The sequence below is a fragment of the Fistularia commersonii genome, chromosome 34 (assembly GCF_037954325.1).
Source record: "Fistularia commersonii isolate RoL2024-O1a breed Wild chromosome 34, RoL_Fcom_v1.0, whole genome shotgun sequence".
NCBI classification, from domain to species: domain Eukaryota; kingdom Metazoa; phylum Chordata; class Actinopteri; order Syngnathiformes; family Fistulariidae; genus Fistularia; species Fistularia commersonii.
Genome location: NC_141317.1, coordinates 7,156,400 through 7,297,039, shown reverse-complemented (window position 1 = coordinate 7,297,039; position 140,640 = coordinate 7,156,400). Strand labels below are relative to the sequence as shown.

Sequence of the window (140,640 nt, the reverse complement as noted above, 5' to 3'; positions counted from 1 at the left end):
CAAAGATGTGTGTTTGATGTGCTAATGGAGATTTTCAACAGGCATTGTGTTGACTTCCAAACTCCAAATGAGTTCATCAGGACAGACGTGCCGGTTTGTGAATGGGAACCCGGTGCCGTGCTAACGGGTGTGTCGGGTCGGGAATGGTTTGTGTGATGTTGAGTGATAAGGGGAGCACCTGTGCACACCTGCCAGCCTGTCAGCATGAACGCATAGAGGCACACATGTACATCACATGCTAAGCGGAGTGTGTGTGTGTGTGTGTGTGTGTGTGTGTGTGTGGGTGCAGGTGGGCGAGCTAGAAAACGGGCATGAGGGAAGAAATCCAACAATGCCTCCTGTGACCGGGTCTGCAGAACTAAGTTAGCGTGGGATACCTATTGATCCACTTCCTGCTTTATGAGTAATAACAGACGGAAACAGGAAATTTTAGGCTCAAAACCAACGACAAAAAAAAAAAACAGCACCCTAGAGAGCCAGCTCTAGAAAAAATGCCATGCTTGACACACATCCACTCAGACATCTGCTTTTACCTTGTAGGAACTTTGGGAGGAAGTCAGTGTAGGAACCCAGTCCTGGCTGAACTTACACATATGGCAGCAATGTGTCTGCAATCCCTGCTGCCCTCCTGACCCACAACCACTGACGCCAGCATGTCTTAGTGAGGTAACGTGTTTCCTCCAATAGGTTGGTGTTGAGAGGTGGATGCACGTGTGTGTGTGTGTGTGTGAGTGTGTGTGTGTGTGCGTGAGGGGGGTTTGAGGAGAAAAGCTCAGGATCAGATTGCATGACTTGGCTTGCCCAGTATAAACAGCACCCGAAAGACTTCACACACACATGCATGCACGCTCGCAGTGACACACACACACACACACATGGACACACATATTTATATACTGAATAAAAAGCTTTGATCAAGGGGTATTTTTCATTTGAATGGCGGCCTGCAGTGGAGCGACAGGTCAGTCATGTCACGGTTGCACACCTACGCAGGTAGTCAGGCAGAGAGACGAGCCGCAGTGAACCGAAAGCAACTTCAACACATTTGATGGCTGCAGAAAAGAGACGACAGGTGGATGAGATAAAACCCATCGAAGCCGCAGACTGATTCTGTAGGATCTCCTGTGATGAACAGAATTTCCACTGAGTGAAAGACGAACTTGCCGCTAAGCAGACATTTATATTTCAGCTGTTTTGAAATTTAACTCTGACATCTCGATTTGAGGGGTATTTTTCAGTGCGTAGGTGGCAGTCCATCTTTTTTTTTTTTTTTTTTTTCGCTTTGAGGCAATGAGATCACCAGACCTGTCACCTTTCCTTTTTGAGCGCGCACAAGACTGTAATATCATATCATTGTGTTTTAGCGTTCGCAGCGTCACGCATGCAGCCCCTGACTAATGTGACATTCCTGAGCCATTAGTGACAGACATACAATACTGCCATCTAACAGAAACAGAGAGAGACAGGACAGCTCTGTCTGCCGTCCCTGCAGTCTGCACTTGAGTCAAAGTATTAATTTGATTTTCCTGTAACAGGAAATCACGTTACGCTGACCTAATTATGAGGAAAAGGGGATTGCCATTCATTTTTATTCTTTGCGTGTGTTATTTCCATGGACAGAATGTCAGAACATTATTTCCACGCTCTAATAAATTACAACAGTAAAACAAGAAATTGCTGTTTTCTTGCAGCCTGGACTTAATAACGAAAATATCCCCTTCGGTTTCGGGTTTACAGAAAGCTGATGTTTGATCGCTCGCGACTGGATTTATTTTTATACTTTGTGGTCCTTGTGTATCACGGAAATAGAAAATACAGACGTCTCCAAGAGAGGATTTGCTGCTCCATAGCCAAACACCCTCTACTCTCTTGCTAGGAATGATGGGACGCGGCGCTGTTTGTCTTTGAAACAAACATTTTGATCAACATATCTGGCTTTTTTGAGTCACGATTCCTCTCACAGTCTATGAATGTATTTGTTAGTCCCACTGAAGTGTCTTTTTTTATTTGACGCCACTGGTTCAGAACGGCTGATACGTCTATCGACTGTAACTAGCGGTCGGAGTGAGTCTGCGCTGGCAGAGTGGCGAGGCAGATTCACTCGAGGATCAGATTCAAGCCATGAGGGTTAAGTCAGCGGGTTAAAGTTTCAGTCCTACTTGCAAAGTCACGACCCACAGAACATCACTGCCCGAAGCTTTGGTGCCAACTTCTCGCGCTGGAGCCAACTCTCCCGCCAACCACAAGGAACTCTCTCCCCTTTGCATTTTTGGACATCACATGCACGCCGCCCTGGCTGTGGGGAAAAAAGAGCCATGTCGAAAGCTTGTCGTCGAACTCGGCAAAGATGGTTAAAATCGAAATTACAATATAACAACAACTGAGGGCAAAGATGAGTCAATATAACTGGGGTGGAGATGAGTAAAAGAAAGGGCATTTTTTGGTGTGGAGTAGAATTTGCAGAGGAATGCCGCATGTTGCAAAAAGTTTTGTGCAATATTCGATGGTTTTCAGGACTTCGGGGGTTCCTCGCATCGACGCTGAAGCGCATACAACGTAGCGGAGGAGAATACATTGTGCACACAAAGAGCACAGGCCTCCGGACAAATAAACCAGTTTAACTGAAGGACAGGATATGGCCTAGAGGAGGGGGTACACGCCATTTCCTCCCCGACTCTGCACTCCTGCTGTCCCCTTCAATAGTGCATGTGTTTGTCAGTGTCTGTGTCATGTGGGAGGTGCTGAGTTTCCTTCAAAATACAAACCTTTTCTGTCCCACGGGGTCAGAGGGTAGAGGATGAGCCATAAAAGAGCATGATGGTAAACAGATGAGACGCTTGTATCAAAACTCCTCAACTCCGTTCCACCTTTGATAAAGACATTCAGCTCCATCACAAGGAACAAGTGGAGTCAAAATATGCTGTTCTGTTCACTTTGTCCAAAGACTTGGCGCAAAAGAAAGAAAAAAAAGATCACTTTTTAGGAAAATAAAAAGAATCGGATATATTTGTGAATCCAAAAGCTGGAAAAGTCATATCAGCAGAAATCTAATCCTCCGATAAAGTGAGCTTCCAGATGGAGGATATATGATCTAGATAAACGTCCCTGTAGGACGGCCACAAAAACAGGTTAGCTTTATTCCAGTGAACGTGCAATGACAAAAAGCCTGCAACAATAATACCATATTTTCCAATTATATCAACCTCCAAAAAACTGACGTTAAACTGCGGTAAACATATTATTCGGTTACTTTGAGTGTAAGGTAACATATCATTTAATCTATCCTTCTACTCCACAACATTTTCTCCCCTTTTCAAAGATTTTGACGTTACTGACATAAAATCTAAACACCGGAAAAAATCATCAGGAGCAAAATATTTATCCCACAATTCACTTGGGCTGACAAGGACGTTTTCAGGGATGGGACACATTTCACATGAAGTAACCAGTGTTTGAAGACAAGAATTTTAAAAGGAAACTATTATTATTATTATCATTCAATATTCAGACATACATTAATCTATGTGTACACTACATCTAAGTTTCTGATATCCTTGTGATGTCATGGTAAGGTATGACTATTCGCAGGTACTTTTTCGTCACATTGCCTTTAACTTTAGCAGCACCAGCTCTGTTTAATGTGAGGCTGTACCTGTTTCGTTTTTTAAAATGTTTTTCAACGGTTGCTGGCTCCAGGAGCATGACCTCACAGCCTCACTATGCCTGCGTTTGTTGCACGGAACAAAGTGATTGCGGTTGCATCAGTGGTAATGTGACCGTGGCTTAGCACACTTCATTTCACTGATTAGCACAACTTCACCCAGAAGGCGATGTGTGTGTGTGTGTGTGTGTGTGTGTGTGTGTGTTTGTACGTGGGGGCGAGCAGTGAATTACATGGGCCGTTTGAAAAGAATCCCCTGCATGTCTACGGGTTTTCATTTACTGAAAATGTCCCAGGGGGAGCAGAAACATCTCATCTATTCTCAGCTGCGAAAACGAAAATGTTAGCGATGTCTACCGAGATGCTTTGCAAGCGTGAGCCGAAAAAAAAAAAAGCCTCGCATTTGATGCGAGAAAAGGAGCGTCTGAGGTAAACACCGCATAAAACCAAATACGGCGGGAACAAGTTTTGACAAGACAGAGCACAAACTGTGTGTGTGTGTGTGTGTGTGTGTGTGTGTGTGTGGGCAGTTAAGAAAACAGGTGTCAGACTAAATGTAAGAATAATAAGAGGAGGGGAGAGGGAATCAGAATAGACCGCTGTTGTGTTTTGCTTGGACCCTTGGATGAATCAGTGTTAGTTTTGGCACCTGAGAAGAGAAAGGCTCCCGTGCAGAATCTTCCTCTCCTGCTCTCTCGCCGTCTCTATCTTGCGTTGTGTCATCCTGTCATTCCTTCTCCCCCCCTCTTATTTACCACAGGTATTCAGTTATTTGCCCCCGGGCTGCTGCTGCCGGTGGTTCTGAGAGGTGCAAGGTGCACTTTTGTCCTCCTGTCAGGACCTGTGTGGGCCCAGGGGGGTGCCAGCTGAAGGACCGGGACAGATCTATTGTCCTGAAACATTCCAATCAGTGAAGAATATGCTAGGGAGCATGGGGTGGGCAGTGGGTGTGGGTGTGGGTGGGGGTAAGATGGGTGGAGATCAGTCTTAAAATTAAGGCATTGGGGAAGTTGAGCGCGGAGGGAAACCGCTTGGCCTCCCGTCTTGTCCTCGCTCCTCGTTCCATCCCGGCCTGTCCCTTGAGGAGCTGCAGGGGAGGCGAGTGCACCTGCTTGAAATCCACACCCCAGGGCCAGACGCCCGTCTCCCCCCCCCAACATCCCCAGGTTCAACACAGAAGGAGCATGTGTCGCACACGCTGGTGTCCATTTACACTTTAAAAAAAGGACGCGAGGTCGAAAATCCCCTTTATCGTGGCGGTTAATCGCTCAGAAATCTGTATTTTTCAGTGACTCCTTTGTGGCTTTTATACAATTCAGAGTAATAATTAGATTAGACGAACACCATCTTGTGCTGGCTTTCATTTCCCCTGCGCGGTCCGTTTCTTCACAGCGAAACGCTGTAAATTTGCGAGGGAAGTCCAGAAAATAACTGACTTTCTGTGGAGCCGTGAAAAAAACTTTCTAACAGAATTACAAGCTGCGTGGAGACAGATAAGCCACCGTGCACGAAGAAGAGATGCTTTCTTTTCAGTGCCCCTTTTCTCACAGTAACTTTTTCCCCCTCGTGGAACCTCATACTTATATACACACTTGTATGTTATCTGCTCCATCATGTGCTGCATGGCGATCACGCCGAAAAAGATGTGAGTCAGAATTTGTCAGACAGACAGATGTGCATGCAAGGATATGTGTGTGTGTGTGTGTGTGTAATAAGACACTCTTTTGCAAGTTGGGACAGGTGTGCCACCACCTGACTGCACCTCCTGTCCCTAACACCTGTCCCCCTCGTCTCTGCAAAGACCTATACACCACCCTTCTATCCTGTCTCCCCATCTCTCACTTAAACACACACACACACACACACACACGCACACACACACACACACACACACCAGTCTAGCAGGAGGGCAGGTTGCTGGGCTGTGACAAAGTGAGGGTGGGGGTCTGCTGGCCAGTTTGCCCTCAGTATCCACACAGCTGTTTCCTCTGAAAATAAAACTCCACGCTGAAGCACTGGAGCTCAAACTGCCCTGTCTTCCTCCACATTGCGGTGTCATCTCTACCCACACGGTGACATCGCCGCAAGCTGTCGCAGAGATGTTTTGAGACCACGGCGCCCCAGTGGAAACAGATGGGGAAGTATCAAGAAACATATCACGGCGGTTTCTTGTTTTCCAGGTTCGGATCGGAATTCCTACGTCGCCGTTGACGGAGGGTTTTCGTAATCAGTGACACGACACAACTGCTTCGATTTCATACATCGTCTCATTGATTATGAGAAATATACTGACGTCAAGGAGAGGATTTGTGGCGAGGAAGACGATGAGACGCACCAAGAATCACACCGCGGGGACGTCCGGAGGGCCGCTCGTGAACTGAACGGATCGTTGACGGCACATCACCTCCCTGTCGGCCTGGTCTCACTCCAATAGCGTCTCTAAAAAGTCACTTTACGACCCTGGTTTTTAATTTTTCCAATTTATTTGCCAGAAGAATGGAATATTATATTTACTGTTTCTGAAATGTTTCAAACTTGTGTGATCACGAACGATGCCGGAGTCCCTTTTTTTTTGTGTTAGCCGTGTTAATTAGCCGAGTGATATCACAATGCGATCAGAGGGGCGACCGCAATGATCAGATAGGATTCAGGTTATGAGAGATGAGTGAAAGAAAGAGAGAGAGAGAGACAGACAGAGTGAGCGAGAGAGAGGTCAAAGCAGCCTGAAGGCCATTGTAAATTCCTCGCTGGCTCAACCAAAGACATTCTTCGCTGCTGTTTTTCTTTCTAATCTCAATGCTCAGATTACCAGCTAGAGGGCCTAACCAGATGAGAAAAGAGCAGAGTGGCATGCACGCACGTATATGTGCCCAAACACGCACAAACACACGCATACACAACCGGGTTTGTGGAAATGCACCAGCTTTTAGAGATGCGGCTGTGAAAGCATCGGCGAGAACCTCCACACATGAAGCAAAGGAAGCTTCGCCGGTTGACAAAATAAATAAAAACACACAAACACGCTGAAGTCATTACCTGAAAGCTTTTTTGGAAGCCCAGGGAAAACAACCCCCTACGGTGAATGCTGAGAGGATTCCCACATGACAGCAGCCCCCATGCAGTGCCACCCAAACACTCTCACGCACAGCATTAGAAAGCGGGAGCATCTAATAAAGCCTTTCCAGATGTGCCCGCGTCAGTTTCATTTTCACGAGGTTATTTAATTGCCGTTAGATGTGATCATCTGGAATCCGAGGAATTCCGTACCTGGTTATCAAAGTGTTAAAACACGAATATCTGCAAATTAGGAAAGCGCGAGGGTTGGAATTGTCTTTTTGAGATCCGGTTGCTCCAAAATCAAGGCTGGCTGACAGGTATAAGTTACGCTGACAAAGCTCAAATTCATTCTCTTTATCTTGGTCAGAAGCGTTTTCCATCTCAAGCGCTTCCGAATGAGTCGACCACGAGGGTTCATATCTCCCCGGTTTTCCATTCTTGTCGTTTTAAAATTATTTCCCCGCATCACCAGCCATAAATAGACCCACTCGTAACTTTTATTTGGGAGTGCGTTGCAGGCCCAACAGGTGGCGCCGGCTTCAGCTGCAAGTAGAATCGAGATGATAAGAACTATGTTTTGAGGCGTTTGCTTTTCAGTCAAATGGAAAATCGATACCTATACAACTGGGAAGGAGATGGGATTCAAGCCTGTTGGAAAATCAATATAAAAGCTTCATCAAACTTCTGCCTAATACATGAATTGCATCAGGATGAGGCCTCATCTGTTTCCTCTAAAATGTCTGTTTTTCAGGCACTTTGCACAGTTGGTGTTTAAAGATCCAAAGCAAGAAAGAAGAATAGCGTAATAAAATAAATGTAAAAAAAACAAAACAAAACAAACAATCAGCAGGAAACATGTTAATTTCCCTATTCTTGCTTGCTGTAAATCAAGCGACAGTTCCTGTGCCCATGCTGGTAGGAAAAACATTTCAAATGAGGGTGCTAAAAAAAGGGCCTATCTCTAACCACTAATGCACGCACCCACGGATCCCTAACAGCTGGGTAATCCCGGAAGGGTCGATCTCTGCCCGGGTGGTGGCGGTTGGGGGCTTGAGGCCCAGTAAGGTGCTCCGCCAGTGGACGGGGACCACCTGTCAACCCCGGATCCACGAGATGAAAATCAAATCGCCGTTGTCTCGCCTTCTACTTTTGGCATCTGAGCGCTTTTGCTCGTCTTTTGAGGGAAACAGGCGCCGCTGTTGAAGAGGACGTACAGACGCGCTGACTTGAGGTGACAAGTAAAGCGGGGAGTGATCGAAGGCGGGGCATTAAAGCAAATAAGGCGAAAAGTTTTTTTTACGTAATTAAGGGTGTAAGCAAAAGCAAGAGGGAAAGAGGGCAAATGAGGAAAAAGAAAGGAAAAGAGGAGAGCCGAAGCACCTGTTTTGGGCCGCCATGCCCTTTCCCTTGCGGGCCGAGGCTTGCACTGCCTCGCCTAAAACGACGCATTCAAACCTCCCACTGCCGGCTCAGCTATGTGAGAAAGAGTAAGGGTCAAGTTTCAGGTTTTAGAGATAAAGACATTAAAAACGCAGCCGAGAAAACACAGTGATTGCAAAAGGCAGAGACGAGTAATATACATTTTAGCGATATCTATGTATAAATGCATGTGAGGCCTCAACACTGCAGCAGCGCTTGACGGATTTCAAATAGAATAGAGTAACATGTGCCTTTATTCGTCACACAGTGGGGAAATTTCAACGAAATAGATAAATCAACAGAAATAGTGTTATTCACAAGCTAATGTGACTTACATGTGGGTGCCCCATCTTTTCCACCAAATCTTTATTGTCAACTACATCACGGATATGATCTATGGAAAACACAGGGGACATTTTGGCTGAAATGCTTAAGTTTTGATTAAATTGTGCATGTTAAAAGCTGAAATTGACAAAGCAGAAAAAAGCACATAGCAGGTGGCGGGTTCACAGAGCGACTCCAACATTACTTCCACACACCCAAACATACACAGGCCAGTCATCTGATCTGGTCCTTCCACCACAAGGGACCATCGCAGGCATTTCAGAGGCCTGGAAGTTCTTTGCACCTCTTCTTAATGCTCCCCACCTCAACTCTAACACACACACATACACACACACAATACAGAAGAGCTAGCTACAGAGCTCATTAACCTCCTGATGGAGGGAATGGGGGTCAGGGGCATCAAAGTGGCAGGATCACTGCAGACTCACCATGCAAACCCCTACCATGGGGGTCTGGAGCCGCAACGTCTCACCCCCTAATGAGAGGCCATGACATGCACACATCCACACACAGTTTAACCCCTCAGGACCAGCTGGAAAAGAGAGTCTGACATGCCTGTCCTAACACTCCTCCTCCCCCACAGCCTCCCCTATCACTCCTCCAAACTCAACAAATTCCTACGGCGGGGAAATCTTGAAAAATGATTAGAGGTTGATTTACTGTCTGTGAACTGAGCATTGAGTTGATTTCCATTTTATTCAATTGATCAAAATCTTATTGTTGGAATTTGACGGATCAGATCGATATCGGACAGTAACCATGTGCCTCGGACAAGTCTAAGTAAAACATTTCTAAATTGCATTGTTTTACCAGTTTTGTGGAAAAAAAAAAAAAAAAAACAAGAATCCTAAACAGTTGAACGTCAACTTTTTGCCGATCTTTCTTCTTCAATGTAACTTTAGAAAGGAAAGGCGAAAGAGAGACTGTAAAACGAAACAAAACAAAAACACACCTATCTGTCAATCAGCACGACCGATTGGAAGTGGCAAACAAAATCCGAGGCATGTGGGAGGGGGTGGTGTGTGTGTGTGTGTGTGTGTGTGTGTGTGGGGGGGGGTTGGCTGGCAGACAGAGAGGAAAAGGGAGGGGAATTTGGAAGAGTATTCTGCCAGAAAGGCAAGTGCAGCAGCGGCGGCAGGGTGAATGGGGGGGTCGAGGGAAGAGGCACCTTGCAACAGCTGGTCTCAATTATCCATGGAGGGGCTGCCGAGTGTACAGGAGTGTGTGTGTGTGTGTGTGTAAGGTTGAGGCATTGCAGAGGGAGGACTGAGAACACTGGCGCCAGGAGGGGAGCAACAGGTCAAAGAGGATGAAGATTATAAAAATACTAGCAGGCTGTTGGGTTTGGTCTGCCAATTCATAGTGTGTGTGTGTGTGTGTGTGTGTGTGTGTGTGTGTGTGTGTGTGTGTGTGTGTGTGTGTGTGTGCTGGATGCTTGCTGCCCTGCACTGCCACAGGATGTGGAAGGGTGTGTGTCCATGTATCGAGGTGATATGTTATAGCAGTTATTGCATACATCCTGTAAGATAAACTTGCTCATCCATTTGCTCACCACTCCCCCTGTAAAAAAAAATCAATTGACTAAAATGGGTTAGATTCCTGAAATGATAAATACCTATAACTTGTCATTGCTGAGATCTTGACTCTGTGATTAAAAAAAAATCCATATAGAATTATATCTTTGGGCTGTTTGAAAAAAGTTGAATTATTTTACTGGCAAACAAAGCTCACTTTAATCCAGTTCCAATATTATTTTTGGATTAAGTAAAGATATTCAGCACAGACAAATTATGTCCACTGCCTTGAATATGAAGCAACAAAGATGCACTTTGTTTAAAATGATCCATGTTCTTAAAGATAGTTTCAGGTTGGGGTCACAGCCTGAGCTACTTGGGTTTCTGCTGCCCTCAACTGTTCAAGCTAACAAATTACATTCAAGTCTAAGCCAATTTCCATCCGTACAAGTTGTGAACTATTCCAGTTTACATCACTGATTGTGTCCAACTGCGTTTGTAAAGAGAGAAGATGTGGATATTTTCCAGGAGCCGTATGAAAGCATCAAATTGATTCCATGGTGCTGGTATTCACATGGAAGTTCACAGACGTCTCTCCATTAATCTGGGGTTTGCAGAGGACCTGGAGGAAAAGTGAGATTTCCTTGCATTCTTGCGATGGGAGTTCTTTCCACCTCTGAAAATACCTTTCCATGTAAAAGGAAAATACATTTTCCAGTACATTTCATTTTCTAAACCGTTTTTGCATATATCACTTGGACATGGCTGCAAATCGGCAAACCTTTTTATAAGCTTAATTTTCTGTGAATGAAATATATGTTTTCTCCTATGGTAGATTTTTTCGATATACTTTGTGCTGGTAAGTTATGCAACATTGTTTCAGTTTCCTTCTTCTGACTAGGAATGTACTAGAATACACTCATCTGCTTTTTGCTTTCCCTTTTGTATTTTTACAAACAGTGGCAACTTTCATGCAAATACCAGCAAAGTCATTACATGCTCAGCACTGCTGTCACTGTGGAATCATGTGGGTTAACACATTTCTACATGTATTGGATGGTTTTATATGGCTCCTGGAAACCAAAGAAAATATCCACATCTTCTCTCTTCACATAAAACATTTGGACACAACCAGTGATGTCAACTGGAATTGTTCACAACTTGTAAGGAGGATGGAATTTGGCCTACACTTCAATGTAATTCATTGGCTTGAACAGTAAAGGGAAGCATAAAACTGTGGATCTCAGGCTGTGGCTCCGACCTGAAATAGTGTCTTCAAGAAAAGGGATCATTTGAAATTAAGTGTATTTTTGTCGCTTCATATTTAAGACATTAAAACATTTTCCAAGAATGAAAAAGCTGGCTCCATAATTTTCTTTTACAACACCTTTTGGCAACTTTTTAGGTGTGGCAGGTGACAGGTCTCTTAACCAATATTGAAACTGGAATATTTTCCCAATTGGGATGGGTGTGTGTGTGTGTGTGTGTGTTGTGACACCTGTAGTTATTAAATGAGTCCAAGACACTGGAACGCGTTAAAACACAATGTCAAGGTCGGTTATGTGAAAGCATGACTGAGAGAAATAAGGTTTATTTTCAAACTGATCAAGAACGTTTTTTTTCAACCCTCTCTCATTGGTACAACTATTGAAAAGCCCACACAACATTTGCATTTTAAAAAATAAACTACCCCCCCTTAATCAGATCAGCATGCTTTTCAAAATATATGCATTAACAGGATAATGGACCAAGTCAATAAATATGTATAGTGCTTCAATCAGTGTTCCGCTTGCATGGAAGATTAAAAGGAAATAAAAAGTAAAGGTCTCGATTAACAATCACAGAGTGATAAAGGAAGGTAACACTGCAAAGTACTGCAATAAAAAAAACAATAAAAGAATAAATAAAAAAACAACAACAACAAAAAAAAACAGGGACCCCAGATGATAAAAATGGACAATAGTCAGAATAAGATTAACTGTTGAAATAAGTTTGCAAAAACATTTGCCGCTAAAAATAAACAAATATCTGGTTCTGTATACATGTGAGCTAGCGAGGGTTCTTTTTCAGTTTACGTGTTCATACTGTATTAACTTGTATTGAGGTTTACTGATTGTGCAAAAACATAAATGCAGATGACAAAATGAGACCTCAATGAAAACTCCCAGAGGTATTATAGAGGTTTGAGCTTTAAAATTGCATGAATACCCTGAACACGATTTACACAGCTAGAATTGGAGAGTGAAAGAGGTTGCATGATTTACTCTTTACAATAAAATAGTGTATATTGTAGATGGTCATAAAACAATCAAAATTAAAACATTCTGCTCCCTCAAACAAAAAGCATGAGCTAAAGAGTTATACATTCCCTGAGTAACCTGAAAATACAATAATCTGTCTTTTTAGTAAAGACTAACTTGATGGGAATGGAGTGAATTATGATCAGCAATACTCTGCCCCATCAAACACACAGCCTTATATAAGTATAATAATATATCACTAAACACACTTTACAGCGGGGGTTCGCTGTCTTTGGGTTTAAAAAGGTTTCTGACTCCACTTTGTCTGTGCGCGTGCGTGCTGTTTGAACCTCTGCCTCCATCGTCATCATCGTCCACATCTTCCTGGCTGTTTCTGGCCCAGTCGGCTTTTAGAGGCATCAACTCAGGTGCGATTATATCTCCATCCTGTGTGGTTAACAGTATAGATACCCGTCATGACTGAAGAAAGACACAAAGCTCTGCTGACAAACTGTTTTTTCCCCCTGTTATTTTAATTCACATCCTCAAACTATGCGTGTAAATATCACCTGCGGTTTTGAGAAACTGTTGTCAATGCACCACTGCACAAAGTGCTTCTTAGCTGCCTCCAGACTTCTTTCATCGGTCTTCTTGAAATAAACCCTGATTAGCTGCTCTGCAAAGCGCTTTGGAAGAAATTTTGATACCTGAGAGAAAGACAGCAGTTGGGTGCTTAGCTTCACCGGATCTTTAATAACAGGCAAGAGGCCCAATGGACTTGAAGATGAAGGTTTTGGTGATATTTACTGTACTAACCTGGTTCTTCTGGATCTTAATGGGCGTTATAGGGTCATTCTTGCAATAGAACCGCACACTGTCAATGGGGTTCTTCTTTTTCATCCCATAATCCATTGCGATGACCTAAAACGATGGGGGTTTCAGTGACAAGCTCGACTCACCGCCACTCACGCAGACTGTTGAATACAAAAACTCACGTGAACGACAAAATCCTCCGGCTGAAGAGGCTGAACAAGAGTCTCACCAGTCTGAGGGATGGACTGAGATAACTGCTCCTCCAATTCGCGAATTTTATCCTTCGGAAAGACACCGACAAAAATAAACACACTGGATCTTGTATCAAGCAGGATCCGAAAAATAATCAGGAAAATTCGACTGGATCTATTTAAAAGTGGGTGCTGTGTGCATTCAATCCAATACACACTGAAAAACAAAGATCTCATCACAATAAATATTTAAGAATTTAGTTAAAATGATGAAAAACAACATGTAGCAGGGGGCTGTCCGCATTAAATGATAACAACCGTGCCATTTGCATCCCTAAGCGGATGTATTTATTTACATATGTTTTTTTTATAGCAATCAGACTTTAAGGACAACTATTTATTTAAGAGCCTTTTCCAGGCAGTCACTGAGATGTTGCTGAACGATCACCAGAAGAGCAAATACAGCGTGCCTGAAAATCACTGTGGTCCTTTGGATTTAAAATTCATCATGATCATTGTCTGGTTGTCTTCATTCAAAAAAAATAAAACCTAAAGACTGATGAGCACAGTGAATGGTGACATGTAACATTAATGACAGTCTCAGTAAATCCTGTCCATGCTGATTTGGGAACGGTGGATAATTTCCTATATCTTTGCGCTGTTGTAGCACCCCTATGACAGGGTTTGTGTCATTCTTTGAGCTTCATGTACGGCAGGATCCAAAAATGCAACAGAAAATCAGTCCAGTACGCAAGAGCACAATGAGTTCGCGTGTGAACTTTTTACACGGTCAGTCGGCTATGACAAGAACACACCTGGTCGACAGGGACTGGTTTGTCTGGCTGAGTTTGGCCCAAACATTTGTAGAGGCGGCGATGTATAATGTTGCGCAGGATGTTTCTCGCCTCTTGCAGCTCTGGTTTTGAAGAGTTGAGGATTTCTTCAAACACATGATCTGCGGGATAAACAGGCAGGGGGAGACGGCAGGTCCAATTCACCAAACCAAGGTTCCAGGTCATTCATTGATTTCTGTCTTAATGGCGATTATGAAACCAAATGTACAAATGAGGAAGGTGAAATTGTGGTGCTGCATTGTGTGTGAAATCACACAGAACCTTTTGTTCGAATTAAAAAGGCAGCCTCAGAAAGGCACGAGACAGTGTCTGTCTGAGCAGGTCCTCGGCCTGGATGCATGCAGAGGGTTTTGTCAGGAAGGGCATCCGGCATAAAACATTGTGCCAAAGCCAAATATGTGAATCGAACCGAGAAGGTGGTATGAAAGTGTCTAGGAGAGGCAGCAGAGAGTTCCTATTTAGATTATTCGACAAGATCTTAGAGAGTGAGAAGATGCCTGAGGAATGGCGAAGACTGTGTGATTGTGCCCATTTTAAGAATAATCTTGCCCTCGCCCAACCATTGCTTTAAGTTCCGGGGAGACGGTCGCGCATCATACGTAGCCCCTATGATAAACCTAATTCTATTGGCCTCCATGCTCCACAACTCTCTCCACTTCAACGTTCTCCTTTCCACATTCTTCCTATTCATCCACTGTCCTTGCTTTTTTTACGACACTGCTCAAATATGTCTTACTGCCTCCTCTTGGCTATGTATTTCAGCAACTATCAACTTCCTCTTTTCTGCAACCGATGCCTCGCTCCACACCGGCTTTCTTACACCCCGATAGCATCCCTATGACGAGGGGCGGCGTGCGCTTGCTGCACTGCCTCCTTTGGGTTACCACGACGCTCAGGCAGCGTGGGACTCCGAGCAATTTCCGAACAACCGAGTTCAACAACAATTCTATCTTCTCTACCTTTGACAGGGGAACCTCAAACACTGTAGAGGCCAAATCAGTCGAGGCAAGAGGCAAAACTGCAAGCACAACTTCAGCTTCCCTTTGGAGCTCTGACCTATCTATACAAAAATGCTTTGAATCATTTCCTGCCGCAACCACTGAGTTTGTCCTTGAACCGTCTACCCAGACTCTTCACCAGTTTCTGGAAAACGGTAGTCACCACCTCACCATTTATCACAATCGCCTCTGATTAATACTTCATCTATCGTAAATTCCGAACTATAAGCCGCTACTTTTTTCACACGCTTTGAACACTGCGGCTTATACAATGATGCAGCTAATTTAAGTTTGTTTTTTTTTGGGGGGGGGGGGTTACCGAGCTTCATGCCGCCAAAACATTTAGCCTGGTCACATCGGACAAATGAAATTACCGTGAAATTCTGAGGCTGTTCAATTCTGACACAGAGGAAGACGGTTTGAATGGTTTTTGAGCGCAGGAGGAAGACAAAGATAGTGATCGGCTCGCCGGTGCTGCTTATCTTCAGGCTCGCTCAATAGTCCGGATATTATGGTTAGTGTCATACACAGATCTGTATGTAGATAATTGAGATTATATGATGGCACACTGGCCAAGCGAAGTTCCTGTGTGTTGACGACAAAATGTTTGAAGCCAACGACATGACTATGAAGCTAGTGATAACCAGTCACTGACTTCACATTTGGACATCTTATATGATGGACCAACTATTGGTGACCATTTGGGTTTTGCCAATGACCTGTCAGCTTGGTGTAGGCCTCCATGTCATCAATGGCAGAGGACAGTGTGAACATCCTGCCGCCTGAGCCTTCGATCTGGATTTGCTTATCGGCCTTTAAAAAGGCTTCTGTGATCCTGCATGAACACAATGAAAATATTATCATTTGTGAGAACATTTTCTTGAATTCTCTGAGAACAAAAACGCTAAAATACATCAGACCTAGAAGGTACGTACATGAGCTCAATAATGTTACCGACTCTATGCTGATAAGCGGTCCTGTGGAGACAGTTCCTTGTGTGGAACATGTTGTACAGATTGCCCACTTCCTGTTTTAAGATTCACATTACATTCAGTTATGTGTAATCATAGTCATTTCACAAGACAATGAAAAAGTTCATGCTATAACGTCAGCAGTACCTTGTCCCTGGTGCAGATCTGCTTCTCTCCATCAACGTCACACACCCTGACAAACTTTAGGGAGCGGCGATAGTCGTAATTGTTCTGGATTCCCAGATGGTAGCAGTCTCTGCAGACCCAGCATCAAAACATGGTATAAATTAACCAAACAAAAAAAAAAAAAACATAAACCAGAATAATACTTCATGTTTGACAGAAAGTAACAAACCTGGCAAAGTAATCCCACTTGTCTACATCAATTCCATTTCTTTTGTTGGATACAATTTCATAGAGGAAAGACTTGTCCTCTGCTCGGCCTTTATACGGCCACTGTAGAGATAAGAAACATGATATTGGCATCAGGTACTGCTTGTCTATATAAGGTGCTGACAGTTATCTCGTGCTTTCAAGGTGACAGATACCTCCTGATCCTGGCCACCATTAGTCTTCAGAGGTCTAGCAATCTGTTCCCTGATGAAGTCCAGGTCCTCAGGCAGCACCAGACCGCACTCCATCATTACTGACTCCAGTTTATTGACATCAACCAAGTGGTCAAACATTTTGCAAGAGGCATCCTCATGCTGCAATGCATTTTTATTATAGTCATATGATGTGTTCATTTTTAATTTGTAAATGGCATATAATCATTCATCACTCAGATATTACAGGGTTTTTGTGATGAAACATGACAGGACACAGAAGGTGCTCGTCTTATCACTAAGGATCAACAAAGGTCACCAAATCTGTGACCGCAACTTACATAACCAAAGTTGTCTTATAACTAAGCACGCTCTAAGGATTACAAAGCAAGGGATGTTTACACAGTAAACTAAGGCTTTTTTACAAAGCAACTGTAGCGATGGTGTTGTACCAATAAGGAATCTAATGCCAAAAATAGATCTACATAATACAAATATCAAAGATCAAAAACTCATGTACAGTTGGGCATTTACACTATCTGTTTTTTTTTTGTGCTTAGAGGACAAGATGCTGCTTTGTCCTAAATCTGATTTGAACGTTCACATCTCCAGTACTGGAGGTTTTGGTAAAGGGTGAACGGCAGAAATAAGAATTACCTTCCAGTTCATTCCCGGTCGTGCTTTGGGGATAAACAAGCCATCAAACATGTGGGAAAACGGTCCATGTCCTTTAGAGGGGAAAAAAAAAAAATCATCAGGCTTGACATTTGCAGTTTCAGTTGCACTTCCTCACTCTGACAACTGGACTTTTGGTAAACACGTACCAAGATCATGGCAGAGTCCAGCGATCTGCACGCAGAGGACGTCTCTGGGAGTAATCTTGAGTTCTGGCTGCCTGCTTTTCAGTGCTTGAGCAAGTTCTCCTGCCAGGTAACCCACTCTATCAAGAAGATAAGGAGGAATACGTTTTGTTACAGCTCCATGAAACAACAGATAATAAGGTCAAATGGATCTCATTTCCTTTTTCACAGGCAGTCTTGTGATCCTAGAACTGAATGGGTAAAGGATGTCTCTCTCAAAACACCATCTATTTAAGGATCTTGTGACCTGACTGAAATTATGAGGATGAGAATGGCCTTAATGAGCCAAGTATGTTCGCACATACGAAGTATTTGGCTCTGGTTCACAGTTACGCCCGATCGTAACAATTTTATTTCATACACAATAGACTCGTGTACCCAATGCTGTGTTCAAAGCGGTTGTGAGATGCTCCGGGAAAGACGAAGTAGGTGGCTCCCAGCTGCTTGATGTTCCTGAGTCTCTGGAACTGAGGCGTGTCGATGATCTTGATGAGAAGTGGGTGCAGCTCTACATGCCCGTGGATGGGATCGTTCAACACCTGTTGCCAAACAAGACCAAATGACATATTCAAGCATTTAATCATGAGAAATAACAACAACTCTGTCGACGGTTCACATCTATCAAAGAAGTTAAAGGGTACAAACAAACAGCAAATGGTAAAATCAAAGAAGCATCATATCAAACAACCAAGAGAACGGACTTGATCCGCTTGTTCCCTTTCTTTGTTTTAGCTTCCTGTAGCCTCACCGCTCCACCCTGGTTCTTCTCATGCACACACGTACTGTCTTGCAGTGACTAGCCTTCATTTCTCTCCTTTCCAGAGCATACCTCCACCTCTCTCGATTTTCCTCAACCTAGAAGTGTCAGGGGTACTATGCGATAGCCAGAATGAAAGGAAAGGTGTACAAGACAGTGGCGAGACCAACAAAGCTGTATGGCCTAAAACACTTACAATGATGAAAAGACAGGGGCCAGAGCTGGAGGTCAAATGAAAATGCTAAGGTTCTCATGGATGGGATCAGGAACGAGTCCATCAGAGGAACGGCTCATGTTAGATGTTTTGGAGAGAAGGTCAGAGAAGCCAGATTGAGATGGTTGGGTCATGTACAGAGGAGGGATAATGAATATATTGGTAGATGGATGCTGAAATTGGAGCTGCCAGGCAGGAAGTCTAGAGGAAAACCAAAGAGAAGATTTATGGGCGTAGTGAGAGGATATGAAAGTAGTTGGTGTGAGAGAAGAAGATACAGAGGCTAGGATTAGATGGAGAAAGTTGATTTGCTGTGGCCAAAAGGAGAAGTACTACTGCACTGTGGGTCTTTCAACCTTCTGAATGTGCGAAACATATGGCAACATGCGTTGCCTCTCTGATGGACTCATCCTGGATATGACCTTCACAATGAAAATGAAAAATGCAAATGCATACGAAAAAAAAAAAAAAAGTTTGTGGAAGGCCTCAATGCACTCCACTCCTTTAGACTGGGAATGGAGACTGCTGTTGTTACCTTGCTTTCGTGGGCTTCTATCTGCCACAGCTTCTCCAAGCTGTGCAAGATCCGATGGCGGTCTCCCAAACATCTAGATAAACGAAAAAAACGAAAACGAAAACGAAAAAAATACGCAAAGGATGACGTCTAAGAATGTTGGAAAACGTGTCATGAATGCGTGAACAGTTTTGGTGCCTCTCAGTGAGGCTGGTCACACTTACTGCACACCGATCCCCTCCAGGTCTGCACTGCTTAGATATCTCAGCCCGACGCCCGTTATTCTTTGCTCTGGAAACGCAAGTTTTACGGAAACTTAAAGAGTAAAGAGAGAAACCGGTTCCCTGCAGATGTGACACAGGAGAGCAGGCAGGGAGATGAGCATTTCAGCTTTAAATCTACTAAAACCCACCTCTGAACGTCTGCTCCCATTCCCCCAGACCCTCCGTCCGGAGGTACCAACACGTTTCCTCCACTCCCCATCGCCCGAAGTCAGATACCAGCAGCTGGGCGGGGGAAACCCGCTTTTCCGGCGTTTGGGGACCGTGGTCGCGGCTCCCCACTTTCCCTAGCGGCCGTTTTCGACCTGCCATGTTCACTAGCCCGGTGGAGTCAGTGGCAGCGGCCGCCGGGAAAGCGGACGTCCACTATCCTGAGCCGATTTAGCGGCTATAAGGATTGCCAGCCACGCCTGACAGTTTCCAGCGAATCAAGGTTGAAAACCCGCCCAGTTCAACATCGAAAACCCGCCCGATTTGGCAACGCCGGCAACCAGGCGCTTCTTCTTCGAATCGTTATTTTGAAGGCAGGTGGCAGACAACGCGCAGGCGCATTACCGCCACCTACTGCAACTAAACTAAACTAAACTAAACTAAAATAAAATAAAATAAAATAAAATAAAATAAAATAAAATAAAATAAAATAAAATAAAATAAAATAAAACTAAGTAAAAACAAAACAAAACAAAACAAAACAAAACAAAACAAAACAAAACAAAACAAAACAAAACAGAACAGAACAGAACAGAACAAAACAAAACAAAACAAAACAAAACAAAACAAAACAAAACAAAACAAAACAAAAAAAAAACAAACCAAAACAAAAAGAAACAAAACAAAACAAAAAGTAACAAAAAGAAACAAAAAGAAACAAAAAGAAACAAAAAGAAACAAACACAACAAAACAAACCAAAACAAACCAAAACAAACCAAACCAAACCAAACCAAAACAAAACAAAACAAAACAAAACAAAACAAAACAAAACAAAACAAAACAAAACAAAACAAAACAAAACAAAACAAAACAAAACAAACTAGTTAGATAATTCTCTGTTATTGGTGGGATTACGTTGGACTATCTGTAGGGTTAGCCATGCTTAATATGCACAGTAACACAGGAAACAGACCTAACAACACAGTAACAATCATATTACAGAAAATTATGACATTTTATGACAAAAGGGCTTCAACTGTTGTATCATTTTCTGTTCACATTCTATTTTCTGAGATTCCCTGTACTTTCCCACTTCTCTGTCTGAGACATTTTTCCATTTCTGTACTTTGCCATTTCTCTCTCATGAGACACAATCCCACTGATGCTGTCAAAGTCCTGCAATGGCCTTGAAGATAGTTATTACTTCACATGCCATTTCTATCTGTTTCACCACCTGTTTTGTGTCCAACATTACCTTTTCAATGCTTGTATTGTTTACTCCTTTGTGGAATCGCTATCCGGACCCTAGCCTTGGACTGAGAGGACGAGGTGCGCCCGGTGCTATGGTTCCCGGGTGTCGCCACCACGACCTTGCCTCAAAACCGTACTCAACAATTTGGTGTCAGTAATGGAATCATCAACGCTAATATAAGCATTGCGTCTTATTCTATATGGATTGGATCAATGTGTGGCCAGGCTTGGTGATCTCTGCAAAAAATACAGTGAGATACCTCTGAGAGTTGCTTGGAAGATTTTGCCCAATAGAGGCCACGTTTAGTGGAAATTGACACCAAACACTTTTAGGAATCAGTCGGAGTTGCCGTATCTGCTGAGAAGAAGTTACTCCTTAAAGAGTTGCTCCAGGTTATAGATGAGTACCAAGTATCTTGCCTAAATCAATAGACCAACAACCACGGGAAAGGGACAAAGCAAAACCAATAACATAAATAACAAACCGATAATTTATAAAACATCGACTGATATTCGAAATAATGTGGATAAATCAGAGGGAGTCACAATTTCACTCGTGCCTCTTCCCGGTGAAAGTCCGACACAATTAGCAAAAATTTGTGGATCGTATGAAACCGAACCGTTCTGTAAATTGTGCAATCAACAAACTCTGAGAAATGGAGGAGAATGGATCAAACTGTTCCCACTCAAAGGATCATTCACTGACCATCGCATGAATGAGTTGAAAATGATCACAAACAAAAAGGGATGTAAAAAAATGACATGAGGGAATGTGAAAGGATATGGAGGAAATGTGCAAGAGTCTATGAACAAAATAAGGGTTCTATACTAGCTGAGACTGATGAGGAAATATGGCAGCAGGGGGCAGCCGAGGCCAGAGGAACTGCACCCAGATCTCCATGCAGAGGACGAGGTGGATGAGTCACATTGAAATGTCACATTGAAACTTCAGATTTCAATGTAATAATGAACCTGATTTCACAATGTCCTTGATATGATGAGACAACCATCTTAATTTGTCGACTGCATGTAGCATCAAAAAATCAAGATGCTACATGCAGTTGGGAAGACCAGATTTCACAATGATTTTGCCAAAACTACTTCCACACATTTTTGAACCACGATTAATAGTAGAAATTTAAATGCTCGACCCACGTAAATGACACTGCAGCCGCAGATTATGTGTGGAACAGACCACCTGATCTTAAGGGACTCTTTGATAATCTCAAGGACTTTCTCACAAAACCCACCGGATCTTTCTGCGATACACGAATGTACACAGAAACCAGACAGCAGAAGTGTTTGTGCGCAGGTCCAGACAGGTGTGGGAAAATGAGTCGGGTCTGCCGATAGAGTTAAATCAGTTGTTCAGAGCCACATGCATGACAAATATACTGTACTTTTCCACTTCAATCCCACAATCCCAGTGATGCTGTCAAGGTCCAGATGATAGTGACCGTTTCACATTCCATTTCTATCTGTTTCACCATCTGTTTTGTGTGCAACATTACACTTTTCAATGCTTTTATTTTTTACTCCTTTGTGGAATTGCTGTAACAAATAAAGGGGAGTCCTGCTCGAAGAACAACAGACACAGTCTCTGCCCTGTGTCTCTCCGCTCCCTGCAGCTACGAACTAACCTCTGATACAATAGAGCTCATTCACCATCGGCTCTGAGATCCAGACCCTAGCCTTGGACTGAGAGGATAAAATAAAATAAAATAAAATAAAATAAAATAAAATAAAATAAAGCCTATGGATGTTCTGAGTTATTTAGGTCATGGTTAATCCTTATCAAAATCTGTCCATGGCAACAAGACTTGAATTTCTCTCCTTGATGGGAAGAAATTCACCTCTCATCTGAGATGCTTCTTCAGCTGATCTTTTACAAGGATTTTAAATAATTTATTGCTTTAAAATAGATAATAATGTTTTAGTATCTGAGTGATTAATCGTATTTTTTTCAATACAGTTTCAAAATGGACTCATTACAGGATTATTGCAAATTGTTTGACCAAATCAATGGAATAGTGGCGTTGGATTAGTTTTCCAGGTTTGGCCTCTGAAGTTGGTATTTTCTGTCATTACACAATACTTCTATAATCCATAGAATTCAGAGACATAATGACTATCGATGCACTCTAGAGTTTGCCCGGTTGTGTGACGTTGACGGACAGACACAGATCTGCATCCAACCCTCTCCTCTGTATCCTCTCTTCTCAAACCAACTAACTTCAACTAATCTCTTTCTGTCTATCCATAAACCTCTTCTAGGCCTCCTTCCTGAGTGTACATGAATGTACTTTAATCCACATTCATTTGTGCTTTCCTTTGTTGTTTTTTTTTACAGACAGCAGCAAGTCATTAACATTTACGGCAGAAGAAGGATTCTGAGAATTGAAACTGAAACTTAGAGTATTTACTCAAAATAGCCCGAGCCCTCCAGCTCAAATAATTTGAAGCTCCACTCCATCAGAGAGGCTAAACATCCAAGTCAGAGAAACCAGCAACACACCTGATGTCATACAGATGACGTCTGCATCTCACAATCATTTAGGCGAACGATGCGTGTAAGGTTTAAAAGCAATATTGAAGCTGGAATGTTTACCAAAATTGGGATAGGTGTGTCCTTGCATGTGAGCATGTTATGACAGCATTCATGAAGAGTTGGCTGACGACAGTTTTCTTTCCATTGTTGTTACGTCAGACCAAAACACTGGAGTGCATTTAAACTGGGTGTCAGGGTCAATTACATGAAAGTGTGTCTGAGAGAAATTAATCTAAATATTATCTGATAATGATAGTCATTGTTGTTCTGGATGCCCAGATGGTAGCGTTTCCTGATGAGACAGTATCAAAACATGATCTAAATTTACCTTTGCATAAAAACCTAAACATGAGTGATGCATTACTTCAAACTTCAGGATTCAAGCCGGTCTATTCCATTGAAGGTGGCAGTACCAAACATTTTGCAATAGTCACGTAATGTGATCATTTTGAAGTTGTGAATGAAAATATGATTCATCACTCAGACATCAAAAATTGTTTTATTTTATTCAATGTTACATATGTATTTTAATCCTTGTCAAGGACTGAATTGGTTTGACTGAAGAAACCTGCTGGACGAGAAGTGAAACATCTTCAAGGGAAGAAATTCAAGTCCAGTTGCCATGAAAAGATTTGGACAAGGATTGACTGCAACCTGGATGACTTTGAGCCTCCATAGACATTGATTCTTGTTTGGTTTCTTTTATTTTTGTAAACCCCACTTGGGCCCTCACTCCCACATAGTAAGCCCGGTACTACACTTCCGTATTAGATGCCAGCTGCCTTCAAATTAAGAACTCGAGGGTGTGTGTCATGGCTGGTGTTACAAAGTCAAATGTTTTTGCAATACCGGGCGGGTCTCGAGTTGTGAGGGCTGGAAACTGGTAGACGTATCTACCAAACCGAACAGCGGCTATATAGGCAGTGAGGAGCGAACGTCCGAAGTACAAGCAGCTGCTGCTACTGACTTCATTGACCACATCAACATGGCAGATCAAGAACCAGCAGTGGAGGGAGTCGGGAACACCGGCACCGCTGCCGGTGGCCAAGAACAGACCAAAGCCCTTGAATACAAGGTAACAAATATTCAATTATTTAACATTTTGCCATCTCAAGAAATGTGCATCATGGAGAAAAGTGCCAAATAACTCTGGAGGTGGCAGAGATAAAAATGTGGAGGTTCTCTTTGGGAGGGAAGAGGACTGATAGGATCAGGAATGAGTCCATCAGAGAGAGAGCGCACGTGAGATGTTCCGGAGATAGAGTCAGATTGAGATGGTTTGGACATGGACAGAGGAGGGATGGGGAAGATCTGGGTAGAAGGATGCTGCTGTTGGAAGGCCAGTGGATAGAAGTAAACTCTTGACAGAGTTGTTGGTTTTTCTCATAATTACAACAGAACAGTTTTTTTTTCATGACTTCAATGTTAAGTTGTTTTTTAAAAAACAAAAAACTTGTCTGGCAACAGGTGTTTAACGATCCCATCCACGGGCACATGGAGCTGCACCCACTTCTCATCAAGATCATCGACACACCTCAGTTCCAGAGACTCAGAAACATCAAGCAGCTGGGAGCCACCTACTTCGTCTTTCCCGGAGCATCTCACAACCGCTTTGAACACAGCATTGGGTACACGAGACTATTGTGTATAAAATTAGATTTTCCAGCTGTTCTTGTCCTTCGAATTACTATAGGGCAGTGCTTCTCAATGAATTTCTGTTAGCCCCCCCCCCCCCCGATTTTATAGACGGTCAATACAATTGTCTATAAAATTGTTATATATGCACAACTCTGCACAACACTGTATCCTTATTAACGTTAAAGAAAAAAGAAAAGAAAGAAATATCGATCCACTCGCGACAACAAAAAACTATATTAACATTTATGAACATCACAGTGGTCGTTGGTTTACTAAAGTAGCTTTCACAAAGTGCGATAATTGTTTCGGGATAATATTTGGCACGTTTTTGCTGAAAAAACTCAATCGGCTTATTAGCATAATTGGGGTGTAATGTCTCGGCTTCATGCTGTCCGCTGCCGACATTTTTAGACACAGTAAACAGTCTTTCCTCGTCTCCCACCGTAGTCACAGTGAAGCCAAGCGCTACGTACGCGTCGTCATATTTCCTCGTGTTAGCTTCCAGGTGACTTTCGTTTGTCTCATCATCTCCGTCTCTCACCGCCTTTCTTATCATCCCTGTTAAATATTTTTCCATGCCGTCTCTTGAGGGTTTGTTCACTGCACTTCATGTCTCCTGCTCTGTGGTGTGCATGCACAGTGCTCGGTGCAAAAAAAAAACAACAAAGAGTTAACACTACACCCGAAGCATGTTCTTTGGGGTTCTCCCACTATTTGAGAAGCAATGCAATAGGATGTAACTGAACCAGAGCCGAAAACCTCATATGTGCAAACGTACTTGCCCAATGAAGTTGATTCTTATCCTTGTACTGAAATAGATGGTGTTTTGAGAGAGACATCCTTTACCCATTCAGTTCTAGGATCACAACAATGCCTGTGAAAAAGGAAATAAGATGCATTTGACCTTATTATCTGTTGTTTCATGGAGCGGTAACAAAATGTATTCCTCCTTATCTTCTTGATAGAGTGGGTTACCTGGCAGGAGAACTTGCTCAAGCACTGAAAAGCAGGCAGCCAGAGCTCGATATTACTACCAGAGACGTCCTCTGCGTGCAGATCGCTGGACTCTGCCATGATCTTGGTACGTGTTTACCAAAAGTCCAGTTGTCAGAGTGAGGAAGTACAACTGAAACTGCAAATATCAAACCTGGTGATTATTTTTTTTCCCTCTAAAGGACATGGACCGTTTTCCCACCTGTTTGATGGCTCGTTCATCCCCAAAGCACGACAGACAGGGGCCAAGACGGTAATTTTATTTCTGCCGTTCACCCTTTACCAAAACCTCCAGTACTGGAGATGTGAACGTTCAAATCAGATTTAGGACAAAGCAGCATCTTGTCTACAAAGTACAAAAAAAAAAAAAGATAGTGTACATGCATTAGTTTTTGATTGTTGATTTTTATGTGGATCTATTTTTGGATTTAGATCTCTTATACAAGGCCAAAGCTACATTCTCTTTGTAAAACAGTCGGAGTGTATCGTGGGTCCAGTAAACACCCCTTTCTTTGTAGACCTTATATCTTAGTGTTGACGTAGTGAGAGAGGATATGAAGGTAGTTGGTGTGAGAGAGGAGAATACAGAGAATAGGGTTAGATGGAGAAACTTAATTCAGTGTGGCGAAGAAGAAGAAGAAGAAGAACCAGAAGAAGAGCTTAGTGCTGATAAGACAACATTGGTTATGTAAGTTGTGGTCACAGATCTGGTGACCTTTGGTGATCCTTAGTGATAAGAGGAGCACGCGACTGTATCCTGTCCTGTTTCATCACAAAAACCCTGTAATATCTGAGGGATGAATGATTATATGTCATTTACAAATTGAAAATCTATATGACTATAATACAAATGCATTGCAGCATGAGGAGTTATCTTGCGAAATGCTTGACCACTTGGTGGAAGTCAATAACCTGAAGGAGGTAATGGAGGAGTACGGCCTGGTGCTGTCTGAGGACCTGGACTTCATCAAGGAACAGATTACTGGACCTTCAAAGACTGATGATGGCCAGAAGGTATCTTTCTCTAGGAAAATATGGGATAACTGTCAGCCTCTTATTTAGACAAGCAGTACCTGATGCCAATATTGTGTTTCTTATCTTTACAGTGGCCGTATAAAGGCCGAGCAAAGGACAAGTCTTTCCTCTATGAAATTGTGTCCAACAAAAGAAATGGAATTGATGTAGACAAGTGGGATTACTTTGCCAGGTTTGGCCTCCCAAGTTGTTACTTTCTGTCAAACATGGAATATCATTCCGGTTTATGTTTTTATGTCTGATTAATTTACACAATGTTTTGATGCTGTGTCTGCAGAGACTGCCATCATCTGGGCATCAGGAACAGCCATGACTATCCCCGCACCCTGAAGTTTGCCAGGGTGTGTGACAGTAATGGAGAGAAGCAGATCTGCTTTCGGGAAAAGGTACTGTTGACGTGATAACATGAACTTTTCATTGTCTTGTGAAATGACTATAATTACTGATGACTGACTGTAATGTGAATCTTGAAACAGGAAGCAATAAATCTGTACAACTTCTTCAACACGAGGAATTATCTCCACAGGACTGCTTATCAGCATAGAGTGACTAAAGCCATAGAACTCATGTACGTACCTTCTTGGCTTGATGTATCTTATCGTTTTTGTTCTCAGAGAATTTAAGAAAATCTTCTCACAAACGACAACATTTTCATTGTGTTCATGCAGGATCACAGAAGCCTTTTTAAAGGCCGATAAGCAAATCCAGATCGAAGGCTCAGGCGGCAGGATGTTCACACTGTCCTCTGCCATTGATGACATGGAGGCCTACACCAAGCTGACAGGTCATTGGCAAAACCCAAATGGTCACCAATAGTTGGTCCATCATATAAGATGTCCAAATGTGAAGTCAGTGACTGCTTATCACTAGCTTCATAGTCATGTAGTTGGCTTCAAACATTTTGTCGTCAACACACAGGAACTTCGCTTGGCCAGTGTGCCATCATATAATCTCAATTATTTACATACAGATCTGTGTATGACACTAACCATAATATCTGGACTATTGAGCGCACCTGAAGATAAGCAGCACCAGCTAGCCGATCACTATCTTTGTCTTCCTCCTGCGCACAAAAACCATTCAAACCGTCTCCCTTTTGATAAGCAAAGCAAAGGCTGATAAGCAAATCCAGATCGAAGGCTCAGGCGGCAGGATGTTCACACTGTCCTCTGCCATTGATGACATGGAGGCCTACACCAAGCTGACAGGTCATTGGCAAAACCCAAATGGTCACCAATAGTTGGTCCATCATATAAGATGTCCAAATGTGAAGTCAGTGACTGCTTATCACTAGCTTCATAGTCATGTAGTTGGCTTCAAACATTTTGTCGTCAACACACAGGAACTTCGCTTGGCCAGTGTGCCATCATATAATCTCAATTATTTACATACAGATCTGTGTATGACACTAACCATAATATCTGGACTATTGAGCGCACCTGAAGATAAGCAGCACCGGCGAGCCGATCACTATCTTTGTCTTCCTCCTGCGCACAAAAACCATTCAAACCGTCTCCCTTTTGATAAGCAAAGCAAAGGCTGATAAGCAAATCCAGATCGAAGGCTCAGGCGGCAGGATGTTCACACTGTCCTCTGCAATTGATGACATGGAGGCCTACACCAAGCTGACAGGTCATTGGCAAAACCCAAATGGTCACCAATAGTTGGTCCATCATATAAGATGTCCAAACGTGAAGTCAGTGACTGCTTATCACTAGCTTGATGCTCATGTCATTGCTTTAAACATTAAACAAACAAAATGAAACAAAATGTTCAAAGCAACACACATGAATTTGGTTTGGTCATTGTGCAGTCAAGTCCCATGTGTGCCATCATATAATCTAAATAATTTACTGAAGATCTGTGTATGACAGTTAGATGACGTATTAACCATAAGTGATTGTGATAAATGGTGAGGTGGTGCCTTTGGTGTTAGAGAAACTGGCAAAGAGTCTGGGTACATGGTTGTCTGGGCAGATCTATGTATGACAGCTACATACTGCATTTTCAGGCAGAACAAAAGCTCTGGGCAATTTCACACCCCATTAAACACACACACACACAACACACACACACACACACACACACACACACACACACACACACACACACACACACACACACACACACACACACACACACACACAGACAAACACAATACCAATTTTGAATTACCGTATTTTCCGCACTATAAGGCCCATCAGATTATAAGGCGCACCTTCAATAAATGGCCTGTTTTAAAACTGTTTTCATATATAGGACGCACTGCATTATAAGGCGCATAGAATAGAACAACTGTAGTGGCTGGGGTTGCGTTATGCATCCACTAGATGAAGCTGCGCTAAAGGGAATGTCAGATAAGTCAGTCAGTCGAACTCCATCAACAGAATACAAAGCAACGTTCTAACAACTCCGTTCACTCCCAAACCAGGTTAGTGCATTCACAATATGGTACCGTACATACCAGTAGCTCTTACTGGTATGGTACTTTCCCTGATGTGATCTTTCTTCTCCTTTGTATAATTGGTCTGAAAAATCAAATTTTTCACAATCACCTGACAGAAATCAATGAATGACCCGGAATTTTTGTTTTCTGAATTGGACCTGCCGTCTTCCCCTGCCTGTTTATTCTGCAGATAATGTGTTTGAAGAAATCCTCAACTCTTCAAAACCAGAGATGGCTGATGCGAGAGAGATCCTGCGCAACATTTTAAAACGAAGCCTCTACAGGTTTTGTGGCGAGGCTAAAGTGCCTGACGACCGGGTGTGTTTTTGTCATAGCTGATGATGTAACATTTAACAACAGCTTTAAATAGATCCCTAGAATTTTCTTGACTCTTTCTGACTTTCTGACTCTTTCTCTTTTTAAGACTGGTAGTTTGAAGAATCTGTCCATCAGTCAGTGTGATATTGATAGGTTTCTTTCGCAAAAGGACCCTGCCGATCATGTGAGTTTTCTATTCAACAGTTGGAGTGAGTGCTGGTTAGAGTAACTTAACTTAATGTTAAGTTTGCTCTAAAAAACACGCTGAGCACTGAACTCAGTTTAATGCATCCCATTGAAATGTCTTGACTCTTTCTGTATCCTGTCTGATGCAGGACGTACACCGGATGTGAAATTAGTGAATTATATAATTTTGATGGTCTCTTTCAGAAGGATAAGTCGAAGAATTCAGAGAATCAGTGCACCGCTCAGACTGATGAGGCTGTTTTGAAGTCGGAGGACTTAATCTTTCAAGTGAGTTTTTTTTTACTCAACACTCTGAGTGGGTGGTGGTGGTGAGACAAAGCTTGTCACTATAACAACTACTGTTTCAGGACATCACTTTTGATTATGGGATGAAAACGGAGAACCCCATTGACAAAGTGCGATTCTATCAAAAGAATGACCCCGGGAGGACCTTTCTGAAATCCCAGGAGGAGGTCAGTACTTGTAAAAAAAAAAAAAAAAAAATCACCAAAACCTTCATCTCCATTTTTGTTGGACCTCCTGCCTCTTTAAAAAGCGGGTAAAGTTAAACTCCCCACTGCTGTCTTTCTCTCAGGTATCTAAACTTCTTCCAAAGAACTTCAGGGAGAAGCTAATCTGGGCTTACTGCAAGAAGACTGATGGAGACAGTGTGAAGGCAGCTGAGTTGTGCTTTGAGGCGTGGTGCAAGCGCAAGAATTTTCAAGTTACTCGGGTAATATTTACATGCGTGGTTTGAACACGTGAATTAAAATAACAGGGAAAAAAACAGTCTGTCAGCAGAGCTTTGAGCCTTTCTTCATTCACGACTGGTATCTGTTATGTTATACACAGACGATGGTGAGATAATCTGAGTTGATGCGTCTGGAAGCCGACGAGTCAAGAAACAGCCGAGACATGGACGATGAAGATGACGGTGGCAGAGGTACAAACAGCACTCACGTGCACAATGTGGGGTCAAAACCCAGTGACACCGAACCCCCGCTGTGATGTGTGTTCAGTGAAAATATTATTATTATATTTTAATAAGGGTGTGCGTGTGATGGGGCAGAGAATTACTGATCATAATTCACTTCATTCGCATCAAGTTGGTCTTTACCTAAAACAAAGATTATGGTATATTCAGGGCACTCAGGGATTTTACACTATTTTTGCTCATGCTTTTTTGTTTTAGGGAAAAAAAAAGTTTTAATTTTGATTGTTTTATGACCGTCTACCATACACACTATTTTATCATGATGGATAAATAGCAGTTATACAACATCTATCACTTTCCGACTTGATGTGTATAAGCTGTGTTTAGGGTATAAATGCATTTTCAAAGCTCAGGTCTTTTTTGATGTTTAATTTATTCTTTTATTGTTCCTTATTGCACTGTATCACTCATCAAGTAGACTGTCAATCGGGCCCTTTACTTTTTATTTCCACTATATTGTAATGGGTTATGGGGAGACTGGCTGGAGGAACCTTCCCAGCTGCTGTAACAATTACAACTTTGTGAGTCCCCTAAAGTCTAATGCTAATAAGCCCAATTGCTTGTGTAGGTGTTCCATGTTAGTACTGTTGTAATGCAGTAAGCTGCTTGGTATTTGGGCATAATGGAGGGCAGAATGTGGATGCATCAGAAGCCTAACTGTTTGCATTGTGAGTTACCTCTGTTTTCCTGCATGTCATGGCTTTTATTGATCCTCTATTAAAGACTGTCATTCTAAGCATTAATCGTCCACTCTGATTACTTATTGCAAACCTCAGATTAGCCACAATATATAATAATTTACCTGCGGCGTAATAGCTTGTTTACACATATATTATGAAAAGCGGGCTGATCTGATTGGGGAGGGAGGGTTATTCTTTCAAAATAAAAAATATTGTGTGGGCTTTTCAATTGTTGCACCAACGAGAGGGGGTTGAAAACATATGGTTCTTGATCAGTTTGAAAATAAAACTAATTTCTCTCAGTCATGCTTTCACACCCTCCGTGAGCTGCCACCTTACCGTGGTGGAGGGTTTGCGTGTCCCAGTGATCCTGGGAGCTATGTTGTCGGGGGCTTCATGCCCCTGGAAGGGTCACCCAAGGCAAACAGGTCCCAGGTGAGGGACCAGACAAAGTGTGGCTCAGACCCACTGCCTTGTGGGTTAGTCTGGGAAGACAAAAGGCTAGGGGAGCAGACCCTGAGAGAAAAGCACGTGTTGGGGGCACACGCAGGCGGGTCACAACAAACCGTGAACCCGCCAGCCTCCAGCAGCATGTCAGTGTGCTGTGAGGTGGCAGCCCCACCAGCTGAATAGCCATCGCAGGGCCAACTACCCGGCATGGTGAAATAAACCAGTTACGAAACCAACCAAAGCAACCAGAATAAACCGGACGGATCTTCTCGGTAACAGACCCATGCCTGGCCCCGGACTACGCCAACTGGATCTCCGTCACAAAACCGTCAACTCTCATCTGAGATGCTTCTTCAGCTGAACTTTGACAAGGATTTAAAATAATTTATTGCTTTAAAATAGATAATAATGTTTTAGTATCTGAGTGATTAATCGTATTTTTTTCAATACAGCTTCAAAATGGACTCATTACAGGATTATTGCAAATTGTTTGACCAAATCAATGGAACAGTGGCGTTGGATTAGTTTTCCAGGTTTGGCCTCTGAAGTTGGTATTTTCTGTCATTACACAATACTTCTATAATCCATAGAATTCAGAGACATAATGACTATCGATGCACTCTAGAGTTTGCCCGGTTGTGTGACGTTGACGGACAGACACAGATCTGCATCCAACCCTCTCCTCTGTATCCTCTCTTCTCAAACCAACTAACTTCAACTAATCTCTTTCTGTCTATCCATAAACCTCTTCTAGGCCTCCTTCCTGAGTGTACATGAATGTACTTTAATCCACATTCATTTGTGCTTTCCTTTGTTGTTTTTTTTTACAGACAGCAGCAAGTCATTAACATTTATGGCAGAAGAAGGATTCTGAGAATTGAAACTGAAACTTAGAGTATTTACTCAAAATAGCCCGAGCCCTCCAGCTCAAATAATTTGAAGCTCCACTCCATCAGAGAGGCTAAACATCCAAGTCAGTGAAACCAGCAACACACCTGATGTCATACAGATGACGTCTGCATCTCACAATCATTTAGGCGAACGATGCGTGTAAGGTTTAAAAGCAATATTGAAGCTGGAATGTTTACCAGAATTGGGATAGGTGTGTCCTTGCATGTGAGCATGTTATGACAGCATTCATGAAGAGTTGGCTGACGACAGTTTTCTTTCCATTGTTGTTACGTCAGACCAAAACACTGGAGTGCATTTAAACTGGGTGTCAGGGTCAATTACATGAAAGTGTGTCTGAGAGAAATTAATCTAAATATTATCTGATAATGATAGTCATTGTTGTTCTGGATGCCCAGATGGTAGCGTTTCCTGATGAGACAGTATCAAAACATTATCTAAATTTACCTTTGCATAAAAACCTAAACATGAGTGATGCATTAATTCAAACTTCAGGATTCAAGCCGGTCTATTCCATTGAAGGTGGCAGTACCAAACATTTTGCAATAGTCACGTAATGTGATCATTTTGAAGTTGTGAATGAAAATATGATTCATCACTCAGACATCAAAAACTGGTTTTATTTTATTCAATGTTACATATGTATTTTAATCCTTGTCAAGGACTGAATTGGTTTGACTGAAGAAACCTGCTGGACGAGAAGTGAAACATCTTCAAGGGAAGAAATTCAAGTCCAGTTGCCAAGAAAAGATTTGGACAAGGATTGACTGCAACCTGGATGACTTTGAGCCTCCATAGACCATTGATTTTTGTTTGGTTTCTTTTATTTTGTAAACCCCACTTGGGCCCTCACTCCCACATAGTAAGCCCGGTACTACACTTCCGTATTAGATGCCACCTGCCTTCAAATTAAGAACTCGATGATGTGCGTCATGGCTGGTGTTGCAAAGTCAGATGTTTTTGCAATACTGGGCGGGTCTCGAGTTGTGAGGGCTGGAAACTGGTAGACGTATCTACCAAACCGAACAGCGGCTATATAGGCAGTGAGGAGCGAATGTCCGAAGTACAAGCAGCTGCTGCTACTGACTTCATTGACCACATCAACATGGCAGATCAAGAACCAGCAGTGAAGGGAGTCGGGAACACCGGCACCGCTGCCGGTGGCCAAGAACAGACCAAAGCCCTTGAATACAAGGTAACAAATATTCAATTATTTAACATTTTGCCATCTCAAGAAATGTGCATCATGGAGAAAAGTGCCAAATAACTCTGGAGGTGGCAGAGATAAAAATGTGGAGGTTCTCTTTGGGAGGGAAGAGGACTGATAGGATCAGGAATGAGTCCATCAGAGAGAGAGCGCACGTGAGATGTTCTGGAGATAGAGTCAGATTGAGATGGTTTGGACATGGACAGAGGAGGGATGGGGAAGATCTGGGTAGAAGGATGCTGCTGTTGGAAGACCAGTGGATAGAAGTAAACTCTTGACAGAGTTGTTGGTTTTTCTCATAATTACAACCGAACAGTTTTTTTTTCATGACTTCAATGTTAAGTTGTTTTTTAAAAAACAAAAAACTTGTCTGGCAACAGGTGTTTAACGATCCCATCCACGGGCACATGGAGCTGCACCCACTTCTCATCAAGATCATCGACACACCTCAGTTCCAGAGACTCAGAAACATCAAGCAGCTGGGAGCCGCCTACTTCGTCTTTCCCGGAGCATCTCACAACCGCTTTGAACACAGCATTGGGTACACGAGACTATTGTGTATAAAATTAGATTTTCCAGCTGTTCTTGTCCTTCGAATTACTATAGGGCAGTGCTTCTCAATGAATTTCTGTTAGCCCCCCCCCCCCGATTTTATAGACGGTCAATACAATTGTCTATAAAATTGTTATATATGCACAACTCTGCACAACACTGTATCCTTATTAACGTTAAAGAAAAAAGAAAAGAAAGAAATATCGATCCACTCGCGACAACAAAAAACTATATTAACATTTATGAACATCACAGTGGTCGTTGGTTTACTAAAGTAGCTTTCACAAAGTGCGATAATTGTTTCGGGATAATATTTGGCACGTTTTTGCTGAAAAAACTCAATCGGCTTATTAGCATAATTGGGGTGTAATGTCTCGGCTTCATGCTGTCCGCTGCCGACATTTTTAGACACAGTAAACAGTCTTTCCTCGTCTCCCACCGTAGTCACAGTGAAGCCAAGCGCTACGTACGCGTCGTCATATTTCCTCGTGTTAGCTTCCAGGGGACTTTCGTTTGTCTCATCATCTCCGTCTCTCACCGCCTTTCTTATCATCCCTGTTAAATATTTTTCCATGCCGTCTCTTGAGGGTTTGTTCACTGCACTTCATGTCTCCTGCTCTGTGGTGTGCATGCACAGTGCTCGGTGCAAAAAAAAAACAACAAAGAGTTAACACTACACCCGAAGCATGTTCTTTGGGGTTCTCCCACTATTTGAGAAGCAATGCAATAGGATGTAACTGAACCAGAGCCGAAAACCTCATATGTGCAAACGTACTTGCCCAATGAAGTTGATTCTTATCCTTGTACTGAAATAGATGGTGTTTTGAGAGAGACATCCTTTACCCATTCAGTTCTAGGATCACAACAATGCCTGTGAAAAAGGAAATAAGCTGCATTTGACCTTATTATCTGTTGTTTCATGGAGCGGTAACAAAATGTATTCCTCCTTATCTTCTTGATAGAGTGGGTTACCTGGCAGGAGAATTTGCTCAAGCACTGAAAAGCAGGCAGCCAGAGCTCGATATTACTACCAGAGACGTCCTCTGCGTGCAGATCGCTGGACTCTGCCATGATCTTGGTACGTGTTTACCAAAAGTCCAGTTGTCAGAGTGAGGAAGTACAACTGAAACTGCAAATATCAAACCTGGTGATTATTTTTTTTCCCTCTAAAGGACATGGACCGTTTTCCCACCTGTATGATGGCTTGTTGATCCCCAAAGCACGACAGAAAGGGGCCAAGACGGTAATTTTATTTCTGCCGTTCACCCTTTACCAAAACCTCCAGTACTGGAGATGTGAACGTTCAAATCAGATTTAGGACAAAGCAGCATCTTGTCTACAAAGTACAAAAAAAAAAAAAAGATGGTGTACATGCATTAGTTTTTGATTGTTGATTTTTATGTGGATCTATTTTTGGATTTAGATCTCTTATACAAGGCCAAAGCTACATTCTCTTTGTAAAACAGTCGGAGTTTATCGTGGGTCCAGTAAACACCCCTTTCTTTGTAGACCTTATATCTTAGTGTTGACGTAGTGAGAGAGGATATGAAGGTAGTTGGTGTGAGAGAGGAGAATACAGAGAATAGGGTTAGATGGAGAAACTTAATTCAGTGTGGTGAAGAAGAAGAAGAAGAAGAACCAGAAGAAGAGCTTAGTGCTGATAAGACAACATTGGTTATGTAAGTTGTGGTCACAGATCTGGTGACCTTTGGTGATCCTTAGTGATAAGAGGAGCACGCGACTGTATCCTGTCCTGTTTCATCACAAAAACCCTGTAATATCTGAGGGATGAATGATTATATGTCATTTACAAATTGAAAATCTATATGACTATAATACAAATGCATTGCAGCATGAGGAGTTATCTTGCGAAATGCTTGACCACTTGGTGGAAGTCAATAACCTGAAGGAGGTAATGGAGGAGTACGGCCTGGTGCTGTCTGAGGACCTGGACTTCATCAAGGAACAGATTACTGGAGCTTCAAAGACTGATGATGGCCAGAAGGTATCTTTCTCTATGAAAACATGGGATAACTGTCAGCCTCTTATTTAGACAAGCAGTACCTGATGCCAATATTGTGTTTCTTATCTTTACAGTGGCCGTATAAAGGCCGAGCAAAGGACAAGTCTTTCCTCTATGAAATTGTGTCCAACAAAAGAAATGGAATTGATGTAGACAAGTGGGATTACTTTGCCAGGTTTGGCCTCCCAAGTTGTTACTTTCTGTCAAACATGGAATATCATTCCGGTTTATGTTTTTATGTCTGATTAATTTACACAATGTTTTGATGCTGTGTCTGCAGAGACTGCCATCATCTGGGCATCAGGAACAGCCATGACTATCGCCGCACCCTGAAGTTTGCCAGGGTGTGTGACAGTAATGGAGAGAAGCAGATCTGCTTTCGGGACAAGGTACTGCTGACGTGATAACATGAACTTTTCATTGTCTTCTGAAATGACTATAATTACTGATGACTGACTGTAATGTGAATCTTGAAACAGGAAGCAATAAATCTGTACAACTTCTTCAACACGAGGAATTATCTCCACAGGACTGCTTGTCACCATAGAGTGACTAAAGCCATAGAACTCATGTATGTACCTTCTTGGCTTGATGTATCTTATCGTTTTTGTTCTCAGAGAATTTAAGAAAATCTTCTCACAAATGACAACATTTTCATTGTGTTCATGCAGGATCACAGAAGCCTTTTTAAAGGCTGATAAGCAAATCCAGATCGAAGGCTCAGGCGGCAGGATGTTCACACTGTCCTCTGCCATTGATGACATGGAGGCCTACACCAAGCTGACAGGTCATTGGCAAAACCCAAATGGTCACCAATAGTTGGTCCATCATATAAGATGTCCAAATGTGAAGTCAGTGACTGCTTATCACTAGCTTCATAGTCATGTAGTTGGCTTCAAACATTTTGTCGTCAACACAAAGGAACTTCGCTTGGCCAGTGTGCCATCATATAATCTCAATTATTTACATACAGATCTGTGTATGACACTAACCATAATATCTGGACTATTGAGCGCACCTGAAGATAAGCAGCACCAGCTAGCCGATCACTATCTTTGTTTTCCTCCTGCGCACAAAAACCATTCAAACCGTCTCCCTTTTGATAAGCAAAGCAAAGGCTGATAAGCAAATCCAGATCGAAGGCTCAGGCGGCAGGATGTTCATACTGTCCTCTGCAATTGATGACATGGAGGCCTACACCAAGCTGACAGGTCATTGGCAAAACCCAAATGGTCACCAATAGTTGGTCCATCATATAAGATGTCCAAATGTGAAGTCAGTGACTGCTTATCACTAGCTTCATAGTCATGTAGTTGGCTTCAAACATTTTGTCGTCAACACACAGGAACTTCGCTTGGCCAGTGTGCCATCATATAATCTCAATTATTTACATACAGATCTGTGTATGACACTAACCATAATATCTGGACTATTGAGCGCACCTGAAGATAAGCAGCACCGGCTAGCCGATCACTATCTTTGTCTTCCTCCTGCGCACAAAAACCATTCAAACCGTCTCCCTTTTGATAAGCAAAGCAAAGGCTGATAAGCAAATCCAGATCGAAGGCTCAGGCGGCAGGATGTTCACACTGTCCTCTGCAATTGATGACATGGAGGCCTACACCAAGCTGACAGGTCATTGGCAAAACCCAAATGGTCACCAATAGTTGGTCCATCATATAAGATATCCAAACGTGAAGTCAGTGACTGCTTATCACTAGCTTGATGCTCATGTCATTGCTTTAAACATTAAACAAACAAAATGAAACAAAATGTTCAAAGCAACACACATGAATTTGGTTTGGTCATTGTGCAGTCAAGTCCCATGTGTGCCATCATATAATCTAAATAATTTACTGAAGATCTGTGTATGACAGTTAGATGACGTATTAACCATAAGTGATTGTGATAAATGGTGAGGTGGTGCCTTTGGTGTTAGAGAAACTGGCAAAGAGTCTGGGTACATGGTTGTCTGGGCAGATCTATGTATGACAGCTACATACTGCATTTTCAGGCAGAACAAAAGCTCTGGGCAATTTCACACCCCATTAAACACACACACACACAACACACACACACACACACACACACACACACACACACACACACACACACACCACAGACAAACACAATACCAATTTTGAATTACCGTATTTTCCGCACTATAAGGCCCATCAGATTATAAGGCGCACCTTCAATAAATGGCCTGTTTTAAAACTGTTTTCATATATAGGACGCACTGCATTATAAGGCGCATAGAATAGAACAACTGTAGTGGCTGGGGTTGCGTTATGCATCCACTAGATGAAGCTGCGCTAAAGGGAATGTCAACAAAACAGTCAGATAAGTCAGTCAGTCGAACTCCATCAACAGAATACAAAGCAACGTTCTAACAACTCCGTTCACTCCCAAACCAGGTTAGTGCATTCACAATATGGTACCGTACATACCAGTAGCTCTTACTGGTATGGTACTTTCCCTGATGTGATCTTTCTTCTCCTTTGTATAATTGGTCTGAAAAATCAAATTTTTCACAATCACCTGACAGAAATCAATGAATGACCCGGAATTTTTGTTTTCTGAATTGGACCTGCCGTCTTCCCCTGCCTGTTTATTCTGCAGATAATGTGTTTGAAGAAATCCTCAACTCTTCAAAACCAGAGATGGCTGATGCGAGAGAGATCTTGCGCAACATTTTAAAACGAAGCCTCTACAGGTTTTGTGGCGAGGCTAAAGTGCCTGACGACTGGGTGTGTTTTTGTCATAGCTGATGATGTAACATTTAACAACAGCTTTAAATAGATCCCTAGAATTTTCTTGACTCTTTCTGACTTTCTGACTCTTTCTCTTTTTAAGACTGGTAGTTTGAAGAATCTGTCCATCAGTCAGTGTGATATTGATAGGTTTCTTTCGCAAAAGGACCCTGCCGATCATGTGAGTTTTCTATTCAACAGTTGGAGTGAGTGCTGGTTAGAGTAACTTAACTTAATGTTAAGTTTGCTCTAAAAAACACGCTGAGCACTGAACTCAGTTTAATGCATCCCATTGAAATGTCTTGACTCTTTCTGTATCCTGTCTGATGCAGGACGTACACCGGATGTGAAATTAGTGAATTATATAATTTTGATGGTCTCTTTCAGAAGGATAAGTCGAAGAATTCAGAGAATCAGTGCACCGCTCAGACTGATGAGGCTGTTTTGAAGTCGGAGGACTTAATCTTTCAAGTGAGTTTTTTTTTACTCAACACTCTGAGTGGGTGGTGGTGGTGAGACAAAGCTTGTCACTATAACAACTACTGTTTCAGGTCATCACTTTTGATTATGGGATGAAAATGGAGAACCCCATTGACAAAGTGCAATTCTATCAAAAGAATGACCCCGGGAGGACCTTTCAGAAATCCCAGGAGGAGGTCAGTACTTGTAAAAAAAAAAAGCCTCTTTAAAAAGCGGGTAAAGTTAAACTCCCCACTGCTGTCTTTCTCTCAGGTATCTAAACTTCTTCCAAAGAACTTCGGGGAGAAGCTAATCTGGGTTTACTGCAAGAAGACTGATGGAGACAGTGTGAAGGCAGCTGAGTTGTGCTTTGAGGCGTGGTGCAAGCGCAAGAATTTTCAAGTTACTCGGGTAATATTTACATGCGTGGTTTGAACACGTGAATTAAAATAACAGGGAAAAAAACAGTCTGTCAGCAGAGCTTTGAGCCTTTCTTCATTCACGACTGGTATCTGTTATGTTATACACAGACGATGGTGAGATAATCTGAGTTGATGCGTCTGGAAGCCGACGAGTCAAGAAACAGCCGAGACATGGACGATGAAGATGACGGTGGCAGAGGTACAAACAGCACTCACGTGCACAATGTGGGGTCAAAATCCAGTGACACCGAACCCCCGCTGTGATGTGTGTTCAGTGAAAATATTATTATTATATTTTAATAAGGGTGTGCGTGTGATGGGGCAGAGAATTGCTGATCATAATTCACTTCATTCGCATCAAGTTGGTCTTTACCTAAAACAAAGATTATGGTATATTCAGGGCACTCAGGGATTTTACACTATTTTTGCTCATGCTTTTTCGTTTTAGGGAAAAAAAAAGTTTTAATTTTGATTGTTTTATGACCATCTACCATACACACTATTTTATCATGAAGGGTAAATAGCAGTTATACAACATCTATCACTTTCTAACTTGAAGTATATAAGCTGTGTTTAGGGTATAAATGCATTTTCAAAGCTCAGGTCTTTTTTGATGTTTTTCTGACGTTTCATTTATTCTTTTATTGTTCCTTATTGCACTGTATCACTCATCAAGTAGACTGTCAATCGGGCCCTTTACTTTTTATTTCCACTATATTGTAATGATTTATGGGGAGACTGGCTGGAGGAACCTTCCCAGCTGCTGTAACAATTACAACTTTGTGAGTCCCCTAAAGTCTAATGCTAATAAGCCCAATTGCTTGTGTAGGTGTTCCATGTTAGTACTGTTGTAATGCAGTAAGCTGCTTGGTATTTGGGCATAATGGAGGGCAGAATGTGGATGCATCAGAAGCCTAACTGTTTGCATTGTGAGTTACCTATGTTATCCTGCATGTCATGGCTTTTATTGATCCTCTATTAAAGACTGTCATTCTAAGCATTAATCGTCCACTCTGATTACTTATTGCAGATCTCAGATTAGCCACAATAAATAATGATTTATTTGCAGCGTAATAGCTTGTTTACACATATATTTTGAAAAGCGGGCTGATCTAATTGGGGAGGGAAGGTTATTCTTTCAAAATAAAAATATTGTGTGGGCTTTTCAATTGCTGCACCAACGAGAGGGGGTTGAAAACATGGTTCTTGATCAGTTTGAAAATAAAACTAATTTCTCTCAGTCATACTTTCACATAACTGACCTTGGCCATAATTATTCCATAATCCTCTTTTATGACAGCTCTTTGTAACTCCTTGATGCCAGAAGAAGCACAATGATGGAAACTTGAAGCAATTGCTAAAATTGCAAAGGTCCTCCAGCAACATTACCCAATTGGTGTGTGTTTAAATTAACAAAGAAAAACATTAGCTCCTCAGCACTAGTACTAACTTCCTTACTCAGGCAATTGGACTTTTGGTAAACACGTGCACAGATCAATGCAGCCTCAGGGGGGCACGGGCCAGTGTCGCCCTGAGCCTGTCCCAAGCCCAGACAAATGCAGAGGGTTGCGTCAGGAAGGGCATGTGGCGTAAAACTTTTGCCAAAACCAAACATACGAATCAATCATAATAACCAGGTCATACTGGATCGGTCCAGGCCTGGGTTCACGACGACCGCCATTGGTACCGATGACCTACAGGGAACCAATGGAAACTGGGCTGCTGTAGGTCAAAGAAGGAGCGGAGGAAGGCGTGTTTGGAAGCAGAGAGAGAAGAGGAAAGGCAAGAGTCTGAGACTGAGAGTAGGGACTTTGAATATTGGGACTAGGACCGGAAAAGGTATAGAGTTGGTCAACATGATGCAGAGAAGGAAAGGGGATATACCGTGTGTCCAGGAGACCAGGTGGAAAGGGAGTAAGGCTAGGAGCTTAGGAGCAGGCTTTAAGTTGTAATATCATGGTACTGACAGGAAGAGAAATGGAGTAGGACTTATCTTGAGGGAAGAGTTTATTAGGAACGCTCTGGAGGTGAAAAGAAGGTCAGATAGACTTATGAGTCTGAAACTGGAAATTGAAGGTGTGATGCTCAATGTTGTTAGTGGCTATGCCCCGCATGTGGGATGTGAGTTGGACAAGAAGGAGAAGTTCTGGAATGAGCTGGATGAAGCGATGCAGAATATCCCCAGAAATGAGAGAGTGGTACTTGGTGCAGACTTCAATGGACGTGTTGGTGAAGGCAATAGAGGGGAAGTGATGGGTAGATTTGGTATCTAGATTTGGTAGGATAGGAATGCAGTGGGACAGATGGTGGTAGATTTTGCAAAAAGGATGGAAGTGGCTGTAGTGAACACTTTTTTCCAGAAAAGACAGGAACATAGGATAACTATTATGACCGGCGGTAGGAGCACGCAGATAGACTACATCTTGTATTGACGAGGTAACCTGAAAGAGATCAGTAACTGCAAAGTAGTTGTAGGTGAGAGTGTAGCCAGACAGCATAGGACGAGTTGAGAAAGGCTCTGGATGGTCAGGGAGAGCTTCCAGATGATTGGACAAAAACAGCTTGTGCTGTCAGGGAGGCAGGTTGGTGAGTACTCGGTGTGTCATCTGGAAGGAAAGAAGATAAGGAGACTTGGTGGTGGAATGAGGAAGTGCAGGAGTATATAAAGAGAAAGCAGCTAGCAAAGAAGAAGTGGAATACTGAGAGAACTTAAGAGAACAGACAGGAGTACAGGGAGAGACAAAGTAAGGTAAAGATAAAGGTAGCAAAGGCAAAACAAAGGGCGTACGATGACCTCTATGCTTGGTTGGACGGTAAGGGGGGAGAGAATGATCTATACAGGTTGGCAAGGTGAAGATGAAAAGGATGTACAACGGGTTCTTTGAGAATGGTATTAGAGAAATACAGAGACGGTAAGAGGGAAATGCATTGTGTTTTTGTAGACCAAGAAAAACATATGACAGGGTGCCAAGAGAGGAGCTTTGGTACTGTGTGAGGAAATCTGGAGTGGCAGAGAAATATGTTAGACTGGTGCAGGACATGTATGCTAGCTTTGAGACAGTGGTGCGGTGTATTGTAGGGGTAGCAGAGAAGTTCAAGGTGGAGGTGGGACCCCATCAGAATCAGCTCTGAAGCCCCTTCTTGTTTGCAGTGGTGATGGACAGGCTGCCAGATGAGGTTAGACGGGAATCTCCATGGACCATGATGTTTGCAGATGACATCGTGATCTGTAGTGAGAGCAGACAACAGGTAGAGGAAAATCTAGAGAGGTGGAGGTATGCTCTGGAAAGGAGAGGAATGAAGGTCAGTCGCAGCAAGACAGAATATATATGAGTGTGAATGAGAGGAACTCAGGTGGAACAATGAGGCTACAGAGAGTGGAGATCAAAAAGTCGGAGGATTTCAGGTCCAGAGTAACTGAGTGTGGAAAAGAGGTGATGAGATGGGTTCAAGCAGGTTGGAATGGGTGGAGGAAAGTGTCAGGGGTACGAAGAGATAGAAGACTATTAGCCAGAATGAAGGGAAAGGTGTACAAGACAGTGGTGAGACCAGCATTGCCGCATGGACCAGAAACAGTTACGATGATGAAGAAGGCAGAGCAAGAGGTCGCAGAGATGAAGATGTTGAGGTTCTCTTTGGGAGTGACCAGGATAGATAGGATCAGAAATGAATCTAACAGAGAAACAGCATGTTAGATGTTGTGGAGAGAAGGTCAGAGAAGCCAGACTGAGATGGCTGGGTCATGTACAGAGGACGGATGGTGAATATATCTGTAGACAGATACAGGAATTGGAGCTGCCAGACAGGAAGTCTCGAGGAAGACCAAAGAGAAGATTCATGGACGTCGTGAGAGAGGATATGAAGGTAGTTGGTGTGAGAGAGGAGGATACAGAGAATGGGGTTAGATGGAGGGGGTTGATTCGCTGTGATTCACTGTTGATTCGTTGACCCCTGAAAGGAAATGCCGAAAGAAGAACACAGATCATGACAGAGCCCAGCAACCTGCACACAGAAGAGATCTCTGAGAGGAACGAGAAGTTCTAGCTGCGTCCTATTCAGTTCTTGAACGAGTTCCTAGAGCTGAATGCGTCAAGGATGTCTCTTTTAAATACCATTTATTGACGAATCTTGTGACCTGACTTAAAGTATGAGGATGACAATCGGCTTCATTAGGCAAGTATGTTTGCACAAACAAGGAATTCGGCTCTGGTTCACGGTTACACCCTGGACTAACTCGAAGGACAAGAACAGCTGGACAATGTCCTTTTCAACACACCAGACTCATATTGTACCCAATGCTGTGTTCAATGTGGGTGGCAGATGATCCAGAAAGGCAAAGCAGGTAGGGCTGAGATCAAAACAGCCAACAATTAAAGATACACTCGTGAGAAAAAGGGCTGTTGTACATGTACAAACTGTAAACACCTTCTTCCATCAGTGCTGAAAAAAACCAGCTCCTTCTACATTCCCCTTATCCAAGAAATTAAAGGGTATGAAGAAACAGCAAAATGTTGATCATATAAAACAATCTGACTTAATAAGGCAGTTCAAGTACAAAAAGTGATTTGATAGGGAATATCAAAACAGCAGCAAAACGGAATATGTATTATGCTGTCATAACACACACACACACACACACACACACACACACACACACACACACACACACACACACACTTCACACACACACACAGGGATACACCAGTCTCCATTTGGAAATGATTACACTTTCAGTATTCCCTTTGGAATCATGTGTGTTTACACACTTCTATATGTATTTTATGGGTCCATATGGCTCCTGGAAGAAAAAGAAAATATCCACAACTTCTCCCTTGACATACAAATTTGTGTTTCATAACTTGTAAGGTGGATGGAAATTGGCCAAGACTTTGATGTAATTCATTAGTTTGAACACTAGAATGCAGCATAAAGACGCGTGGCTCAGGCTGTGGCTCCAACCTGAAACAGCGTCTTTACGAACAGGGGTCATTTTAAATTAAGTGCATCTTTGTTGCTTCATAGTAGTTGGTTGCTAATAGACACTGGACATAATTTTTCTGTGTTGAATATCTATACTTAATCCAAACATGTGATTGGGACAGGAAGAAACTTTCTTTACCGGTAATATATTTGTTTTGTCAAACAGTCAAGAAATGTAAGTTGATATTGATTTCTTATAAAATAACGTGAAGATTTGTGCTTCAAAATTCAAAACAGTTATAATTTACTTAAATTTCTCCAAAACCTGTGGGTGTGGAAGAAACTGAACTTTGTTTCCAAGCCAAATAATATACATTTTTTTTAATTAACAAGTTTGTTGATATTGAATTCTTTTGAATTCAGATTTGACTAAAAAAGGCCGAGACCCAGATGACAGAACCTTTCCAAACCAGCACAACGAATGTCCACATGTTGACGAAGCTCGACAAAACATCTCTGGGGCATCAAATCAAAAGCGCAAGACACATTAAAACACCGGCGATCCACATTTTTCAAACATTCTTCATTGCAAGGACCAGGATAATAACCTCTGAGCAGACATCCTCATAAATCCGTCATAATTTCACTATTTGTCTTGTAGCTTGAATTGAAACATTTTTCAATTCATGAATTCAGTTATGACGGAACCGCCAGAAACGGACTTGGACCTCTATAGCAGGGGGTGCACGCTCTAAAAACCCATTGGACTCAGAGCCAAGGCATGTGGGCATTGAGGGATTTCTGCATTGTGTTACTATCGGTTCATAACAGCCTGAGCCCCAGTAAGCAGCTACCTGCTTTTTTCACCCTGGTACTTTTAGCTGCACGTGAGGGCATTGAAAGCAAAGCCTCTTGGCCTTTGAGAAGTACCTATGAACCCCTTTCCTTTCCCCCCCAGTTTGCCTCACTAATGATTACGGATGTTTAGAATGCCTCCACACTTTAGAGGTCATTGCTTGTTAAATCCATGCACATTGTCATTGTGCTCCGCCCACAACGTTAAAGATCCAAACTGCAGTAAACTTGCATTTATCCTCTTCGAACTGTTACAGTTGGGTCTCAGTTTAGTTTCCTGAGCACCTGATACCATTACTGTATCAGCATATTGCTAATACAGTAATGACAATAATTACCTGAAACCCCAGTTTAAAAAAGTTAATTACTGACTGAATTTAGCCAAGCTCCATATGGCTGTGTTTTGAATAAATGCAAAATGTGTGCGAGGTGCCTTTACTGTACATGAGTGGTTATTCTTTAACAATATAGTGAAAAGACTTGAGGAAAAACAAGTCAAAATGTTGTTGGATATTTAGTGGAGGAGATCAGTCCTCAAAACAAATCCACGAGGCACTGCAGACAATGGCCTGTGGTAGAACTGCACAGAAAATGTATTTTGCCATCCACGAAGGGCATTTCGATTATCAACAAATCCGTGGGAGCACCCTTGCTTGGATGTAAAGGAGACCTACATTTTCCATTTTGGACTGAAACCATATATTGGCCGAGCGTAAAGCTTTTCCTTCGGTGGAAGACGAATTACGGGAGTTGTACCACAATGTCGAAGTTGCGCAGTTCAATATGACCACAAGCTTTGTTTTTGCCGACCTCAGTCTAATTGTCGCCACTTATTCTGCTGTCAATTTTAAGACATCGTATTAGATTTATAACGTTTTATGAACACACACGTAATATTCTGTAGCTGCCTGTCCTTCACATGACACACGGGAACACTAAACATGGCTATGCTGCAGTAGTTATGCAACACAATGCATGAAGGAATGGGCAGGAGATAGTGTCTGTCACTATCAAACCTCTGGTCTGGATTTAACCCACCACTGATTGCATCAACAAAGTGCTTTTCTGCTATCAATCAACCATTAACTTTAAAATCATGACACAATTTACATTTGCATTGCAACAAGAGGAACGCTTGCATTAGTTGGAAACTACACTATAGGTAGGTGAGCTGATGAAAGCCTTATGTTTATGACAGCCATACCAGACTTCTCTGTGGATAAACACAACCTGCTTGAGAACTTTGTTTCATCCATTGTTATGGCAACAGATGTAAACCAAAATACTTCCGTGAGGGAAGGACATAAGGGGAATGTGAAACAAAGGGAATTGTATGCCATCGACTGGTGAAAACCATCAAAACATGAGATATGAGGGTTTCAAAGTGGAAGTTGTGATGGACACTGAGCTCGATACTGAGGAGAGTCTTAGAAAAAAACATGCCGTGTTTAGAAAAGCATTAAGATCAAGTCAGTAAAGGATACAAATAGCTTGTATCTTTCGCAGCCTTAAGTCTCACTTTTTCCACCGGGTGTACTTACAGTGCAGATGTTTCAACACAAGATTAAAAAAAGCTAAATAGCACAAAAGTATTGAAATGTGATACGGTATTTTGCTTGCTTCTGGAGCCTTTCAAAAGCATTTCTATTTATGAACTCAAACCATAAATAAAACAGCGTGTTGAATATTTGAAGCCCTGCGTATGAATCCTGGAAACAAGCTATGATTTTGGTTTTCACAACACATCATATCTTGGATCGCTTAATTTTATTTCCATATCCAAAAAGGATGTGGTCTTGAATCGTATAAATAATGACTTGTTCATTACATATGTAGTTCAAGGCATTTTTATTATCATCACGTGCTTCATGTGCAGAATCTCATCCTTTGTTTCTTTTTTGTGATCTCTTAACATAAAAACAACAGGAATGTTCACATTCACATAACTTATTATCCCACCGGCCCCCCAAAAAATGGAAATATGAAAACATAAACAGTTAATAAACATAAACATAAACAGAGTTAATCACTCAAAGACTGAATTTTTTTCCCGTACATCTAATGCATACATCACTTACTCAAAAGTCAAAGGCAGCAGATGTTGCATCATTGCTATTTCATCTGCGTCTGTCAGTGCAAAGGAGCATGTTGTGCACAGTACAATAATATACAGAATAATCAAAGTCCATGATAAGATACAACAGTTCAGTTTTGATAAAAGTTATCTTCACATTAGAACTTTCATGGTATCCGCCTGATACTACCGGCACATTGATACGCACATAGACATATCCGAGATCGTGGGTACGCATGCCAGCATTGATGACAATCCGTGCAGAGCGTGCCAGTACAGCTGGTAATCTAACCAATTTAAAGTTCTGGGGTTCAAATTTTCCGAGACTTGCTCAAACTGAAATGCATGACGGAGAGAATCCGTTGTGCAGGTGAAGTGGGAGCTCACCCACATGTCCATTCTGTCCACTGCAAAATTCAGTCCCGTCGTTGCAGGTTATCTTAGTGCTGACTCAGTCACCTCCAAAATCACACAAAACAGTTTAACTGATGGATTTCATTTGGCAGTCTAGTTAGGTAAATATGTGGTGCTTTGTCTTTTGTGGAGTCTGAAGACGATGGCCATTGCATCCATTGCCACTGGCATTAAATAAAATATTCCACGTGAGTGAAAAATGACGAATGCCATTTCTTTGACTCATGTCAGCATGTCTTTTTGTCCTTCATCGGCCCGGCCCGCTGCAGCTCTCTGCCGCTCCAGGTCATCCTCAGAACTCGAGGCGGCGTGCTTCATTCCAGGTGAAAATATTCTGCAACGTGACTGGGCGCTGAGATCCAGCAGGTCGAAGGAATCAGAGGAGAAGAGGCTATCCTCGCTCACGACACTGGAGGGTCGGCTGCGGCGCCCCTCTGTGGGCGCCGCCGCTTGAAGGAACTGCTGCAAAGTATCTGGGAAAATTGCGGGAGCTGCAGTCGGAGCAGAATGTTGCTCATCAGGAATGTCCAGGCTGCGTGAGAACTTGCCATTACGTTTTAGAATGCCTTTCCTTCTCCTTACTGCTTCTGTGCGCATGGTCGGACTATCTTTCTCCTCCGGATGGCTCTGTTTTTTGTCCGCGTTATCTCCATCATTTGCCTTCACCCCTGCTTCAGAACCTCTCCTTTCCGAGGTACCCGACTCGCCTTCATAAAGGTTCTTGAGTATTCCTTTCTTGGGCATTTTACTAAAGGGCTGGCTGAACGTGGAGGGAGGTGGCATGTCGATGGAGAGGACTTGAGCGTGTGTGTGGGCAAGTGCGTGTGTTCCATAGAGCTGGGGTGCTGTGTTACACGGTTGGGATTCGTTTGCAGGGCTCTGAAAAATTGAATCGAAACTCCTCTGAGGTTTGAGAATGCTCTTGAGTTTCCTTCTTTCAATGGTGGAAACCGTGGAGGCCACGGCGGACGAAGCAGCTGTCGCACAAACGCCGGCGGAGGCTTCGAGTGCAGTCTGGGGAATTGCATTCTCTTTTCGAGATTTTCTGAGGCTAGACGTTCCTCCACGTACTCTTCCATGGTCAGCTTTTGGCGGTAAACTGAAGTAAAAGAGATTCGGCGACTGGCAGGAGGACTCGGAAGCAAGGCGGCCCGGATCAGCGCTTATACTGCTAGGAGAGGCAACTCGATTCTGCCAGTCAATATAGCGGGCGAGCAAGGGAGAGGGGCAGTCTTGATGCGGGGATGACGTGCAGTCGCACACACTCTCCTCATATCCCCAGTTAACCCACCAATGGTTGGCAACATCTTCGATTGTAGCCCTCTCGTCCACACACACTGTCAACAACCAGTCGATAAGAGCGCAGGCATCTGGGGAACAAATTCAGTTGTTATTTATAGAAGCCGGACAAATATGAATAATGCAATGAAAAGGATGCAGGAAAGCAGCAAAACTGAAAGCGAAGTACCTGACGGGGGTTCGGGTCTACGGTAGCGACCTTGACTTATCTGCTCGGTGAGTACGGTGTGACTGGCCCCATCAAATGGCATACTGCTGTAGACCAAGGCATAAAGCAGCACGCCCAGTGCCCAGCAGTCCACCTAGCAGGCCAAAACACAGATAATGCCCAAAATGCCGAACACGTAACCATGGGAATACATGGCTCAACATCATCTGATGTAAAAATATTGAATGTTGGAATATTGTGCAGCATCTGGATGCTCAAGTGCTGAATTAAAGTAAAATATTGGACATCAATTCTATTTGCTACCAAAGAGAGAGACACACACACACACACACACACACACACAAATAAATAAAGGTTTTTGTTACTTCCCTCAAATTACAAATTAAATAATAAGTAACATGGTGAGGTGATTGGCCCATATGCAGCTTATTCCGTATCAAACTTTCACAGACAGAGGTACGTTGTGGCTGACAGGAAACTTTACAGGACAAATGTTCCTTTCACGTCACTGTGTATTCCTACTACGAAGCTCCCAATTTGGACACACACATTAATTTGAAGGTTGTTTTTGGTTAAATGTCGCCTAAGACCTCATTGTATGCAAACCATTCAGTTCTAAATATTGACAATAGCTGATGTGATATCTATAGGTTTGGTGTTGAATCTTTAAATGACCAAAATCCTAAGAATCTCAGAGCTAAGTAGAGACACGAACAAGTGATAATATATCATTGTTTTACCAGCATTGGGCTGCGTTTGGCTGACCTACCTCTGGCCCGTGATAGGGTAGTCCTTTCACTATCTCCGGGGAGGCGTAGAGTGGACTTCCACAGTATGTTTGTAGCAGTGCGCCCTTTTGAAAATGGTTGGAGAGGCCAAAGTCAGCCAGCTGCAGACACAAAAGAAAAGAAACTTTGAGTGAAAATGATATGTATGCATTAGAATAACATCACTGCGGCTGAAATAGCATCTGTGTTGATAAATAGGTATTGAATTGGGTTTATATATGGAAAAATGATAGACATTAACAACCAGTTAGTAAATGCAGGTCTGTGTGAATGTACATGAGGTCCTTTCATAAGTTTGATTTTTGTTTAACCAAGTTTACATCGCAAAACACTTATTGATGTGGCAAACAGTACAACTTGTTACTACTTTTGGAGTGGCCCAAAACAAGGATGTTGAACCTTTGCCAATGAAAGTGTGAGTGAGGAAAGAGGAGAGGGCCAAAGATTGCTTACGCTCACGTAACGGAACAATCACTCACTTGAGGCTGCGAGCAATATACGCAGACATACTGAGGCCCCTCTCTATCTAAAGGGGTTATTAACATACGCAACAGCATACTATCAGCCTCCGGTGTTAAGAATACTTGACATGACAACTTTATTTCCATGGAGGACTTGTGCAAAGAAAAACAATGAGTCTAATATTGTTCATGCACGCACACGCGATTGCATTACAAAATCCACCGTCTATGCCCCTTATCCTACACTCAGGGTGGCGGTGGGGCCAGAGACTTTCCCAGGTGTCATTAGGCGAGAGGCGATGTTCACCAGAAGTCCAGTGAGGAATGTTCTTGTGATTTTTGCTCTTCTCCGAATTCGATGGCAATTGCCATCTTGCGACATCGGCCAGTGGAGCTCCATGGAGCGATTAGTCAGTCTCCAAATCAAACCTGCCCAACTTCAGATAACTGGTAATTATGGGCCCTTTATTCAAAAAAAATTTTTTTTTTTCATCCATTCATTTGCAATAGGAATGATTTAACGGCGTGGGACAGCGTTCCCTGGCAATGATTAAATCAAAAAGCACTAATTTTATTACCAAATGCATTAAACATTTTAAAGGTATGCACACAAGCAGGTCAACTGTCTGCTTTTGTCTCAGGCATTTAGTCAAATGCTGTAAATCAGTTTTGTTTTGTTTTTAAATCCTTTTCATGTTACACATACTTCAACAAGGGTTTGGGACACCTCCAAACTACTGTTAACTTGAAACATTCGCGATGCATCGGTGTATAAATACCATTGTTGTATTCAGAGCAGATGTCTTGAAATGTTTGAAGGTAGAAAACATTGTCTTGAACAAGAGCGACAAAGGATGCATGCAAGTGAGCAGCTATTGAGTTTGCATAAAGTGCACATGCATTGCACAGAGACTTGGTCATTTCCTGCTGTGGGTTTGTGTGAGCAGCCAGTGTGGTGAACCAGAGGCTTGCATGAATGAAAATTGGATAAAAAAAAATTGGATGCAATTTTTCTTTTGAAGACAAATGTGAGCAATTGCTAGTGGATTCCCTGAATTCCACAAAGCTCCCATATATAGAGAGAAATACCCAAATAAGGCAAAAAAAATAACCCCTGGATTCTTTTAAAAGACCTGGCGCTGAGTTTGCGCTGGTGCGGCGTGCTTTTTTTCTAACACTTTAAAATGATTGCGTGCAGAAAGTGGTCAATGTATGATCTAACTCTTCCGTTTTGTTGTTTTCTTATTTCAGATCTGACAATTGTAATCCATTACCCGCTACACTGAGCCAAAGAAAGAAAAGGAAAAAAAGAATCTTAAAAAAGTATCAACTCGTGTCGGAAAGGTCTGTTTTTACATGCAAATTCACCAATGAAAAAGGAAGATCCGAGCACCTTCACTTACAATAATCACACACATTTCCCCAAAAGATACATGCATTTATTTCATCACATGCATTTCTAATAACTAAGGACACTAAAGGTTAGGTTATTGATGACTTGCATACCTTTACATTCAGATCTTGATCTAAAAGGATGTTTTCCAACTTGAGGTCCCGATGGGCAACACCATTCTGCAACAGATGACCAGAACATGATTTCCAACGCTTGCAAACCCTCTCATTCATAGGATGATGTGCAAACAAACACTGAAAAAGTTGAAATTAAGAAATAATTAAATCTCTTATATTTTTAACTGTTGCCAGGCATGAGTTGATGCTTTGTTTAGCCAAATTCTTCTGCCAAGATTTCATTTGATAGTCTAATGGCATTAAGCGCGTGACAGCCAAATGGAAAGGGAAGTTAGCAACTAAAACAGGAGCAGAATGGAGGTTCTTTGTTTGTTTTTTTAATTGATGAGAAAACAAAAGTATCTGGCAGATCTAACTCAGCTGACTGTAATGCATTGCACAGATTCTAACTTCTACAGTAATGCGCGCGTGGATAAGGAGGATTTCCTCATTAAGTTCTCCCCTTGGCACAACGCTTCATTTTATGTGCACAACAAGAAGCACAAAGGGAAACAAAAACAAACCGGAGCTGGTGGTGTGGCAGCAGAATGCAACCTCTGTTAGAAACCATGTCAGTGTGTGAGTGTGATTGAAAGGAAACATCACAGCTTAACGCAGTCTTGACCCAGAGAGATCTGAAAACTCGAGTCAAGTTTTTCTTCTGCCGTATTAGGATTAGGATTTAGAGGATTAAGTGGTACTGTATTTGCTTGTGCATAGCTGAATGCTTTTGCAGGCAAGTCAGCACGTGCCCGCGTGTGTTTCCCTGAATTAACATCTACCGCCGCGAACAATGAACAATATGCATACTAAAACTTAACAGATATCGCTTTGCAGTTACTTCTGACACTTGCTTGTTATTATTGTTATTTACCAAATTTGGATCTTGCCTATATTGCCTGGTATTTTGCACTCTGTGTCTTGTAATTCGAGTGGCATACTTGTTGCAATATCCACCTTATGGCAGTAGTGAACAGCCGAGGTGATTTGCCGAAAGATGCCTCGGGCTTCAGTTTCTGACAGCTTCCTCTTCTCCTGGATGTAATCGTAGAGCTCTCCTCTGCTGGCGTACTCCATTACAATCACAATCTTGTCCCGGCTCTCAAACACTGCACAAGAAACAGGTATTCTGAATAAGTAAACATTGAAGAAGAATGGATCTACTACATATGCCCTTTATGATATGAAATCTGTGGCTCATAAAGTCAGACCCTTTTCCTGCTGACAACTGTAAAAGAAAATGAAGTTGAACTACTACTCGATATTTTGAGATTATTTTTTCCCATGACTTACCCTCGAGGAAGCGTATAATGTTGAAGTGCGTCAGGGATGAAGTAATCTCGATCTCTCTCTGGATGTGAATTCTGTCCAGATTGTCAGTGATTCGCTCTTTCCGGATTGACTTGATTGCCACCTTAAAAAAAAAAAAAAAAAAGTGATGCAGTTTTAATCTTCTAATCACATGCTCTTTCGGTAAGAACAGAGAAAAACTTCCATGGAATGTTGTCCCATATGTTGCTATGAGGTAAATAGCAGTTTAGCCATCGTAAAGACAACAACAAGTGACAGGCTCCGGCCACCATGGTGACGCTTTTGACATCCATAATTACTGCACATCCTCATGAACGTTCTGTTGCATACAACCAGAATAAAAGCCAGATTAAATCAATTCTTGTCAGAAACCTGCAATTTAATAAATCCTCTGATATCCTAATTTAGTTTGTGTGTCATCTGGACAGACATGCACCACAGCAACATGCATGCACACATCCTGATACAATTACAGCATTCAGAAATAAAATCACTTGGTATTAGGGGTGATTATATGGGCTTTAAAAGCTCGATGGTGAGAGCAGGTGTCCGAGGATCTGAGCAGAAGGTTGGCAGCTTTCCTGTTCACACTCTGTTCCTTTAATTCCAGGCACTCACTACACCCCGATGTAACCCCAAAAAATACTGAATGAACCAAAGTAAAAAAAAAAAAGAAAATAAAACAAAATGGACACGCCCCAAACTTTTGAAAGGAACACCTCACTAAAATTGCAGAACAGAAAAAAACAGGTGAACAGAATTCGGTTTAAATTTAGAAAAGTTGGAATAAAATAGATGAAGAAAGTGCTGGTAAGACGACTGAGCTGCAGCGTGACAGCCAGACACAGCGCCGATCATTCGCTTGGGTGAGCAGGTCGTTCCTTTGGGTTCCTCGGTATTTTTAGCCGCCTGAAATAAAAGTCCTATGAGACTTTAGAAGAAGTGATTCACACGCTCTATCTGCTATAAGTGTTATGCAACACCGGAAACACAATACAGGGAAGATATGGCTTTTTTTCCCCAAAATGATGTGATACCAAAGTATCAAATATAGCTAATGTTTTCAGCATATGTGGGACGTTGATCAAATCCTCAACCACATTGCACTAATGTAGCATCTGTCTTAGGTCAAAAGTATTGGGCACTAAGGCAGAGATTAGGCCACATATTCAGTAGCCGTCAGCTGAAAGGCGCATGTCCAAGCATTAGGGCCTATCATGTGTGCGCTTGCATGCTTGAGAATGTTTTCTGACCCAAATTCCTGCTGGCCGCGGACGTCTGTCTACGTGAGAATGGGAATGGAATAACACGAAATAAATTGCATGGATGAGGATGGCGGAAATAAGAGGGGGTAGTTCACGTACGGCTCAGATGACTCCTCATAAGGGATTGTATTTAATGCCCCTTTAAACCCCGGTGTTGCTCTGCGGTCTTGGTTTTAAGGCCTTATGACCAGGGCACGGAGATGAAAGAAACCGGGTATTGTTAAGCCGCCAGGGTACCAAGAATTTTCAAAGAGGCACGTGTTAGCAGGAAGTGTGTTTTTGTGTGTATGTGATCTCATCCTGCAGGCTAAATGCGCAACATATGCGTCATGTTGTGGTGTGACCACATATCCTATTCCCAAACAATATCTCATTGTCCATCAGAAGAATGTGCTGCATGTGGGATATTATCCTAAAACTGTAACTGGATGCAGGAAACTCAAGCAGCTATGAGCATTCGTCATGCGTATGTAATCCAATACTGTTTGACATCATTCCAGAATACTGAAGAAAGAATGTTCACATGAAATGGTATGCATAACACACATGCTAAATATATGGAGACCTATAATGACCAACAGTCATGGGATAAAGGTGCCTAATACAAACCAGGCAATACCCAAATTAAATAAGAATCTCTGCATCCGTGCACTGCATACTTTTTAAGACTCTTTGTCCTGCTCCATGTATTTGCCTGAATTGTTGTGCAAATCTATTCCTTCTTCAGTTTTTGTTCCTTTGTATTTGTCCTGATATCCTTGAGTACAATGTGTTCTAAAAGTCTTTATTTTATGCATCTTAATAGTACGTGTTGTATTCATATGCAGACAAGAATTGAAAAGGTGCCCTTTGAAAAATCCTAATTTTGGAAGAAAAGGCTTTTATTTTTCCCCCATTAGGAATGAACATGTGGAATTCTTTACCTGCGGAACTTGAACTGGATCCCAGCTGGGATCATTTTGAACATAAACTGAAACAGGTTTTAAAATTGGTTAAGCAGTCATGAATGCCCTGCTGCTTGAATTTGTATGTATATGACGCTTTTGTTCTTTTGTTCAATTTACAACAACACATTGCTGGTTAAGAGTCCTGATTCAGCTAAATGCAAGGAACATGTATGTTCACATGAAGAACAATTATTTTGAACCCTAATTATTGAAACTAGCTGAAATTGATTCTTCATTCCCAAGCTGCTGCTGTTCCCTCCTCATCCTCTTCCTTTTGCTTTTCTCCCTCCCCGCACTCAGACAACAGCCCCTGGTCTTGTTTCCAAAAATAATGTCTGTTTTGTTGCAAAGAATCCCTGGTATGTGCGGGCTACTGACGCAAGGAATTCAGCATTTATTCTTGTCCTACCAACCCCAGTTGCCCTCCTCACACACACACACACACACACACACACACACACACACACACACACACACACACACACACACACACACACACACACACACTGTGGCTAATTTTCTCTATTTTCCTCCATCAATCCCTTGCCAGCTGTCACTCAGCTCTTTCTTTCTCACAGATGGCAGTCCGCAGACAGAAAAAAAAATGTCTGCCAGTTTTACTTTAACCGCCTCACCGCAGAGAGGATTATCCCCATCTCAGTGTTTGTTTACTAAAAACACAGAGAGGCATTTTGGGCCGTTGGGGTCTCTGTCTCTCCAGATCACAGCAGTGACGGATTAAGGCCTGACTGCAGACATAAATCCACAGTGTAATCTGCCACCAGATTCTGTTTTTAACCTGGATATGAAAGTATAATGTTAAGTAAAGGTAATTTTGTATTTGCCGTGTGTTTGTGTGTGTGTGTATGTGTGTTAGTGTGTGTGTGCGTGCATGTTTATGATGGTGTGTATCTTGTGAGTAGAGGGTCGAACTCCTCTTAGAAGAGATCTATTGTAGTAATTTTATCCCCCTTGTTCAAGTGCTGAGTGAGTCAGTCGAAAGGCATCTCAGCCTGGCAGCGCAGGAAGCAAGAACTGGGTTGTGCAGGAACCCATGGGGGCGCACACACACACACACACACACACACACACACACACACACACACACAGAACTTAAAGCTGACCCCTTGGCATGGTTTCTTCAAAAGGCTAGTTTCAATCATGGCTTCATCTTTCACATCACATGCATCCATAAGTTCTTAGTATTTTTATCATGCTTATTCTTGAGGAAAATATTGGAGGTGTAAATTATTTAGTGTCACAAACACTCACTGTGTCCAGGCTGCTCCTCTGCACCGCCTTCTTCACTTTGCCGTAGGTGCCTTTACCCAGTGTCTCCATCACCTCATAGCGGTGCTTCAGGTTGTGTTTGTGCTGGTGCTTCTTCACCTCTGCGGGCGCCGCGGAGCCCCGGCCCCCGTCCGGACGGTGCCCGCCGAGCCTCGGAGGCTCCTCGGACGCCGCGTCCTGCAGACACCCGAGCTCGGAGCGACGGCTGGTGCTCATGGTGCCTCTGCCGAGCGCCTCCCGTCTGCCCATCCTCCCGGCCCGGCGCACCTGTCAGGGCCAGACGCCAGCTGGAGGGACGGGACACAAGTAGCCGAGGAGGTTCTTCGGACCCGCGACGCCGCCCATGTAGGACAAGCTCAGCTCAGATCGCCGGTCCGGTCCATCGGAGCGACAACAGCGGACTCCCTCTGAAAAACACGGGATGGAAGCCACATGGTCCGGCGCGGTGGGCGGAGCCTCCTCGTTCTAAAGCCGGCTGTCATGGCAACCTCCCGCCGCGTCCCGCTCCCTTTCATGTCTCACATTCGACCGATTCCTTCCGCTAGTTTTAGACTTCTTTGAAATTGGAAATTCATTTAAGTCTTTTATGCATAAAATGAAGCTGTGACCGAAATCTTTAGTTTTTTTCAAACCTCAAAAATAAATAGATAAAACAAAATAAAAAATAAAAATCACGGGCCTGTGGAAAAAAAAACAAGCTAAAAAATCGTGACAGCATTTTCCATTTTTTGAAAAAAAAACCTTAACGTTTTGGAACATGTGTTGGTTGGACGTCTTAACTGAGGAAACGAAGTTTTTTTTTTCCAGCAGCACCTAATTTTAATGTCCACGCTTCCACAGCCTCTCAACAACCCTTACTTCCTGGTTACTAATCACGTGTCCACAAACTGACCAATGAGAAGCAGAGGAAGTTACGCCAAGCCAACTATTATGGAAAACGTCAAATGCTCAACTCTACTGTCATATTCTTTACACAAAAATATTTAAATAACAATTGGCAACATGAATGTGCAAATGGCAAACTGTAAAAACAACCAACCTGATTAAGCTCAATACATTAACCTTTCTAATAACTGCCTTGCTGGGAGGCCTCGAGCATGACCACAAAGGAGATTTATCAATTTAGCGAAAGAGGACATGAAGTCAGTTGGTGTGATGGAAGAGGATACAGGAGTCTTGATGTAGGAAAATGGTTCACTGTGACGACCCCTGAATGGAGCAGCTGAAAGGAAAAAGGAAAACGGAGAACTTCCCTCGTGAATCTTGTATGCGGGAATCTGACACAATTCGGTTTAGTGGATGGCTCACGATGATGTCACGTGGCGAAGTCTCGTGGATTGAGGATGGCTACCAGACAGACGTCGTAGCTGTCATGCATTCCCGCGCGTCTCTCCACCACTGTCCACACATTGTCCTGAGGGTCCAGCTCCAAAATCTCCTTGGTGATGATCTCATGACGGCCTGCGTTCACGGGACAAAGCATGCAGTTTATTGTGGCATAATCCAATTTGCAAAGGCACTTTCTCATGAGTAAGGCAACAGACGTTGACTCATTGTGTTCACTCAGCCTACAAGGGCTGGTATTCTTCACTGACCGGCCCCTTTGTAGTATCCACAGAGGAAGAGTTTGCCCCCCACCACTCCCACATTGGAGCTGTTGGTTCTGAGGGAGAGGAAGGACATGGGCAGGGTCGGGCCTTGCCTCCAGGTATCTGTGTTTGGGTTATAGATCTCCACTGAGCTCAGACAGCGACGTGACTGTCCACGGTCCTCTCCCTCACATCCTATACCACCTAAAACACACCCACACACATACCTTCGTTCAACATAAAAACTTGTTTTGTCCAAAAACAGAAAATATATTTAGAAGTTGGAGTCTGCCTTGACGTCTGACCTAGTATGTAAATTTCTCCGTTGAGTACAGCTGAACCGCAGCGGTATCTGGAGTGCTTCATCCTGGCTAACTCGGTCCACCTGTCCACACCCGGGTCAAACCGAAACACACGGTTACTCAGCTTGTCTGGATCTTCATCTGGCAGGTGCTGACATTGGGGAGGAGGGAGGGGAAAGATAGAGGAGTAAACTGGCGGAGCGCTGATGTTTGTGATACATCTACAGACTCATTTTTCATCTCTTGTAGAAGTATGCGACTGTAGAGTATTAAATTGGCAAACAGTGGCGACTCAGTTTTCCTGCATCAAAACCAGAAGGCCAGCTTTTAACACCCTTTGGCTTGAAATAATATGAATATGTTTGTCATCAGCTGCTGGCTTTAGTACCTGTGGCGTCCACCCCCCCAGCACATAAAGATGCTCCTTTACGGTGACGGCACAGTGGCAGGCTAAAGGCAAAGGCAAAGGCGCAAAACTGAGCCAGCTGGAGCCTCTCTTCATTGACCATCTCTGCACACTGTCTGTGATGACGTAATGATTGTGTACTTTCATCTGTCCTCCTATTAAATAGAGGGCATCTCCCAGCACCCCGAAAGCATACATGTCTCTGTATGCCGCTGAGCAAAGCTCCACCCAGCTGTTCTCCTCATTATCGTACCTGCAACATAAGCAGGAAGGTTATATCTGTTGTTGAAAGCGGCCCCTCTCAAGAATATGGACACAAACTCTAGCACACACCTCCACAGATCCACCCTCTTCGTTCTCTGCTGATCTTCGGACTCTACGGCAACCACAATAACGTTGTCTCGTGTCACACCACCTGCTGTGACCTGGCCCTCGCCCCGAGTGCCTCTCAGCGGAGAGGGGATGTAGTAAGTCCGTCTACCTTGGGGTGCAAAGCAAAAGCTCAGATCTGCAAGTCCTCCACGTCGGGCCGGCACGCCGTCCTTATCCACTCCGCCGAGGCAGACCAGAAGGTCAGTGGTCTCCATGCCATATCGTAGCGCCGGCCTCGGTGGCGTGGACGTCTCGGAAAGACACGAGGTCTGGAGAGCAGCATCAATCATCCCAAAGCACTCTGCATCCCGCAGCAATACCTTGGAGAATGAATTCAAGGTATGTTAATATCAATGGGCCCAAGTGTGCATTTATTTTTATATATTATTATGAAATGTTGATTTTACATTGTGTATTTTAAATCCACTCGTGCTTAACTGAATATTTAAATCACCAAATGTTTGCTGAAATGTTTCTAATGGCAATTGAGTTGAAGGTTATAGCATTTCATGGTACATTGCAGGAACAATATTGGTTTTGCTGTTTTTTTTTTTTTGTGTTTTACCTCTTATGGCATTAAATCAATGCTTGCATAGATAAAAGTCTCATGTTTATGTGACTGTTATTTGGCTGTTCCTTTTCTTTCTCTTCTCACCGGGTTTCTTCTCCTGGCTTTTCGGAGGAATCCAGGGTCCACCAGCTCCAGCCGGACTCGCCTGAGTAACCCAACGGCCTGGGCTTCACTCTGCAAATCCCCCCTGTGCTTCTCCACCCAACGCAACACCAGCTCCAGCACGACCTCCTCCTGCGATATGTTCAGAGCATCTGAAGCAAGCAGTTCCGCGAGTGTCTGAGCATCCAGTTCCAGCACTTCTTCTTCTTCACAGACCTAGATGCAGATGATTAAAAGAGGACACCCAAAAAAAAAAAAAAAAATGGCGGTCAGTGAGTTGAAGAACCCCTTAACGGAGCTCTTGGGTCTTGGGTAAATACCAGGGCAAGAAAAAGTAAAAAAGTAATGCCACACATGTATTAAATACAACTAATTTCTGTGGCTATATGAGGACAAAACCATACCTAATTTACTGAAATAGTAATTTTGAGGTTCTGTACATGTACTTCAATCTGATTTGGCAATAATTATTCACTTTCCTGTCACTACATTTCCCAAGATGTTATCTCTCTGTCACAGTGATAGAAACAATCTCATTTTCATGACTAAGTGTGTGATTCTTAAGCCACTCAGGGGGAAACTGCTTTCACTTAAGTACCTGCATTCTCTGCATTGTTTACCTCTGGGATTAATTAGCTAAAAAAACAAGAGTCACAAAGGGTGTTTGTGCTGCTCATTTGGAACAAAGAACATTTAAAGCGATCATCCAGAATGAGCACATGAATTTCTTTAGACCAGTTAGCTTCGGAGCCGGCGCTACAATATCTGACTTTGGTGAAAGTAAATGTCTCACCTCTGCAAAGTGCTGGCATAGGTATCGTAAGGCGGAATCAGCCAGACAGGAAGCCCCCAGGCCTCTGGCCCAGTTGTAAAGACCCACACAGTTTGAGGGGTCCATATGGGTCTCCATATGTCTCTGACACAATCTGAAGCCACAAAAATACCAGGTGGCAATTGTAGATGAACATCAATCTGAATCGCTATCCTCATCCTCGCCATTTCTCAAACTGTCTTAGTATATCAATTAGAAATATTGAATCCAAAAATCTGTTTGGATTTTTTTTTACCATGTATTGCAAAAAGCAGGCAAATTGAAGTCTTGCACTTTTTTTCCTATTGTGTGTTTATATCTGTTTTGAGAATTTCAACCACAATAATAAATTCAAGTAAGACAAAAAGTCCCTTTAGTCCAGATGACCGGATCAGATGATCTTACAGGTAGAAAACAATTAAATCGGCACATTGTTCTGTTTTACAGGCGTGAAAGTCATGTTAGTTTTATTCCGCAGGTGTATTTATAGAGGTTCCAGTCCCACCGAAAGGCCCCGTCCACATGGAGTAGGAAGGCGGCTGCGGCCACTCCCTGGATGTTATCGTTGGAGAGAGACAATTCGGCTCGGTACATGTAATCCAAGAGCAGCTTCAGGCTCTGCGCAGGAGTGTCTCTGAGAGATACCTCTCCTCCCCGGGTTTCTTTGAGCCCGCATGTAAACATGGCCTGGATCGAATGGGAATTTTCCAAAAATAAAAAAGAATAAATGGCAAAATGACTGATGCAAATAGCTTTACACACAAATTTGTAAGCTTTGCTTCTTTCAGTAAACAAATGTGCGCTGAGTTGTTGCTCTACCTGGAAATAAGGGCTGAAGGCAGACAGCACCACTTTGTGGCAAGAAAAGGGAATCCCTTCAGCCAGGAGAACCACGTCGGTGAGCTCGCCGACCGCTCTCATCTTTTCCAGCTGTCTGAGCAGAACTGAACCGTGCTCTGCCTGAGCAGAGGTCAGCACAAGGTCGTCCATGGACTGATGATCAGAGGGAGACCTTTTGGCAAAGCAGTGTGAAGTATATTTATTAAAGTGTAGAAAACATCAGGTGGTCAATTTGGTTCATTGCACTACTTGGTTTTGTTGCGCTACAACTTGGCCCAGAAATAACTTGTTCAATGATGACCCATAGCCTCTCCAAGTAAAATACAATAAAAAATAAAACATCATCCCCTAAAATAAAGTGCAAATATATTTGAATTTATTTTCACAGGCCTTGAATTCCCCCAGAAGGTCCTCTTTCAAACACAGACTCTGCAACCTCATCGCACTTTCCCATGTTTTTTTTGAATTAATTCAAGTAGGTTTGATGGGCAAAAAAAATGTACTAGATAAGTACAAAATATGTACTAAATTTGTATTGTAATAAATTTTATTTAGCTTCCGGCACAGACCCACGTCCCACAGCCTGGTTCTCATGGGATTCATGAACGAATTAATGGCTGCCAATGAAGCGGGCTGTTGAAAATCATTTTAATGTCACATCCTGTTTAAGTCTCACTCAAATAACACTCAAAAGAAATAGATCCACTTGCATAACAGGTTTTGACCGAATTAATTATGTCTATTCAGCGGTCCAAAGGAATGACAGGAATGAAATACAGTTCTGAATAACATCACTGCTCAAATCAAGCAAAAGTCATGCTTTGCAATTATATACCAGTTTCTGATCGGAAAAGTTTTTTTTCCCCTTTATCTTTCAGTGAGAAAGGAAAATCAGACCACAAAATTGCAACAAGATGCATTTTTGTGGTTGGTTCTAAATCAAATTGATTTGGTTGTAGGGTCAAAAAAAGACTTCCTCTTCTCCTTTTGGCTTTTCCCTCAGAGGTCGCCACAGCGAATCAATCTCCTCCATTTAACCCTATTCTCCGTATCCTCTCACACCAACTACCTTCACATCCTCTCTCACGACGTCCATAAATCCTCTCTTTGGTCTTCCTCGAGACCTCCTGCCTGGCAGCTACAATTCCAGTATCCATCTACAGATATATTCACTATCTCTCCTTTGTACATGACCGAACCATCTCAGTCTGGCTTCTCTGACCTTCTCTCCAAAACATCTAATATGTGCTGTTCCTCTAATGGGCTCTTTCCTGATCCTATCCATCCTGGTCACTCCCAAAAAGAACCTTGGTATTTTCATCTCTGCAACCTCGAGCTCTGTCTCCTGTCTTTTTGTCATTGTAACTGTTTCTAGTCCATACAGCATCGCTGATCTCACCACTGTCTTGTACACCTTTCCTTTTATTCTGACCAACAGTCTTCTATCACATAGTGCCCCTGACACTTTTCTCCGCCCATTCCAACCTGCTTGGACTCGTCTCTTCACCTCTTTTCCACACTCTCCGTTGCTCTGGACTGTCGACCCTAAGTACCTGAAATCCTCCAGCTTCTTGATCTCCACTCCCTGTAGCCTCACCGTTCCACCCGGGTTCCTCTCATTCACACATATATACTCTGTCTTGCTGCGACTAACCTTCATTCCTCTCCTTTCCAGAGCATACCTCCACCTCTCTAGACTTTCCTCAACCTGTTCCCTACTTTTACTGCAGATGACTATGTCATCCGCAAACATCACGGTCCATGGAGTCCATTCCCGTTAAACCTCATCTGGCAGCCTGTCCATCACCACTGCAAACAAGAAGGGGCTTCAGAGCTGATCCCTGATGGAGTCCCACCTCCACCTTGAACTTCTCTGCTACCCCTACAGCACACCGCACCACTGTCTCACAGCCAGCATACATGTCCTGCACCAGTCTAATTTACTTCTCTGCCCCTCCCGATTTTCTCACACAGTACCAAAGCTCCTCTCTTGGCACCCTGTCATATGTTTTTTCTAGGTCTACAAAAACACAATGCAGCTCCCTCTGGCCTTCTCTGTACTTCTCTATTAGCATTCTCAAAGCAAATACTGCATCTCTGGTACCGGTACTCTTTCTAGGCATGAGGCCACACTGCTGTTCACTAATGCTGACTTTTGCTCTCAGTCTAGTTTCCACTACTCTTTCCCATAACTCTTTCCCATAACTTTATCCCTCTACAGTTGCTGCAATTCTGCACATCCCCCTTATTCTTAAAAATGGGCACCATCACACTTTGTCCCCATTCTTCAGGCATCTTCTCACTTTCTAAGATCCTGTTGAGTAGTCTAGTTAGAAACTCTACTGCTGTCTCTCCTAGACACCTCCACAGGTATATCATCAGGACCAACTGCCTTTCCACTCTTCATCCTCCTTAATGCCTTCCTCACTTCACTTTTACTAATCTGTGCTACTTTGTGGTCTACAATAGTCACCTCTTCTACCCTTGCCTCTCTTTCATTTTCCACATTCAGCAGCTCTTCAAAGTACTCTTTCCATCCTCTCAGAAACACAAAGACATGTTGCACAAATGACTCATGGTAAAACTCTGTCTGACCTAGTAAACTGTGCACTTGGAGCGCTTCATATATATATATATATATATATATATATATAAACACTGACACAAAGGGAGTGCGGAGAGCAGTGAAGTCTATCTTTGCTGTTTAATTTTGCATTGGCCCTCATTTGTCCATGTTTACATGTCATTAAGTCTGCCACTGCAGAGAAATGCCTCTTCAGGTCACATGCTCACAACTAAAATCATAATAGCTTCAGGGAGTTTGCTGAACAAATACAGGTGCAAGTGCAAAATTCACAGTGCAAAAAGCAACATACAGTATTAGCAGGCAATTAAAAAACAATGATACAAGAAAGCGACTGTACCAGGAGTGTCCTGAGGTTTCTCACTTTCTCCCACTGTTTGTGTTTGTAGCTGGCCAGTCTGTCTTGTTCAGTCCTCCATTTGCCGTCCGAGCGGTGAACCACATGGTCAAATCGGCTTAAAATAGACCAGATAGTTGCACAGTCTGTTCAGGTTTCTGGGAGAGAGCAAACAATCATTCAGTGGTTCGACTCTATCACATCTGCTTTTTCATTAATCACTTACATTGGTGCTTGAGAAATATTGATCAAAAACAATCTCTTATTTTGCTCCAAACCAGGCCTTTTGCAAAAAAAAAGGAAAAATTACTCGACTGAACTTCTTCATAAGCAGACACTGGTTTTCAAATGAGTCGTATTGTGATTGGGTTCTTGAATATTCCTGCAGAGCCGCATTCTCCAACTCGGACAGTCACCGCCTCATATTCGACCAAAATATGCCTCATTTCAGTGACCAGAGATGTTCTTTTCTCATCGCGTTTCAGAAAATAATATTTTTTCTTCATTATGTATACACAAGAGTATATGTTATGTATACTCCTTGCATGATTGTTCTTATTTTACATGCTTTAGGATGGGCCGGGACTGCTGTCCAAAAAGCCCCTTTGCTTTGTTATTTCCATTTTTTTAAGGCCTTTTAAAGTTTGTTTCTTCAACGTGACCAGACATGTAGCTGTTACATATCCTCCAGACCTCTCATCCTCTTTTCTACGTATTTATTGCCGGCTCGACACAAACAGCAACTTGGTTTGGAGACCAAGAATTCAAGTGGTCTATTTGGCAACAAGACCAAAGAACGCATGCATCTGGTGGGTTCTTTTAAAGAGAGTCAGGCTGGCGAAATGGATTCGTCACAACACCAGATTGGTGTGTCTGGTGTTGTCAATTCCTAATCAGTCAGACACTGGGAGCTGGGCTGTGGCTGGCAAGTGGGCGTGGACAGGTGAGATCAATGACATTGGTTTGATTGGCTTCGCCACGGTATGTTTTATAATGCTCGATCAAACACAATATCGGTTATGTTTTTGTAGTATATGGCGGGATTGGTTTTTATAGTCGCCTTGTTTTATCAGAAAGACATTCAAAAATGATTTATGACACACTCAAGCCTATTTCATCTACTTCTCCCTTCAAGTTGTGAACTCATCAAAACTCTTGGGTGCACTAAAAACGGACACTAATCAAAGTTCCTGATAAAGCGCTGGCAATGTGACAGACTACACACATAGGAAATAACAATTCACATGTGGACACGAGTTCAAAAAACACAGCCCGACCAGGAGTAACTGATTAATCTATGGCGCCTGTAAACTCATAGACGCATAATGTTTTGCTAATGGTGTTGTGTAACACAGGATGCTTAACTGCACCCGGGGATGTGACTGGAAAACAATTGGGGAAAACAAGAGCGGGACGATGACACCTCCTGTCACCTCACCTTTTGTTGTTGAATATGAATAACAAATATGTGAAATCTTCATATCAGAGCTTCAATTTAAAGTTTACATAAATATCAATTTCTTCTTATTCTATAATTGTAAAAAGCTTCAACCTAAAACCAGAGTTTCCATCAATTTTGAACTGTTTCTTTTGAAAAGCTGGAAATTGGTGTCGTTTCCTCCATGTAATATCCAGCTAGCCCCTCTTTTTATTTCCTCTTTTAAACATTACGTGTAATAATTGGAGCACTTTGAGAAACTAGTTCTGGAAAAGCACCCGTACTTGCCACTAAGTCAACAAGAAACATCTACAACTTCAAATGGGTCATCAAACACTTCACCTCTTCATCCCAGCAGTTAAATGATTATCCCACTATTTGCCTACTGATAAGAGTTAATGCAAGAGCGTGGATGTGCACTGAGATCCTGCATTGAACACCACAGTCTCCTTTCTGAATGGCCGGCAGGGAACACCGACTTATTCTTTCCATTACATGGATGCTGTACGTCGCCTTCAAGACCCAAATAATGCTATTTTAAATTCCTGTAACCTTCAACACGAGACAGGTGGCCATCAAGTTCCCATTTCGGTTATGCTGCCGGAACTGCCTAATAAGTAAAAACGTTCCAAAGTTGTAACTGCACGGGGTTAATATGTGCAAGAATGTTTTCTGTTCCATGTAATAATGTTAGTCATTTTACTCAGAAAAAGTGATTCACCCTCAGTTATCCCACATAACTCACAGCGGAGTCTTTCTTAAAAAAAAGAAAAAGCAGAAAAAAACAGATCCGGGAATACATTTGAGCACAAATATTCCAAATGATAAAAAAAGAAGGCCCCCAGGCACTGTAGGCGTGCAGCAGGCCTGCATCGTCCTCAATTTGACCAGAAAAATACCATAAAATGAAATGTTGAATACAACTATACCCCATCATTTAATCTTATCTGTAAAAATATCATAATAGCATAACGTTTACTAAAAATGTACTGTATGTAAATACGTATAGATATAAAAACACGAAGGAAACTATGTTTGTGTGTGCATGCTCTTTAAAAGTTTTCCTTTTCAACAAGCTTTTGTGGTTTAATGCCATTTGGAATTATATTGTCCATCAAATTCAGTTTTGCTGTAATTACGTCATCCAGGTTCAGCTTTCTCCACCCGATCTACCCCGTCAATTCCCACACCTTCGGACCAACAGAGTGTTCCTCAGTCAATGCCAAAAGCCTTTCTGACAAACACAAGCCTTTAAACGTTAACCAGCTCCGTGGAGATCAAATAGGTTATCTGACGCCGTCGTGTCAGGAGTGAGACCAGTGACTTTGTGTTATTGGGGCGCCCAGTTCTTTGGCAAACACAACATTTTTGTGCTCGGATCAGAAAATAGACCATGGTGGTTTATTGGACCCTAGAAGAGTCCCTTTCTCCTTCTTTCTTTCTGTTTTTCCCTCATTCTTTCAACATTATCAAGGAATACAAATGCCAGTTCTAACTATTTTTGCTATTATATACATTTGAAAAAGATTGGTAACGAATCCACTTCACTGAACCTTCACCTCCTAGTGATTTAGGTTGCAAGTAGACGATGACAGAATTTTCATTCGGCAATTTCTTCAGGGTAATACAATACAATTGTTTATACAATTTCCTACTATTATATATTATTGTTATGTTTTACTTGAAACTCTGGCACTACAATTTCCTTCGGGATAAATAAAGTTGTTCTTATTCTTATTCTTATTCTTAATGGATTTTAAAACCACAATTACGCAATAGAGCGATTGAATAAAACAGCTGTTAGGTGAAGTTTTGGCGTCCGAGAAAAAACATTTGAATAAACCAAAGCTATAACTACTACCTCTTGAATGGAGAAACAAGAAAGGAATGATTCGGTCTGCCACGCATCGAAGTTATCGCGTCCTTTATAAACTATGTAAAAAAAAGAAGATAGAAACATCTCAATCTTGAATATTTGCATCTCGATAACTTGATGCGACCGGCATTTCAGTATATTATTTTCATGTCAGGTCTCAGCTGGAGGTTCTGCAAAGTTGAACCTCCTGGTTGAGAAATACAGACACTGACAAGCGCACCTTACCTGAGGTTTGTTTATGCAGAACACCTGTGGGCCAGCCCATCACCCTGTAAGGGAGGAAGTCACTCCCACTGCCCACAAAAAAGGACCTGTTAATCAGTAGAGAGCACAGAGACGCCTCGTACAAGTGGCTTCTCCACTGGTGAGGACCCGCAGTCACAGGACGAGGTCCCGACAGACACGGCGGGGTTTTTTCTGAACTTGCCAGACTCGGTCAGATGAACATGGAGGACTTTTCACAAGGGGACTATTTCGTCAAACGGCAGGTTCTCGATCAGCTGCTTCTGGAGGAAGTCGCTCAGAAGGGAAGGCGGTCGATTGAGCCGACCCTTCATGAACGCGCGAAAGAGCGCCTGAGGTAAAAATCTGAATGGAACACGAATCAGAAATACGATGTGATTACTCACATGCTGTTTTAATGTCTTCCTGTCTGCTGAAGGTCTCTTTGTCAATTCTGATTAAAAATTGCTGATTACCCGATTAATATGAGTCACTGAACAATAATCATTGAGCAAAGTTCACTGTTGTAGGAAGACCATTTCATGATAATCTGCAAAATCAGCTGAAATTAAATTGGAGCTGCCTTGTCATTTTAAAACGGGATGATAAGCGGCATCTTGAGAGCAAATCATAAAACCCCCTTTTTGGGGGGAAGAAGAAAAATAAATAAATATTTGTTCATACAGATCTTCATCTTGTGGATTGAGAAACATTAATCAAAATTAATTAAAATATTGACACTCTACTGTGTCAGACCGGCAAAATAAAGTGTTTCATTTACCAGCGGTTGCAGGACAAATCCAATCGACACAAATGTATCTTCTCCGAAACTGGAACGGGAAAGCAAAGGAAATACACATTTACATTTTCATGAAATGACTTTGCAGGCACTCACAGAGTAACCTGAACTACGAATTGTATGGTCGAGTAAGAGCGACATTCACATGAAACTCTCTCTCTCCTCCTTTCTCTCGCTCTCTGAATCCTGCAGGTGTTCTGTTCCCAGGCTGAAGCAGACGGTGTTGAGTTGGGTTCCGGTTCTTGAATGGCTGCCCAAATATTCCATCAGGGAAAATGCCATCGGGGATCTGATCTCCGGCTGCAGTGTGGGAATCATGCATCTCCCACAGGGTCTGTATCGCTGTATGCCTGCAAGTGTGCACAGGTTGCAAGCCTCACATGAGGCCAGATGCAAAGAATAGATGAAGAATATTAACAGAGCAACTATGTCAGTTAGTGAGATACGGCATGAGATGAGATGAGATGAGATGAGAACAACTTTATTAATCCCGAAGGAAATTGTTGTGCCAGAGTTTCAAGTAAAAAACATAACAGTAATAGATAATAGTAGAAAGGAGGAAGAATAAGAAATACAATGAAATATGAATTGTCCTAACTGTTAACCGTAACTACAAAGATTGAAGATTCCCTGCGGCTGAGGGAAGCATGTAGATGTTTTGTGAAACACACACGTACCTTTCGAATTTTCTTTTCAGTTACGATTTCTTTCCCATAGCGGTGTAAGCGCATAATTGCTGATTTTATTTAGTCCAAGTGTGGCATGGGAAGCAGCAAGACGGCCCCCGGTTGGGTTTTTACAGGGGAGCCTTTCTGTGTGGACTCTCCATGTTCTCTCCATGTCCACGGCTTCTCTGGTTTCCTCCCACAGTCTAATAACATGCACGAGGTTCATCGGAGACCCAATTGCCCAGACATGTGAATGAGAGGGTAAAAGGTTGAACCTCTCGCCCAATGACAGTTGGGATAGGATACAGCCCCCCCCCCGCAAAAGTCTGCAGGATAAGCGGTATAGATAATGAATTAATAATTAGTTCAACTGAAAATAACACCAATTTTTGTCAGACGTAGGTAAGATGTATGCACAGATATCCTCCTTGGCAGAACTCGAGTCATACATTTCCCTGACATGAGAGATATACAGACTTATTGCCTCTTGGCAAGAATCGACATTCTATGTTTTTTTTTATTTTACATCCCATTTTATCTGTCAGTGACGTTTTTTTGGAGAATGAAAATAAAACGTCCTCTTCTTATTTGTTTTCCCAGGCATGGCGTACGCTCTTCTGGCTTCTTTACGTCCTGTGTACGGCCTGTATACTTCACTCTTCCCTGTGCTTGTCTACTTCATCTTTGGCACATCCAGACACATCTCCATCGGTGAGCCAAACATTCACTCACAAACATCCCTTCTGTCTTTGGAAATCAACCTACGGGTCTTTGTGTGGTATGTCCAGGTACATTTGCCGTGATCAGTATCATGATCGGGAGTGTGACGGAGAGGTTGGCGCCGAACAGCGACTTCCCCGCTAATGGTACAAATGGGAGCGTGAACATCGATGACCGAGACGCCGCCCGGGTGCAAATAGCATGTTCCCTCACAGTTCTCGCAGGAATCTTCCAGGTCTGAGAATTCTTTTTCACCCATCGCTTATGTGTTTTAACCATCATCTGTCATCATGTTTTTGCAACTCTTGACCGACTGCGGAACTTTGGTTCTCCTCAAGATCCTTCTTGGCGTGGTGAGGTTCGGTTTCGTGGTCACCTACCTGTCTGAGCCGCTGGTTCGTGGCTACACCACAGCGTCGGCCTGTCACGTGTGCATCTCCCAGCTCAAATATTTGTTCGGAGTCAATCCCAGTCGTTTCACCGGCCCTCTCTCTCTGATTTATGTAAGTACGCTAGATGGAGCTATTCACAAGCTTTCTAGGGGTTTCATTTGTTTAATTATAATCCTCAATTCCATCGTGAGCATCGGTGGATATGCAACCACGATACCACGATATTCCAGATGACACAACTAAACAAATAAGTTCTCCATGAGAACACCCACATAACAACATGTTTGTCCCAAATGTGGACATGAAAGTAGATTATAACATTGAGTCCAACTTAGAAGATGCCTCAGCTCCAGGTCCTCAGGACCTAAATGGCAAAATTTGTCATAAATGTTACAAAATGCAAAAAAAAAAAGATATAAAATTACCAGAAATCTCAGTGAATAAAGAAAGAGAAAGCACAATAAAAGTGATCCAACAAATTTTAATTCCTTTTTACTTTTAACCCCTGGAGAAAAGATGAAACAGAGAATAGTCAAGACTGAACAATTCCATGTAAAATCTGAATGTACTGTTTTGAGTGGGGATGGCCAAAAAACAAAATGTATCTGAACTAATATTTACTCACTTTTCTCAGTCCAGATACAGGCCAGCAATCTACCAGGTCATTTACATAAGTAAATTCTGAGGATTAAGAAGCATAGTAAGAAATTAACCACAAGAAAAAGAACCAAAAATCAATTCCTGAATGTCAAAGCATCAGTAAACACCACAGAATAGATCAGAAATTCTGTTTTTGTTATTCCTGATTATGGCCAGAAACAAAACAAGGACCGGATCAGGTGATACGAGGCTCAGCTATTTGACAGTTAATCTTTGCATTATAAACAAAACACACACACATACACACATATATATATATATATATATATACAATGTTTATTCAGAATTGAATGGATCTATTGCTGTGTTAATTCTGTTTGTCAATGTGCAGCAGACTGCTGAAGCTATTTGTCTGTCCAGTTTGATGCTTTCCACAGAATCTATGCATTGAATTAGTTCATAAACCCGCTGACCCCTCGGGCCCCCAACCGTTTTTCCCTCCTTTCTCTCCAGACACTGGTGGATATTTGCCAGCTGCTTCCTAAGACCCTGCTGCCGGAGCTGGTGGTCAGCCTGGTAACGCTCACCGTTCTCATTGTGGTGAAAGAAATCAATGCCTGCTACAGACAAAAGCTTCCCATGCCGATCCCCATTGAACTTTTCGTGGTGAGGCCCCTGGTTTTTTATTCCATTGTTCTTGTGCGCTGCTATAGCGGTCCAGCAGGAGGCATCCCGATCACGGTTGTTTCTGCGGGTTATCGGTGCTGGATGGAATACTAATTCCCTGCAACCCTTTCCAACAGATTGTAGCAGCGACAATAATCACTCACTTTTGTGGACTTCCTGATAAATACAACATCGACGTGGTTGGAGAGATTCCAAGTGGGTAAGTGATCCTCTGGTCGGTCAAAAATGCACACGTTAACGGCCGGCCAGCCTGAAAATGAACACGTCCACGAGAGAAAATCAAATTCCCAGTTTGAAGGAGATTCTTGGGAAATGTCCCAGTTCCTCTTACTCATATATTAGATAAAATAGCCTTTGACAGTCAAGGGATTACAACTCACTATTTGCAACGAGAACAGGCCAGGTTGCCCAAAAAGTACATACTTGTCTCCAGGAAATGGGGACTTAAATGAAGACGTCCAGTCAGAGATGCTTGTTTGAACAACTGCGTCGATGGATGCGGCTTAAAAGAACATATTGATGATTCCGTAGCTGATTGTGTCGGATTCACCGTGTTTCGGTCTCTCCCGCTGCTCCCAGGATTAACGCCCCTCGCGTTCCGGACGTGACTCTTTTCTCAAATGTGATCGGCGATGCCTTCGCCGTGGCCATTGTAGGCTACGCCATCAATATTTCTCTGGGAAAAACGTTTGGCCTCAAACACGGCTACAAGGTGGATAGCAACCAGGTGAGTCCTCTGGGAAGACCGATACGCCAACGCTCGACCCATCTTTGTCTTTGTGTTATCGGTTGTCCTTCTCAAGTTCCTTTTTTTCAAATCGTTTAAGGTATTTTGGTTAGATTAAGAGTTACTGATTCAATTTCCCCTTGTTTTCAACCAAGGCGAACCGTCGTGATTTTGCCATTACAGATTCTGCACATTGAGCCTTTTTATGTGGTTCCAAAGCTTCCAGTTGTACATCGCGTTTATTTACAAACTGTAATTTCACCGTTTGGAAATCAATTTTTTTACCACATTATAACAAAACTCGTTCCACGACACATGTCAGCACTTAACACTTCGGAATCCACACATCCCCATCTGCTTGACTTGACATAGACTCGTAAAATCAAAGAAAAACAGGACATTTCATATCTATGGACCGGATCTGATGTACAGCTGTGTTTGGGGAAGTATGATTGGTTTCGCGGCACGTGTCAAGGGTTTATGCCGATCCCTTGTATAGTTTTTTTTCACTTTTCACATGCACACACATATGTATGATTGCATAACTGTATACAGTTAACTCATATGCATGTAAGCGTAACTGCATACATGCATTTTTGTGTGCATAAGTGTGAATGTATATATTTATCTATATGATGCAGCATGTTCTGCAGAAATACTAGTACCAGTATTACAGTATTAGTAGAAATATACCAGATTTCTCTTGCATTATGGACGTTACAAACTGAAACTCTCATTTATCTGGTCAAACATGTATTCAGAGCAGTCATTATACATGGATATTTCCCAATATTATAATGCTCTGATGTCATGTGACAAAGCTGCTGATGGTTGAAGCGGACAGTTAAACATAGCGCAGAATATATTCTATGCTCGATTTAAACATGATTCCATTAAGTGTTTTCTTGATATACACGCATACCCACATGAAAACATGGCAATCATTTCAGTGTTTCCTCTGCTCGTGTGAAACTGTATTTATAAATATATATGGAAATAAAGGCAACATTACCCGGATATGTGCATGCTTGTAAACAACAAAAGTGCAATTTATCCTTTTTTAAGGAAAATATTCTTGATGTTCTCACAAATTCTTGCAAAGGCACGTGGCAGAGAACGAACGGGGACAGCACTCAGCGCTCTTAAGAGGCAGCCTGATAAATCATTAATACACGACAAGCTTTGTGCAATCAAGTAGGCTCTAAGTATGCTTTCCTTTGCTCTCGGTGTGGCTGCAATGTGTCTGCGGTGTCATGAAGTTGATAGACAGGATATTAACGTATTTGGCCGGGAGGTTACAGACAGCAGGCATACTTGGGCCAAAGGCCCGGATGATAATACCGTTGTTGTTCTCCCAGTGCGAATTTGACCTTGAAATACCTGAAAAAAAAATGAAATATTGTGTCTGTCTTGCTCGCAGGAGCTTGTGGCTCTTGGCCTCAGCAACACTGTAGGTGGTTTTTTCCAGTGTTATTCTGTGACTTCCTCTTTGTCCAGAAGCCTGGTCCAAGAAAGCACCGGTGGCAAGACACAAGTGAGCATACCCACCACCGTGCCACGTGCCGGGCAAATAGATCTAATTACGTTCCTATTCTTGTGAGCAACCTGATACGGTTTATATTCCCTGTGTGTGTGTGTGTGTGTGTGTGTGTGTGTGTGTGTGTGTGTGTTGACAGGTGGCAGGTGTGATTTCCTCCATCATTGTGCTGATAACGGTTTTGAAAATAGGACCTCTTTTTGAGGACCTGCCAAAGGTAATGCTACTTACTATATTGATCCTTTCTAATGATCAGTACGATTCCTCACGGGTTTTAAATCCCGCCCTTCTCCTCCTGCGTGCGTTTCTCCCTCAGGCTGTTTTATCTGCGATAGTGTTCGTGAATTTAAAGGGAATGTTTATGCAGTTCACGGACGTGCCGATGCTTTGGAAGACCAACAAAGTAGATTTGGTAAGACTTCAATCCTGTTTCACGGATGTTTCCAGTGGAAGATTGTGTGATTTCACACTGGATATGTTGCTGCCCTCTAGCTTGTGTGGCTGGTAACATTCCTGAGCACCATCCTGCTCAATTTGGACTTGGGTCTGGCTGTCTCTGTTGGCTTTTCTCTGCTCACCTTCATCTTCAGAACACAACTGTAACTATTTAACCAAAAATATGAGCTATCTCCAGATACGCTTGACCGCGAGACAGTCCTTGCCGTAAACCTGCGACTTAATGTCTTTCAGACCCCGCTATTCTATCTTGGGTTACGTGCCGGGCACCGGCTTGTATCTGGACATAGACAGCTACAAGGAGGTAATAATCATGTCTTGATAAATAAGACACTTTGTGCTCTCTTAATCTAGAGAAAGAGGACACTTTGTCACTTTGCCGGAATTACAGCTGTGCCTTTCTGGGCATGTTGATACTGTCACTATAAGGTATTCTCAAATTTGCACCTTTTTTTATTCCAAACAACGTGAACGTGTTATGAAAAGATGCATCTCTTATTTCCTGTTTGCCTTTTATATTGTTTATTTTTTCTCCCTGGCCCACGGAAGCACATGCTTACCCACTCCAAAGCAATTTCATAATTGGTTTATGGCATACGGTTTACAATAGGGACACTTAAACCCTCTATCACAGGGAAATCATGACTCGTCAGTTTGAAAATCAAAGCTGAATTGCAAAATCTTGAATGACTGAGCGTCACATAATCAGATCGATCACTCGGGTGTCACCATGTGACTTGAGTCTGGCAAAAAACCTCGACCGGGTCCAGGATGTCACCGCATTCACGTTCCCCCGAGAACTACACTCCGGGTGTCATGAACTTTGGCGCCGACAAATCCCTCGAAACAAGACATGACATAATCGGCCACCGGCCCGACATGCTGCGGAACTGACTGTCAAATGCGGATGAAGCGAGAAAACGTGATGGTTTTACCAGTTTGGTTGATGAATTGGTCTCACGCTGAGGGTGGGAGGGGGGTCCAAATGAAAGCGGAATAAATCGTGCCCCTGTCAGAATTCCGATGTCTCCCTGCAGGCCAAAGAAATTCCGGGAATTAAAATCTTCCGTTCATCAACGACAATTTACTACACAAATGCTGAGATGTACTTCGAGGCCCTGCAAGAGAAGGTGAGTGTGTGTGTCTGTTAATGTGGATGTGTTTTTGTGTGTAAGCTCGGATTGGATCATATGATGTGTTTCCAGGGGGCGTCTAAAGTGCCCTTTATTGCCATATTATCTCCCGCAGTCATTTCTCTCTAATGTAACGCTTGGCTAATTTGCCCAGAGCGGAATCCAAATTGGGAAGCTGCTGACGGCGAAGAAGAAGCGAGACGCAAAACTGAAGCACGACCAGGAGAAACAGAAAAAGAGGGATAAAAAAGAGGCCAAGAAGCAAGTATGAAAAACACAGCGACAGATTTAATGAAGGCTTATGTTGTCGAGCTGAGAGACCAATAACATATTCTGCAGGTGAACGGCCTCAGCTACATTTCCAGTGACGTGCATTCCATGAAAGAGAAGAACGAGGGTGACATTTCTGGTGAACTGAAGGAGTCAGGGCCGAGCAGCTGTGTGGTTTCAGGCCTGATGGAACCCTGTAGAAACGGAAGGGTGAATTGGGCTTTCCAAGACGACTCGAGAGTGTCAGACTCGGACGGTGACGAGAGCAGCAACGACGCGTCCCACCCGGGAAATTACGGGAAGGGAAGCGGATACGACACCCACAGCATCGTCTTGGACGTCTCGACGACCAGCTTTGTGGACACGGTCGCCATCCAGACCTTGAGAAATGTATGTACGCGTGCGATTTGATTACTATGCATTCTTAAAATATGTTTTGAACATAACATTTCAAAAGAAAACCCAAACAATAAAATGCCGCCGTCTTTCCCTCTCAGACATTCAGGGATTTTGGAGAGATCGACATAGATGTCTATTTCGCAGGCTGCCAAGGTCAGTCATACATTTAGACGAAACAGGGTCTCCCATCCTTCCAAAGCGATGTTAGCATTTTGTGATGACAAAATACCCTTCTCTCTAATGCATCTCTGTCTTCGTGTGCGGTGAAACGTCAGCCTGCGTCATGGAGGAGCTGCGTCGAGCAGACTTCTTTTCGGAGTCTCTCCCACTGAGCAGGGTGTTTGTCAGCGTTCACGACGCGGTTCTCCACATTGCCAAAAAACGACAACCAGAGTTCATCCATGTGAGTCCCTCCCCCACCCAAAGAAAAAAACAATCATTATATTGATCTTGAAATAGATCTTCTGAATCCTCAGATTTTTATCTCCCTTTTTATTTCCCCCAAGGATGCTTCCCGCAATTCCAGGCTGTGACCAGCTGGGGTTGCGCCACCTCAACCCGCAATCCCCCCCCTCCGCACCCTCCCGCACACCGCGTTCCATTGCTCACCATTGGTCCTCACTGACTCCTCCCCTTTTTGGGGGAGGGAGTGGGGATGCGACAACCTTGTCTTGACATGGCGATCGGTTGCTGTGGAAACCCAGGGAGCTGTTGCCATGGCAACGGGGCTTTTTATGACATCTTCTAACGAGATAGCCAGCAATACGTCACCGGATCCCCCCCCCCTTCTCTGTTGTGTGTATGAGAGAAAATAGAAGGGGCGGGGGAAAGGCAGAGGGGGGAGTAGGAGAATGTAACACAGGACTAATAGGAGCCAGTATTTATAGCCTGTATGAGAGGAGAGGGGGAGTGAAAGGTTGGTGTGAAGAGGTGATGTGAAAGGATGGGCCACAGCGCCGGGGTCAGCCCACGTCCCGCAGGGAAGGAAAGCCAAATGTCTCCCGTTCTCGATCAGCGGAGCGTGCCTGCAAGACCCTGGCTGGACCCTCTCCTCGGGGGAGGGGGTCTTATTTATTCCGTGGACCGGAGACGTGCTGAATGGCATTTGTTTTGTAACATTTAACAAACTGCTTTATTATTTTTTTGTAGTGAAAATTTAAATGTATGATTCTTCTGTCATCTCATACGATTTATTTTTTGGAAACAAGTATTATGATGTAATCTTGGTGTTTTTTTTGGGGGGGGGGGTAAATGAAATATCTTTGTGATGTTTGATGTTTCAAACTGACTAATTTGATTTTTGTTTATTTTGCCAAAAAAAAGCCATTTTGTAAAAAAAAAGAAAAAAAAATCAATAAACGCTCGACTTTCCGACAGCACTCAGGTGTGTGAGGAGGGTAGAGGCTATCATCGGGCGAGAGGCGGGGTTCACCTCGGATCGGTTGCAGATCGATACATACAACCGTTCATCCTCTCATTCACAAGTCATGGATATTCAACCACGAAATCTGGGCAATAGGGTTATCTGGGCACAATCAGTTCTGCAAGCCCTTTGCGCAAAAAATAAGTGTTGATGACGTTGCTTCAACCAATCAGATTTTGAGTTGGTGACATCAAAGCCTTCATGCAGGCTTCAGCAACACCAGCGTATGCACACCCTCTGATTGCATAGTCAGAGTGGACAAGTGTATTAGCGAGGAGAAGCGTACTAGCGAGCTGCGAACAGAAATATAGTTGTGTTCGTTTAATATCGGTTTTGTCAACCCACAATGGCTGCAGGAGAAGAAACGGACTTAGTTGCTAATATATTGTTAAAGCCATTTTCTAGATGTAGTTTTGAAGAAAAGCTGGGCATAGTAAAGAAAGGTCGGGCAACTCCTTAGCTAGCGAACCTTACACAACCAGGAAAAGGATTTGTCCGACATTTTCAAGCTACGAACTACGACTGGTACCCCTGGCTCACAGGCTCCAAGGTTCACTGTAAATTGTATCGCTGGGAGTGCTTGGAGACGAAGTGCAGGGATAATCTGTGCAACAGAATAATTCAACTCTTTTTTGAGGAAAGAAAGGAGGATGGATTTTGTCTACAAATGATCAGAATTTTGGTGAGTAAAATGCTGCTATTTTCCGAAATAGTACTGCAAGTTTATAAGGTTATTATTGGTGTTTTTTATGTGTTGCAGCTGTTTGATATAAAGGCATTTATTGTGGCTACTGTCCGTTTTTGTGACTAACGCCACAGGACCGGACTTTATTTGTCCTGGTGTGTTCAGATTTCATCCAGGGAAAAAAGATACAATGGTAAGGAAGTGATCAAGCAAGAATGGTTTATTCAAAGTCAGGAAATACTCATGGGGGGGGGGGGGGGGGCAACACGTCGCCGGTCTATATAAAGCTATGAGGCTTCTCATTAACTAAAAGCTGAGGCGCTCAGGCTGGGGGTGGAGGGGGTTGATTCGGACCACTACTGAAGGCCTAGGTGTAAAATGCACGGCCCGCCACTGCAAAACGGGCAGGCTCGGATCGGCGGAGCTCCGATTTTCAGATGTCACTTTCAAAGATGAGTGTGTTCTTGGTTCCCGCGGAGCGCAGTAGTTTGGCTTCGCTCCCCGGGGCGAGATACTTCAGGTGATGTTGACCCCAAACCGGGGTGGTTAGGTGCCGCCAACGCTGCATGAACGACGAGGGGAGAATAATTAATCCGCTGTTTGTCGGACACACTCTTCAGCATTCTCTAATCAGGAAACCAAAGATAAAGAGGCCAGTTTCCAAGGAGACACATTCCCGCATTTTCATTGACAATTACCAATGTGTATGAAGGCGCATCCGAGCGTACTGACCTCCCGTAATGATCCTTTGCAACGCAGTAGCTTGTAGAGAACAGTGAGAGGGATGCAGAGCATGGAGGACAGGGCCAATGCCCAACCGATGGCCTCGCCCCACACAGGGTATGTGTACACTGTGTTGTACCTCAAGGGCTTGTAGTTTACCACATGGAACAGGAACACTCCCTGTACACACAGACGGAGTCAGGTACGTGCTTCGGCCGGCGACGGCAACATTTGAAAACGCTCCACGTACCACGCAGACAAGAGGTGTGATGTAGGACCAGCACCACTTCATGTAGGGCAGCGGCTGGTAGCCGATCATGCGAGCCACGTCATCCATGAAACGGTCCGCGCCTGACAGGGACCGTCGAAAGTTACATTAAAATGCGGTGATTGACGGGGCAGAAGGGAGACCGGCTGCCGAGCTGGTGTCTCACCATAGACCCATGCAATGACCACACACTCCCAGAAGGCCTGCCACAACAGAGTGATGCCGCTTGCAGAGTAGTAGTCAAACAGCTGGAAGACATACATCCCTCCCTGACGGAACGATGAAAAGCAGTCAGCATTGAGACAACCCCTTTAATACTTGATGTTTGACCTACTTCCAGCACGACTCACTTGGGAGTGATTTCCTATTCTTAATGATTTCCTAGGTGGCGTTTTACAGAAACATTTGTTGATCTCGAGGCATGTTTACGGTCATTTAGGAAATATAGAATATGCAGTTGTGATTCCAATTTGGTGCCATTGTAAGAATAATTAGATGTTATGCGTGCGTTAAAACCAAATAAAAATATATTGACTTGATCCTAAAATTAGAACATAACTTAACCGCTAGGCGAGAATCAAGAGTCTATGAACATGCAGAGCATTACGATACTCATTTCTTATCATATCTGGTTTGAATGTTCAGCACTGCACTTACATAGGTATCGATTCGGGCGGTATAGGCCACTCAAATTCAGCACGTCCCAGTATGTTCAAGTTTTAGTTGTTAATAATCCTGCCAGCATCATCACGTATTCCGACATAATGTAGACGATACAATTAAACTAAATATAAAGTGAAAAACGTACCTCTGTGACCATGGACATGTCAATGAGGACACAGATGACGCAGCAGATGGCCGCTACCACCTCTCGCCGTAAGGAGCCAAGGGCAGACATTGGGGGGAGCATGTCCATGATTCCTGTTATTAAACCTTCTACCCCTACAAACTTAAAAAAAAAAAAAAAAAAAAACACACAAAAAACAAAGAACAGCGGATTAGTGACATTTGAAAAAAGGCGCCAAGGGCAAGAGATGGGGCGAGATCTGGAACATGTTTCTGAATTTGTGAAGGCCCAAGAGTGCTCGGCAGAAACGCTTGCATTATTTAATCATATTTTGAATGGGCATGTAACGCGACTGTATTCACTGAGGGACAGTGTTGAATACCATGCATACTAGTGGATTTGCCAAGATGTGAAGAAAGTATGTCAAATAGGGTAGAATAATTAAAATTAAACGGTGAATTATTCAGTGAATTTGTCCCGGTTAAAAGTTAAAACATCGGGTGCTTGCCCAGCTTCCAAATAAAAGAGAAAAGAAAGCAGCCAAGCAGAAGAAGATTTCAAGCCTTTCATAGTAATAAAAAAACATCAAGCAGATGTGCGGCAATCTTATAAATATACGTTTGTATTTTTGATGTGAATGCATGGGGCATCGCCTCCAATTCTATTTTCTAGCAGTACATTCAGAATTTCTGCAGCTGGCACAGATGGTAATTTTAGGATCAGTCACTTGGCAACTGTGTCCTGGATTGTTTGCATGGTGTCAGGAGTCTTGATCAGCACGCCCGACCAAAATGTTTGAGGGTTTTATGCACAAGTGGTGGAATTTGATGCCGCAGAGTGATTTTTTTGAAGTGAAATGATGCTGGGAAATTTTTATCCTCGCAGGACGTCAGTCATTGTAAGAAAATGACATTCGACCTTACCTGACTGTCCAGGCCCAATATGAACAACATAAAGAAGAAAAGCGCTGCCCAAAGTGGTGCCAAAGGCATCAGAGTCACAGCCTTAGGATAGGCTATGAAGACTAATCCCGGTCCTGAATATAAAGATATAGAGAGAAACACATTGCAATCGAGGACACGCTCTATACATAGCTCTTTTAATCAGTGTTCAAACTCAGCGTGATGGTTTACATTGCCAGATTGAAGGAAACTAGTGTTCTTACCGCTCTCAACTACCTTACTGATGTCCACGCCTTGCTCCTCGGCCATGAAGCCGAGCACAGAGAAAACCACAAAGCCTGCAAAGAAGCTGGTGCCGCTGTTAATGAGGGCCAGCACAAATACATCCCTGCGGAGGAGTACAGAGAGACGGACAGAACACAGGACAGACACAAATGCAGCTCAGGAAGAGGGACAGTGAGAAAACTCAATCATATGACATTTAAAATACCCCAAATAACCCCCCCCCCCCCAAAAAAAAAGGACTTGAAGGCAAAGTACAGGATTAATAGCTGTTGGAATTAAATCTGAAGCTGGATCTGGTGTGTGCACATGGATGTGTGTGTGTTGACTGGGTGTACGTATAAGTACACATGAATGTCCCAAATGATAGAATATGCAAGACCCAATGAATGAAAAAACAAGCAAAAAATCAGATAATACACTGTGTGCATATCAGGTGAAGAAAAGTATGCCTGAAAGGGCTCGCTGGCCCAACAGCTGTCATTACGCCACTTTTGCAGCCTGATAAATATCAGTGTTGCAGCTGCTCAACGCGGCTCATCAAAACGCTGAGGAATACTACTAGATGGGGATAATAAATACAGCCTTTGGGTGAACAAGACACTTAAACTACAATGACCAAAATGTGGAGGGAAAAAAATCAAAACAAACAAAAACATTAAGTCAACATAACAGGTAATAGCCATGTGTGTTTAGGAATAAACCTTATCATTTAATCGGTAATATTGTTAATAATGAGCGCTGCTACACAGAATTCCATTTAAAGTGCTTGGATTTTGAATGGAGATTCATTGATGTTTAATTTACACGGTTACTTGTGATTCAAAAGCACCTTTTTTGGCTTATTTGGATACCAAATAAAGGACACTTGACAGAGACACTTTTTTTTGTCTTTTCGAGATTAACAGGAATGTAGGCGTAGATTAAGTCAGCGTGACATTTGCAATCTGCTTTTGTGCAACAGAACACCCTCAATTTAGAGCGAGTTGTGGAAATGAGTTTATCTGAATGTGCAAATTGTGGGAATTTCCGCTTTAAGACTCAGTTTTAATCCATGGTATACGGCGTCTGGTACATGCTGATAATTATAGGCTTCAATCTTCACAACTACTGGATGTTATTTAATATCAAGAATGCATTTTTTGCTGAAAAGAAAGACTAACATCTCACAGACTGCCATGAAATAGCCAACTTTCACAAATAACATTGATATATTTACACAACATAAACATGCTCTGGACATCCTCGCAGCGGCGCAGGATATTTCACTCTGGGGAAACATTTTCAGCAATATCCAAGCACAGAGGGATTTTCATAACTGCAGCGCTAATTCTCCTGTGTCCTAAGGATTCTGCTTACTAGCATTCAAAACGGGGTTTTTACACATCTCACCAGATATTCCCCTTGCAAATCTGGTCGTGTGTGAGAGAAGAGGAGCCGAGCTGATATACCTCAGAGTCTTTCTCATCTTTAACTTCCAATTAAGGCCAGGGCAGGGAAGCGATCAGATGGCAGGATATTTATGGTTCCCATGAGTATAAACCTTCCAAATAAGTAAGCAGCGAGCGCTGAGATTGCACTGAAATAACGATCTTATGGCACTAAGTAAGGCTGCTCATTCTGACACAGCCAGGTTTCCTCTACGAGAGCAATTGTTATCTTTGTGTAAATACTGGCATTCGATTCTCCTCTTGCCTGAGGTCACATGCAGCTTTATGAGTGAGACCGCTGATGTTTGCGCTGATTTGGGCCACCTTTCATTAATAGTGTCGAGTGATTTTACGTTTTGTTGAAACTCACTGGTAGCAGTTGTTATGGAAGCGGTTGTAACTGCCCAGTGCAGTTAGAGCGCCCAGTCCAATGGCGTATGAGAAGAAAATCTGGGTACCAGCATCAATCCAAACCTACCATAAAAGCAATCGCCTACATTACATTTCACCATCTCTCAAATCATGATATTTGATGCGTTGATCTGTTAAGTTTTCTCGTCACTGAACTCCTATACTCCAGTGCACACCCGTGCTATAAACAATACCTGTGCTTCTCCGAGTTTGGACCAGTCTGGTTTCAGGTAGTAAACAATCCCTTTTGAAGCTCCGGGAAGAGTGACGCCGTGGGCCAAAAGGACAACCAGAACCAGATAGGGGAACAGAGCTGTGAAGTACACAACCTGTCGAGAAAGTAAAAGAAAATTAGAACTGATTAAAATATGCATCCAAATATATTTGGGAATGATTTGGGGAGGCCTATGCTTGGGACGTACCATTTTACATGCACAGAAAGAAGGCTTCGGCTTCGAGAGCATTCAAACTCCTCCCGGTGGATGATGAAAGTGTGTAAGATATGTGGGAATATTATGAATTTAACAGGCTGGCTGGAGTCGTTCAGTCCACAGCCCTGCTGTTCATCAGACCGGTCGAGCGATTAAGTACGATGAGGCGGTTTTTATCACTTTAATTAATGCAGCTACTCTGCTTGTAAGTAGAACCCCATTAGGTTCTTCCTGTGGTAGATGTGTAATGGACCCTGGTGTGTTATTTAGGAGAAGGCAGCCAAAAAATGGGAAGACAGACAGCAGAAGCAGAGGTTTTTAGCGGACCTTTTCAAAAGTGGTCTTTGTCTAGTTATGCTGAGAAAGCTGCCCCCCCCCCCCCAAGTTAAATCGGTATAGGAGTGAGAGAGCACATACTTGCCTTGATCTAGGGTGAACATGGGCAGAATAGCCCCTTTCCAACTCTCAACATCTACATGGTGGAAAGTTACTAATCCGCTTACAGCTCCCTGACTGGCTCAATCCCCTTCAATATTTTTCCATTAGTCCTTGACCGTTGGCTTCTCTAGACATAAAAGCCAATAAACACAACTATCTACTAGGCCTACGAATGAAGATGCATTGTCAAAAAACAGAAACAAATGAAAAAAAAAACAAAATTCTGACCAACGTTCATACAGAATACACATCAATGGTAAACGTGGATGAGCGCGAGGTTAAGCCTGGTTGACACACTGAATTTCAACATGGACACATGAGGGGGGAAAATGAATGGAACTCAACTGGCAGAGAAACACACATGTGAACTTATTCCTTGTTTTCATATGTTGCTTTTTCCCCAGTCTAGACACTGATCCTCTCAAAATACCAAAGCTGATTTAAGGTCAAAGGGGACACTTTTGCAATTATTTAGCACTTTGCATGAAATAATATACTTTTCTCCCTGCCTTCCATGAACACGCAGCCCGGTTTCAGTGACATTTGGTGTTCTATCTATTTTTATCCTTGTTGTTGTCATTCTGTTATCTATTTTTATCCTTGTTGTTATCTTCGTCCTTTCAATTATCTATTTTATTTCTAGTTCTGTTCATATTTATTGTTATTGCTGCGCGGCCGTAACAAACGAAATAAGTGGTATCTGACACTTAGATTCATGAATTGTAGAGCTAAATATACCAACCTTGCCAGTGGATTTAACTCCTTTCCACATGCAAAAGTAAACAATGACCCAGGTGGCCATGAGACACAGTGGCATCTCGAAGCTGAGGTCACCAGGCTCGTGGAGACCACCAGACAGACGGAGAACTTTGCGCCTACAAGTGAGAACATAGATATGAGCTAATTAGAGAGAAAAACCAGGAGTGGTTTCCAAACAGTCATGATAAAAAGACAAAATAAATAGATGGGTAGCTTTGACACACTGTCTGCAGTGTTCAACTAGAGAGCCATCGTGTGGAGTGCATATGTTTGCAAGGCATACAGAATAAACAACATGCAGGATTTTTTTTTGGCTTTGTCACATGCCTCTACCCCCAGAAACTTAACGTTGTTTCCCTGGCCTATCATCCTAGCATATCAATTGGCCCTGCATTTTTAACCATCTGTCATTTCCCTTAAAACAGACAGATGGACAGACAGATAAACAAAGCAACGGAGCAGATGAAGACATTACCTTTTCGACTCATGTAATTCATTTTGGCAAGTCAAAATAAGCTTTAATAGGCTTTGTCAATGCCTGGAAAAATGAGAAATAAGAGCTATACTGGAACGAGAAACTCACAGGACACAGCAAACAAACAAACAAACTACTTGAAAATTTTGATTGAGTAGAAGATGAGGTGCACATTACAGACATGTACATCATTAGCAGTGATTTTGTATAATAAATACAAGTAGAGACCTACTCCCAGAATTCTATGACTGGGGAGCGCATGCCCTCAGTCTCCATGCAGCTGTTGTTGACGAGAAGCTGGGCTGAGGACAGGTTCATCTGGGACACGGGGGAGTAGAGGTTGGAGGGTGTTGCGGCAGACGATGCCTGAGACGGCGGGGCAGCGCTATGGTTGTGGCAGGAGCGGCGGAAGTCCTGCGTACAGTTAGGTGTGTTCCAGGTGTGTCCGCAGGTAGCCCAGGGCAACGGGTTGATAAAAGAGTGAAAGAGATAATAGAGACCCCACACCAGGATCATGATGTAGTAGGTGTTACAGAAAAACACGATCACCATTGAGGCCAAACCCAGACCTGACACAAAAGGGTTGGGGGGGAAAGACAAATTGCTGGTGAGATGTGATGAATTTGAGAAAACGTTCACGGTGCTTTGAATAAAAAGTAGCAGAAAACACTCATGGACACCTGTGAAAAGAGGTGCAATGTTCCATGCAGAGACCCCTCCCTGCTTCATGAACTGTCCCAGTGCGATCTCCAGGAAAAAGACTGGGATGCCCCCGATGAACACCATCAGCAGATAGGGGATGAGGAACACCCCTGTGAAGGGAACACAGACTTTTCACGGCCGGCTGAACAGGTCACATGAAAGCAGACATAAATATTATCACAGAAAACTGACAAGACGCCAAGGGAGTACCACTTTGAAAGTTCATTCATCCCTTGGTGTAAATGCATATTGACAATGGCATTTAATCAATTGAGAGCAATTATAGGGAATTCAAAACGACTTGATAGAACACAGAATGGCATTTCAAGTGGAGCTATGCAATGCTCTCTTTTTCCAACTATGTGATAATCACACTCACACTCCTGCATGCACTTTCAAACAAGTGATGAATGCTGCATTTGACGAGCATTTCAAACGAGATAACGTCGTTATCAAGGGGTTCGAAAAATAAGCATTAAGTCACTGGCCAGTATTTCACCTCGTAGTCAAGGAAACTCATGAAAAGGAAGCGCAATCAGAACCCCATGCAAAAACCACGTCATGTATCGATGGAGCCCCGCAAAGTTCTGGGAAGTAAAAAGAAGTACATACATAGAAAAACACGGTGTGGTGTGAAAAATAGAAAATAGCTCATAAGTCCAGAGAGAATTACAGTAGTGGTCGTGACCATATTAAGTTCTTGAGAATGTTACATGGAGCAGCTGTTAAAATTAAAGATTTTTTTGTCAAGTCTCCAAAAATCCGTTCTTGTGGACACAAACAACCCCAAACACAAGCTTGAAATTAATGGAAATAAGGAAGAAGTGATTATGGGCTAATAAGTCAGAGTCTGGGTCAGTGGCAGGAGAGGCTAAATATAACTGCAGAATTGACAAGGTCTGTGAGATATAAAATCATTGTTTCCATTCTCAAAGTCTTTTTTTTGGCAGTTTTGGCGAGGACTGTCCTTGAACTTGGAAGGCTGCACGGAGAGGCTGCAGACGAAGAGCTATCAAATAAGGATGGCACAAAGATAATGGACTCCTGCAAGGGTTATTAGGTCTGTTAGAGGCATGGAGGACTTGTTTCATTTTGCTTAGCGGCGTTTGCCCAAGGGCAAATGGCTTGTGTTCGGGGCCTCCTAAAGATAATCTCCTTCCAGTTGCACGTACTTTAGCAACAACCTGCTGTTTTCAGTAATACATGTTAGAAGACGCGCTGTAATGGCGCGACGGTATCATGAGACATTTAAACACACAGCAATGATTTGGTTTGAAGTAAAATAACTAGGTGATGCCTTCACAGTGCGCAGGAAAGAAAAGAGTCACGTGATCGGCTGTGACGCAAATCAGAGAGACGCTCGGAGGAACGGGGGAGAGATGGACAGCACGCAGAGGAGGGAGGCAGAAAAAAAAAAACATTGCAGTACGAAGGGCGGTTACACAAAACCAAATAGGACACATTCGAGACGTCAACCTGTTTAAATCCACCACGGTGCCATTTAGAGTCATTTTGTATCACATTCAATCCATCGCTGTTTATGTCAGTCTCTGAGAGCAGAGGGCTGTAGCCTTATAAAGAAGCATTTGTTAGTTGAACAGAGAAAGGGGTGGAAGATGGAGAGAAGCAGAGAGAAGAGGGACATATGCCTTTGGAGGCATGGATGGAATACGTGGAGAAAAAAATGCTTTTGCTGACATGTCCCAACAAATCTTTTCAAGGGACTACTACTTTAATAGGATTTGGCAAATCCTCACTAATCAAGACTGGATCACACACATCAGGCATGGACGCGGGGTCAAACATAAATAAAACAATGAGGTTGAGCGACGGGGTATTAAACACATGAAATCTACCCTTCTGACAACGCCTTCAACTGCGCATGAACTTTCTCTCAGTAGAAAGCAGGTCTGACTCAGACTATCAACTCTTATCCGATGTAATTGTGTTACAAAGTGTACCCTGGGTTTGTCAAGGATAGGAATTAAGTCGCACAACCACAATGTGGTTGTGGTGACAAGGGGCGGGGGGGGGGGGGGGGGGGGGCAATCACTGGATTTGGTTATTTTGTGACATACCCCTGTGTTTTTTGATCAGGAAACAAGTGGAGCAGAGAGCACCTTTGTTTGCCACATGAGTGCCAGGCAGGAGCACAGGGGGTGGATTGTGTGAGGCAGGCCATTGTTATACGATACCAGAAGGTGGGTATAAAAGCCATGGGTCACAAGACACACACACACACACACACACACTAGAGGGAGAATGAAGGCTGCATAATGACTGCCTCCAGCTTCCATTCAGCTTAACTTTGATAAAACACCTTGTAAAAGAAAGTAGAACTGGGTGGGGCAGGATAACGGAAGTCTGGGATAAAGGCTACATTTAGCTTCAGGTTACGATTCGATAAGTTTGCATTTATAAAGTGGGAAAGTTTATGGGGACAGGCATAAAACTATTGAACCCTTGAGCTGGCACGGGGACTTGGCGTCTTTGGGTTTTCATTGGTGCATAAATGTGCATGGCACACCCTATGTCAACAAAATGTTGACACTTGTTAAATTTTCATCCCGTTCACTTGAAGCGCACCTATTTTTGATTATATAACCGTGAGGCACGGGTTTAGTCCAATACCCCTGACTGGAGTTTTTCATTATGTTCTACCAGGAAGTCAGCCATTTCCCCCAATCGGGTTTGAAGACAGGGGCAAAATACAAACATCTTGTGACAATCAACCTGCCATTGCGGCACAATCCAGCCATTTTGGGGCGAGAAACCATTCCTGTGCTTTTACTATGTGCGAATGTTTCCTTGTGATGTGTGTGGAGATTCTCAGTCACCCGGGTCACGGTGAATTCTTGTGGAAATCTTCTTGTCGTGGCAACTGGACTTGAATTCCTTTACTTGAGGACGTTTCCAAGAGGCTTCTTCAGTTCTGAATCCATCTGAAAGGACGGATCACTGAAGAGGCTTCTCAGGTGAGGGGGGGAGACATTTAAGACCAGTTGCCACAAGAAGGAAATTTCAACATGAATTTCCTTGTGATAGTCTACTGTATGAATATTTCAAGAGGTCATAGCTCCTTAACTTTGTGCACCAGTCCCCTACAATAACTATTTTTTGCACAAAACCATTGATAAAACAAGGCCTTGATATCTAACAGACAGTTTGAATCCTTCCTATAGTAAGACATTACATTGGAAATAGATGTTATTGTATTAGGGATGTAACATTTTGATAACTTCTTTCTGTGGCACTGTGCCACATCAAACACAACTGAAGCTCACCTCCTCCATTTTTGTAGCAAAGATAAGGAAACCGCCACACGTTGCCCAAACCAACAGCAAAGCCCATGCAGGACATGATGAAGTCCATCTGCCTGGTCCAGGTTTGTCTTTCCATTACTGGTAACTCCACTGCCCCATTTACGGTCCCAGCTGCGGCTCCTTCCTGGGTCTGAGGTGGACCATCACCTCCGCCCTCACCATAACCGGGACCTGCTCCAGGCACGGGGACAAGGGGCCGCGCGGACCCCACTGCCTCCTCCTCGGACAGGTTCCCTGCCTCCAGCTGGTGGAGACTGATTTCATCTGGGTAGAAAAAGATGCATAAAGATGTGCTGAGGATGAAAGTGGCAGAACACAGGAAGGGATGAGGATGGATAGAAATCTAAGAAAGCTATGATACTGTGAATTTTGGTGTTCGACATCCATTATTGTTGCACTACCATCACAACTCTCTGCCCGTCACTACTTTCAAAGGCATAAATACATGTCTTCCCATGCTTCCTATTAATTGCCGATATATAACCTCTACCATTCAGAGCTTCTGTATAAACAAAAGTAATTTGATACAACACATCAACAATGGTGTTGTACGTGCTGGAGTCTCTCCGGAAGAGATTTGATCAAATGAGACATGGAGGCGGTTACTTAACCGTTTGCAACGGACATTCACTGTGCCTTTGGCCAGCAATACCGTTCACTTTGGAGAAATAAAACTCAATAGCAGCAGAAGCAACACTACAATTGTTTTGACAAAAAAATATGTTGCAGCTGTAGTGTTATCATTGAGCAAGATCTCCCCTGACATTCATTCCCTCGATCTCTGCCTCAGTCAGAATGACTGGCGTGCTGCAGTGCAACGTAGCAAGGAGACTCTCTTAAGTGTGTCTCGGCTGCAACCTTGGTCTGCCAATATTTCATTTTAAATAGACCACTGTTAATGTGTCTGGACAGATGAATGCAATGTGTCACTCCGGCATGGCCATTCCGTAATACCAGTGCCAGCTGCTCTCTTTTTGGAGGCAAAGCGAGGCAGCTGAATCCAGATCAGAGGAGTTTCAAGGGGTGGGGGTGAAAAGGGGGAAAGGTGGGGAAGGTAAGGGATGTCGGTGGCTGTGGAGCCCCTTGTTATGACGATACAAGGGATTTAAGTGTCTGGCCTGAGGAATATTTACACCGACTGCTTGAATTTAACAGTCACTAAAGATTACTTCTTTAAGATTAAGTGATAATTCTGCTGTATGTCAAAAAAAATCCATAAAGCAGAACATCAAAGATTATTCTCCTGTGATACTTCGGATAAAACTGATTGGTTTGGGGAATCAAATCTGCATTTCTTGCTCCAAACTATTTAAGTAAGATACTGCATCATGAATTCTACTGTAAAAAAAAAAAAAAAAAAAAAATCTGTAAGGTGTGGAGTCAACACAAGGTGCCAGAACACAAATCCACCTTGGCGTTGATTTTTTCAAGTCCACCATAGGATAGAGTTCCATTCCTCTAAGACTCTGCCAATTTTGCAGCGTGCAGAGCAGGCTGCCGGATACTGCAGCTCCCACAGTGGTTGATTTTGATCGATGGCATGCATGAATCACAAAATGTTCACGTTCACCAAACACCAATGCCCTGCTTATCCTTTTGTACATACGCAGGTGAGTGGCAGAACAAGGAATGGCTGAAGGACACATTTGAGCAACTCAACATGTCCAAGCAGTGACCGGGACAGGGTTTGCTTTCTACTGATTGATTTTGCCAAGTGAAGATTATTTATCATTTAACTGTGGGATACATTAAGATTAAGCAGTGGGGACGCATCATACTTACCTTGACTGATCTCCTCCAATTCGGATGACATCTCGTTGGAAAACGGCTCGAAATCAAAATATACGTATTACAGGTAAATATAACTATCTTGTACGTTTTTGCGGCCTCCACCACGGGACCAGAATTTGTTGTCCCGGCGTGTTCAGATGTGATCCAAGAAACACATCAGAGCTGTCAGGAACTGATTAGGCAATGAGTGGTTTATTAAAGGTCAAGAAATACACTTTCGAGAATTCCCAGGTCCGTATGAATGTCACCCCGATGTGATTGTTCGCCCTCTCTAGACATCCGCAGAGGTGTGTCCAGTTGGATGCGCAGATGAGGAGGTTTCGGCCCTACTCTCAGGGAGTGACAGTGATTTATACCACTATCTCAATGGTCAAGGTTACTTCCTAATACAGAGTTGTTTTTCACACTCTTTGGAAGTGGGCAACTAGGCACCAGAATGTGTCTTAGACTGGGCCTCCGGTTAGTGGATAAATACAAAGTTGGGTGTACTTTTGCCATCACGTGATGCGTTCCCGGGCATGAATCTCGTGCAAATTTTAACAATCTGTGTGTGTTTTAACCCTCTCCAGGCAGATGTTGCAGATTTGCGACAGCTAAATGCTACTTAGCTAATTACGCCACAACTTAATTTGAGCCTGAGAGGGTTAAAAAGCAAGAAGGCTGTTGGATTGGCCAACGATGGATCGAGTTGGATGAAGGTGCCGAGCTGACCAGGCACCAGGCGGTCTCAGGGAGATGCAGCCACCACAGAGCTCCAGCTGTCTTTGTTTTTTTCACAATTTGTTGAGTTTTTTTTCACCTTTCTGATACAAAAAAAATTATCGCAGTTTTGTGTATCATCACAAGTTGGAACCCCTCAGCTCAGCCAAGATGTTGCACACGTGAATGATGAGGATTCAGGGTGTAGGTTTTGCGGGTTTTATTGTCGGCTGTAACACAGACATTAGCCACATTACTGGCGTCCAACCTCTTTGCCGCCGACACAGCACTGAACTACTGCTGTGACCACGTCTCGGCAAACTAATCACAGTTATTCTTATTTAAAAAACCAGTAGAGCAATTGCTCCAATTTCCCTTTCTGTACACGTTCATTTACACACATTCCAAACCGACACTCGGCTCACTAGTCCCGCCACGAGGCTACAGTTAGCTAACGGCTAGTGATCGCATGCTATTAGCACTACCCAAGCTACTGTCGACCTCAACCATACAAGTTAAACGGCCATTCACTCACTTCACCGGGACTCTTTCGCTCGTTTATACCTATTTACGTGTCGTTATAAATCTTTACCTGTAACACAGACATTATCCACATTACTGGCGTCCAACCTCTTTGCCGCCGACACAGCACTGAACTAATAACGTGACCGCGTCTCGGCAAACTAATCACAGTTAGCTTCACGCCATCCTGTGGTGGAATGTGGTACTACATACGTACGAACAGTGAGTGAGGAAAGGAGCAAGTTGCTAACTAGGAAATAAAATAAATTAGATATCAAAAAAAAGGGAGGGGGATGTCTAGTCTTTGCACTCTCACACTCTCCCCTCCAAAACTTAATGGCATCCTGACATTATGATACTAACTTTATGCAGCAATTGTCCATTGCATCCAGGGAGGTTATATCTAAGTAGGAGTCAGAGTTCGACAATGTCCATTAGGATGCATAGCTGTTGCCACAGTAACTCATATGGCAGGTATCTCCCATTACTGCCATATGCTTGCAGCTGGTGTCGTTGTGCACGATGACAGTCCACTGCTACATCCATCACCAGCACGGGTATCTGCATCCTCTCTGAGTAAGGTATTTTAACATAGTTCAGACCTCCTGTTTTAATATAAAGTACATTAGTCCTCAACTAATGCCAAGATTCCATTCCATGTTTCAAAATTACTTCAAAATAACACGACAAACTATTTTGTAGTCTTAACCCTCTCAGGCTCAAATTAAGTTGTAGTTGCAGGAAAAATCTGATATTTGGCTGTCGCAAATCTGCAACATCTGCCTGGAGAAGGTTAATATTAATGAAAAATCTGAACTGAACTCATAACCTTACAGTCACATTCACTCTTAAACTCTACCAAATGTCTTATTCAGATGCTACAGTGGGCTGTCCTAAGTGATGGTAAGTAAACCTTAATTTTGGTTTTCTCATTCTGAAAGGATACTTTCTCTGTTTGACAGGTGACTGTTCATCTTGGTCTTGATCACTGCTCACAGGTTCAGCCTGATGATCCATGTTGCAGGTTTTCACTCTCCCGTTTTTACGCATTCTCATCGAGTTGATCCTGCTCTTTCTTTGGATCATCCTCACGCTCCACATACTGTGGTGCTGCTGGAACTTCTTCAGGTTCATGTTCAGGTCCCCTTGTCTGCTGATGCTGTCCACTCCATCCCTGGTCGTGTGCTGGCAACACTACAACTCCTCTCCAGTCATCCTCGTCCTCTGAACTGTGATCTTGTTCAAACTGCTCACGTCTTGTGTTGTTTTCTTCTCTTTTCTTTCTTGGCTCTGCATGTGAGTTTTCTTCATTGACTGGCAAGAAATTACACGGCAGCAAGAGATTCCTGTGGACCACACGGATTCGTCCTTTTCTATTTTCTGGCTTAATTTCATCCACTGGACTGTCCTTATATTTTTTCTGTGTCACTACAAACACTTAATCCTCCCAGACTGACCTTAATTTTCCTGGTCCTCCTTTTTCATTTAAATTTCTGACCAGCACTCTGCATCCTGGATCCAACTCTGCACCATGGATTTTCCTGTCATATAATGTTTTTCCTCGCCTGCTCTCTTCATGCGCTGTCTTTGAGGCAAATTTGTATGCATCAGTCATGCGAGTCCTCCACCTCTCAGCATAGTCACTGTGCGACAAACTTTGATCCTTCACCGCCAGGTCAAACATCAGGTCAATGGGGGAGTCGGAGGTTTCTACTGAATAACAGGAAGTAAGGTGCGTATCCGGTGGCTTCGCTGCGAGTACAGTTGTAAGCATGGACTACTTTTGCCAGCGATGCTTTCCAGTCCGCTTTAGCTGCCTCCGGGAGATTTCGGAGCATTGCCAGCAATGTCCTATTAAACCGCTCCACTTGACCATTCCCCTGGGGGTGGTATGGTGTGGTCCTGGACCCTTTCACTCCACTATATCCGTCTAGCCAGGCAGTTTGTTTTCAAACTCCCTACCTTGATCATGGTGGAGTCGGGGAGAAAACCAAATCTCAAAACAAAATCCCCAAAGATTTTCTCAGCAGCTGTTTTGGCACTTTTGTCTCTGCAGGGGTAAGCCCGGGCGAACTGGCTGAAGTGGTCCATGACGACTAGGATATATTCATATCCTCCCTTACATTTTTCTAGATGCAAGAAATCCACAGAGACCAGCTCAAGTGGGGAGTGGTAGTGATGTTGACGAGTGGTGCTCTAGTGGGTCTGTTAGGGCGCTTGTTTTTCACACAGCTGCATTCTTTTGTTACATAGGGCTCAATCTGTTTGTGCATGTGAGGCCAATAAAAGCAGTCCCGGGTGAGGGTCAAAACTCTCTCAACTCCTACATGGCCCATATCTTCATGCAGTTCTTTGTAAACAAGCTTGTGAAATTTCTTAGGCAGGAGGAGCTGAGACCGGTTGGGTGTTTTCCTATACAGCAGGGGGTTCGACCAGGTCCGCAGGATAATTTGAAAGTGAAAAAATGCATAAAAGACAAGGATTTAATTTTTTTAATTAAATGCAATTCAAGAATTTTCCGATAGGAGAGCGCACTATTTTGGTCAGAGTAGACGACAATCCTCATCATTGAGACGGACCAATCGGCAGACGTTATCAATTCACCACCTGCTGCTTGTTATGACGTTGTTCTCGTTCCCGCCACTCCCTCATTAGCCAAAATGTCGTTATCAAAACAGAGAAAAGTAGTTAAAGAGTGTCGAATTTTCAAAGAAAATTTGACTACGTCCTATTTATTTACGGAGACGCACGGGAAACCTTTGTGCTTGGCGTGTTTGCAACAAGTTTCGGTATTTAAGGAATATAATATACGGCGCCACTACGAGGCTCATCACGGCGAAAAATATGACAGCTTGCAAAGACAACTGAGAAGAGATAAGATCAACGAATTGCTGGCGGCTCTGAGGAAACAGCGGTCCACTTTCACCCATAGCCGAGAAATCAGTGACGCAGCGGTAAAAGCCAGCTAGCTAATTGCTAGCGAAAATGTGCAATTTAACGTTCATCACCAGCTTCACTACGAAAGAGTATGGTGGAATTCTACTGTTCACGCAACTCCATGCGTTTTCAGTATGTATTGTATGTGTATTTATGTTTCATGTATGAAGTTTACACATTTACAGGATAGGTAAATACTTTCTTCCTTACACATTTAATAGCACTCTTTTTAGTTTGGAGGGTGTAGGCAGGGATTCAATTTAGATTTTATATGCACATGTGTAAATGGTTTAAAAATCCCTTTCTTTATATGTCTCATTTAATCTTAAAGTGCATTACTATATTTTTCAATACCAATTACTTGTTAAATTTTTGTGCCTTTGCAAGATCAGTGGGATCGCATGATCACATGATTGCAATGCATAAATGTGAATGATAAAAGTAAATTGCACTTTTGTCTAAGGAAATATGAGGTGTTTCATGAATGTTTTGTAAAAGGATTGTTCATTAAATTCCAAGATTTTCCTTATGTCCTTGTACTTCTTTACACCAAAACAGAGGAAAGACATGATATTTTGGTTATTCATTGCTGAGAATGCTATTATTTTAATGGTCCGGCCCACTTGACATCTACCTAGGCCATATGTGGCCCGCGATGAGAAATGAGTTTGACATCCCGGGGTTAGATGGAGAAAATTGACTCGCTGTGGCGACCCCTGAAGGGAAAAGCCGGAAGAAGAAGAGGAAGGTTGCTCACAAGAATAGGAATGTAATTAGATCTATTTGCCCGGCGCGTGGCACGGTGGGTATGCTCACTTGTGTCTAGCTACTGGTGCTTTCTTGGACCACACCACTCTGTGTAGTTTAAAAACAGAATTGTGGTAGGCAATTGTATTTCCTCGCAATTAGTTTATGATAAACAAATGCCATTTTTCTCAAATCATGCCTTAAATGATATGTATTTAATGAAGCGCAAGATTAGCTTTCCAATGAAGTGAGTTGGATGCAGCCACATCCAAGAGATGTATTTTCAATGTCCCTTTTCACAGGTCAGTGAAAATAATTGCTGTAGAATTCAAAGTTTCTTAATGAATCATATCACAATATTTATCAGTGTCAATGTGAGATGTTTGTTCTGTTCTTATTTTTTTCAAATTATTGTAAGCACTATTATATATTTTATGACAAAGTATTTTTTCATGTAAGTTATTCGACACATACTGCGGGCGCAGGCGACTAGTTGAGATACACTGGCTACAGGCCTGTCCTTCAGGTTGAATCTGGGGGTCTTTGTTACCCAGATATATTTATTCAAGTATTATTTATTGCCACATTTGGTGTGATGTAAAGTGATGTTTATTACAGCTTGACGTTTGCACTGAATCTTTTCACTGTATTACATTGTGTTTGCTCTACACTGTGATAAAGCAATGTTTTATTGGTCTTTCGAGTGGGTCTGTGAGCCACGTTGTACACACAATGACCACTAGGCGCCGTCAAAGGTCAAGCATAGCAGCCATTGAGACCGCAAACGTGAGCAGTCTTCTAATTGTGGCATAAATAACAACTGCTGCATCGCTTTCTGTCGACTGACGGTTTGCCAGCCGCCATTAATATGCGAAGAACAAGAAGAAGACGTGTCGATGGAAGACCAACGGCTTAAATGATCGTGCGGAAGAAGTGTCTAACACGTCGAGTGGGTCACCTTCACATTCTGAATGGACACTGATTCAAGCATGTGACTCCCCTTAAGGCGGACACACATATTTGGACATTCATGGTGCACAAAATGGGAGTTGCTGCAGATTGGCGTGCTCCACGACATTCCTCCCAAGAAAATTTGCTTATTTTGATTTTACCGCGTTTATCTGCTTGAGCTGCTTGAAGCAGTCGAGTGATGTGGGTGTGGGTGGGGGTGGGAGGACTACACCGAGACACCATCATCTCCATCACTCCTGATGGGATGAGTGGACGTTACATCCATGATGTGCACCGGAAACTCCACGCACGAATGGAGGTCTCGGGTTGAATTCTTGAAGAATCGCAACACACGGGGCTTTTTTCTTCTCTCCCCCTACACACACACACACACACACACACACACACACTGTCACAGTCAACTGACTGTGGAGCTGGAGCACATTCTGCGTCTGTCTGTCCGTCTGTCGCACCGCGGCATCACGCACAGGTTCATGGACTTCTGACTCGGGTTCTGGATTAGAAAAAGACACAACAAATAATTTCTTCTTTCTAAGGCGCAGCATCATTTCCATCTAACTGTCCTCCATGAGATTCTTCAGGCTTACCTTCAAGTGCTTCGTCGACTGCTTTTGAGTCTTCCTCTGTCAACGGCTGAACTGACCGCGGCGCTTTGTGAAAATTTTTCCACCTCTTTGTGAGAGTGCAAAGACTAGACATCCCCCTCCCTTTTTTTTAATATTTGATTTATTTTATTTCCTGAGTTAGCAACTTGCTCCTTTCCTCTCACTCGCTGTTCGTAAGTATGTAGTACCACGTTTTACCACAGGATGGCGTGAAACTAACTGTGATTAGTTTGCCCAGACGTGGTCACAGCAGTAGTTCAGTGCTGTGTCGGCGGCAAAGAGGTTGGACGCCAGTAATGTGGCTAATGTCTGTGTTACAGCCGACAATAAAACCTGCAAAACCTACACACTGAATCATCATCATTCACGTGTGCAATAAATTTGGTGGCCCGTACGGGGATCAGCTGTGCTGTTGATGACGAGGGATCATAGTACAGACAAGACGGAGTTGGAGAGACTGCAAGATAAGCTGAGTGAGGTCCTGCTGCAGCTCAGGTTTGACCAACTACGGGAGGTTTGTTTTCAAGCTAAGATCCCCACAGAACAACTGACAAAGAAGCACTCGCTGATCAGAGCTATAAGTGAAACAACAGAAACAGTTATTGAAAAGGAGGATGAGGATGTTTCATGTGTCTTTCTGGAAAGATTAATTAAAAAGGAACAGAGACCCACCAGGGGACTCACTTCCAGAACGTCAGGATGCCCTGTTTGAGCCTAACCCATCATCACTGCTGTTGGAGGGCTTGGAGGTGCAAGAAGGTATCATACAGTTACAGCCAGGTACGTGGTCGCGCATCACCATCCCTGTTACGAATAACACAGCTCATGAGTTATTAGTGCCTCCAAGAACTGTGCTTGGACAAACTCAGAGGGTCAGAACCAATTACCCTGCAAACGCAAAAGTGGTAGACACAAAACAGGCAGAGATCATCACACCAACTACTGAACAATCACCGACATTACAAAATAATCCAACACTACAACCAAATGACAGGACAAATCACTGCAATGAAGATACCTGGGATCCTCCTGTTCCCCTTGACCATCTCACACCAGCACAGCAGCAAGAAGTGAAGAAGCTGTTAAGAGAAGAGTGCAGAGTCTTCGCTCGTGATGACTATGATGTTGGCACCATACCTTCTCTGGAACTTAAGATTCGCCCCAGTGATCCTACACCGGTAAGACGAACCTATATGTCGGTCCCGAAACCCCTGCATAAAGAGGTTAAAGAGTACCTTGAAGATTTGTTCAACAGAAGGTGGGTAAAAAAATCTGAATCTCCTTACTCCAGCCCTATTGTGTGTGTGCGTAAGAAGGACGGGAGTCTCCACTTGTGCTGTGACAACAGGGAGCTAAATATGAAATCAGTTCCCGACCGCCATCCGATCCCACGCATACAAGATATGCTTAACACCCTGAAAGGAAGTTCCTGGTTCTCCGTACTTGACCAAGGAAAGGCGTACCATCAGGGCTTCCTGGAGGAGCCAAGCCGTCGTCTCACAGCATTCATCACACCATGGGGACTGTACGAGTGGGTAAGAATCCCTTTTGGTTTGACATCTGCTCCCGCCGAGTTCCAGAGGTAAATGAAAGAATGCTTGACCGGACTGCGAGATGACATATGCTTACCCTCCTTGGATGATAATCTTGTTCATTCTCTGACTTTTGAGGACCACATAAATGATCTCAGGAGGGTCCTGCAGCGTTATGAAAGTCATGGAGTTAAGTTGACACCCAGAAAATGTGAAGTCTTTAAAAACAAAGTGAGGTTTTTGGGGAGGCTGGTGACTCCAGATGGTCACACCATGGATCCGACTGACATTGTTCCAGTTCAAGCCCTAAAACAAAGAAATCCCACCACCATTGGAGAAGTGAGAAAGTTATTGGGTTTCATCTCGTACTACCGCAACTATATTCCCAATTTCTCACGAATGGCTAAACCCCTTTATCACCTCCTCTCATAAGGAAACACTGGAAAAAAAGAAAGACACAAGAAAAAAAATTAACAAAAGGACACAAACCAATGGGGGCCAGTTACCATCATCACACCTAGTTCTGTGGTCAGCTGAACACCAACAAGTGCTTTGTCATCTGATTGACTTCCTCATTCAGCCTCCAGTTCTGGGATATCCGGATTTTGAACAGCCCTTCACGGTACACTGTGATGCTTCACAGGAGGGACTTGGGGCTGTGCTAGATCAGCAACAGGGTGGAAAGCTGGTTGTGATTGCTTACAGATCAAGAACTCTGACTGTCCCAGAAAAGAATTACAATCTTCACTCAGGAAACTGGAGTTTCTTGCCCTGAAGTGGGCCATATGTGAGAGGTTCAGAGACTACCTCTATTACTCACCCCCATTTATTGTTTAAACCGACAATAATCCTCTCACATATGTGCTCACAACTGCAAAGCTCAATGCTACGACCAATCGATGGATAGCTGAACTCGCAGACATCCAGTTCACCATTAAGTATCGACCAGGCAGGGCAAATAGAGATGCAGATGGTCTTTCACGTATGCCCTTAGATATAGAGCAGTACATCCGGACCTGCACAGAAGCTGTGTCACCTGAGGTAGTGAACGGTGTGACCGAGGCTCTGGCCGTCCACCTGCAAAAAGGTAAGCCTAGGCTGTGTCCCCTGACCATTTCAAGAGCTATATCAGGGATATCCGATGAAGTGAGGATGTCAGTGGTGCAAATTCCAAAAGCAGATCTAAGACAGGCTCAGCAGGAGGACCCTGTAATCGGTGAAGTGCTTAAGTATGTCACCACCAAACACTGGCCAAAAAGTGGAAAACAAGCCCGCAACAAGGGGATAGCTGTCTTGTTAAGAGAAAAACAGAAACTGCACTTGGATGAGGATAGGTTACTGTATAGCAGGGGTGTCAAACTCATTTCTCATCGCGGGCCACATACGGCCTAGGTAGATGTCAAGTGGGCCGGACCATTAAAATAATAGCATACTCAGCAATAAATAACCAAAATATCATGTCTTTCCTCTGTTTTGGTGTAAAGAAGTACAAGGACATAAGGAAAATGTTGGAATTTAATGAACAATCCTTTTACAAAACATTTCATGAAACACCTCATATTTCCTTAGACAAAAGTGCAATTTACTTTTATCATTCACATGTATGCATTGCAATCATGTGATCATCCGATCCCACCGATCTTGCAAAGGCACAAAACTTTAACAAGTAATTGGTATTGAAAAATATAGTAATGCACTTTAAGATTAAATGAGACACATAAAGAAAGGGATTTTTAAACTATTGACACATGTGCATATAAAATCTAAATTGAATCCCTGCCTACACCCTCCAAACTAAAAAGAGTGCTATTAGATGTGTAAGGAAGAAAGTATTTACCTATCCCGTAAATGTGTAAACTTCATACATGAAACATAAATACACATACAATACATACTGAAAACGCATGGAGTTGCATGAACCGTAGAATTCCACCATACTCTTTAGTAGTGAAGCTGGTGACGAACGTTAAATTGCACATTTTCGCTAGCAATTAGCGAGCAGGCTTTTACCGCTGCGTCACTGATTTCTCGGCTATGGGTGAAAGTGGACCGCTGTTTCCTCAGAGCCGCCAGCAATTCGTTGATCTTATCTCTTCTCAGCTGTCATATTTTTCGCTGTGATGAGTCTCGTAGTGGTGCCGTATATTATATTACTTGAATACCGAAACTTGTTGCAAACACGCCAAGCACAAAGGTTTCCCGTGCGTCTCCGTAAATAAATAGGACATAGTCAAATTTTCTTTGAAAATTCGACACTCTAACTACTTTTCTCTGTTTGATAACGACATTTTGGCTAATGAGGGAGTGGCGGGGAGGTCGAGAACAACGTCATAACAAGCAGCAGGTGGTGCATTGATAACGTCTGCTGATTGGTCCGTCTCAATGATGAGGATTGTCGTCTACTCTGACCAAAATAGTGCGCCCCCTAGCGGAAAATTCTTGAATTGCATTTAATCCAAAAAATTCAATCCCACTGAGCTGCGGCGAGCAGGCTTCTTTTCGGAGTCTCTCCCACTGAGCAGGGTGTTTGTCAGCGTTCACGACGCGGTTCTCCACATTGCCAAAAAACGACAACCAGAGTTCATCCATGTGAGCCCCCCCCCCCACCCTATGAAAAAAAAAAAAATTGTATTGATCAAATAGATCTTCTGAATCCTCAGATTTTCATCTCCCTTTTTATTTCCCCCAAAGATGCTTCCCGCAATTCCAGGCTGTGACCAGCAGGGGTCGCGCTACCTCAACCCGCAATCCCCCCTCCCCCCTCCCCCCTCCGCACACCGCGTTCCATTGCTCACCATTGGTCCTCAGTGACTCCTCCCCTTTTTGGGGGAGGGGGTGGGGATGCGACAACCCTGTCTTGGCATGGCGATCGGTTGCCGTGGAAACCCAGGGAGCTGTTGCCATGGCAACGGGACTTTCTACGATATCTTCTAACGAGATAGCCAGCAATACGTCACCGGATCGCCCCCCCCCTTTCTCTGTTGTGTGTATGAGAGAAAATAGAAGGGGCGGGGGAAAGGCAGAGGGGGGAGTAGGAGAATGTAACACAGGACTAATAGGAGCCAGTATTTATAACCTGTATAGGGGGGAGGGGGAGTGAAAGGTTGCTGTGAAGAGGTGATGTGACAGGATGGGCCGCAGCGCCGGGGTCAGCCCACGTCCTGCAGGGAAGGAAAGCCAAATGTCTCCCGTTCTCGATCAGCGGAGCGTACCTGCAAGACCCTGGCCGGACCTTCTCCTCGGGGGAGGGGGTCTTATTTATTCCCTGGACCGGATATGTGCTGAATGGCATTTGTTTTGCAACATTTAACAAACTGCTTTGTAACTTTTTTTGTAGAGAGAATTTAAATGTATGATTCTACTGTCATCTCATACGAGTTATATTTTGGAAACAAGTATTATGATGTAATCTTGTTTTTTGGGGGGGGGGTGGTGTTGATGAAATATCTTCATGATGTTTGATGTTTCAAACTGACTAATTTGATTTTTTTTTTTTATTTTGCCAAAAAAAGAAAGCCATTTTGTAAAAAAAAAAAAAAAACCCTCAATTAACGCTCGACTTTCCGACAGCACTCAGGTGTGTGAGGAGGGTAGAGGCTATCATCGGGCGAGAGGCGGGGTTCACCTTCGATCGGTTGCAGATCGATCGCAGGTCCAAATATAGTGACATATAACCGTTCATCCTCTCATTCAGAAGTCATAGATATTCAACCACTAATCTGAGCAATTTCAGATCTCCAACGAACCTTCTGTGCATGTTTGGACTGCGAAACAAAAGCTGAGAATCCGGAGGAAGCCCGCGCAGACAGGCCTCGCCACCTCTTTCCGGCAATGTCTCTTAAATTCCTGAAATACTCCCTGTATGTCAGAGTTGATATCATTCATTAAGCCTTACAGCTCATCTCTCAAAGCTGTGTGTAACTGGCAAAGTGCCGCCAATGAATATGCGGTTTAAACAGCAACAGAGATGGTGCAGCGGGACTCGAAGAATGACACATTGCATCCATCTTCATCTGCTCATTTATTGCTTCTTTCTCTCCTCCTCTCCCCACAATCCTCTCTCCTGCTTTTTTTTCCGCAGTTCAGTCTAAGGCATCTCTCTTTCTCTTGAGGTGAAATTCTGATCATCGTCCCCTCAAAAATATTGTTAACACTGATTCACAGACCCCACAACACACTGGATATTTAAGTTAGTTCATAATGATGCATGGTCTATTTTTGATTTTCTTTTCATCATTATTAGTTTTTTTTTTTCTTTACAAATTGAAGTTATTTTTGTACAGTTAATGATGATATTACATGTGTGTTCTTGGTCTCCGCGGGGGGCAGTAGTTTGGCTTCGCTCTACGGGGCGAGGTACTCCAGATGATGTCGGCCCCAAACCGGGGTGGTTAGGTGCCGCCAACGCTGCATGAATGATGAGAGGAGAATAATTAATCCGCTGTTTGTCGGACACACTCTTCAGCATTCTCTAATCAGGAAACCAAAGATAAAGAGGCCAGTTTCCAAGGAGACACATTCCCGCATTTTCATTGACAATTACCAATGTGTATGAAGGCGCATCCGAGCGTACTGACCTCCCGTAATGATCCTTTGCAACGCAGTAGCTTGTAGAGAACAGTGAGAGGGATGCAGAGCATGGAGGACAGGGCCAATGCCCAACCGATGGCCTCGCCCCACACAGGGTATGTGTACACTGTGTTGTACCTCAAGGGCTTATAGTTTACCACATGGAACAGGAACACTCCCTGTACACACAGACGGAGTCAGGTATGTGCTTCGGCCGGCGAAGGCAACATTTGAAAACGCACACGTCTCCACGTACCACGCAGACAAGAGGTGTGATGTAGGACCAGCACCACTTCATGTAGGGCAGCGGCTGGTAGCCGATCATGCGAGCCACGTCATCCATGAAACGGTCTGCTCCTGACAGGAACCGTCGAAAGTTTCGTTAAAATGCGCCGAATGACGGGGCAGAAGGGAGACCGGCTGCCGAGCTGGTGTCTCACCATAGACCCATGCAATGACCACACACTCCCAGAAGGCCTGCCACAACAGAGTGATGCCGCTTGCAGAGTAGTAGTCAAACAGCTGGAAGACATACATCCCTCCCTGACGGAACGATGAAAAGCAGTCAGCATTGAGACAACCCCTTTAATACTTGATGTTTGACCTACTTCCAGCACGACTCACTTGGAGTGATTCCCTATTCTTAATGATTTCCTCGGTGGCGTTTTACAGAAACATTCGTTGATCTCAAGACATGTTTACGATCATTTAGGAAATATAGAATATGCAGTTGTGATTCAAATTTGGTGCCATCGTAAAAATAATTAGATGTTATGCGTGCGTTAAAACCCAATAAAAATATATTGACTTAATCCTAAAATTAGAACATTACTTAACCGCTAGGCGAGAATCAAGAATCTATGAACATGCTGAGCATTATGATACTCATTTCTTATATCTGGTTTGAATGTTCAGCATTGCACTTACATAAGTATTGATCGGGCGGTATAGGCCACTCAAATTCAGCACGACTGAGTGTATTCAAGCTTTAGCCGTTTATAGTCTGCGAGCATCATCACGTATTCCGACATAATCTAGACGATACAATTAAATTAAATATAAAGTGAAAAATTTACCTTGGTGACCATGGACATGTCAATGAGGAAGCAGATGACGCAGCAGATGGCCGCTACCACCTCTCGCCGTAAGGAGCCCAGGGCAGACTTTGGGGGGAGCACGTCCATGATTCCTGTTATTAAACCTTCTACCCCTACAAACTAAAAAAACAAAGAAAAAAAACAAAAAAAAAACACAAAAAACAAAGAACAGCGGATTAGTGACATTTGAAAAAAGGCGCCAAGGGCAAGAGATGGGGCGAGATCTGGAACATGTTTCTGAATTTGTGAAGGCCCAAGAGTGCTCGGCAGAAACGCTTGCATTATTTAATCATGTTTTGAATGTGCATGTAACACAACTGTATTCACTGAGGGACAGTGTTGAATACCATGCATACTAGTGGATTTGCCAAGATGGGAAGAAAGTATGTCAAATAGGGTAGAATAGTTAAAATTAAACGGTGAATTATTCAGTGAATTTGTCCCGGTTAAAAGTTAAAACATCGGGTGCTTAACCAGCTTCCAAATAAAAGAGAAAAGAAAGCAGCCAAGCAGAAGAAGATTTCAAGCCTTTCATAATGATAAAAAACATCAAGCAGATGTGCGGCAATCTTATAAATATACGTTTATATTTTTGATTTGAATGCATGGAGTATCGCCTCTAATTCGGGCCTTTTCTAGCAGTACATTCAGCATTTCTGCAGCTGGCACAGATGGCGGCTTCATGTTAATTTTAGGATCAGTCACTTGGCAACTGTGTCCTGAATTGTTTGCATGGTGTCAGGAGTCTTGATCAGCATGCCCGACCAAAATGTTTGAGGGTTTTATGCACAAGTGGTGGAATTTGATGCCACGGAGTGATTTTTTTGAAGTGAAATGATGCTGAGAAATTTTTATCCTTGCTGGACACCGACCGGGAGGCCGGGATCACAGTGGAGAGTCGGGTTGACATAAAAAAAGGAACACTGCTCCCAAGACAAAATCTAATCCTTGTGATCACTTTAAAGTGGAAGAATACTCATTTTCTTATTCATTTAATGAGGCTCCTGAAATTCGGATCGAAATCTGGGCTCGCACCGAGCTCGGCGTTTGTCATACGCGCTGGAATGCAGATGTGACTGACATAATACAGGGATTTTCCATGTGAGCATTTTGGCTTCCATCCACACACACCTCCTCAGTCTCCCTTTGCGGGAATGTTTTTTGGTGTATCATTACAGCGACCTCAGAATAACCTGCAAGGATAACAGCTGCAAACCTATTTTTAATATCATTTTTAATATTCATTCAAAATAGCAACAATGTGGCAATGGCAGGAAAATAGTGGAGGGATGGAAATAACAGAAAGTCAAAGTAAATGAATGGATTCTTGAGGAGACAGACTCTCTCTGTATGAATCAGACAGAAGCTCATTGACAAATCCCTGAGCTGTAAAACAATGGATGTAGGCACTGGCACACGGCTAAGTGGCCGCTAAGAAGTGCCACTCTACAATTTGACATGATGTCTGACTGTATAACCCTCGGTCCAGGCGAATTGACAAAGAAAAAGGTTTCGCGGGGGCTATTTTTCGACACTGTTCAGGAAACGCGCTGTAAACCTGAAAAGGGGTCGTTTTTGAACGTCAGTCATTATAAGAAAATGACATTTGACCTTACCTGACTGTCCAGGCCCAATATGAGCAACATAAAGAAGAAAAGTGCTGCCCAAAGTGGTGCCAGAGGCATCAGAGTCACTGCCTTAGGATAGGCTATGAAGGCTAATCCCGGTCCTGAATATAAAAATACAGAGAGAAACACATTGCAATCAAGGACAAGCTCTATAAATAGCTCTTTTAATCAGTGTTCAAACTCAGCGGGATGGTTTACATTGCCAGATTGAAAGAAACTTGTATTCTTACCGCTCTCAGCTACCTTACTGATGTCCACGCCTTGCTCCTCGGCCATGAAGCCGAGCACAGAGAAAACCACAAAGCCTGCAAAGAAGCTGGTACCGCTGTTAATGAGGGCCAGCACAAATGCATCCCTGCGGAGGAGTACAGAGAGACGGACAGAACACAGGACAAACACAAATGCAGCTCAGGAAGAGAGACAGTGAGAAAACTCAATAATATGACATTTAAAAAAACACTAAATAAGTATTAGCCACCAAAAAATAAAAAAGGACTTGAAGGCAAAGTACAGGATTAATAGCTGTTGGAATTAAATCTGAAGCTGGATCTGGTGTGTGCACATGGATGTGTGTGTGTGTTGACTGGGTGTATTCAAGTACACATGAATTTCCCAAATGATAAAATATGCAAGACGCAATCAATGAAAAAAACAAGCAAAAAATCAGATAATACTCTGTGTGCATATCAGGTGAAGAAAAGTATGTCTGAAAGGGCTCACTGGCCCAACAGCTGTCATTATGCCACTTTTGCAGCCTGATAAATATCAAACTGTGTTGCAGCTGCTAACACGGCTCATCCAAACACTGAGGAATATTACTAGATGTGGATAATAAATACAGCCTTTGGGTGAATAAGACACTTAAACAACAGAACAACAGAACACCCTCAATTTAGAGCGAGTTGTGGAAATGAGTTTATCTGAATGTGCAATGGGAATTTCCGCTTTAAGACTCAGTTTTAATCCATGGTATACGGCAGGGGTGTCAAACATACGGCCCGCAGGCCGGAACAGGCCCGCGAGGGGGTTCGACCAGGCCCACAGGATAATTTGAAAGTGAAAAAAAAATGCATAAAAGGATTAATTTTTTTTAATTAAATGCAATTCAAAGATTGTCCGCCAGGGGGCGCACTACTTTGGTCAGAGTAGACGACGATCTGCATCACTGAGACGGACCAATTAGCAGACGTTATCAATTCACCACCTGCTGCTTGTTATGTCGTTGTTCTCGACCTCCCGCCACTCCCTCATTAGCCAAAATGTCGTTATCAAAACAGAGAAAAGTAATTAAAGAGTGTCGAATTTTCAAAGAAAATTTGACTACGTCCTATTTATTTACGGAGACGCACGGAAAACCTTTGTGCTTGGCGTGTTTGCAACAAGTTTCGGTATTTAAGGAATATGATATTCGGCGCCACTACGAGACTCATCACCGTGAAAATATGACAGCTAGCAAATACAACTGAGAAGAGATAAGATCAACGAATTGCTGGCGGCTCTGAGGAAACAGCGGTCCACTTTCACCCATAGCCGAGAAATCAGTGACGCAGCGGTAAAAGCCTGCTCGCTAATTGCTAGCGAAAATGTGCAATTTAACGTTCGTCACTAGCTCCACTACTAAAGAGTATGGTGGAATTCTACGGTTCATGCAACTCCATGCGTTTTCAGTATGTATTGTATGTGTATTTATGTTTCATGTATGAAGTTTACACATTTACGGGATAGGTAAATACTTTCTTCCTTACACATCTAATAGCACTCTTTTTAGTTTGGAGGGTGTAGGCAGGGATTCAATTTAGATTTTATATGCACATGTGTCAATAGTTTAAAAATCCCTTTCTTTATATGTCTCATTTAATCTTAAAGTGCATTACTATATTTTTCAATACCAATTACTTGTTAAAGTTTTGTGCCTTTGCAAGATCGGTGGGATCGGATGATCACATGATTGCAATGCATACATGTGAATGATAAAAGTAAATTGCACTTTTGTCTAAGGAAATATGAGGTGTTTCATGAAATGTTTTGTAAAAGGATTGTTCATTAAATTCCAACATTTTCCTTATGTCCTTGTACTTCTTTACACCAAAACAGAGGAAAGACATGATATTTTGGTTATTTATTGCTGAGTATGCTATTATTTTAATGGTCCGGCCCACTTGACATCTACCTAGGCCGTATGTGGCCCGCGATGAGAAATGAGTTTGACACCCCTGGTATACGGCGTCTGGTACATGCTGATAATTATAGGCTTCAATCTTCACAACTACTGGATGTTATTTAATATCAAGAATGCATTTTTTGCTGAAAAGAAAGACTAACATCTCACAGACTGCCATGAAATAGCCAACTTTCATAAATAACATTGATATATTTACACAACATAAACATGCTCTGGACATCCTCACAACGGCGCAGGATATTTCACTTTGGGGAAACATTTTCAGCAATATCCAAGCACAGAGGGATTTTCATAACTGCAGCGCTAATTCTCCTGTGTCCTAAGGATTCTGCTTACTAGCATTCAAAACGGGGTTTTTACACATCTCACCAGATATTCCCCTGCAAATCTGGTCGTGTGTGAGAGAAGAGGAGCCGAGCTGATATACCTCAGTCTTTCTCATCTTTAACTTCCAATTAAGGCCAGGGCAGGGAAGCAATCAGATGGCAGGATATTTATGGTTCCCATGAGTATAAACCTTCCAAATAAGTAAGCAGTGAGCGCTGAGATTGCACTGAAATAACGATCTTATGGCACTAAGTACCTCGTAATAGTCTGAATATGTGTTTGACACATGGAAGCGTCATTACAAACTTTTAGCAATTATATTTAGATAGAATCCCTGGGAAAATCTGTGATAGTATCTGGTTTCACATGCAGAAGGCTGCTCATTCTGACACAGCCAGGTTTCCTCGACGAGAGCAACTGTTATCTTTGTGTAAATACTGGCATTCGCTTCTCCTCTTGCCTGAGGTCACATGCGGCTTTATGAGTGAGACTGCTGATGTTTACGCTGATTCGGGCCACCTTTCATTAATAGTGTCAAGTGATTTTACGTTTTGTTGAAACTCACTGGTAGCAGTTGTTATGGAAGCGGCTGTAACTGCCCAGTGCAGTTAGAGCGCCCAGTCCAATGGCGTATGAGAAGAAAATCTGGGTACCAGCATCAATCCAAACCTACCATAAAAGCAATCGCCTACGTTACATTTCACCATCTCTCAAATCATGATATTTGATGCGTTGATCTGAAAAGTTTTCTAGTCACTGAACTCCTATAGCCGAATGTGCAATGACACTCCAGTGCACACCCGTGCTATAAACAATACCTGTGCTTCTCCGAGTTTGGACCAGTCTGGTTTCAGGTAGTAAACAATCCCTTTTAAAGCTCCGGGAAGAGTGACGCCGTGGGCCAAAAGGACAACCAGAACCAGATAGGGGAACAGAGCTGTGAAGTACACAACCTGTCGAGAAATTAAAAGAAAATTAGAACTGATTAAAACATGCATCCAAATATATTTGGGAATGATTTGGGGAGGCCTATGCTTGGGATGTACCATTTCGCATGCACAGAAAGAAGGCTTCGGCTTCGAGAGCATTCAAACTCCTCCCGGTGGATGATGAAAGTGCATAAGATAGGTGGGAATATTATGAATTTAACAGGCTGGCTGGAGTTGTTCAGTCCACAGCCCTGCTGTTCATCAGACCAGTCAAGCGATTAAGTACGATGAAGCGGTTTTTATCAGTTTAATTAATGCAGCTACTCTGCTTGTAAGTAGAACCCCATTAGGTTCTTCCTGTGGTAGATGTGTGATAGGACCTGGTGTGTTATTTAGGAGAAGGCAGCCAATGAATGGGAAGACAGACAGCAGAAGCAGAGGTTTTCAACCGACCTTTTCAAAAGTGGTCTTTGTCTGGTTATGCTGAGAAAGCTGCCCCCTTCTCTCCCTCCCCCCTCCCTGCAGAGGTCCAAGTTAAATCGGTATAGGAGTGAGAGAGCACATACTTGCCTTGATCTAGGGTGAACATGGGCAGAAAAGCCCCTTTCCAACTCTCAACATCTACGAGGTGGAAAGTTATTATCCACTTACAGCTCCCTGACTGGCTCAATCCCCTTCAATATCTTTCCATTAGTCCTTGACCGTTGGCTTCTCTAGACATAAAAGCCAATAAACACAACTATCTACTAGGCCTACGAATGAAGATGCATTGTCAAAAAACAGAAAAAAATGAAAAAAAAAAGCAAAAGTCTGACCAACGTTCATACAAAATACACTGTCGATGGTAAACGTGGATGAGCGCGAGGTTAAGCCTGGTTGACGCACTGAATTCCAACATGGACACGTGAGGGGGGAAAATGAACGGAACTCAACTGGCAGAGAAACACACATGTGAACTTATGCCTTGGTTTCATATGTTGCTTTTTTTCCCAGTCTAGACACTGATCCTCTCACAATACCAAAGCTGATTTAAGGTCAAAGGGGATACTTTTGCTATTATTAAGCACTTTGCATGAAAAAATATAGATTTCTCCCTGACTTCCATGAACCCGCAGCCCGGTTTTAGTGACATTTGGTGTTCTATCAATTTTTATCCTTGTTGTTGTCATTATGTTATCTATTTCTATCCTTGTTGTTATCTTCGCCCTTTTAATTATCTATTTTATTTCTAGTTTTGTTCATATTTATTGTTATTGCTGCGCGGCCGTAACAAACAAAATCAGTGGTATCTGACACTTAGATTCATGTATTGTAGAGCTAAATATACCAACCTTGCCAGTGGATTTAACTCCTTTCCAAATGCAAAAGTAAACAATGATCCAGGTGGCCATGAGACACAGCACCATCTCGTAGCTGATGTCACCAGGCTCGTGGAGACCACCAGACAGACGGAGCACTTTGCGCCTACAAGTGAGAACATAGATTTGAGCTAATTAGAGAGCAAAACCAGGAGTGGTTTCCAAACAGTTATGATAAAAAGACAAATTAAATAGATGGGTAGCTTTGACACACTGTCTGCAAGTTCATCTAGACAGCCATTGTGTGGAGTGCATATGTTTGCAAGGCATACAGAATAAACAACATGCAGGATTTTTTTTTTGCTTTGTTACATGCCTCTACCCCCAGAAACTTAACGTTGTTTCCCTGGCCTATCATCCTAGCATATCAATTGGCCCTGCATTTTTAACCATCTGTCATTTCCCTTAAAACAGTCAGATGGACAGACAGATAAACAAAGCAACGGAGCAGATGAAGACATTACCTTTTCGACTCATGTAATTCATTTTGGCAAGTCAAAATAAGCTTTAACAGGCTTTGTCAATGCCTGGAAAAATGAGAAATAAGAGCTATACTGGAACGAGAAACTCACAGGACACAGCAAACAAACAAACAAAATACTTGAAAATTTTGATTTAGTCGAAGATGAGGTGCAATTACAGACATGTACGTCATTAGCAGTGATTTTGTATAATAAATACAAGTAGAGACCTACTCCCAGAATTCTATGACTGGGGAGCGCATGCCCCCAGTCTCCATGCAGCTGTTGTTGAGGAGAAGCTGGGCTGAGGACAGGTTCATCTGGGACACGGGGGAGTAGAGGTTGGAGGGTGTTGCGGCAGACGATGCCTGAGACGGCGGGGCAGCGCTATGGTTGTGGCAGGAGCGGCGGAAGTCCTGCGTACAGTTAGGTGTGTTCCAGGTGTGTCCGCAGGTAGCCCAGGGCAACGGGTTGATAAAAGAGTGACAGAGATAATAGAGACCCCACACCAGGATCATGATGTAGTAGGTGTTACAGAAAAACACGATCACCATTGAGGACAAACCCAGACCTGGGGGGGGGGGGGGGGGGAGACATATTGCTGGTGAGATGCGATGAATTTGAGAGAACATTCACGGTGCTTTGAATAAAAAGTAGCAGAAAACACTCATGGACACCTGTGAAAAGAGGTGCAATGTTCCATGCAGAGACCCCTCCCTGCTTCATGAACTGTCCCAGTGCGATCTCCAGGAAAAAGACTGGGATGCCCCCGATGAACACGATCAGCAAATAGGGGATGAGGAACACCCCTGTGAAGGGAACACACAGACTTTTCACAGCCGGCTGAACACGTCAACTGAACGCAGACATAAATATTATCACAGAAAACTGACAAGACGCCAAGGGAGTACCACTTTGAAAGTTCATTTATCCCTTGGTGTAAATGCATATTGACAATGGCATTTAATCAATTGAGAGCAATTATAGGGAATTCAAAACGACTTGATAGAACACAGAATGGCATTTCAAGTGGAGCTATGCAATGCTCTCTTTTTCCAACTATGTGATAATCACACTCACACTCCTGCATGCACTTTCAAACAAGTGATGAATGCTGCATTTGATGAGCATTTCAAACGAGATAACGTCGTTATCAAGGGGTTCGAAAAATAAGCATTAAGTCACTGGCCAGTATTTCACCTCGTAGTCAAGGAAACTCATGAAAAGGAAGCGAAATCAGAACCCCATGCAAAAACCACTTCATGTATCGATGGAGCCCCGAAAAGTTCTGGGAAGTAAAAAGAAGTACATACATAGAAAAACACGGTGTGGTGTGAAAAATAGAAAATAGCTCATAAGTCCAGAGAGAATTACAGTAGTGGTCGTGGCCATATTAAGTTCTTGAGAATGTTACATGGAGCTGCTGTTAAAATGAAAGATTTTTTTTTAAGTCTCCAAAAATCTGTTCTTGTGGACACAAACAACCCCAAACACAATCTTGAAATTAATGGAAATAAGGAAGAAGTGATTATGGGCGAATAAGTCAGAGTCCGCGTCAGTGGCAGGAGAGACTAAATATAACTGCAGAATTGACAAGGTCTGTGAGATATAAAATCATTGTTTCCACTCTAAAAGGTTTTTTTTTTGGCAGTTTTGGCGAGGACTGTCCTTGAACTTGGAGGGCTGCATGGAGAGGCTGCAGACGAAGAGCTATCAAATATGGAGGGCACAAAGATAATGGACTCCTGTAAGGGTTATTAGGTCTGTTAGAGGCATGGAGGACTTGTTTCGTTTTGATTAGTGGCGTTTGCCCAAGGGCAAATGGCTTGTGTTCGGGGCCTCCTAAAGATAATCTCCTTCCAGTTGCACGTACTTTTGCAACAACTTGCTGTTTTCAGTAATACACGTTAGAAGACGCGCTGTAATGGCGCGACGGTATCATGACGGTAACATGTGGCACCCAGGACTATTTTGATAATTGGACTGGTATTGTTGGATGTGGAGACACCCCCGACATTTTTGTTTTGTGTGTATATTGTTGTTGTTTTGATTTCAGATGGCACTTACCCACACAATGCTGGAAATGTTTGAATTGACGCTGTTGTAGTTCGTTCTTTGACCGGGGATGACGGTAGTGACAACAGCGGGGGGTTGACTGCTCAAACCTCGCGCCTAAACAGCGGTTGTCGGCGTCTGGCTTCCAGCAGTCACTCGCCACTCTGACTAACACGTATTTACATGTGTATTCTAGGTAGTTGTATATGTTGCATCAGTGTGGAAGTTTATGGGTTTAAGGAGACGTTTTGGGTGTTGGAACCAATTTAGTTGTGTGTTTTACGTTATTAGAGTAATCGCTTACAGGCGCTAGCAAAAGCTACCGTTAGCTCTAGTCCACGTTGACTGCTGAGGCCTCGTGCGCAAACAGCGGTTGTCGGCGTCTGGCTTCCAACAATCACTCGCCACTCTGACTAAAACGTATTGACTTGTGTATTCCAGGAATAAATCACATGTGACACACTAGTTTCTGCCTCCTGTGTGGAACACATTTAAACGCACAGCGATGATTTAGTTTGAACTGAAATAACTAGGTGATGCCTTCACAGTGCGCAGGAAAGAAAAGAGTCACGTGATCGGATGTGACGCAAATCAGAGACGCTCGGAGGAACGGGGGAGAGATGTACAGCACACAGAGGGAGGCAGAAAAAAAACATTACAGTACGAAGGGCGGTTACACAAAACCAAATGGGACACGTTCGAGACGTCAACCTGTTTAAATCCGCCACGGTGCAATTTAGAGGCATTTTATATCACGTTCAATCCATCACTGTTTATGTCAGTCTCTGAGAGCAGAGGGCTGAAGCCTGATGAGCGTCCGGCGCTGTCTCGGGCAGCTGCCTGCCAGAGTTTCTCCTCACCTTAAGTCTCTTTTCCTAAATTTTATACTTTTTTTTCTCTCTGTTTACTTCTTCTTGCTTTCGTAACAATTTAGTAACAGTTTAGTTAAGAATTTACCAAAACAAGAAGTGTTGCTCCATTGGCTATTTCTTGTTTGCGCGGTGCTTGGAGCACTTTTTTTCGAGCCGGATCCCGGTCCTGGCGGAGCAGTGCAACGGCTCCACTGGTTACACCTGGGATCAGCTGATGGAACTGAGATGCAGCGGCGGGATGGGGGAGAGGCACGAAATTCCTAAGGAGCAACGGAGGAAATACCGGGGCTGCAGAGCCGGGAGGAGACGGTGGCTGAGGAAGAGGAGATAAAGACCGTATCTCCCCTCCATTGTGATGGGAAACGTGAGATCGCTGGGCAACAAGTTGGAGGAGTTAACAACACTCACAAGGAGCGACGGTGTGTTTCGTGAGGCCTCGTTGTTGTGCTTCACAGAGACTTGGCTAAACAACAACATACCGGACTCTGTGGTGAGTTTACCCGGCTTTCAGTTGGTGCGAGGGGACCGGAGTTGTGCCGGCAGCGGTAAGAAGAAAGGAGGTGTCGCTGTGGTTGTAAACAACAAGTGGTACAACCCCGAACACATCACGGTGAAGGAGCGTGTGTCCAGCCCGGACATCGAACTGTTGGCAGTGAGTCTCTGGCCGTACTATCTGCCCAGAGAGTTTTCCCGCGCCATCATCATAACGGTTTATATCCCACCGTCTGCCGTTGCACCGCGGGCTAATGACGTTATCAGCTCAACGGTCGCAAGACTCCAGACTCAGCACCCCAGTGCCTTCATAGCCATCTCTGGGGATTTCAACCACGCCACACTGTCATCTTCTCTGCCCACTTTCAAACAGTTTGTGGACTGCAAGACTAGAGACAATAAAACCCTGGACCTGCTGTACGCAAATGCCACAGACGCATACACCTGCACAGCTCTCTCTGCTCTGGGCAGGGCAGACCACAATCTGGTCCACTTAAAGCCTTGCTATGTTCCTGAAGTCCAGCGGCAACCTGTGATCACCAGAACTGTCCGAAGGTGGTCACAGGAGCCAGAACTGACTCTTCAGGGATGATTTGAGATGACTGACTGGGATGTGCTCTGCAAAGATCAGGGAGAGGACATTGAAAAACTTTCTGCCTGCATTACGGACTATGTGAACTTCTGCACCGACAACATCATCCCCACCAAGTCGGTGCATTGTTTCACAAATAACAAACCCTGGGTGACTAAGGGCATTAAGGGCACGCTGAACAGGAAGAAGGCGGCATTCAGGAGCAGAGATAGAGGAGCTGAAGAAGGTGCAGACTGAGCTGAGGGAGAAGATCGCAGAGGGCAAGGACAGTTATAGGAGGAAGCTAGAGAGCAAACTCCAGCAGAACAACATCAGGGAGGTGTGGAGTGGGTTGAAAACCATCACTGGCCATGGAAAACAAGCAAGCCAGATGATGGAAGGAGACCTGCACGAGGCCAACAAACTAAACCTGTTTTTCAACAGATTTGATGAAGAAGCCTCTGCCCGCCCTCCCTCCAGCTCTGCTCAGGACTTTCCTTCCCCTGTGCCCTCACCCCTCACCTCCAAGACTTTTCCCCCTCCCCCATGCACCTCTTCTGCTTCCCTGTACGATGTCTCGTCAACACCTCAGCCCTCCTGCCCCCCACTGGGACTCTCTCGACCCCCTCCTGTCACCTTCACCGCTGAGGAGGTGAGAAGAGAGTTCAGTCGCCTTTGTCCCGGGAAAGCCGCTGGCCCTGAAGGACTTAGCCCCAGAGTGCTGAAAGGATGTGCCTCTCAGCTGTGTGGGATCTTCACATATCTCTTTAACCTGAGCCTGATCCGGATGGTTGTCCCTGACCGGTGGAAAACCTCATGCCTGGTCCCAGTGCCCAAGAAGAAGCATCCCAGCAAACACAGCGACTACAGACCAGTGGCCCTGACATCACATGTCTTGAAGTCGCTGGAGAAGCTCGTCCTGCGGCACCGTCGTACTGTTGTCGGACCTTCGCTGGACCCCCCCTCTCAGGTGAGGGGGGGGAGACATTCAAGACCAGTTGCCACGAGAAGGAAATTTCAACATGAATTTCCTTGTGATAGTCTACTGTATGAATATTTCAAGAGGTCATAGCTCCTTAACTTTGTGCACCAGTCCCCTACAATAACTATTTTTTGCACAAAACCATTGATAAAACAAGGCCTTGATATCTAACAGTTTGAATCCTTCCGATAGTAAGACATTACATTGGAAATAGATGTGTTTGTATTAGGGATGTAACATTTTGATAACTTCTTTCTGTGGCACTGTGCCACATCAAGCACAACTGAAGCTCACCTCCTCCATTTTTGTAGCAAAGATATGGAAACCGCCACACGTTGCCCAAACCAACAGCAAAGCCCACGCAGGACATGATGAAGTCCATCTGCCTGGTCCAGGTTTCTCTTTCCATTACTGGTACCGCCACCGCCGCATTTACGGTCCCAGCTGCGGCTCCTTCCTGGGTCTGTGGTGGACCATCACCTCTGCCCTCGCCATAACCAGGACCTGCTCCAGGCACGGGGACAAGGTGCCACGAGGACCCCACTGCCTCCTCCTCGGACAGGTTCCCTGCCTCCAGCTGGGGGAGACTGATTTCATCTGGGTAGAAAAAGATTCATAAAGATGTGCTGAGGATGAAAGTGATAGAAGACAGGAAGGGATGAGGAGGATGGATAGAAATCTAAGAAAGCTATGATACTGTGAATTTTGGTGATTGACATCCATTATTGTTGCACTACGATCACAACTCTCTGCCCGTCACTACTTTCAAAGGCATTCGTCAATTAGTCCGATCTCAATTATTGTATAAATATATGTGTGTATAGATGTGTGTGTGTGTGTTTGTGTGTGTATACATCAGCCCTCTCTACTGTCTCATACCCTAATACACTTATAAGTGATTCATTCTCCCAGCCTGTGCTCCCTCAACTGTGTCATTGTGGTTGGTCTACCATGGACATAATGTATTCCTAGGTTTAAACCTGGCTGTAACTATCCCGGACCTGTTGGACAGAGTCCGGTGCACCATTGCAATCGCTTTACCCCAATTTGACTTGTTTTCGCACGTCAATCACAGAATTCTGAGTTTACAGAGATTACAGTTAGAATTCACAATTCTGAGATAACAGTATTTTTCCCCAAGAGTTCTGACTTCAGTTTCTCAACTAAGAATTCTGACTATGATGTCAGAGTTTTGACTTGATAGTGAGAATTGCCAATAGATTTACTACACTACCATGTAGACAACATATGTAAATACATTTCTTCCCATGCTTCCTATTAATTGCCGATATACAACGTCTACCATTCAGAGCTTCTGTATAAACGAAAGTAATTTGATACAACACATCAACAATGGTGTTGTACGTGCTGGAGTCTCTCCGGAATAGATTTGATCAAATGAGACATGGAGGCGGTTACTTAACCGTTTGCAAGACATTCACTGTGCCTTTGGCCAGCAATACCGTTGTGCATACGCAGGTAAGTGGTAGAACGAGGAATGGCTGGAGGACACATTTGAGCAACTCAACATGTGCAAGCAGTGACCGGGACAGGGTTTGCTTTCTACTGATTGATTTTGCCAAGTGGAGATTATTTATCATACAACTGTACATTAAGATTAAGCAGTGGGGACGCATCATACTTACCTTGACTGATCTCCTCCAATTCGGATGACATCTCGTTGGAAAACGTCTCGAAATAAAAATATGTATCTGTGTGTGTTTTAAAAAGCAAGCAGGCTGTTGGATTGGCCAACGGTGGATCGAGTTGGATGAAGGTGCCGAGCTGACCAGGCACCAGGCGGTCTCAAGGAGATGCAGCCACCACAGAGCTCCAGCTGTCTTTGTTTTTTTTTCGCAATTTGTTGAGTTTTTTTTTCACCTTATTGGTATAACAAAAATAATCGCAGTTTTGTGTATCGTCCCAAGTTGGAACCCCTCAGCTCAGCCAAGAGATGGAAAAAATTTCACAAAGCGCCGCGGTCAGTTCAGCCGTTGACAGAGGAAGACTCAAAAGCAGTCGACGAAGCACTTGAAGGTAAGCCTGAAGAATCTCATGGAGGACAGTTAGATGGAAATGATGCTGCGCCTTAGAGAGAAGAAATTATTTGTTGTGTCTTTTTCTAATCCTGAACCCGAGTCAGAAGTCCATGAACCTGTGCGTGATGCAGACGGTGCGACAGACGGACGTACAGACGCAGAATGTGCTCCAGCTCCACAGTCAGTTGACTGTAACGGTCCGCGTCGGAGGCCCCGCCCCCTCCGACGGAGCCGCCGCATGTGATTGGCCGAGAGCAGCCCAGTGCGGCGGGCACAGCATCAGCAGCAGCGCTCCGTCAAAGTCACAAGGATGGGTACGCTGCGCCGCTGTTTGTTCTTGACCCGAAGTCACGTGGTGTGTGTGTGTGTGTGTGTGTGTGTGTGTGTGTGTGTGTGTGTGTGTGTGTGTGTGAGTGTGTGTGTGTGTGTGTGTGTGTGTAGGGGGGAGAAAAAAAAGGGCCCGTGGGTTGCGATTCTTCAAGAATTCAACCCACGACCTCCATTCGTGCGTGGAGTTTCCGGTGCACATCATGGATGTAACGTCCACTCATCCCATCAGACACACAGGAGTGATGGAGATGATGGTGTCTCGGTGTAGCCCTCCCACCCCCACCCACACCCACATCACTCGACTGCTTCACGCAGCTCTAGGATAAACGCGGTAAAATCAAAATAAGCACATTATTTGGGAAGAATGTCGTGGAGCACGCCAATTTGCAGCAACTCCCATTTTGTGCACGTTTTCCCACCATGAATGTCCAAATATGTGTGTCCGCCTTAAGGGGAGTCACATGCTTGAATCAGTGTCCATTCAGAATGTGAAGGTGACCCACTCGACGTGTTAGACACTTCTTCCGCACGATCATTTAAGCCGTTGGTCTTACATCGACACGTCTTCTTCTTGTTCTTCGCATATTTATGGCGGCTGGCAAACCGTCAGTCGACAGAAAGCGATGCAGCAGTTGTTATTTATGCCACAATTAGAAGACTGCTCACGTTTGCGGTCTCAATGGATGCTATGCTTGATCTTTGACGGCGCCTAGTGGTCATTGTGTGTACAATGTGGCTCACAGACCCACTCGAAAGAGCAATAAAACATTGCTTTATACGTTTCACAGCGTGGAGCAAACACAATATAATACAGTGAAAAGATTCTATGCAAACGTCAAGCTGTAGTAAATATCACTTTATGTCACAAAAAAGTGTGGCAATAGATAACACTTGAATAAAATTTTGATTCAACCTGAAGGACAGGCCTGTAGCCAGTGCATCTCAACTAGTCACCTGCGTCTGCAGTATGTGTCGAATAACTTACATGAAATAATACTTTGTCATAAAATATATAATAATGCTAACAATAATTTGAAAAAAAATGAGAACAGAACAGACAAACATCTCACATTGACACTGATAAATATTGTGATATGATTCATAAAGAAACTTTGAATTCAACAGCAATTATTTTCACTGACCTGTGAAAAGGGACATTGGAAGTACATCTCTTGGATGTGGCTGCATCCAACTTACTTCATTGGACAGCTAATCTTGCGGTTCATTAAATACATATCATTTAAGGCACGATTTGGGAAAAATGGCATTAGTTTATCATAAACTAATTGCGAGGAAATGCAATTGCCTACCACAATTCTGTTTTTAAACTACACAGAGTGGTGTGGTCCAAGAAAGCATCGGTGGCAAGACACAAGTGAGCATACCCACCGTGCCACGCGCCGGGCAAATAGATCTAATTACATTCCTATTCTTGTGAGCAACCTGATACAGTTTATAGTCCCTGTGTGTGTGTGTGTGTGTGTGTGTGTGTGTGTGTGTGTGTGTGTGTGTGTGTGTGTGTGTGTGTGTGTGTTTTGACAGGTGGCAGGTGTGATTTCCTCCATCATTGTGCTGATAACGGTTTTGAAAATAGTACCTCTTTTTGAGGACCTGCCAAAGGTAATGCTACTTACTATATTGATCCTTTCCAATGATCAGTACAATTCTTGACAGATGGGTGCGTTTGTTCCTCAGGCCGTTTTATCTGCGATAGTGTTCGTGAATTTAAAGGGAATGTTTATGCAGTTCACGGACGTGCCGATGCTTTGGAAGACCAACAAAGTAGATTTGGTAAGACTTCAATCCTGTTTCACGGATGTTTCCAGTGGAAGATTGTGTGATTTCACACTGGATATGTTGCTGCCCTCTAGCTTGTGTGGCTGGTAACATTCCTGAGCACCATCCTGCTCAATTTGGACTTGGGTCTGGCTGTCTCTGTTGGCTTTTCTCTGTTCACCTTCATCTTCAGAACACAACTGTAACTGTTGAACCACAAATATGAGCTATCTCCAGATACGCTTGGCCGCGAGACAGTCCTTGCCGTAATCCTGCGACTCAATGTCTTTCAGACCCCGCTATTCTATCTCGGGTTACGTGCCGGGCACCGGCTTGTATCTGGACATAGACAGCTACAAGGAGGTAATAATCATGTCTTGATAAATTACAAGACACTTTGTGCTCTCTTAATCTAGAGAAAGAGGATATGTCACTTTGCCCGAATTACAGCTGTGCCTTTCTGGGCATGTTGATACTGTGACTATAAGGTATTCTCAAATTTGCAACTTTTTTAATCCAAGCAACATGAACATGTAATGAAAAGATGCATTTCTTATTTCCTGTTTGCCTTCTATATTGTTTATCTTTTCACCCTGGCCCACAGAAGCACAAGCTTACCCACTCCAAAGCAATTTCATAATTGGTTTATGGTTTATGGTTTATAATAGACTTGAGTCTGGCGAAAAATCTCGACCGGGTCCAGGATGTCATCGCACTCACGTTCCCCCGAGAACTACACTCCGGGTGTCGTGAACTTTGGCGCTGACAAATCCCTCGAAACAAGACATGACATAATCGGCCACTGGCCCGACATGCTGCGGAAGTGACTGTCAAATGCGGATGAAGCGACCCTTTAGAGAGGAAAACGTGATGGTTTTACCAGTTTGGTTGATGAATTGGTCTCACGCTGAGGGTGGGAGGGGGGTCCAAATGAAAGCGGAATAAATCGTGCCCCTGTCAGAATTCCGATGTCTCCCTGCAGGCCAAAGAAATTCCGGGAATTGAAATCTTCCGTTCATCAACGACAATTTACTACACAAATGCTGAGATGTACTTCGAAGCCCTGCAAGAGAAGGTGAGTGTGTGTGTCTGTTAATGTGGATGTGTTTTTGTGTGTAAGCTCGGATTGGATCATATGATGTGTTTCCAGGGGGCGTCTAAAGTGCCCTTTATTGCCATATTATCTCCCACAGTCATTTCTCTCTAATGTAACGCTTGGCTATTTTGCCCAGAGCGGAATCCAAATTGGGAAGCTGCTGACGGCGAAGAAGAAGCGAGACGCAAAACTAAAGCACGACCAGGAGAAACAGAAAAAGAGGGATGAAAAAGAGGCCAAGAAGCAAGTATGAAAAACACAGCAACATATTTTATGATGGCCTATGATGTCGAGCTGAGAGACCAATAACATATTCTGCAGGTAAACGGCCTCAGCTACATCTCCAGTGACGTGCATTCCACGAAAGAGAAGAATGAGGGTGACTGAATGAGCAGCAACGACGCGTCCCACCCGGGAAATTACGGGAAGGGAAGCGTATACGACACCCACAGCATCGTCTTGGACGTCTCGACGACCAGCTTTTTGGACACGGTCGCCATCCAGACCTTGAGAAATGTATGTACGCGTGCGATTTGATTACTATGCATTCCTAAAATGTGTTTTGAACATAACATTTCAAAAGAAAACCCAAGCAATAAAATGCCGCCGCCTCTCCCTCTCAGACATTCAGGGACTTTCTGAGATATCGACATAGATGTCTATTTCGCAGGCTGCCAAGGTCAGTAATACATTTAGACGAAACAGGGTCTCCCATCTCCCAAAAAGCAATGTTGAATTTTGTGATGACAAAAAGCCTTTCCCTCTAATGCATCTCTGTCTTCGTGCGCGGTGAAACGTCAGCCTGCGTCATGGAGGAGCTGCGTCGAGCAGACTTCTTTTCGGAGTCTCTCCCACTGAGCAGGGTGTTTGTCAGCGTTCACGACGCGGTTCTCCACATTGCCAAAAAACGACAACCAGAGTTCATCCATGTGAGTCCCTCCCCCACCCAAAGAAAAAAACAATCATTATATTGATCTTGAAATAGATCTTCTGAATCCTCAGATTTTCATCCCCCTTTTTTTATTTCCCTCAAAAATGCTTCCCGCAATTCCAGGCTGTGACCAGCAGGGGTCACGCTACCTCAACCCGCCACCCCCCCCCCCCCCCGCACCCTCCCGCAAACACGGCGTTCCATTGCTCACCATTGGTCCTCACTGACTCCTCCCCTTTTTGGGGGAGGGGGTGGGGGGATGCGCCAACCTTGTCTTGACATGGCGATCGGTTGCCGTGGAAACCCAGGGAGCTGTTGCCATGGCAACGGGGCTTTTTATGATATCTTCTAACGAGATAGCCAGCAATACGTCACCGGATCCCCCCCCCCCTTCTCTGTTGTGTGTATGAGAGAAAATAGAAGGGGCGGGGGAAAGGCAGAGGGGAGAGTAGGAGAATGTAACACAGGACTAATAGGAGCCAGTATTTATAGCCTGTATGAGAGGAGAGGGGGAGTGAAAGGTTGCTGTGAAGAGGTGATGTGAAAGGATGGGCCGCAGCGCCGGGGTCAGCCCACGTCCTGCAGGGAAGGAAAGCCAAATGTCTCCCGTTCTCGATCAGCGGAGCGTACCTGCAAGACTCTGGCCGGACCCTCTCCTCGGGGGAGGGGGTCTTATTTACTCCCTGGACCGGAGGCATGCTGAATGGCATTTGTTTTGCAACATTTGACAAACTGCTTTGTTATTTTTCTGTAGTGAGAATTTAAATGTATGATTCTACTGTCATCTCATACGATTTATATTTTGGAAACAAGTATTATGATGTAATCTTGTTTTTTTTTTGGGGGTGGGGTGTAATGAAATACCTTTGTGATGTTTCAAACTGACTAATTTGATTTTTTTTTTATTTTGCCAAAAAAAAGCCATTTTGTAAAAAAAAAAAAAAAAAAAAGGAAAAAAAAACATCAATAAACGCTCGACTTTCCGACAGCACTCAGGTGTGTGAGGAGGGTAGAGGCTATCATCGGGCGAGAGGCGGGGTTCACCTTGGATCGGTTGCAGATCGATCGCAGGTCCAAATATAGTGACATACAACCGTTCATCCTCTCATTCACAAATCATGGATATTCAACCACTAAATCTGGGCAATTTCAGATCTCCAACGAACCTTCTGTACGTGTTTGGACTGTGGGACAAAAGCTGAGAATCCAAATGAAGCCCGCGCAGACAGGCCTCGCCACCTCTTTCTGTCAATGTTTCTTAAATTCCTGAAATACTCCCTGTATGTCAGAGTTGATATCATTCATTAAGCCTTGCAGCTCATCTCTCAAAGCTGTGTGTAACTGGCAAAATGCCGCCAATGAATATGCGGTTTAAACAGCAACAGAGACGGTAGAGCGGGACTCGAAGAATGACACATTGCATCCATCTTCATCTGCTCATTTATTGCTTCTTTCTCTCCTCCTCTCCCCACAATCCTCTCTCCTGCTTTTTTTTCCGCAGTTCAGTCTAAGGCATCTCTCTTTCTCTTGAGGTGAAATTCTGATCATCATCCCCTCAAAAATATTGTTAACACTGATTCACAGACCCCACAACACACTGGATATTTAAGTTAGTTCATAATGATGCATTGTCTATTTTTGATTTTCTTTTCATTATTAGTTTTTTTTTTTTTTTTTTTTTTTACAAATTGAAGTTATTTTTGTACAGTTAATGATGATATTACAGTTGGCAGATAATATCGACATGTAAATGAAGACTCCACTGCCGAGCTCGGGCACACATGCACGCACGCACGCACCCATGAACACTGAGACACTGATGAATAACCGCAGTCATACATGCATCTGGAGCAGACTGTGGCGCATCAGCAGCAGAAAATGAGGTTTTCACGGGAAACCCTTCGGTTTTACGCTCACGAAATGGCTTGATGTTTCGGGGACGGATGAGGCTGGTGGATCTCACAGAAAGCTGAGAAGAAGGGAGAAATCGCAACAACACCGGACACATCACACTCACAGAGCGAGACGGGACAGCACAAAGGCAGCAAGCAGCGAGAGAGGGGAGAGTCAGCGAGGTAGAGTCAGAAAGCAGAGCCGAGGGACTATTAGCCTGTAATGACTGTGGGGGTTTGGTTGTGTGTCTCTTTTCCTTTCCCATCTAATCTTTGGTCCATTTGTCCACGTCTTTTTTCATAGCTTTCAGAATTCACGCCATGGAACTATTCTGTACTTTGCTCTTACCAGGCCAGTGTGGTGTCTATGCATTTTTTTGTTTGTGTATTGTTTGTGTTTGCTGATACAAAACGGGCAGGTTCGGATCGGCGGAGCTCCGATTTTCAGATGACACTTTCAAAGAGGAGTGTGTTCTTGGTTTCCGCGGGGGGCAGTAGTTTGGCTTCGCTCTCTGGGGCGAGGTACTCCAGGTGATGTCGGCCCCAAACCGGGGTGGTTAGGTGCCGCCAACGCTGCATGAACGACGAGGGGAGAATAATTAATCCGCTGTTTGTCGGACACACTCTTCAGCATTCTCTAATCAGGAAACCAAAGATAAAGAGGCCAGTTTCCAAGGAGACACATTCCCGCATTTTCATTGACAATTACCAATGTGTATGAAGGCGCATCCGAGCGTACTGACCTCCCGTAATGATCCTTTGCAACGCAGTAGCTTGTAGAGAACAGTGAGAGGGATGCAGAGCATGGAGGACAGGGCCAATGCCCAACCGATGGCCTCGCCCCACACAGGGTATGTGTACACTGTGTTGTACCTCAAGGGCTTGTAGTTTACCACATGGAACAGGAACACTCCCTGTACACACAGACGGAGTCAGGTATGTGCTTCGGCCGGCGACGGCAACATTTGAAAACGCTCCACGTACCACGCAGACAAGAGGTGTGATGTAGGACCAGCACCACTTCATGTAGGGCAGCGGCTGGTAGCCGATCATGCGAGCCACATCATCCATGAAACGGTCCGCGCCTGACAGGGACCGTCAAAAGTTACGTTAAAATGCGGTGATTGACGGGGCAGAAGGGAGACCGGCTGCCGAGCTGGTGTCTCACCATAGACCCATGCAATGACCACACACTCCCAGAAGGCCTGCCACAACAGAGTGATGCCGCTTGCAGAGTAGTAGTCAAACAGCTGGAAGACATACATCCCTCCCTGACGGAACGATGAAAAGCAGTCAGCATTGAGACAACCCCTTTAATACTTGATGTTTGACCTACTTCCAGCACGACTCACTTGGAGTGATTCCCTATTCTTAATGATTTCCTAGGTGGCGTTTTACAGAAACATTTGTTGATCTCAAGACATGTTTACGGTCATTTAGGAAATATAGAATATGCAGTTGTGATTCCAATTTGGTGCCATTGTAAAAATAATTAGATGTTATGCGTGCGTTAAAACCCAATAAAAATATATTGACTTGATCCTAAAATTAGATTATTACTTAACCGCTAGGCGAGAATCAAGAATCTATGAACATGCAGAGCATTACGATACTCATTTCTTATATCTGGTTTGAATGTTCAGCATTGCACTTACATAGGTATCGATTCGGGCGGTATAGGCCACTCAAATTCAGCACGTCCCAGTATGTTCAAGTTTTAGTTGTTAATAATCCTGCCAGCATCATCGCGTATTCCGACATAATGTAGACGATACAATTAAACTAAATATAAAGTGAAAAACGTACCTCTGTGACCATGGACATGTCAATGAGGAAGCAGATGACGCAGCAGATGGCCGCTACCACCTCTCGCCGTAAGGAGCCCAGGGCAGACTTTGGGGGGAGCATGTCCATGATTCCTGTTATTAAACCTTCTACCCCTACAAACTAAAAAAAAAACAAAAAAAAAAACACAAAAAACAAAGAACAGTGGATTAGTGACATTTGAAAAAAGGCGCCAAGGGCAAGAGATGGGGCGAGATCTGGAACATGTTTCTGAATTTGTGAAGGCCCAAGAGTGCTCGGCAGAAACGCTTGCATTATTTAATCATATTTTGAATGGGCATGTAACGCGACTGTATTCACTGAGGGACAGTGTTGAATACCATGCATACTAGTGGATTTGCCAAGATGTGAAGAAAGTATGTCAAATAGGGTAGAATAATTAAAATTAAACGGTGAATTATTCAGTGAATTTGTCCCGGTTAAAAGTTAAAACATCGGGTGCTTGCCCAGCTTCCAAATAAAAGAGAAAAGAAAGCAGCCAAGCAGAAGAAAATTTTAAGCCTTTCATAGTAATAAAAAAACATCAAGCAGATGTGCGGCAATCTTATAAATATACGTTTGTATTTTTGATTTGAACGCATGGGGTATCGCCTCTAATTCGGGCCTTTTCTAGCAGTACATTCAGCATTTCTGCAGCTGGCACAGATGGCGGCTTCATGTTAATTTTAGGATCAGTCACTTGGCGACTGTGTCCTGGATTGTTTGCATGGTGTCAGGAGTCTTGATCAGCACGCCGGACCAAAATGTTTGAGGGTTTTATGCACAAGTGGCGGAATTTGATGCCGGGGAGTGATTTTTTTGAAGTGAAATGATGCTGAGACATTTTTATCCTCGCTGGACACCGACCGGGAGGCCGGGATCACAGTGGAAAGTCGGGTTGACATAAAAAAAGAACACCGCTCCCAAGACAAAATCTAATCCTTGTGATCACTTCAAAGTGGAAGAATACTCATTTTCTTATTCATTTAATGAGGCTCCTGAAATTCGGATTGAATTGTGGGCTCGCACCGAACTCGGCGTTTGTCATACGCGCTGGAATGCAGATGCGACTGACATAATACAGGGATTTTCCATGTGAGCATTTTGGCTTCCATCCACACACACCTCCTCAGTCTCCCTTTGCGGGAATGTTTTTTGGTGTATCATTACAGCGACCTCAGAATAACCTGCAAGGATAACAGCTGCAAACCTATTTTTAATATCATTTTTAATATTCATTCAAAATAGCAACAATGTGGCAATGGCAGGAAAATAGCGGAGGGATGGAAATAACAGAAAGTCAAAGTAAATGAATGGATTCTTGAGGAGACAGACTCTCTCTGTATGAATCAGACAGAAGCTCATTGACAAATCCCTGAGCTGTAAAACAATGGATGTAGGCACTGGCACACGGCTAAGTGGCCGCTAAGAAATGCCGCTCTACAATTGGACGTGATGTCTGACTGTATAACCCTCGGTCGAGGCCAAGTGACAAAGAAAAACGTTTCGCGGGGGCTATTTTCACCGTTTAGGAAATGCACCGCAAACCTGAAACGGGATCATTTTTGAACATCGGTCATTGTAAGAAAATGACATTTGACCTTACCTGACTGTCCAGGCCCAATATGAGCAACATAAAGAAGAAAAGCGCTGCCCAAAGTGGTGCCAGAGGCATCAGAGTCACTGCCTTAGGATAGGCTATGAAGGCTAATCCCGGTCCTGAATATAAAAATACAGAGAGAAACACATTGCAATCGAGGACACGCTCTATACATAGCTCTTTTAATCAGTGTTCAAACTCAGCATGACGGTTTACATTGCCAGATTGAAGGAAACTAGTATTCTTACCGCTCTCAGCTACCTTACTGATGTCCACGCCTTGCTCCTCGGCCATGAAGCCGAGCACAGAGAAAACCACAAAGCCTGCAAAGAAGCTGGTGCCGCTGTTAATGAGGGCCAGCACAAATGCATCCCTGCGGAGGAGTACAGAGAGACGGACAGAACACAGGACAGACACAAATGCAGCACAGGAAGAGAGACAGTGAGAAAACTCAATCATTTGACATTTAAAATACCCTAAATAACCCAAAAAAAAGAACTTGAAGGCAAAGTACAGGATTAATAACTGTTGGAATTAAATCTGATGCTGGATCTGGTGTGTGCACATGGATGTGTGTGTGTGTTGACTGGGTGTACATATAAATACACATGAATGTCCCAAATGATAAAATATGCAAGACCCAATGAATGAAAAAAACAAGCAAAAAATCAGATAATACACTGTGTGCATATCAGGTGAAGAAAAGTATGTCTGAAAGGGCTCGCTGGCCCAACAGCTGTCATTACGCCACTTTTGCAGCCTGATAAATATCAAACAGTGTTGCAGCTGCTAACACGGCTCATCCAAACGCTGAGGAATACTACTAGATACAGCCTTTGGGTGAACAAGACACTTAAACTACAATGACCAAAATCCGGAGAGAAAAAAACCAAAACAAAACAAAAACATTAAGTCAACATAACAGGTAATAGCCATGTGTGTTTAATAATAAATAAACCTTATCATTTAACTGGTAATATTGTTAATAATGAGCGCTGCTTCACAGATTTCCATTTAAAGTGCTTGGATTTTGAATGGAGATTCATTAATGTTTAATTTACCCGGTTACTTGTGATTCAAAAGCACCTTTTTTTTGGCTTATTTGGATACCAAATGAAGGACACTTGACAGAGACACTTTTTTTTGTCTTTTCGAGATTAACAGGAATGTAGGAGTGGATTTAGTCAGCGTGACATTTGCAATCTGCTTTTGTGCAACAGAACACCCTCAATTTAGAGCGAGTTGTGGAAATGAGTTTTTCTGAATGTGCAATGGGAATTTCCGCTTTAAGACTCAGTTTTAATCCATGGTATACGGCGTCTGGTACATGCTGATAATTATAGGCTTCAATCTTCACAACTACTGGATGTTATTTAATATCAAGAATGCATTTTTTGCTGAAAAGAAAGACTAACATCTCACAGACTGCCATGAAATAGCCAACTTTCATAAATAACATTGATATATTTACACAACGTAAACATGCTCTGGACATCCTCGCAGCGGCGCAGGATATTTCACTCTGGGGAAACGCTTTCAGCAATATCCAAGCACAGAGGGATTTTCATAACTGCATCGCTAATTCTCCTGTGTCCTAAGGTTTCTGCTTACTAGCATTCAAAACAGGATTTTTACACATCTCACCAGATATTCCCCTGCAAATCTGGTTGTGCGTGAGAGAAGAGGAGCCGAACTGATATACCTCAGAGTCTTTCTCATCTTTAACTTCCAATTAAGGCCAGGGCAGGGAAGCGATCAGATGGCAGGATATTTATGGTTCCCATGAGTATAAACCTTCCAAATAAGTAAGCAGCGAGCACTGAGATTGCACTGAAATAACGATCTTATGGCACTAAGTAAGGCTGCTCATTCTGACACAGCCAGGTTTCCTCTACGAGAGCAACTGTTATCTTTGTGTAAATACTGGCATTCGATTCTCCTCTTGCCTGAGGTCACATGCGGCTTTATGAGTGAGACTGCTGATGTTTGCACTGATTCGGGCCGCCTTTCATTAATTGTGTTGAGTGATTTTACGTTTTGTTGAAACTCACTGGTAGCAGTTGTTATGGAAGCGGTTGTAACTGCCCAGTGCAGTTAGAGCGCCCAGTCCAATGGCGTATGAGAAGAAAATCTGGGTACCAGCATCAATCCAAACCTACCATAAAAGCAATCGCCTACGTTACATTTCACCATCTCTCAAATCATGATATTTGATGCGTTGATCTGAAAAGTTTTCTAGTCACTGAACTCCTATAGCCGAATGTGCAATGATACTCCAGTGCACACCCGTGCTATAAACAATACCTGTGCTTCTCCGAGTTTGGACCAGTCTGGTTTCAGGTAGTAAACAATCCCTTTTAAAGCTCCGGGAAGAGTGACGCCGTGGGCCAAAAGGACAACCAGAACCAGATAGGGGAACAGAGCTGTGAAGTACACAACCTGTCGAGAAATTAAAAGAAAATTAGAACTGATTAAAACATGTATCCAAATATATTTGGGAATGATTTGGGGAGGCCTGTGCTTGGGACGTACCATTTCACATGCACAGAAAGAAGGCTTCGGCTTCGAGAGCATTCAAACTCCTCCCGGTGGGTGATGAAAGTGCGTAAGATATGTGGGAATATTATGAATTTAACAGGCTGGCTGGAGTCGTTCAGTCCACAGCCCTGCTGTTCATCAGACCGGTCAAGCGATTAAGTACGATGAAGCGGTTTTTATCAGTTTAATTAATGCAGCTACTCTGCTTGTAAGTAGAACCCCATTAGGTTCTTCCTGTGGTAGATGTGTAATGGACCCTGGTGTGTTATTTAGGAGAAGGCAGCCAATGAATGGGAAGACAGACAGCAGAAGCAGAGTTTTTTAGCGGACCTTTTCAAAAGTGGTCTTTGTCTGGTTATGCTGAGAAAGCTGCCCCCTTCTCTCCTTCCCCCCTCCCTGCAGAGGTCCAAGTTAAATCGGTATAGGAGTGAGAGAGCACATACTTGCCTTGATCTAGGGTGAACATGGGCAGAAAAGCCCCTTTCCAACTCTCAACATCTACATGGTGGAAAGTTACTAATCCGCTTACAGCTCCCTGACTGGCTCAATCCCCTTCAATATTTTTCCATTAGTCCTTGACCGTTGGCTTCTCTAGACATAAAAGCCAATAAACACTCCTATCTACTAGGCCTACGAAGATGAATTGTCAAAAAACAGAAACAAATGAAAAAAAAAACAAAAGTCTGACCAATGTTCATACAGAATACACGTCAATGGTAAACGTGGATGAGCGCGAGGTTAAGCCTGGTTGACGCACTGAATTTCAACATGGACACGTGAGGGGGGAAAATGAACGGAACTCAACTGGCAGAGAAACACACATGTGAACTTATGCCTTGGTTTCATATGTTGCTTTTTTTCCCAGTCTAGACACTGATCCTCTCACAATACCAAAGCTGATTTTAGGTCAAAGGGGACACTTTTGCAATTATTTAGCACTTTGTATGAAAAAAATATACATTTCTCCCTGCCTTCCATGAACCTGCAGACCGGTTTCAGTGACATTTGGTGTTCTATCTATTTTTATCCTTGTTGCTGTCATTCTGTTACCTATTTCTATCCTTGTTGTTATATTCGTCCTTTCAATTGTCAATTTTATTTTTAGTTCTGTTCATATTTATTGTTATTGTTGCGCGGCCGTAACAAACGAAATCAGTGGTATCTGACACTTAGATTCATGAATTGTAGAGCTAAATATACCAACCTTGCCAGTGGATTTAACTCCTTTCCACATGCAAAAGTAAACAATGACCCAGGTGGCCATGAGACACAGCACCATCTCGTAGCTGATGTCACCAGGCTCGTGGAGACCACCAGACAGACGGAGAACTTTGCGCCTACAAGTGAGAACATAGATATGAGCTAATTAGAGAGAAAAACCAGGAGTGGTTTCCAAACAGTTATGATAAAAAGACAAATTAAATAGATGGGTAGCTTTGACACACTGTCTGCAAGTTCATCTAGACAGCCATTGTGTGGAGTGCATATGTTTGCAAGGCATACAGAATAAACAACATGCAGGATTTTTTTTTTGCTTTGTTACATGCCTCTACCCCCAGAAACTTAACGTTGTTTCCCTGGCCTATCATCCTAGCATATCAATTGGCCCTGCATTTTTAACCATCTGTCATTTCCCTTAAAACAGACAGATGGACAGACAGATAAACAAAGCAACGGAGCAGATGAAGACATTACCTTTTCGACTCATGTAATTCATTTTGGCAAGTCAAAATAAGCTTTAACAGGCTTTGTCAATGCCTGGAAAAATGAGAAATAAGAGCTATACTGGAACGAGAAACTCACAGGACACAGCAAACAAACAAACAAAATACTTGAAAATTTGATTTAGTAGAAGATGAGGTGCAAATTACAGACATGTACATCATTAGCAGTGATTTTGTATAATAAATACAAGTAGAGACCTACTCCCAGAATTCTATGACTGGGGAGCGCATGCCCTCAGTCTCCATGCAGCTGTTGTTGAGGAGAAGCTGGGCTGAGGACAGGTTCATCTGGGACACGGGGGAGTAGAGATTGGAGGGTGTTGCGGCAGACGATGCCTGAGACGGCGGGGCAGCGCTATGGTTGTGGCAGGAGCGGCGGAAGTCCTGCGTACAGTTAGGTGTGTTCCAGGTGTGTCCGCAGGTAGCCCAGGGCAACGGGTTGATAAAAGAGTGACAGAGATAATAGAGACCCCACACCAGGATCATGATGTAGTAGGTGTTACAGAAAAACACGATCACCATTGAGGCCAAACCCAGACCTGACACAAAAGGGTGGGGGTTGGGGGGGAAAGACAAATTGCTGGTGAGATGCGATGAATTTGAGAAAACGTTCAAGGTGCTTTGAATAAAAAGTAGCAGAAAACACTCATGGCCACCTGTGAAAAGAGGTGCAATGTTCCATGCAGAGACCCCTCCCTGCTTCATGAACTGTCCCAGTGCGATCTCCAGGAAAAAGACTGGGATGCCCCCGATGAACACGATCAGCAAATAGGGGATGAGGAACACCCCTGTGAAGGGAACACACAGACTTTTCACAGCCGGCTGAACACGTCAACTGAACGCAGACATAAATATTATCACAGAAAACTGACAAGACGCCAAGGGAGTACCACTTTGAAAGTTCATTTATCCCTTGGTGTAAATGCATATCGACAATAGCATTTAATCAATTGAGAGCAATTATAGGGAATTCAAAACGACTTGATAGAACACAGAATGGTATTTCAAGTGGAGCTATGCAATGCTCTCTTTTTCCAACTATGTGATAATCACACTCACACTCCTGCATGCACTTTCAAACAAGTGATGAATGCTGCATTTGACGAGCATTTCAAACGAGATAACGTCGTTATCAAGGGGTTCGAAAAATAAGCATTTAAGTCACTGGCCAGTATTTCACCTCGTAGTCAAGGAAACTCATGAAAAGGAAGCAAAATCAGAACCCCATGCAAAAACCACGTCATGTATCGATGGAGCCCCGAAAAGTTCTGGGAAGTAAAAAGAAGTACATACATAGAAAAACACGGTGTGATGTGAAAAATAGAAAATAGCTCATAAGTCCAGAGAGAATTACAGTAGTAGTCGTGGCCATATTAAGTTCTTGAGAATGTTACATGGAGCTGCTGTTAAAATGAAAGATTTTTTTTTAAGTCTCCAAAAATCTGTTCTTGTGGACACAAACAACCCCAAACACAATCTTGAAATTAATGGAAATAAGGAAGAAGTGATTATGGGCTAATAAGTCAGAGTCTGGGTCAGTGGCAGGAGAGGCTAAATATAACTGCAGAATTGACAAGGTCTGTGAGATATAAAATCATTGTTTCCATTCCGAAGGGTTTTTTTTGGCAGTTTTGGCGAGGACTGTCCTTGAACTTGGAAGGCTGCACGGAGAGGCTGCAGACGAAGAGCTATCAAATAAGGATGGCACAAAGATAATGGACTCCTGCAAGGGTTATTAGGTCTGTTAGAGGCATGGAGGACTTGTTTCGTTTTGATTAGCGGCGTTTGCCCAAGGGCAAATGGCTTGTGTTCGGGGCCTCCTAAAGATAATCTCCTTCCAGTTGCACGTACTTTAGCAACAACCTGCTGTTTTCAGTAATACATGTTAGAAGACGTGCTGTAATGGCGCGACGGTATCATGAGACATTTAAATGCACAGCTATGATTTGGTTTGAACTGAAATAACTAGGTGATGCCTTCACAGTGCGCAGGAAAGAAAAGAGTCACGTGATCGGCTGTGACGCAAATCAGAGAGACGCTCGGAGGAACGGGGGAGAGATGGACAGCACGCAGAGGAGGGAGGCAGAAAAAAAAAAACATTACAGTACGAAGGGTGGTTACACTAAACCAAATAGGACACATTCGAGACGTCAACCTGTTTAAATCCGCCACGATGCAATTTAGAGGCATTTTGTATCACGTTCAATCCATCACTGTTTATGTCAGTCTCTGAGAGCAGAGGGCTGTAGCCTTATAAGGAAGCATTTGTTAGTTGAACAGAGAAAGGGGTGGGAGATGGAGAGAAGCAGAGAGAAGAGGGACATATGCCTTTGGAGGCGTGAATGGAATACGTGGAGAAAAAAATGCTTTTGCTGACATGTCCCAACAAATCTTTTTAAGGGACTACTACTTTAATAGGATTTGGCAAATCCTCACTAATCACGACTGGATCACACACATCAGGCATGGACACGGGGTCAAACATAAATAAAACAATGAGGTCGAGCGACGGGGTATTAAACACATGAAATCTACCCTTCTGACAACGCCTTCAACTGCGCATGAACTTTCTCTTAGTAGAAAGTAGGTCTGACTCAGACTATCAACTCTTATCTGATGTAATTGTGTTACAAGGTGTACCCTGGGTTTGTCAAGGATATGAATTAAGTCGCACAACCACAATGTGGTTGTGGTGACAAGGGGCGGGGGGGGGGGGGGGGGGCAATCACTGGATTTGGTTATTTTGTGACATACCCCTATGTTTTTTGATCAGGAAACAAGTGGAGCAGAGAGCACCTTTGTTTGCCACATGAGTGCCAGGCAGGAGCACAGGGGGTGGATTGTGTGAGGCAGGCCATTGTTATACGATACCAGAAGGTGGGTATAAGAGCCATGGGTCACAAGACACACACACACACACACACACACTAGAGGGAGAATGAAGGCTGCATTACGACACGCCTCCAGCTTCCATTCAGCTTAACTTTGATAAAACACCTTGTAAAAGAAAGTAGAACTGGGTGGGGCAGGATAACAGAAGTCAGGGACAAAGGCTACATTTAGCTTCAGATTACGATTCGATAAGTTTGCATTTATAAAGTGGGAAAGTTTATGGGGACAGGCATAAAACTATTGAACCCTTGAGCTGGCACGGGGACTTGGCGTCTTTGGGTTTTCATTGGTGCATAAATGTGCATGGCACACCCTATGTCAACAAAATGTTTACACTTGTTAAATTTTCATCCCGCTCACTTGAAGCGCACCTATTTAATGATTATATAACCGTGAGGCACGGGTTTCGTCCAATACCCCTGACTGAAGTTTTTCATTATGTTCTACCAGGAAGTCAGCCATTTCCCCCAATCGGGTTTGAGGAAAGGGGCAAAATACAAACATCTTGTGACAATCAACCTGCCATTGCGGCACAATCCAGCCATTTTGGGGCAAGAAACCATTCCTGTGCTTTTACTATGTGCGAATATTTCCTTGTGATGTGTGTGGAGATTCTCAGTCACCTGGGTCACGGTGAATTCTTGTGGAAATCTTCTTGTCGTGGCAACTGGACTTGAATTCCTTTACCTGAAGACGTTTCCGAGAGGCTTCTTCAGTTCTGAATCCATCTGAAAGGACGGATCACTGAGGAGGCTTCTCGGGTGAGGGGGGGGGGGGAGACATTCAAGACCGGTTGCCAAGAGAAGGAAATTTCGACATGAATTTCCTTGTGATAGTCTACTGTATGAATATTTCAAGAGGTCATGGCTCCTTATCTTTGTGCATCAGTCCCCTACAATAACTATTTTTTGCACAAAACCATTGATAAAACAAGGCCTTGATATCTAACAGACAGTTTGAATCCTTCCGATAGTAAGACATTACATTGGAAATAGATGTGTTGGTATTAGGGATGTAACATTTTGATAACTTCTTTCTGTGGCACTGTGCCACATCAAGCACAACTGAAGCTCACCTCCTCCATTTTTGTAGCAAAGATAAGGAAACCGCCACACGTTGCCCAAACCAACAGCAAAGCCCACGCAGGACATGATGAAGTCCATCTGCCTGGTCCAGGTTTCTCTCTCCATTACTGGTACCGCCACCGCCCCATTTACAGTCCCAGCTGCGGCTCCTTCCTGGGTCTGAGGTGGACCATCACCTCCGCCCTCGCCATAACCGGGACCTGCTCCAGGCACGGGGACAAGGGGCCGCGCGGACCCCACTGCCTCCTCCTCAGACAGGTTCCCTGCCTCCAGCTGGGGGAGACTGATTTCATCTGGGTAGAAAAAGATGCATAAAGGATAAAAGTGACAGAAGACAGGAAGGGATGAGGAGGATGGATAGAAATCTAAGAAAGCTATGATACTGTGAATCTTGGTGATTGACATCCATTATCGTTGCACTACCATCACAACTCTCGGCCCGTCACTACTTTCAAAGACATTCTTCAATTAGTCCGATTTCAATTATCGTATAAATATATGTGTGTATATATGTATGTGTGTGTGTTTGTGTGTGTATACATCAGCCCTTCTCTACTGTCTCATACCCTAATACACTTATAAGTGATTCATTCTCCCAGCCTGTGCTCCCTCAACTATGTCATTGTGGTTGGTCTACCATGGACATAATGTATTCCTAGGTTTAAACCTGGCTGTAACTATCCCGGACCTGTTGAACAGAGTCCGGTGCACCATTGCGATTGCTTTACCCCAATTTGACTTGTTTTCGCACGTCAATCACAGAATACTGAGTTTACAGAGATTATAGTTAGGATTCACAATTCTGAGATAACAGGTTTTTTTTTCCCCAAGAGTTCTGACTTCAGTTTCTCAAACTAATAATTCTGACTATGATGTCAGAGTTTTGACTTGATAGTGAGAATTGCCAATAGATTTACTATACTACCATGTAGACAACATATGTAAATACATTTCTTCCCATGCTTCCTATTAATTGCAATATACAACGTCTACCATTCAGAGCTTCTGTATAAACGAAAGTAATTTGATACAACACATCAACAATGGTGTTGTACGTGCTGGAGTCTCTCCGGAAAAGATTTGATCAAATGAGACATGGAGGCGGTTACTTAACCGTTTGCAAGACATTCACTGTGCCTTTGGCCAGCAATACCGTTCACTTTGGAGAAATAAAACTCAATAGTAGCAGCAGCAACACTACAAGTGTTTTGACAAAAAAATATGTTGCAGCTGTAGTGTTATCATTGAGCAAGATCTCCCCTGACATTCATTCCCTCGATCTCTGCCTCAGTCAGAATGACTGGCGTGCTGCAGTGCAACGTAGCAAGGAGACTCTCTTAAGTGTGTCTCGGCTGCAACCTTGGTCTGCCATTTATTTCATTTTAAATAGACCACTGTTAATGTGTCTGGACAGATGAATGCAATGTGTCACTCCAGCATGGCCATTCTGTAATACCGGTGCCAGCTGCTCTCTTTTTGGATGCAAAGCGAGGCAGCTGAATCCAGATCAGAGCAGTTTTGGGGGGTGGGGGGTGAGGAGGGGGAAAGGTGGGGAAGGTAAGGGATGTCGGTGGCTGTGGAGCCCCTTGTTATGACGATACAAGGGATTTAAGTGTCTGGCCTGAGGAATATTTACACCGACTGCTTTAAAGTAACCGTCAATAGAGATTACTGCTTTGAGATTAAGTGATAATTCTGCGGTATGGCAAAAAAATCCATTAAGCAGGACGTCAAAGATAATTCTCCTGTGATACTTTGGATAAAACTGATCAGTTTGGGGAATCAAATCCGCATTCCTTGCCCCAAACTATTTAAGTTAGATACTGCATCATAAATTCTACTGTTAAAAAAAAAACAAATCTGTAAGGTGTGGGGTCAACACAAGGTGCCAGAACACAAATCCACTTTGGCGTTGATTTTTACAAGTCCACCATTGGACAGAGTTCCATTCCTTTAAGACTCTGCCAATTTTGCAGCGTGCAGAGCAGGCTGCCGGACACTGCAGCTCCCACAGTGGTTGATTTTGATTGATGACATGCATGATTCACAAAATGTTCACGTTCACCAAACCCCAATGCCCTGCTTATCCTTTTGTGCATACGCAGGTGAGTGGCTGAACGAGGAATGGCTGGAGGACACATTTGAGCAACTCAACATGTCCAAGCAGTGACCGGGACAGGGTTTGCTTTCTGCTAATTGATTTTGCCAAGTGGAGATTATTTATCATACAACTGTGGGATACATTAAGATTAAGCAGTGGGGACGCATCATACTTACCTTGACTGATCTCCTCCAATTCGGGTGACATCTCGTTGGAAAACGGCTCGAAATAAAAAATATATATGTATCTGTGTGTGTTTTAAAAAGCAAGCAGGCTGCTGGATTGGCCAACAGTGGATCGAGTTGGATGAAGGTGCCGAGCTGACCAGGCACCAGGCGGTCTCAAGGAGATGCAGCCACCACAGAGCTCCAGCTGTCTTTGTTTTTTTTTCGCAATTTGTTGAGTTTTTTTTTTCACCTTGTTGGTATAACAAAAATAATCGCAGTTTTGTGTATCGTCACAAGTTGGAACCCCTCAGCTCAGCCAAGAGATGGAAAAAATTTCACAAAGCGCCGCGGTCAGTTCAGCCGTTGACAGAGGAAGACTCAAAAGCAGTCGACGAAGCACTTGAAGGTAAGCCTGAAGAATCTCATGGAGGACAGTTAGATGGAAATGATGCTGCGCCTTAGAGAGAAGAAATGATTTCTTGTGTCTTTTTCTAATCCAGAACCCGAGTCAGAAGTCCATGAACCTGTGCGTGATGCCGCGGTGCGACAGACGGACGTACAGACGCAGAATGTGCTCCAGCTCCACAGTCAGTTGACTGTGACGGTCAGCGTCAGTGGCCCCGCCCCCTCCGACGGAGCCGCCGCATGTGATTGGCCGAGAGCAGCCCAGTGCGGCGGGCACAGCATCAGCAGCAGCGCTCCGTCAAAGTCACAAGGATGGGTACGCTGCGCCGCTGTTTGTCCTTGACCCGATGTCACGTGGTGTGTGTGTGTGTAGGGGAGAGAAAAAAAAGCCCCGTGGGTTGCGATTCTTCAAGAATTCAACCCACGACCTCCATTCGTGCGTGGAGTTTCCGGTGCACATCATGGATGTAACGTCCACTCATCC

At 43.4% G+C, this 140,640-nt stretch overlaps 10 protein-coding genes across 12 annotated transcripts; 4 read left to right on the top strand and 6 right to left on the bottom strand.

Moving 5' to 3' along the window:
- Positions 1–11,557: 11,557 nt before the first annotated feature.
- On the bottom strand, positions 11,558–19,760 carry samhd1a (SAM domain and HD domain 1a). Of its 2 annotated transcripts, XM_086141539.1 has the most exons (17): positions 19,366–19,760; positions 19,178–19,244; positions 18,975–19,047; positions 17,847–18,007; positions 17,433–17,548; positions 17,266–17,336; positions 16,612–16,770; positions 16,419–16,519; positions 16,211–16,319; positions 16,028–16,119; positions 15,812–15,927; positions 14,164–14,195; positions 14,056–14,076; positions 13,232–13,330; positions 13,053–13,157; positions 12,806–12,943; positions 11,558–12,683 (listed from the first exon to the last, which is right to left on the bottom strand). In XM_086141539.1, the coding sequence occupies exons 1-17, from the start codon at positions 19,544–19,546 to the stop codon at positions 12,507–12,509; spliced, it is 1,818 nt and encodes a 605-aa protein (XP_085997665.1). In that variant the 5' UTR covers positions 19,547–19,760; the 3' UTR covers positions 11,558–12,506. The 2 variants fall into 2 exon arrangements, with proteins under 2 accessions (XP_085997665.1, XP_085997664.1); XM_086141538.1 differs by having other exon boundaries at positions 14,056–14,195.
- A 4,359-nt stretch (positions 19,761–24,119) lies between these two features.
- On the top strand, positions 24,120–31,524 carry LOC147214445 (deoxynucleoside triphosphate triphosphohydrolase SAMHD1-like). Its single transcript, XM_086141460.1, has 15 exons — positions 24,120–24,259; positions 24,652–24,812; positions 25,788–25,903; positions 25,998–26,068; positions 26,677–26,829; positions 26,922–27,022; positions 27,128–27,236; positions 27,327–27,418; positions 27,519–27,634; positions 29,487–29,614; positions 29,721–29,798; positions 30,005–30,088; positions 30,169–30,273; positions 30,396–30,533; positions 30,653–31,524. Exons 1-15 carry the CDS (start codon positions 24,170–24,172, stop codon positions 30,665–30,667), a joined length of 1,557 nt encoding a protein of 518 aa, XP_085997586.1. The 5' UTR covers positions 24,120–24,169; the 3' UTR covers positions 30,668–31,524.
- Positions 31,525–33,919: 2,395 nt separating this feature from the next.
- On the top strand, positions 33,920–41,227 carry LOC147214444 (deoxynucleoside triphosphate triphosphohydrolase SAMHD1-like). Its single transcript, XM_086141434.1, has 15 exons — positions 33,920–34,028; positions 34,421–34,581; positions 35,555–35,670; positions 35,765–35,835; positions 36,445–36,597; positions 36,690–36,790; positions 36,896–37,004; positions 37,095–37,186; positions 37,287–37,402; positions 39,238–39,365; positions 39,472–39,549; positions 39,756–39,839; positions 39,920–40,024; positions 40,101–40,238; positions 40,358–41,227. Exons 1-15 carry the CDS (start codon positions 33,939–33,941, stop codon positions 40,370–40,372), a joined length of 1,557 nt encoding a protein of 518 aa, XP_085997560.1. The 5' UTR covers positions 33,920–33,938; the 3' UTR covers positions 40,373–41,227.
- Positions 41,228–47,857: 6,630 nt separating this feature from the next.
- On the bottom strand, positions 47,858–57,800 carry LOC147214443 (NUAK family SNF1-like kinase 1). The gene is made up of 7 exons (XM_086141931.1): positions 57,534–57,800; positions 54,032–54,152; positions 53,696–53,847; positions 52,736–52,801; positions 50,750–50,869; positions 49,981–50,113; positions 47,858–49,882 (listed from the first exon to the last, which is right to left on the bottom strand). Exons 1-7 carry the CDS (start codon positions 57,798–57,800, stop codon positions 48,735–48,737), a joined length of 2,007 nt encoding a protein of 668 aa, XP_085998057.1. The 3' UTR covers positions 47,858–48,734.
- An 828-nt stretch (positions 57,801–58,628) lies between these two features.
- LOC147214442 (kelch repeat and BTB domain-containing protein 12-like) lies at positions 58,629–65,574 on the bottom strand. The gene is made up of 11 exons (XM_086141932.1): positions 65,469–65,574; positions 62,524–62,716; positions 62,210–62,391; positions 61,687–61,819; positions 60,876–61,109; positions 60,182–60,540; positions 59,831–60,101; positions 59,446–59,593; positions 59,147–59,344; positions 58,860–59,012; positions 58,629–58,773 (listed from the first exon to the last, which is right to left on the bottom strand). The coding sequence occupies exons 2-10, from the start codon at positions 62,692–62,694 to the stop codon at positions 58,867–58,869; spliced, it is 1,842 nt and encodes a 613-aa protein (XP_085998058.1). The 5' UTR covers positions 62,695–62,716; positions 65,469–65,574; the 3' UTR covers positions 58,629–58,773; positions 58,860–58,866.
- A 3,645-nt stretch (positions 65,575–69,219) lies between these two features.
- Positions 69,220–77,872, top strand: LOC147214441 (solute carrier family 26 member 6-like). The gene is made up of 18 exons (XM_086141454.1): positions 69,220–69,359; positions 69,993–70,132; positions 71,069–71,179; positions 71,257–71,423; positions 71,527–71,691; positions 72,694–72,846; positions 72,984–73,066; positions 73,447–73,594; positions 75,015–75,128; positions 75,271–75,348; positions 75,448–75,543; positions 75,624–75,730; positions 75,822–75,891; positions 76,625–76,717; positions 76,875–76,985; positions 77,060–77,380; positions 77,488–77,542; positions 77,665–77,872. The coding sequence occupies exons 1-18, from the start codon at positions 69,220–69,222 to the stop codon at positions 77,835–77,837; spliced, it is 2,325 nt and encodes a 774-aa protein (XP_085997580.1). The 3' UTR covers positions 77,838–77,872.
- Positions 77,873–79,930: 2,058 nt separating this feature from the next.
- LOC147214440 (sodium- and chloride-dependent creatine transporter 1-like) lies at positions 79,931–90,492 on the bottom strand. The gene is made up of 13 exons (XM_086141219.1): positions 90,390–90,492; positions 87,084–87,215; positions 86,636–86,972; positions 85,912–86,044; positions 84,495–84,629; positions 84,260–84,363; positions 82,441–82,565; positions 82,199–82,311; positions 81,297–81,437; positions 80,655–80,757; positions 80,471–80,571; positions 80,230–80,400; positions 79,931–80,059 (listed from the first exon to the last, which is right to left on the bottom strand). Exons 1-13 carry the CDS (start codon positions 90,475–90,477, stop codon positions 79,931–79,933), a joined length of 1,812 nt encoding a protein of 603 aa, XP_085997345.1. The 5' UTR covers positions 90,478–90,492.
- Positions 90,493–104,067: 13,575 nt separating this feature from the next.
- On the bottom strand, positions 104,068–119,986 carry LOC147214439 (sodium- and chloride-dependent creatine transporter 1-like). Its single transcript, XM_086141453.1, has 14 exons — positions 119,403–119,986; positions 118,051–118,353; positions 113,462–113,593; positions 113,019–113,355; positions 112,297–112,429; positions 110,855–110,989; positions 110,602–110,705; positions 107,758–107,882; positions 107,516–107,628; positions 105,879–106,019; positions 105,243–105,345; positions 105,059–105,159; positions 104,811–104,981; positions 104,068–104,640 (listed from the first exon to the last, which is right to left on the bottom strand). Exons 1-14 carry the CDS (start codon positions 119,431–119,433, stop codon positions 104,578–104,580), a joined length of 1,992 nt encoding a protein of 663 aa, XP_085997579.1. The 5' UTR covers positions 119,434–119,986; the 3' UTR covers positions 104,068–104,577.
- On the top strand, positions 119,906–123,384 carry LOC147214438 (solute carrier family 26 member 6-like). The gene is made up of 7 exons (XM_086141122.1): positions 119,906–120,109; positions 121,821–121,916; positions 121,997–122,103; positions 122,195–122,264; positions 122,884–122,976; positions 123,134–123,244; positions 123,319–123,384. Exons 1-7 carry the CDS (start codon positions 119,906–119,908, stop codon positions 123,382–123,384), a joined length of 747 nt encoding a protein of 248 aa, XP_085997248.1.
- A 1,970-nt stretch (positions 123,385–125,354) lies between these two features.
- LOC147214437 (sodium- and chloride-dependent creatine transporter 1-like) lies at positions 125,355–140,413 on the bottom strand. 2 transcript variants are annotated; one of them, XM_086141450.1, is made up of 14 exons: positions 139,761–140,398; positions 137,474–137,776; positions 134,163–134,294; positions 133,709–134,045; positions 132,987–133,119; positions 131,549–131,683; positions 131,296–131,399; positions 129,493–129,617; positions 129,251–129,363; positions 127,627–127,767; positions 126,989–127,091; positions 126,805–126,905; positions 126,564–126,734; positions 125,355–126,393 (listed from the first exon to the last, which is right to left on the bottom strand). In XM_086141450.1, exons 1-14 carry the CDS (start codon positions 139,789–139,791, stop codon positions 126,265–126,267), a joined length of 2,058 nt encoding a protein of 685 aa, XP_085997576.1. In that variant the 5' UTR covers positions 139,792–140,398; the 3' UTR covers positions 125,355–126,264. The 2 variants fall into 2 exon arrangements, with proteins under 2 accessions (XP_085997576.1, XP_085997575.1); XM_086141449.1 differs by having other exon boundaries at positions 126,564–126,905; positions 139,761–140,413.
- Between the last annotated feature and the right edge of the window lie 227 nt (positions 140,414–140,640).

Coding starts and splice junctions, on each gene's coding strand:
- samhd1a (XM_086141538.1), bottom strand. CDS start 19,546: ATGGCAGGTCGAAAACGGCCGCTAGGGAAAGTGGGGAGCCGCGACCAC. Junction 18,008..18,974: donor TAGAAGCCCACGAAAGCAAG/GTAACAACAGCA, acceptor GTTTGGCAACAG/GTGTTGAACGATCCCATCCA. Junction 13,158..13,231: donor CGGAGGATTTTGTCGTTCAC/GTGAGTTTTTGT, acceptor CCATCGTTTTAG/GTCATCGCAATGGATTATGG.
- LOC147214445 (XM_086141460.1), top strand. CDS start 24,170: ATGGCAGATCAAGAACCAGCAGTGGAGGGAGTCGGGAACACCGGCACC. Junction 24,813..25,787: donor CGCTTTGAACACAGCATTGG/GTACACGAGACT, acceptor TCTTCTTGATAG/AGTGGGTTACCTGGCAGGAG. Junction 26,069..26,676: donor GACAGACAGGGGCCAAGACG/GTAATTTTATTT, acceptor AATGCATTGCAG/CATGAGGAGTTATCTTGCGA.
- LOC147214444 (XM_086141434.1), top strand. CDS start 33,939: ATGGCAGATCAAGAACCAGCAGTGAAGGGAGTCGGGAACACCGGCACC. Junction 35,836..36,444: donor GACAGAAAGGGGCCAAGACG/GTAATTTTATTT, acceptor AATGCATTGCAG/CATGAGGAGTTATCTTGCGA. Junction 37,005..37,094: donor AGATCTGCTTTCGGGACAAG/GTACTGCTGACG, acceptor ATCTTGAAACAG/GAAGCAATAAATCTGTACAA.
- LOC147214443 (XM_086141931.1), bottom strand. CDS start 57,800: ATGGGCAGACGGGAGGCGCTCGGCAGAGGCACCATGAGCACCAGCCGT. Junction 54,153..57,533: donor AGAGGAGCAGCCTGGACACA/GTGAGTGTTTGT, acceptor TTTTTTTTTAAG/GTGGCAATCAAGTCAATCCG. Junction 49,883..49,980: donor TAGACCCGAACCCCCGTCAG/GTACTTCGCTTT, acceptor TTTGTTCCCCAG/ATGCCTGCGCTCTTATCGAC.
- LOC147214442 (XM_086141932.1), bottom strand. CDS start 62,694: ATGGACGACCTTGTGCTGACCTCTGCTCAGGCAGAGCACGGTTCAGTT. Junction 61,110..61,686: donor TATGCCAGCACTTTGCAGAG/GTGAGACATTTA, acceptor ATCTGCATCTAG/GTCTGTGAAGAAGAAGAAGT. Junction 59,345..59,445: donor CGGAGAAATTTACATACTAG/GTCAGACGTCAA, acceptor GGTGTGTTTTAG/GTGGTATAGGATGTGAGGGA.
- LOC147214441 (XM_086141454.1), top strand. CDS start 69,220: ATGAACATGGAGGACTTTTCACAAGGGGACTATTTCGTCAAACGGCAG. Junction 70,133..71,068: donor AATCATGCATCTCCCACAGG/GTCTGTATCGCT, acceptor TTGTTTTCCCAG/GCATGGCGTACGCTCTTCTG. Junction 75,349..75,447: donor TTTTTGAGGACCTGCCAAAG/GTAATGCTACTT, acceptor TTTCTCCCTCAG/GCTGTTTTATCTGCGATAGT.
- LOC147214440 (XM_086141219.1), bottom strand. CDS start 90,477: ATGGACTTCATCATGTCCTGCATGGGCTTTGCTGTTGGTTTGGGCAAC. Junction 86,045..86,635: donor CCAGTCATAGAATTCTGGGA/GTAGGTCTCTAC, acceptor TCTCACTTGTAG/GCGCAAAGTTCTCCGTCTGT. Junction 81,438..82,198: donor TATTGGGCCTGGACAGTCAG/GTAAGGTCGAAT, acceptor TTTTTTTTTAAG/TTTGTAGGGGTAGAAGGTTT.
- LOC147214439 (XM_086141453.1), bottom strand. CDS start 119,433: ATGTCATCCGAATTGGAGGAGATCAGTCAAG. Junction 118,354..119,402: donor ATTGGAGGAGATCAGTCAAG/GTAAGTATGATG, acceptor TTTTCTACCCAG/ATGAAATCAGTCTCCCCCAG. Junction 104,982..105,058: donor TCACACCTCTTGTCTGCGTG/GTACGTGGAGAC, acceptor CTGTGTGTACAG/GGAGTGTTCCTGTTCCATGT.
- LOC147214438 (XM_086141122.1), top strand. CDS start 119,906: ATGAACCTGTGCGTGATGCAGACGGTGCGACAGACGGACGTACAGACG. Junction 122,104..122,194: donor TTCATCTTCAGAACACAACT/GTAACTGTTGAA, acceptor AATGTCTTTCAG/ACCCCGCTATTCTATCTCGG. Junction 123,245..123,318: donor AAAAAGAGGCCAAGAAGCAA/GTATGAAAAACA, acceptor CATATTCTGCAG/GTAAACGGCCTCAGCTACAT.
- LOC147214437 (XM_086141449.1), bottom strand. CDS start 139,791: ATGTCACCCGAATTGGAGGAGATCAGTCAAG. Junction 129,364..129,492: donor CAGTAAGGTAGCTGAGAGCG/GTAAGAATACTA, acceptor TTTTATATTCAG/GACCGGGATTAGCCTTCATA. Junction 127,768..129,250: donor TATTGGGCCTGGACAGTCAG/GTAAGGTCAAAT, acceptor TTTTTTTTTTAG/TTTGTAGGGGTAGAAGGTTT.